This window comes from Apteryx rowi, unplaced genomic scaffold, assembly GCF_003343035.1.
Source record: "Apteryx rowi isolate R43461 unplaced genomic scaffold, aptRow1 scaffold_305, whole genome shotgun sequence".
Classification (NCBI taxonomy): Eukaryota; Metazoa; Chordata; class Aves; order Apterygiformes; family Apterygidae; genus Apteryx; species Apteryx rowi.
Genome location: NW_020449475.1, coordinates 815802 through 959980, shown reverse-complemented (window position 1 = coordinate 959980; position 144179 = coordinate 815802). Strand labels below are relative to the sequence as shown.

The window sequence follows — 144179 nt, the reverse complement described above, 5'->3', positions numbered from 1 at the left end:
TTCATTTGTCATGACATTTAGGTGGTAGTCATTATATTATGCTGAACTGCATGTTGAAAATACATGATCCATTTAATTTTCAAATTTTTGGCAATAAATGAAAACTCGGCATGTAATTTTCTCAAGTGATCTTTCTAAAAACCAAATCATTTTTRTATGCTAGTGTATTTTTTTTTAATTGCATGGCAAAGTAAGGCTAGTTGATGCATGAGCAAGTTGAAATGCTAACCAAAGAAACATGAATTTTTTCAAAATTTTTTTAAACGCACATTTCTCTGCTTTATTGAATGTGACAGAGTCACGCTTTTCATTCACCATTGCTTCTCTTTTTCCACTGTCTGTGATTTGCTTGCCAGGAGGAGCTACTATTCTTATTCCTACTATCTGTAAGTAGAATACGGGTGACTTACTATTTTACATGTTTTAAAGATGCAGTATCCCTTTTAAAAAAAGAAAAATAGTCTTTATAATTTCCCTAAAGTTTTATTGATAGTTACCTTTCATTAGTGTCAGGTTTGAGAAAATTGCTTGTGTCATTGTTTCTGTTATTCTTACCATGTTTTTTTTAAAGGGATATTGTATTTAGTACTGTATATCAAGACTTTTGCTTTTTGCTAGTTTTTCCCATAACTATCATTTTAGTTGATTGTAATCATGATTTAATTTGCATTATGATTCACAGTGACACATCACACTAAAAAATCTATTATAATGGCTACCCCATTTATTAGCTAGATAACTGCTTGTAAATCACACATTATTCTTTCTTAACATGCCAATTGAGAAGTGATCCTACACAGCACTTTTTCTGTGCAAATCATAGACAGGCGTCAGACCTTTATAAATGGGTCGCTGTCCTACCATGTCTGCTGCTCCAGGTAGCAACATTTTTGGATTTTTATTTTTTGCAGGAAGTTCTTCTGTACAGAGATCTTCATCTGTTGCTTGTGAGGTGCTCTGCACACACATTCTAAAGCATGGATCTTAACTGTATAGCATTGGTTTGCAGAAAGTTTTGCTTCAGTGTAGCAAAATTGAATTGTTTGTATGTGTTGACTAAACGAGTTTTTGTGAGGGCTGCAATTGTTTTGGCTGTGAGTGAGCAAAGCAATTGCACACATTCTTCATTTTAAATAAATACATAAAGCCCTTCACTTCCGAGAAGGATCTAAGAATGCACTCCAGTACTTGGATGAACTGGTGGTGTCTGATAATGATGCTCTTCCACATTTTTAAGCAGATTAGTTGACTTCTTTAAATAAACTTAAAACTGAAAAAGCTAAGCTGGTTTAGCTAACTGCCAGTCCCTGTTTTTTTGTAACAAATTATAATTTCCTTGTTAAATAACAGCTGCTTCAGCCAGAGATAATTAACTGCACAGTTTCGTACTATGATAGAGCACTTTTCCCCTCCAGCTCCCACTGAAACACCCACCTGCACAGGTTTGGGCAACTGGATCCTCTAACACATAATGAGAATCATTTACACTTCCGTCAGCCTCGAGTACTTGCATAATGATTTGCTCAACTATGCTGAAGCATAGATTGCACGTGCCTTTAGCTGAATGAGGGAAGAAAAAAAAAGCACTTAAAAAAAAAAAAGTCAAACCTACAGGGAGTCAGGAGCTGTTAAACAATAAAACTGTCCTTACACTTCCCAGCTTTCGGTTGCGGTGCTGGAGCACAATAGACCTTTTTAGAAGTTGAAGCAGAGCATAAGAATTAGAAAGTAGCTACTGTAATAAGCTAATAATTTGAAAGCATTAATGGCTGTTGATTTATTTAGCATAGCTAGCAAGTTTTGTTACAAAGTGATGCTTCAAAGAGGGGCTTAATATACTTGAGAGATGAGATGTAATAGTCTTTTTGTTCCATTCCTGAGGTGGCTTTAGAAAAATAGGATCTTTCCAAGTGAGAGAAGCTTTCAGTGTATGGAGAATATCTGAAGGGCTTTGAAACTTAAAAAGCTATCTGAACTAGAAATGCCAGTTTTGTGAAAGCTTTGAGAGTATTAGAACCTAGTTATAAAGCTCAAGCAGTTTCAGTTTGGGAAGWTCTATTTGTATTCATTTAAAACATTTGTTCAACCAGAGTACTGTTTAAACCAACTTTTCTTAAGTATTCTAAAGATGAACGTCTGGAGTAAATGTTATAAAATACAGCATTTTAGGGGAACATCCAGCTGCCACTCATTTTTATTTTTCACTGAACAACTAATATATACAGAATTCTCATGCACAACACAAGGCTTTGATGAAAAATAATAGGTTTAGAAACCATCTTTGATATTTCTGTAACAAGGGTGTTATTAAGTAGCAGTTAACCAAGTAGTCAATCTGTAAAAAGTTAAAAAGAAAATAAAAAAATCAAGACTAGGAGTTTGAGTAATGAAAGAATATTCAATACTCTCAGGCATGCCTTGCTTTGTCCACCTACAGTCTGCTTTGTGGCCCCTGTGTTGAACCAAGACTGCTGAATCAAGGAACAGCCCTCTAACGCAGGGGAAGAAAATGTGCAAAACAAAGCAGAGAACAGCACAGGCCATTTCCCTGTTTTCTGTGAATGTCCCAGGATGTAAGAAATGTATGAATTGATTATTTATCCTGGTATTCTTTTTGTCAACTATTACAATGCAGCACAGAATATTAGAAGTTAGAGAATACAAGAAAGAGCTAGCAGTCCTTTTATCCAGAGAAATGTAAGATAAACACTGTAAAAACACTTAACAGGATATTTGATTATATTTTATGCAGGAAAAGTTCATGAAGCTAAGCTGTGTTTTAAAGATATATTTTTGAGAATGCATTATTTTCAGTGAAGATTGTCTCTTATATGGTGTCCAATTTATCCAAATAAGCAAGTTGTTTATCTATTATATTGCAATCAGAGCTTCAGAAGAAAATAGGAAGAAGAGATTAAGAGTATAAAATAATCTAATGTATGTTACAGATACTTAAAGAACTAAGGTGCACTTTACACTAATATTTCTCTGATGAGTACTTCATACTACTTCAGATACTTGCTTCAAGAGCATTAGGCTTAAAATGATAATTAAAGTCTACTGCCTGCTTCCATCTGACTTCTAAGGACAGTGAAAGTCACTTCCAGTTCTTCATCAAAAGGAAAAAATTGAGAGATATTTTCTAAGAGTGCACTTTAAGGGCACTGGCTGTTAATTTGGGCGTTTAGTTATACAGCTTAGCGTGGTACTGATGTAGCTGGGATAAATTCAGAGCATAGTCTGTAACGCCAAAATTTAAAATGTTCCAAACTGCATGGTAGACTTTTTTTTATGTTTTTTATAAGAACAAAAACTTAGTGTCAGGAACAAAGATGATGTGATATCATGTGATATCTTGCATACTAGATAGGAGGAACAACTTCTAACGTAACAGATAATATGTATCCATATTGAATAATTATGTTTGTTTTATTGTTTCATAGTATTTTTTGGCTAACAAAGTAATTTAGATGGTTAAATGGTTTCTTCCTAACAAGGAAAGCAARTGGAATGAATTATCCGTTTATAAAATCAAAACACAGATTTAAATGGAGATGGTTGATAAAACTGTATGCACAGATGCTTCTTATTTATCATTTCAGTTAAAATGTAATTATATTCACTAATTTGTTTATATTAGTATAATTACTCTATAGGAAGAAAAATATTACCAGGGTACAGTAGTTAGAAATTTCATTGCAACATTTGTGTGTGTGTATAAAACACATGATCATGAACTCTTTTTAGCAGGATGCATAGTTTTATAAATCTCACACTGGAAAATGCGTACCCCTTGAAAATCAGCCAGACTTTGCAGTCCCTCTTGCTCACTCAGGACCTTAGATGATTATTATTGTAAGCATCAACATTTCATCAAAAATTAAGGTGCTTTGGGTTTTTTTTTTTGGCTGGGCAGCAAACTTGCTAAGAAGCGCAAAGATGCTATGGGGACCACCCGACAAGAGATGACACACATGGTGAATGCAATGGATAGGAGTTACGCTGACCAGAGCACCCTGCATGCAGAAGATCCCCTTTCAATCACATTTATGGACTCTCATAACTTCAGCCCCAGATGTGAGTACAACAATGATAGATCTTCCAGAGTCTAGTTGCATGTAGGAACAGGGAAAGCAATTTATTCTATTTTTTCAGGAAAACAGTTCTAAACTCTGCATATTCTAGGAGCTCCGGTAAACACAGAGGTTGGATTGGAATGCTCATATATTATCTTTATCGGGGTATGGCCAATTATTTAAATATTTTCATGTAATTTGGATATGTATTGGTACTGTTTCTGGAAGCATTCTATTAAATTCTGAATTATAGTTTTCCATCATGAGAATATTTAATATCAGTATATTAAATATTACTAGTTTACATGATGTCTGTAATGAATAATAATATGAGGTCCAAATAAATTTCATTCTTTTGGCAGTCAGGTCACTATAACAAAAGGAAACTGCCAATTTTTGTTGCTGTTTTCTGATGTTTAAGAACAAGCTTGTTAATATATCTTCAGATTTGCTCTGTATTTGTATTTCTTTGTTGTAGACTTGCCAGATGTCTGGATTTGACAGAGGCAGTTTGGGTTTCCAAATGTTAATTGTCTGGGTTAGAGCTACCATTAAAAAGTCCAGCTATGCTGGTCCCACAGCATCTGCAGCATGGCTTGCGCAAAAGCAAGATACTTCGCTGACAAACGCTGAATATCTCAGATGTAGGGTGTGAGTTACTGAGGGGACGTGACCCTGCCGTGGAGGGGGCAGGAATCAGGCCTTCCTACAGCAGTGTGGACTTCTGAGTTTGGCTTTAATCAGATCTATCCAGCCTGGGCTGCTTCTGAATTGCGCTGTTTTGGGAACGCCACCCCTTTTTCCATCTCCCTTCTCCTCCCTCACATCCTGCTTGCAGGATGCTTCACATAAGGTTGTTCCTTCCTTTAAGGTTAGGTTCTTTCCTGATCATTATACTGTTATAAGAAAAACAGAGTTTGGAGGAGTGTTGTTCTCCAGGTTGTTGAAGCTTAGCAACCTACAAAGTGGTAACGTTTTAACTATCTCATAACCAGTTATAAATGGGAGTTTAGTATCAACCACTGTTGGCCAGATGGGTTTTAAGTTCTCCTAACAGTTTTTGTGCACAGTTTTGGCTAGAACTGTTTGAAAATTCTCCAAAGTTTGATGTCTCATTGGCACTGAAATTTGTGGAGACAACTTTACAAAACCAGTTCGATTTGGATTAAGTTGTGGTGGATCCCAGGCAAAGTATCCATCGGAAACTGCCGTGGCTATTAGCAAGTCGGGGCTGCCAGGCACTTGGGCAGCCTTCTGCATGGACTGACATGAAGCCAAGAGCTCGTGAGCCTCAGCCACCACAGCTATCCTGGTTGGTTGGCAAAGAAGTTTGGCATCACTGTTTTCCAGCTTCCTAGGTATGTGATTTTTTGGGGTGTTTGAGGATTCAGTTCTCTTGACCGTCATGTGTTCTGGGGCAAGGAACCCTTCAGGCTTCCAGGGTTTCCTGCTCTGGTACAAGCTATGAGGCATAGTGCCTGAGAAATGGAGCTCTATTTTGTCTCACAGAGCCTTTGGTATTTTAATTTTTTGTTCCAGATTGGAACAAAACTGAATTCTGGATTCTGCCATTCCTGTCTAAAACAGCATATTTTCCCCTGCATGGTTCTAGTTATGATACAATTGATAAAATTCTATGACGTTTGTTCAGACATCTACATCTGTATATCTGTGTTTTTCCTATATTCATCAGGAGAAATATCTTTGGTATTGCACATAGAAAAGCTAATAACTGTAAATATGAATATAATTTTCTGAATTACTTTGAAGACTTTAAAGGAATAACATTTTATTTAGAGATGAATTGTTCAAATATTATATGAGAGGATGGGTATAAAAGGAAAGGAGTTGGTTCTATGAATGCGAGCCTTTATTGTGAAGCAAAGGAACAATAGTAAAGGAGGAGCGCTTTCAAAAACTAAAATGTATGTGATGTCTTTTTTATTTCATTTCAGTAAGAATCCCTTTGCCTTTACCATTACATTTCTGAAGTCCAAAATCACTGCCTTTCATTCTTCTTTTATTCAGGATGCATTCTGGAACTCTGCATTCATTCTATTTTTCTGTTGTAACAAAAGTAATGGGATTTAGTTATCACTTGAAATTTTATTCTAAGTATATTGTTTTTATGATTAAAAATACACACATTGAGGGTAATGTATTTCTTCATGAGCTTTGTTTTCCTGCAGTGCCCAATGATCCACTTGTGCCGACAGCTGTGTTAGGTGAGGACCCTAGTCCTTCATTACCCATTCCTGCATGAGTTTCATCTCCTTGCATGGTTGAATGTTGAAACAGCTTGTTTTATGTAAAAGATAGCTATGCTGTTATCAGACAATATTCAGCTCTACCCTCAGTTTATTTATTCCAAATTAAACTTGGAATGTTTTATTCTAAAAACTGTATGTTCTCATTGAGAAATTATTCCTAGTCTGTGCCAACTGAAGAATAAATGAGGAAATAGGTAAATTTGACATACTAAAGTATTTCATCCCAAAGCATTCAAAGTAATTCCAGATGAACTGACATGTGAAAGTAGAACTCTCCTCAAAGATAGTTATAAATAAAATACAGATCCATATTATTATTTGGCACCCAAAGCCCAATTTTCTAAAGTAACAAGAATGAGAAGAACTAAGAAGAAAAGGGGAAAAATTCTGTAGTGTCCAAAAAGAAACAGCAACTTTATTTGTAGGTTCTTTACAAATATTCCCGTACTGGTATGTAGATTTTGCATTTCAATTGACTGTAATTATGAAACTTTCTCAACCTTGTAATTACTTTAAAAAGAAGAAGAGATGTTGGGAGTGGCCACTGTTTATTAGTGTGTCATACATAACACTGAATGCATTTGTTTTAACAGTTTAAAAAAAAAATACAAAGGTGAAATTGTAATTTGTATCAAAATTCTTGGTGCCATAAATATAATGAATAGTGTATAATGAAGTGTTATATTTTAGACATTTGCTGAGGTTATTTTAGGGTAAAAAATAAATGTCAAGTAGCAGACATGAATATAAACTGAGGTTGAAAATTAGAGTCCTAGAGATAATGCTTGAAGGGATGTTGAGACAACTTAATCCATCCTCTGATTTGAGATAGGATAGTATACCAGTAATCTAGACTGTTTCTGACAATTGTCTAAGTCATTTTAAAAATTTTTAATGAAGAGAATTCTGCTCTTGCCGTGGCATGTTCCAGTGCCTCACTCCTCCTAAAAGCTTCTCCTAACTAGACTAATCTAGACTAAATCTTCATTGCTGTAAATTGAACCATTTCCTTTTGACAGACTTATAGAAAATGTAGAAAACAAAACATCGCTGTCCTTTTAAGTCTTTTCCACCTTGAAAGGCTTTCGTGTTCTCCTCTTAACTGTCTCTCTCTCAGTTGAATTAAACACAGTTCTTTTAGCTATTATCTTATAGCTGATGCTTTTTCTAAACTTTTTATCATTCTTTTCCTCTGAACACTTTCTAACTTGTAGCTCTAAGTCTTAAATTGTGATGCCCCAAATCACGTGCACTTCTCCAGGAGAAGTCTCAGTACTGAGTAGAGTGGAATAGTTACCCCTCGTGTCCTACTTGTAACGTCCCCGTTACCTGAAACGTATTTTGTCCTTTTTACTGCAGTCATGTTGCTGACTTGTACTGAGCTTGTGATCCGCTAAAATCCCAGTTATCATTAAGTAGTCTGTTACTCCATTTTGTAGTTATATGTTTGAGTTATTTCTCTTTCCTGTACACATCATGTTGCTTTCTTTGTTTAATTCACCCTTGATTTTTTGCTTTGTTTCTCAAATAATCAAGACAACTTTTAAATCTGGTCTTGTACTTGCAAAGTGCTTGTGGTGCCTTCTCACTCAGAGCTCTCGGCCTGTTTTATCACTGAATTTTCTATCTTGTTGTCCAAGTTATGGGTAAAAATATTGATGCAAAGTAGACCCAGGAGGAGCCTCTGGAGATCTTTGTTTTAAAGTGTCCCCTGAGACTGACAGCAAATCATTTTTTGTTACTTTGTGAATGGTCTTTTGGTCCTTTTCAAGCTGGTGTATACTCACCATGTGGAAATTTTATTGTCTGTATGCCACCTGTTTCTTTTTGATAATGTTGCAAATAACATTCTCATGACTGTGATAAATGTCAAGCATGTTAGTGCATTAGAAAGTTTATAACCATCAGAGCAGTTAGATGCTGGAGCATTCAAGTTCGGGGCCCCAAAAAAACTAATGAGGTAGTTTAAGAAGAGTTTATGAAGAGAGATGAAATGACATGGCTGCCTGAAAGAGCAAAGGATTAGATTCTGAATACTTACCAAAATTAATTATTAATCAATTGAATAACAGTTTATTTTAAAATGGGTCTTTTCCTGAAATGCTTCTAAGGCTTCTTGTATCCTTTAGCATTGTTTCAGGCTCCTAAAATCGACATAGGTAATGTCCAGTGATACTTGTAATGCTATTGTAGGTTGCGTTTAGGCTAAGTATGTTTTCTGATATCCAAAAGTTAATCTGTTGGCTCTACATTGTGATAGACAACCGTGAACAGCAAGCCCTAGGCGTTAACTGAAGAAGAGTTTAATAGTTCCTGTTTGTATTTCCATCTATTGGTGATGGTGGTGTTTTGTGTGTGATAGTCTACTGGTATAAGCGAAGCATTGCTCGTTGGAGGAGATAAAATTTTTTGTTCCGTTTACTGAAATAGTGGAGAGAAGCAGACAAGTTTTTGGGCACCCCATAAAGAAGGGATTGGGTAGCTTTAAGTTTGTTCCTCTTGAACTAGATCAGTGGGCCTATTCCTTCTCCATATAAACTTTACTTTGTTTAACATCACAATACAGTTTCCATCTGTTTTTATTTACAGATGAGCAAAATTTTATGGGCCCTAAATTATAGCAAATCTTATTTTATATGAAGTTGTTATTACTTTGTAGCTGTACTAGATTTCATTTTCTTCATTTTTAGGTTATTAATGTTGTACTCCATTATGCGTGCATTAGCACTGAGCTAGTATGACAATTTTGCTTTTCTCAAGTCCCTATCATTACATTGATGGCATAATGTGGCCCTTATATTTTTAAAACTGCTTTCATTGTTACCTATTGTGAAGCTTTAACAACTTTTAATGTCATTTTTCTTTTAGTCATTTTCTAATATAGTCCTAAAATAAATTTCTTATGTTCTGTTCACTCATTATTTTTTGCTGCTTCAATGGGTTAAAGTGCCTATTACTGGTAAGTATACTGCAAGGAATGGGGAGAACTGCAAATCCTGAAGTTTGAAATGTGTATGATTTCATATGTGTAACATTACTATAAAAAGTGGCTGGTACATGTCACTCACATTATTAGGCAGTTTAATGAGGCATAAATGTACTGAATTTAGCAACTTGTGTGACAGTTCAAAGAGTCGGGGTACTTACTAGGAGCTCTCACTTCGTACAGCATTAACGAGTTTTGCATTTTTGGCAGAATTGCAGAAAATCCGTCCTTGGGTTTTCCGTTTTCTTCCTAGAGCGTTTTACTTTCTACTCTGAACTCTTTGGAAGGAAAATGATGGACTGATTGCAGAATCAGTAGCATATGAGCAGAAGCATATGAGGAGTCAGATACCTGCTTCTCATTTCTGTAGTTATTTTCCAAAAAAGTTTTCAATTACATTTTTTTCTTCCTGTGTAAAATCATCTGAATTGCTGATTGCTAATTTAAAAAAAAATGCTTCACAGAAGGGATTGACTAAATGTGATCACTTCAGGCAGTTTTGACGTTTGATAAAAAGGTCTGGATAAAAAGGATTAGTATAACATAAGACATTGGAAGAGAATTCATTCTTCATGTGGAGTAAAAACTGCAGCTGAACTCAGCACAATATTTTTCTATTTTATTCTCTATTTTCTCCATTTATTCTTTATTTAATTTTTCTATTAAAGGATTAAAATAACTACTCTGAAGCGTTGATTCTTCTTTCCAAATGGACATAGTGCTCTGAAGTCCTAGCATAATTGCTTCTGTTTTTCACTGTGATCTCAATTTACTGTATGTTGGCTTTAGACAAATGATGTGCTGATACCGCTACGGAGTTATTCTAATGTATTGTTTAAGGTGCAGTATTGCTGTTGATACATACTAGCTGTAAAAAAGTTACTTTGAGGTGATAGAGATTGGAGTTCCCAAGTACATGAATGTAGTAAAGTTCTGTAGTTTCAAATAAAATGCCCTTCAGACATCTTTATTGCAGGATGAGAAATTGCAAACTTTTGTATGTGTTTGCAGTTAAATTCCTTTATGCACATTACAGTATTTATGTGCTGGATAGTAGTTTGCATTCTCAGAAATCAGATATGTTTTTGAAGGAAGAGGCTTGAGAATAGGTGTTGACATGCTATTGCCATGCTGGTACCTAATTCATTGATTTCTTGTAAACACAGATGAAAACCACAGTGCAACAGCAGAGTCCAGTCGCCTTCTGGATGTCCCTCGTTACCTCTGCGAAGGCACAGAATCCCCATACCAGACCGGGCAGCTGCACCCTGCCATCAGGGTGGCTGATTTACTGCAGCATATTAACCTAATGAAGACCTCCGACAGCTATGGATTTAAAGAGGAATATGAGGTGAGATCTTCAGCGGTTTATTTGCAAAACATTTTGCAAGGAAAAATCCCTTTGAAAGGTACAGCTTTTTGTTTGCATTGAATTACAAAAGAATGCAACTAAATGTAATGGGTTGAATTGAAAAATAAAGAAAGATAAGCAGGCATTAGATTCTTCAATATGTAACCCAAAAGTGAAAAAGTGAGTGGAGTCCCAATGTTTGAGCCACTGCAGGTTACAAGTGCCTGGGAAAAACACTAACTATATTCTTTAAGGCATAGGAGACATGCTGCTGAATCTTTTTGAAGTATTATAAGAAGTTGCCACCGTTTTGTCACCATGTTTTAGTCGAAACTCTGTAATTAGTTATGTGAGCTCTCCTACCCCTTTTCACTGCAGGTCACCTGGATTAGGTTAAAGTGATGGTTGAGCCTGGCTGGTTTTGCGCTGCTAGAAGTACTCTAGTGATTTATTACATCACCTAGCTAGGGCAACACTGGGACTGAACTCCATCTGAGAAGCAGTAAAGAAGTACTGAGGGCAGTAACTTCTTTAGAAGTTCTAATTAGACCTGCCTGAGCATGTCTACTTACATCCTTAATTTAAAAATGAAAACAAAAAATTCCCAGCACTGAAGGTGAAAGATGAGTACTGACTCATTTCATTTCTGATCTCTGAATCTGTTGAGATTCTGCAGGATTAGAATACGAGGCAGTATACACAGTAAAATGTGAATGATACTGCCAAGGTCACATGCAATACAGCTAGGTTTAAAATGAGTTTTATCTGAGTAGGTAATCTGTTGTGATTCAATTTTGAACCTTCTTCCTAAAGCTGTCTGTCCTGTAATATAAGGACTGGAATAAATAAATATGTGTTTTTTAAATAAGGTTATTTTCTTTTCCTCTCTTTACTTAAACATGCTTCCTTATTCTCTGCCTAACTTTAGGGCTGAGCGCAAGTATCAGCTGGGGGAAGTATTAACCAGGGGGAAAAGCTGTCCCTGATTCCATTTAAGGTGTTGCCTACTTTCTGTTTCTTGTATAACCATACATGACATCTTTGCCCTGACTTGGGCTTCTGAAGGCACATTAAAGTTTTGCTTCTATGGCTATTGTGTACTTTCTGAAATGAGCCTATTCAGGTGAGGATAACAGAACACCTGAGAGGAGAGACTATTATAGGCCTGCAATAGCTGTAAAATATCTATGGACAATGAAGAAAAAGCTGAGGAGGAATAAAAGCTTTCTCTGTCGTTACCAGGACATCAAACTCTTAAGAAGAGTTAGAAAATGTAGAATAATTTTGCTACTGGCTGGAGGGAGGGGTATATAGGAAAACAACATGGGCAATACATATTTTCAGAGGAGGTTTCCTGATTGCTTTATAGGAAGAAAAGTCATTGTACGAAGCAATATGAGGAAAGCAATGCAATATTGTGTTAAATGGGCTAATATATTGTGGTGCCTTGTAAGAAGGATTTACCTGTGTTTTCTCAACTTACTGTTGTTTCACCATAACGGGGATGTCCGTGCATGTCCAGCCTTCCAGCAATTCCAGGATTTGAAATCCCCCTGGAGTCCATCAGTGACTTACCCATTGACCCTAGCAGTCCCAATGAGAGAAAGTCTTCCTTTTGCTCTAGATATATTTCTATACCATAGTGCAGCCTGGGTGACGAGGGCAGACAGGCAAAACTGAGCTTCCTTTGTGGCAAAGAAGTTCTTTTAACCTGTAGGTTAACTTTAGTGAAAAGTTAACGGTCCCAATGTTTTCTTTTGGAACATTTTTATTTATAGAGTTTTTTTGAGGGACAGTCGGCTTCTTGGGATGTTGCTAAGAAGGATCAAAACAGAACAAAGAACCGCTATGGAAACATCATAGCATGTAAGTATCAGCGCGCTCGCTTTTACTGATAGACGTAGTCATGTATTACTTGAGCACTGTTCTTTCTTGAAAAATGTATGGTGGCATACCTGCTTACCGCCTCAGTCGGGGAAGAATGACAGTGCCTTGTCCAGAATTTTTGTTGTCCTTCAGACTTTTATGTTCATTCATCTTTCTTCCTTTTATAATTTGGGCTGAAGTTCACAATTTTATCTCTGTCGTACAAGCTATGGTGAACATGTAAAAGTGGCAGCACTCATTTGAATGCTAATTCTGTGGTAGTTTTCTACAGGTATAATTTATTTCAGGTTATTCTGACTGCTTCAAAACTTTTCACGTTTTATGTGATTTGTAGCTGATGGGATTTATAGCTGATACATCTGAATTGCAGTTGTTTAAAAGTGGTGTGTTTTACAGAGGTGATTAAGATCAGAGAGTTCTGACTCCTGTCTTTCGGCATAAAGTGTCGATAGTTTGGATTCATCCCCTGGGATAATGCAGTTTATTACTGTTTTACAAAGGCAATTGAACATATAGGCATGAAGTTACTGGAGAAGCTGCTGAACTGATGGTGCTACCTGTTAATCAAATCCAGGTGATTGAAAGTGTGTTGCTGATGGCTACTCTGTAGCTTTTTTTTTTTTTTTTTTTTTTTTAATGTATCAATATGAGCTTAAACAGGCTGGTGTGGAAGTAAAGAAGCAGTAAGCAGGACTTTGGGATTTCTGGATTGCCATCGGTGCAGCTGATTTTGAAAGGGACTTTGAGCAAATGATGTGGATTCTTTGTGTCTGTTTACCACATGTAATGGTGTGGCACCTGTCAGCTACACTTGATGAACCTTAATTAATATTTTTGAAGTAATTGAAGACCTCAGACAAAATGCTTCTTTGCAATTCTGTGTAAACACTTACCATTTAAGGGTTGTAAATAGTTAGGTGCTTATGCCAGCTGATTTTGGCTTTCTAGGCAACATAATATCTCACTCCATAATATCTCACTTAAAAATCACGCTTAAAAGAGACACCATAACCACTTTTGTTTTTTACAGATGACCACTCCAGGGTGATTTTGCAACCTGTTGAGGATGATCCATCTTCAGATTACATTAATGCCAACTACATAGATGTGAGTGGATTGTACAGCTTTCTCTCTTTCATTTTGCCAGCTTCTCTCTATGTGAAACTTTTTGCATGTTATGCCTAGAAATTTATTGAAAGCTTTCTTTTATTAAGAACAAAATGTACACTTTCCTTGTTCTACGTCCTAGTACTCACTGACATTGTTGTGCTTTCTTTCACATCTGACTTTGGTTTGGGCTGTAGATTTGGCTGTACAGGGATGTAAGTACCACTATATGTGAATAACAGCATCCTATTGTAAATATTTAATATAGATATTGTTATTAGTTACTTTTCTATTTTTGTCACTAGATATCTATGCATGCCTCATCTAATTTCTCATCTGTTCCTTTAAAAAATGTCCTTCTGTGTGAATATTTTTGTACCTGATTTGAAAAGATTTAGACTTTTAACATAGTTCTGAATATTGTTAGATAAATGAGGTATACCTCTGTGTTAAAGAAAATTTTTGCTGTTCACTTAATTTTTTTTGATGGTTTTGGTTACAAGATTTTATTTTTCCCCTCCCATTTATATGTGAGAAGCTGGATAGTATGCTGTACTGTAGTTGTTTTGAAAATGTATCTTGTGAAGTAGTTGTAATATATGTTTGGGAAGAGGGAGGGATTGATGGCCTTTTGGTTTTTGTCTGTTTTGTTGAAAGAGTTCAGCAATGTAGGCAAACTGAATGTTTAGCTGATGTTTGTCTTCAGGTGCCAATCTGGATATTACAAAGTATATATACACAAGCATATATATAAATATTTTAAAGTAAGAAAAATTTTGTCTTTTCTGCTGCAGAAAACTCTTCTCAAATTTGAAATTTCATACTTTAATTAAAATGTGAATTAAAAGAAAAACTTGATAGGAACAAGAAATTTCAACAATTTCTGCTCTGTTTTGATTAGCAAAATATAACTTTATCTAACTATGGAATTCAAAGTAGTTTGAAAAATACTGAAATAGCTAGTGCAAGTGTTCTAAAACACATGACTTTGGTTACTTTTCTTTATAATTGCACCTTGCTAATTTGTCCTGTCCTCTGTTAGTTTATAAATTATTTAAGACCCTCTAGATCTCTCAGAATATAAAAATTTAGCTACACGTATAGCACTGTCTTTTTATTTTGATGTTTTTATATGGCAATCTCTGTGATGTGTAGGCCCATGATGTTTTGCCTGGGGCTTTAAACAAGAAAAGTCTCCCCGATTTGTAATAATTTCAGTTCCCTGAGGACATTGTTTTTCTTATTCAGAAGTAAATAGAATCCCATTATAACCAGAGAAGAAGGCTACAAGTTAAAACTGGCACTTTACAATTTTAAAGTGACACTTTTACCTTGTTCTGGGAAGCATTACTGAGTGTAAAAAAGCGTAGCCCAGTATTCCACTTTTACAATTTGAAGTTGGAGCTTGATCTTAAGAACTCTAGGAGACAATTTTTAGTAATTTGATGTAATCTTGGCCTCTTCTAAAGTCAAGAATAAGACACTCAGAAGTCTTTTCATAAACCCCAGTTGGCTTAATAAAATTGTAACCTGATAAATAATTGGAGTTATTTCTCTCACTGTGAAATTCTGTATTGTTTTCTCACCAGCAATACTAAAAGTTTCCTTGTCTAAATGGCTAACGCGATGCTGGTGCTGGTCGAAGTATATTCTCAATGATTTCATCAAGGGCAGAATCTCTTTGTCTTGTAGTTTGTGTGCAGATGATTGACACTTAAATCTGTGCAGTATAGCTAGCAGTGGAATATATCCAGCTAACTGGAAAGGCTTGGTTGTGCAGGTCTATCTATATATATGTGTGTGTATATTCTTGTGTGTGTATCGCGTACAGTATAATACATGCACACTTTGTATAGCAGTGCAAAATACATTGCAGAGGATTCTGTTGCTGTAGGACCCTGATTTAGTGCCCATATCACACTGTTCAGCTCTAGCATTGGAAAGATCTGTCCCTGCTATTTATGGCTTGAGTATATACCTCTTTGTGCTTTGCAATAATTCTTTATTTATAAGAAAACAAAAGGTGTGTATTCATTTCACATTTGTATGAGCTGGAAATGATGATTGACTATAGAGATAATCTGGAGGCAAAGATAATTTGTACTAAATTTTAAATAAATGACCCAATGTATTGAGCTGGGGATATAATGTGAATAGAAGACTAATTTGTAGGACTGGTGAGCTGTCTAGAATCCCCCTTCCTGGTACACTACAATGTCTGTTCAAGTCAAATGTTATTTCCACTTTATCTGTTGCCATTAAAACCTTTTCAGCATTAACAGTCTTTTTTGGTTTTGAGCTTCATGCTGCTCTTAAACATTGGTTTGTTCTGAAAAGGTTGTCTAGAGCTAACAATTCTGTAGTATGTTATGCTTTTATTTTCCCCTCTCTGTTAGTAATATGGTATTCAAACCAACTTATATTGCTGTTCTAGGGATATCAGAGACCAAGTCACTACATTGCAACCCAAGGTAAGAATCTGCCAGCATAAATCAAATCTAATACGCGTTTGCTGTGATGTTTAGCAGAGTTTTGGTAAAATGGGAGTATGTGAAAATAAAGCATATCCAATATTGTGAGTTGTCTTCTTGTGTTATGGTAAATCAGCATAGCATGTTCAGATGGAATGTGAATAAATGCAAAAATTGCACTAATTTGTCATATTAATTAGATATTGAGTAACTCTTTCAGTGATAAATTCAGCTGATAAAATCAATAGCTACAGCTGTAAATTCCAGTTACAAAGATGAATAGAGAAATGAGGCACATGGACAGAGAAAAGTTTCAACCTGCCTTGAGGCATTTTTCTTCCCATATTACAATGTATTATTTTACTGTTTATAATTTAGTCCAGGACTGAGACTGTGAAGATAGTAATGATAAATTAAACACTAGCTCAGCAAATCTGGGTAAAATATGGGCAAAGAGGGACAAAGCCTTTTTGTAGAAATAAGAGAAGAAAATCTTTGTAGTGTAACACCCTGCTAACAAGAAGTGGGGTTGGGGGGGGAGAAGAAAAAAGTTACATTTCTATGGAAGTTAGTCATTTTGTATTTCTGATTAAACTTCTCAAAATAAGGAAAAACAAATAGCCTGGTCTAAGATTGCACTGAAGTATCAGAGGCTATGAATTAAAGTAAAAATAATTAGATTTAGATGTGTCGTTACTTGATCTGTGAGTATAATCAGATAGCTGGCTGGAAATCTCTTGTTATTTGTGCCTTCAGTTGACCAGGGGTGCTCACAAAAAGGCAAACTAAAAGCCCATTGTGAAACAGGATGCTTAAAACTCTGTTCACATTTTCTTTATTTTTGTTTAAGGGCTGTCTATAATAGTCTCTTTCTATGGCAGTTAAGTCTACCTTTGTATTTTGAGATCTCTTTTAATATGTAAATCAGTTGCACATTATGGTGTGTACAGGGCATGCAAGTTTATTGCTGCCTTACTTTTCAGCCTTTGATCTGGCATAAGAAGAAACATGTTTGAGTCTTCAGGTGTGTGTTTGTATTACACACGCTACAACTGACAATACTGCTACACCGTGGTCAGGGACCCATTTCTGAAATGGTTATAGTGGTATAAAAGCCACTGCCCCTCACCTGGACGTTTGGTGCCTCTGCAGCAGAGCAGGAAGCAAAGCTTACATGAGTGCTTCCCATTTGCTTCACAGAAAAGTAGTTAAGTTAGTTTAAACACCCTTTGGTGGTAAGTTTAAATGCCCTTCAGTGGCTCTTTGTGCCTGCACACTTTGCAGGGAGCAAGGTGGATAGTGCACACAATCTTTTCCACCAGCCTTTCTCACTGATATTTCACTCCGGTACGGGTACGCCTTCAGGGACTGTCTGAAGAAACTCGCACTTGGCACATTATTTAACAAATGTAAAACAAAATTAGAAGTTTAACAGTGTGTGACTACGTCTACAGTTGCGTCCATGTACTTTTCAAGCTACTTCTGGTGTTTCACTGCGTAAAACACATGCTTTTAATATCTTTCAAGTGGTAATTCAGTTAAACTGGGAAGCTTCAGCATTGGTTAGAAATAACAGTGTAGTTTAGAAACTGGGATGATGGTATGATGATGTGGTTTTGTGCAGCTTTCATCTTTGAGCAAATGCATTTGTGTATGTCAGCTCCATAAAGTACTGGATTTTATTTTTATTGCTTGCTTTGACTGTTCTATTATTACACAGTATTAGCTGGCATTTTTCTTACAGGTCCAGTTCACGAGACTGTATATGATTTTTGGAGAATGATATGGCAGGAGCAATCGGCTTGTGTTGTGATGGTCACAAATTTAGTTGAAGTTGGGAGAGTAAGTTTTCTTCTTTTTTCCACCCCTTTTATATGCTATAAGCCTAAGGAAAAACCTACTGACAAATGATACTATTAGCAGAATATGGGAGGGTCTTGTGAAGTACAGCCCTGTATCTGAAGAGGAGCGGCAAGGGGAAAGTTCATAGTCCACACATTCTTGAGGGTTAAAGCAGTGTGTAAAAACAAAGCAAACTTTTGAAGAGCCACCACAGAAGACTGATGCTCTGTTACTTTTATGAGTAGTGAGTCTGAATCCAAAATTCATAATTCAGCAAAAAATTTTGTACATTAGATCACTCAAATGAGCCTAGGAAGTGGATGAGAGAGCAAGTATGCTTCTATATCAGTGGCTAGAAATCAGCAAATTATTTACAGTTTAGCATTTACTCATCCCTTGGGGAGTAATCTAAAATATCTAAGATAACTTACAACAGTTTGATTACTGGTATGAAATGCATCCCACTTTAACATAAGTGGAAAATGTCTTCGATAGCTCAGCACCAAAAAAAAAAAGTGCTCATTTAGAAATGAATTTGGTGTCTGAGTACAGCTGTGTAAAATAGCATAAACTCCTTGCAAATAGCTCTTAACTTGACAGAACAACCATTAGACTTGAGCCATGACAAGTCACTTGAATGCAGGGTCGTTTTGGAAATAAGGGCATAAGTGTGGTATAATGCAAAACATGCAGTAATGTTTTCTCAAGCTTTTATTTCCCTTTGGTGTAAGATTCTTTTGTGTTTTGTATTTAGGTCAAGTGCTACAAGTATTGGCCTGATGACACAGAAGTTTATGGTGACTTTAAAGTGACTTGTGTAGAGATGGAGCCACTTGCAGAGTATGTCGTCAGGACGTTCACTCTCGGAAGGGTAAGCACATTTCAAAAGGCATCAGTGAAATATCATTCCCTGGTAACAAGGCATGTGCAGGAGAGTATGTTTGTACGGGATCCTGTAGAAGACCAAAACCCTCTGTCCACTTAAGAGGTCCACAGCATAGGCAGCCTTAGCTCAGTGCGGGAGTAATGCATTGCATCAGGGCTGTCCAAACACGCACGTCACTGTGGGATTTAGAATTGCCAAAAAGTGTTGACCGCTACCCTCCCCTCTCTTGTATTCACCTTTCCTCTCTCGGCGAACTTCCAAGCTGGGCTGAAGTACTTGGTTATGAACTGTTGTGCCTCTCATTCGTCTCTGTCTGTTCTGTTTTGATAGAAGTGAATGTAGCTGAGTCGATCCCACTTGATCAAAGGATGAAATGAGTCAATATAAGATCTGTGATACAGCTGTGGTCTTCTGATAAATCATTGTACTTGCCTGCAAATGTTGCAGACCATTGCCTTAATTAGCAAAACTTGTGAAAATCAATGCAAATTGCATCTAAGTATTGGGGGGGGGGAATCTAATGATGCAAAACCAACATACTTTTATAGCAAATGTAAGAATGATGAATTTAAAAATGGAAAAAAAAATACAGTAACATCTTTAAGCCTTGTATGTAAAGCTTTATGTGAAAACCTTGTGTTAAAAGATAGCAGGAAAGGTAGTTTCTGCTCTTGATAAAGGATGGCTGGCAGTTTTGGAGCCACATTAATATTCTGTTGTAAAAGGTGTCTTCTTTTAAAGATGGATTGCTGTGTTTTTTGCTCTAAGTATTTGTTGAAAGCTGAAATGATGAAGACAGCATGTAGATTCTAACAGTGTTATTGATTCAGAAGATATCTCGTGTGTGAAATATTTGGAATTTTGTAACCTTTCTTTTTGCTTTTTACAGAGGGGTTACAATGAAATCCGTGAAGTTAAACAGTTTCATTTCACTGGCTGGCCGGATCATGGAGTTCCTTACAATGCCACAGGCCTGCTTTCATTTGTACGGAGAGTCAAATTATCTAACCCTCCTAGTGCAGGGCCTATTGTTGTACATTGCAGGTGTGTACAGAAGAGGTAGATTCATTTTCCACGACTTCGTATGTGAGCCTTTATACTAGTCTCTTGCGAAGCATTCATCATTTTTGAAGTGTTTTGTTTTTGTTGTTCTGTTTTTGAATTGCATAATTCACACTGCAAGCAGTAGGATTAGGCTATCTACAACAACGTTCAGAAATAACTCAATTCTAGTACAGTTTTCCTAAATGGAATAGTTGGAGATTTTCTTTCTCCTGCAAGAGCTGCATTAGCTAAATCATGGGCTTCAGGCTATCATTTTAGGTAGCCTACAAAAAATTTGTGACAGCACTCTAGAATGAAGTGTAATTACAGCTGCTTTGATAGTTTGCTGTTATGTATAAAGTCTGAGAAGATTATTAATTTAAATCTAAGTAAACAAGTAGATGAATGAAGATGGAATGAGGTTAATGGCAGCAAATACAGCATGTTGTTTCCATGTAAGCTTTGCATGGTTTGAATTTTGGGACACAATCCTTTGCAAATAGAATTTTCTATCAGAACCATCAAATGTTTAATTACATTCTGTAGATAAAGTTACTAATCTTGTTCAGATTTTAAGAATTCACTCTGAAAAAACTATCTATAGCTTTATATAAAAACAAAATAAATCAAGAGAAAATCTTTTGCATGATGACAAATGTGCTGCCTAAACTGATTTAGAGTTTGACTGTACACTTGAGTTTCTTACTGTAATATTTCACTTGAAAATTATCCTTAGTTTTATCAAATAAAGAGAAGGTCTGTTATGTTTTGAGCTATATGAGCTTAATCATCCTCCTGACTTCAGTTTAACTAACAATTTTTTTTACTGTAAGTATTGGCCTGGATGGTAAATGTTTTGCTATTACTTAATGGATCAAATCTTATGAAAAACGGTTGTTCATCTCAAAAGATCTAAAAGACATTATGAAGAAGAGGAGGGAAGATAAAGATTAGGTAATGGTTGTGATGAAAGAGAATTGAATGGCTTTATAGAAATGCTCTCAGTTTAAAGGCAAGTTTATAAAGTTTGTAGATGTTTTCATGGGAAAATTCTTAACGATATTTACTGATTATTTTTAGTGCTGGTGCTGGACGAACAGGCTGTTACATTGTGATTGATATCATGTTAGATATGGCAGAAAGAGAAGGTGTTGTGGATATCTACAACTGTGTCAAAGCCTTACGGTCCCGTCGCATCAACATGGTACAGACAGAGGTACGGCAGTTTCTCTTCAAAGGACCTGTTTCTTTTTCAAATGTGCTAGATCAGAATTTTGCTCTTACTTTGAAAACAGCAAGCTCCTGGCAGTGGACCTGGTGAGGGGTTATCTCTGTTAGGAGGCATTCCTGATTGCAAACAGCTCCCAGAACTAGGATCATGTAGCAAACCTGCCAGCTCTCTCTGTCTTCATACATGAGTACCCGCCTAACTTTGTAACAAAAGGAAAAGCAAGGGGGATTTTTAGGCAAGGCCCTACAATAGTCCTGTCTGGCACATCTATCCCCAGCCCCAATACCCGTAATTCCAGGAAGGTAATTCCAAAGTTGGAATTTCACCGTGTTGCTACCAGTTTTAAATGCGCTTTATCCTTTAAAGTTTGTGCTGTTTTAGCCTCATTGTTATCCATAGCATTTAGAGGAAGCTGGCACAGTTCATGCAGTTTGCTGTACAGACAAGACATATGTTATTCCTAACTCTTGAGGTAAGTAAATAGTATAGATGCTGTGTAAAAAATGACTGGAGACCTGATTGAAATAATCAGCTATCTAGGACTTGGAATATCTCAAGACAAGCCAGAAAAAAAATGGGAAGAAACACTGTTCCTATTAGAATGCACTTAAGTTTATTACTGGCCTAGAGCCAGCTATCAGAAGATTGGTGTACTAGCTTGCACGCACCTAAGGAGAATGCAGCATGCCAAATAATTGCTAATCACAGGTAGTTCTTGCAGCGTTTTGCACTTTCTGCTAGTATTACAAGACTGAAAGCTATTTTAAAGAAGAATATGAGTAAAGCCAGCAAGTCACTGGCATACATGCAGAAACCCACAAGCACCACAAGAAAACTGAAAACGCCCTGTTAAGTAAATTGCTATGCCTGGGCTCCTAAGTTTTACTGAGTTTAAATTGCCTCTGAAGAAAACAACGTGATTAGCTGCATCCCACGTATGATGAGAGTTTGTTGTGCTAAGGCAATATCTAATGGATTGATGGACGCTACCTTGAATGAAATTTATAGTGTTGCAGGTGATGTGTTTATCCTAAAGGAAGGAAAGATCCCTTGTTTCTAAATGGTTATATATATTTTTTTCTTTCCCTAATTTGGTAGGAGCAGTACATCTTTATTCATGATGCCATTCTAGAAGCTTGCCTGTGTGGAGAAACTGCCATTCCTGTTTGTGAATTCAAAGCTGCATATTTTGATATGATTAGAATAGACTCTCAGACAAACTCTTCACATCTCAAAGATGAGTTTCAGGTATTTGCAGTTCTTCCTAACTCTTCTTGTGACAACAACCTTTTTTTGCCTCTGGCTACATTTAATTTATTTTAAGGGAAAGGATTTTCATACCACATATATAATGTTTCGTCCCTTTTTTTTTTGTTCCACAAAATAAAGCACCCATGTTTACATACTTTGCAAAGTTGTTTTAAAACATGGAATACCCTTCTTTGAATAAAGTTGAAGTAATTATCTGGCTGGAATAAAGAGCACTGACTAGGAATCTGAGAGAGTTTTAGCTTGCATTTGCACAGCAAAGGCACAGTTCCTTGGGACTCCAAAACATCCTCTTTGCTTTATTCCTTTCGGGAGGGGTGATGGCACATGGAATCCATTCAGCGGCACAGGGAGTGCCTTTTGCACATGTGGTTTAAGTCCTCTTGAAAAGCCCGAGTCCAACTAGCAAACTGATCAAAGCTCTTATTTGCTAATGATTCTTCATGTTTTCCCACATTGCAACATTTAAAATTAATAACTCAGTGAATGCTGAGACTGTTGCCTCTGAGTTAGACGTGCTGGAGTATGACGTCAGCCTCCTGTGTTTCTTAGACGCTGAATTCGGTGACCCCCCGCCTGCAAGCTGAGGACTGCAGCATAGCCTGCTTGCCAAGGAATCACGACAAGAACCGCTTCATGGATATGCTGCCACCTGACAGATGTCTGCCTTTCTTAATTACTATTGATGGGGACAGCAGCAACTATATCAATGCTGCTCTTATGGACGTAAGACACTATCTCCTTTGTCTGCATAGTGTGCCATGAAAAGCTGTGTAATAGGAGAGAGAGCACTTGCAGGTTTAAGAAAGGGTAATTCTTTCTTACTGTAGTGCCCATTAAAACAGTCTTAATAAAGAAGAGCAGGAGGGGGAATGGGTAACCTCTCCCCCCCCGCAGCTTGTGTTGTTTCTTCAGAAGGTTTGATATCTTAGTCTTCTGCATCCTTGTGTGACCCACTGGAAATCTCTCCTTTTCAATAGCGTTGTAGACAGCCCTGGTCTCCAGCCCTCCAAATCTCAAATCTCAGCAAAATCTCAGAAATCTGCTGTTTGTCAGGAAATAGAGACTACCTACCTGAGCATTAGGTTACTATTGTTATTTTAGGAGAAAGGCTATGCGTGTTGAGGGAGGAAAGAGAGAGGAAGAGGAAAAAAATGTTTCTTTGGCAGATTTGGGGATAGGGGATTTTTTGGTGTTCATATTTTAAATTGCAGCTGTTAAAGATCCTGGGAGTTTGAGTGGTGGTGATACCATCAGGGGAAAAGGTGAATTAATGAAAAGAATGGAAGTAAACCTGTTTATAGGTGTCTGATCAATAATACAGTTCATCACACAGGTGCTGTTATGTGTCTCTGCCTGTGTCTACCATTAGCATTTTCAAAGTTAGACCCCTAAAGCCATGTTTACAGTAAACACCTAAGCAAGTGGCCTGATTTTCAGAGTATCTCACTTTCCTCAAAAAATGAATTACTGTCAGAAACTGAGGTGTCGAGAAGAGATGCTGGAATGAAATGGAAACTAGCAGCAGCAATCATCAGGACTAAATGGTATTAGTCCTGGAGGTTCTGTCTGAGCTAGGAAACATTTAAACTGCTAGCAAAATACAGTCCCTGATCTCACAATTAGCTATTGTGCCAGGAAAATAGAGGAGTAGCATGTGTGAGACCAATCTATTAGAGAGTCACTGGGGCTGAATGGATGAATTACAGAGCAGCAAGCAGAATTTTGGTAGCAGCTAAACTGTTTAAAATTGCAGTTAAAATTACATTAAACACCTGGATGAAATGGATGTGATATGGAGCAAGCACCTCAGCTGTGTGGAGGAGCGTACTTTGGTGAGAAAGGGAGACAATGCAGGCTGAAAGGCTGTGTGTCAGGAAGATGCTGAGTGTGTAACAGAGTGTGGCAGGCAGGGAGAGAAACAAAAAGCAATATATTAATGGATGAGCAATCAGATGCAAGTACGGAAAGACAGAAATGGTAGTAATAGAAAAAGGGACCAGCACTGCTTGTAGTTCTAAAAAGAAAAAGAAGCAGCAAAATTAAGCATATGCATTGCCATAAGGGAACATAGCAAGGCTGTAGATGCAGGGTAAAAATTGTGGGTAATAGAAGTTTTTTCTTACCCTTTTTGTTCTGTTTTTGTAATGCTCTTTTATTCAGAGAGTGGGACCCTAGAGCTGGGCGAGAAGAGGAGGATTTACAAAGCAAAAGAGAAATTGAAACCTTTCTTTTTCTGCAGTGTACTGTGTCCCTATCTTCTTCATAAAGATGTCTGCTTCCCAGTGTGACAGCAGATATCCTGTGTGTTCTTTTTGAAAATCCGACTCTCTGAACCTCAGTACATTCTCTTGTCTCAGGAAGGTCCAGAAGTGATGGGGAGGAGGGCTAGGAAAGCATCAGCTAGCACACGTTTTATTCCTTGAAAATATAAGGGAAGAATCTGGAGTGGCTGTTCCTCTTTGCTCCCTGAACAGATCTAGGAAGTAGGACACAAGCTGCATGCCCACACTACTATCCAGACCTGCTTCCTGCATTACAAAAAGGTAGCAAATGTAAGGGGAAAAAAGTTGCTGTCCTCCTTACTCTGTTGTCAAATAAGTGCTGATCCTAAAGGCATTAATTGGTTAATTTGTTATCTTCAAAATTTACAGCAAGTGGAGGGGTGAATAAAAGTTTTATCTTTTTTCTTTCTGGTCCTCAAACTATGCTCCTCAAGGATATGTCAATATTCTACACATGAAGATCCCTCATCTCAACCTCAAGCAAGCGGGCTTGCATGCCAGAATTAGTTTACCTACCCTTCCAGGTCCTTCTCCTAGGTTAATTTACCCTACTTAGATCAGTAAAAAATAACCAAGCTGCTTTAGATACAAGCATAGGTACTAAACACTTAGCAGGGGCATCTCTACATTGCATACTGCTGTCCCACAGCTTCATCTTCAAATTGGACGCTTACATTCCCATTCACCTCCAAAAATATTCACCATATTACTCTGTTTCTCAAATTAACCTTTCAGTTTCCTTTACAGTTCATATCTGTATTCCTTCTTTGAAGAACTCTTCTGTGTATAGTTGCAAATTGCCTGCAAAAAGCCTCTGTCTTCTCCTCTTCTGTTTGCTGCTAGTAATTCATGTGCTGCAAGGACTACCCCCTCTGCTATTAGTTAATCTGAGCCAACCTATATAGGGCTGGAAATCCCTATTTGCAGCTGTGCATACTGCAGCATAAAGAAAATAGAATTGGCTGTCACAAGAGAAAAATGGTACTTTTGCCTAAGCACGTCATCCAGCTATTTAACTTCTGCTTTCTGGTGGAAATTAGCCCCAGTACTCTTGATGCTCAGTTGTCCGATTCAGTAAAAGTTGTCATAAGCTAGGCATCTAGTCCCAGTACATTTGCAGCCAATGCACTGCTTCATTCTTCTTTGACTTTGTTACTCCTGTAGCCTTCTTTCAAAATAACAGTACTGCTTACAGATAGGGACCATAAAATGTGAAGAGTCTTCTAGCAGAGTAATTAAAAGTTTTTTTGTTTGATGGTAATGCTTTGGGGAGCTTTCTTGAAAGTCTGCTTGATATTATGTCAAAGATAAACCTTTACTGAACAGTAAGGACTGTTTAAACTTCCTAAGAAAAAAGTGGTGATCTTGTGGTTGTGGCACTCAATCTCAGGTAGAATTTGAGATTGAGCTTAATCCCCAGTTCAGTCATAGAGTTCATGTGCAACCTGGTGTGAATGAGCTAATCTTTTCAGACCTCTGTATCCCTCGCTATAACACGGGGAGCAAGCTTTCTGCTTGGTCTCCCTGACACAGTGACTAGAGCGGAATTACCCAAGCCTCAGCTCAGCAAAGCCTGAAGAGCCTCTTCAGTGCCATGTGCGTATCTGAATTTAAGCAGAACTTAGGCCTAAAACAAAGCAGAACACGGGCCCGAGCAGAGCAACCTCTTTGTTCTCGCTTGAGACGACAATGTATTTTTAACAGCAGCTTTGATGATATCTGGTGTATTTGATGTCACAGCTTTGTTCTATTTATATGTTATTTCTGTTGCAGAGTTTGTATGGAAGTTATGAAATACTTCCTCTACTAGTGCTAATAAAATCGTTTGCCTTTACAGAGCTACAGGCAGCCAGCAGCTTTTATTGTCACGCAGCATCCTTTACCAAACACTGTGAAAGATTTCTGGAGATTAGTGTATGACTATGGCTGTACTTCTCTTGTGATGTTAAATGAAGTCGACTTAGCACAGGTTAGTCTGGGGTTTAACTTTTCCATGTACTGTGGTATTCATTAATCACTCTGGACCCTCTACCCARTCGAAGCGTAGAGCAGCACAGTTACTTTACAGTTACTCTGTTGCTCTGCTTTACAGAGACTAATTAACATTAGGTGCTCAGTAAGGTGTGGTGTCTGCAGTGGAATAAGACAGTGCTGAAGTTGTAACTTAGCTTTTAATTATGCCCATTTTGCTCTGGCGCAGGGCTGCCCACAGTACTGGCCTGAGGAGGGAATGCTGAGGTACGGCCCCATTCAAGTGGAGTGCATGTCTTGTTCCATGGATTGCGATGTAGTAAACCGAATTTTCAGGATATGCAATCTAACAAGAGTAAGCATTATCATAACAATATTTAACTGTTTTTAATGCTTTCTAGGCTGTTATGGTTTTTACTTTTAAATGATAATGTTCTTCAGACATTAATCAGAAAAGAGTCAAGCATCGATATCTAATACTGACTTCTAGTACTTTTCTTCAGCTACATAGTAAGCAAAGAGATCGTTAAAGTGAATGACTGCTGTTCTGTAATGCTCTCTGATGGCTACAAGATGTATGAGAAGTATTCTAAGTTTGCTCTCTGTGCAGTGAAAGAAAAATCCATGTAATGAACATATAATGACTGGTATTTAATTCATAGCTTTCATAAGACATTCTGTGTGATGAATCAGGAAATGAAGGACTTATGGTGCTTTTATAACCAGTACCTTCTTCGTTTTAAGGTGCAAGAACCACAGCTTAGAAGACTGTGACACTTTACAAAGTAGAGTGTGAAAAAACTGAAAGTTCGTCTAGCTCTAAAGGCTTCTGCATCGCTTTGCCTCAGCCTACATTTACCATCTTTTCCTCAGCTTCAGTAACAATGCCAGTCTTGCATACTTTGTAGTTCTTTCACACATTGCACCCTGTGTCTTTTGCTGGCTTATATTGCTTCACACTGTCTCAGCACCTTCTCAAACCCTGTTTGGTAGACAGTGTCACCTTCTCCAGACCACCTCTGTAAATCACTTATTTATGTTGCCAACAGTTAAAGAGTTATAGTTGTGTGTGGCACAATCTGTACAGTTAACCAGCAATCTGGTTAAATTACCCTTGCTACTTATATCTTTCATTTAATACTGAACTTGCAGACCACCAGTTGTGACTTTTGGTATACTTTTAACTTTCATTAATGTTGAAAGGTAGCCCTGGGGAAAGCAGAGACTGCTGTGTTTATAAGCTTTTTTTTCTTTTGGTCATATTTTGATTTTTCGAAAACCAGAGGTCAGTTTGCATGCAGCCAGTCTTTTATCCAAACCTGTTGTTTATGTTCAAAGTTAAGAAAAATCTTTTCAGCTCTTCATACTCTATTTAGAAACTACAGGAGGTTAAGGTGTAGGTGCAGTGGTAAATATTATGCCATAACACTTTTTCTGTTATGTGTTGAGATTTCCTAATTTCTTTTTGATTCACTTCTTACGTTCACTTTTTCCAGAATTTAACAATGATGTTTTTAATAGATTATTGATGCTAAGGGTGAATACACAGAACCGAGGGAATTTGTCCATTTACAGGAAGTCAGAATGAGTTGCATTAGTGATTGATAAACTGTGATGTTGTTTCAATGTAGTTACTTTTCTTTTTAATCTTTAATTCTGCTCCTTGAGTCCGAGTCATATGAATTCACAGAGAGCCTGCCATACAATATATACATGTTGAAATCTGTCCGTAATGTAAACACTTAGGTTTCAAGTTGATCTTCTATTTTTTTTCCTAAACCTACCTGTAAAGATACTATATTGACCTAAAGCCCTTTGCTTTCCCTCAGCCACAAGAGGGCTATCTGATGGTCCAGCAATTCCAGTATTTGGGATGGGCTTCTCATAGAGATGTACCACCTTCCAAGAGATCCTTCTTGAAGCTAATTCTCCAAGTTGAAAAATGGCAAGAGGAATGTGAAGAGGGGGAGGGCCGGACCATCATCCATTGCCTGTGAGTAGTTCTGGCAAAGTCAGTTGCTGCTCCTCAAACTAATGCTTATACATTAGTTCTTATTTTAAGCTCCAGCAGTATTCTAATAGCTACATTCTTTTGCGTATGTCCTTGTTTCTTAAAAAAGTACCTTTGGTACTGTAGATCAGCCTTTGGCCAACTTTCAGGTTTGTCTATGTAAGGTCAAGGTACCATGGGAAGGAGTATTGTGGATATGATACTGCAGTGATAATGTGTATTGTTTCCTTCTATATATAATAGCATGTTTCTCAGGTACAAAATGTGTACAGATTGATTTCTTCTGTACAATTTGATTTTTTTGCAGGTCTTTAATGCTGAGTGCCAACTGATTATTTTTCATGTACTTCTTGCATATCTTCTATTGCATTTTTTCCTAAAAGGCTACCATATTTTGAGTTTTTTTAGACTGAAATCTATGGCTATGTGAAATCAGACAAATGTTCTGTAATGTAGTAAGTGATCCTAAAATATTGTTGGTAAATGACCAGTTGCTGCTAATTTAGTCTGATATTTAAAAAGATGGGGAGGAAGTACTCAGTTCATTAAACGCATTACCAGCAAAATTTCATCTAAAAAGCTGGCTTGGGGGTTGAAAAGACAGTATCTTTTCCTTCCTGAACAGAGAATGACCAGTCTCTTTCCTACCCTATTTAAATATAAAGTTTAAAACTTAGAAATTGAATTATGCATTTCTCCTTCCTTTAAAAAAGGTTTCTATTTAAATGCTCAGAATTACCTTGTGACTGCAATAATATTTGGGAACTCTTTCCTCCCACCCTTCCACAGTATCCATGGGACCATCCGGCTAATTTAAACTTAACAAGAAAAAGTGCCTATCCTAATTTCTTTGAAATGAAGATGAAAATAGTTTGGAAGTTTTCCCAGAGGTCAACAAGATATCAAGTCAGTGATGTCCAGCGTTAGTCTGGCTTCATAATCCTCCTACCTGAGGGTGATTTAAATGAGTCTTCTTCTAGAATTAAATGGAAAATGTTGTACTTGCTGTTGAACTTGGGTTTTAATTTTGAATGCGTACGTAAACTAGGTTATAGCATAGCTGGGTGGCATAGTGGACTCTTAAGAGCAGAATTCAAAATAAGTTGTTGAGCGCAAGGTCAGAAATAGCAAATGTCTCAGTCCAAACCCACTGGAGCTTCAAGGAGATAGCTGAAGACTGGTCTTCTGGAAGTCATGAGTCACTTGTGCTTACAAAATGAAAGAACTGATATATATATATCAGGTGCTCTTTTATACAGTCGTGATATTTAATTGGCTATTTTCCATATGCATAGAAACGGTGGTGGCCGGAGCGGGATGTTCTGTGCCATAGGCATTGTGGTTGAAATGGTAAAAAGACAGAACGTGGTTGATGTTTTCCATGCTGTGAAGACTTTGCGGAACAGCAAGCCCAACATGGTCGAAACTCCGGTAAGTGTGGCCTGCTGAGGTTAATGCAGAGAGCCGGGCAGCCAGAGGACTAACAAGCTCAGTGGCCAGCGGTGGCTCCTTTGGGAGTGCTCCTGCCTGTGCTTCAGGCACTTGTGGCACTCGTTCTTTGGGCTGTTGTGTGAGCTACACACCGGGTCCTGTGTTCACAAACTGCACAACCTATGTTGGACTTCAGTTGAAACAAGAAAGGGACCTGTTTCTTGGGGTTTTGGCCTCCTATTGTAGTATATACTGGTTATATAAGCTGGTTATAATTCTTACCGTGAGCATAATGTTGGCAAATGTTATATCCTGTTGTGGAAATTTATTATATGTACACACTAGTTAGTATCGTAAGAGGCTAGGCTAAACATTTCTTGTAGTGGTTCAGCACTTTTCACAGAAAACGTTCCAAGTTAACAGAACGCACTTTAGTCTCTCAAAATAATCTGGTGTATTTGAAGCGAAGTTGCAGCGTGTTCTGCTCACGCAAACCATCTTGAAATTTTACAAAGCCTTACCCTTCTTGATAGGAATAAATTGTAAAGTCCAGATCAGTAGCTGGAGATGCAAATATTTTACTTCTTAATAACAGCTGCTGTTTTGGAAGCTATTACTCAGATTCCTAGTAGTAGAAATAATACCTCAGAACTTTAAAATCAAAGACATTGTGTTTAGTATGTTGGAGATTAATATATAAGCAATATAAACCTGAATTAGCAAGGCAATGAGACTAAATGAAATATTTTTACATACACTACCAGAACTCGAAATCACCTTCTGATGAATCTTTATACCTACAGTATGAGTGTGTATCTATCCATGTGATCACTTCAGTCACCAAAACTGAATGTTGCGGAAATGTTGTGGAAAAATCATTAGTCTCCTGAGTGGATTTTTTTCCTTCTGATAGCTGAATGTGAAAGCAGGTTAGACGGTGTTTAGGTGTTTCTGCCATTTGACTCTCACATTGCCAGCAGCCAGTGTCACTTTTCAGCCAGATGGCTGCCTGCAGCATAAAATTCAGAGATGCCAACTGAAATTAAAAATGTTTTGCAGTTTATGCATAGTGAAAATTGTGAACTTGCATAGTGAGCAAAGTGGCTGTAGCTGCCTTTTCACATACTGCCCTTTTTCCAGGTGTGAGCATTTGCTAAGGATCAAGTAGATTCTGTGGCATGGTTTGCTTAATTATTGTTTATCATTTCCATCCACTGGCACCAGATAAATTAAAAAGATAGTTAAAATATTATCAGGTAGAGCATCCTGTAGCAGCAGTAGTATCAGTCTAGTTATTGCTGGTTTTGCTGCAAATACTTTACACTCTGCTGTGCTGTAGACGTCTGAGACACAGTATATTGAATTGCTGCCTGGATTTCAGTTCACTGCTGTGAGGAAAATGGGTCAGATCACATGGAAAATTACTTGTGTCGCTGTAAAGAGAGGAAAAGGTATATTGTGTATGTTTCTGATAAATGATCTGTAAACTCGTATTTAGTTTCAAAATGGTCCTGAATTCCATTGTAGTTTTAATCTGCAGTTACTGAATTTCCGTAGTTAGGTGTTTCTGTGTTCTGTGGGTTTTTATTCAGAACTCTTGAACAGCAGCAGCTGTTGAGTCGTTAGTTAGAAAACAAACCAGGAAAACCAATATAACATTGTCATGTGCCCTACATTCAGCGAGATGATCAGATAACAAAAATGAGCAGCGCAATAAAACCTTTAAGATATCCCCACCACTTCCTGCTGATGGATCACACTGGCTTACTTTGCAAACACAAATAAATCACAAGAGCAGGTTCATTTTGTTTAGTTGTAAGGGCAGTAGGGATTGAATTTATTTCCTTGGTTTTTCCTCTCCTTATTGCCGCCTTCTCTCTCCTTCTCCCTCCCTGTCCCCAGGTACTGTCTCTAAACAGCAGTCTTGTTAAGGAGAAGTATTAAGCAAGAGGAGGTTTGGAGCTTTACTGCTTTAGCTCCTCTTTTAAACGTGTGTTCTGATCTCTGACATTACATTACGACTACTGTAAAAGTGGGCTGCGGGCCCAGAGCAGCTCTCTATCATCGCTCACTATTCCCAAGCTGTTAGTATCAAGCAGCAGGCACTAGTGTTAGCTACTAAATATCAGCTAACTGAAACATAAATTAGGCTTGAGGTTCTTCACTGCAAGCATGCTCTGACCAATAACAAGAATTTCTTGTGTTTGATAACTAGCTCAGAGGCTGAAAAAATCAGGGAAGGAAATCATTGCATTTCATGGTCAGTTTTTCTTTATGCTTTATTGGTTAGGCTGAGTTTTTAAATCAGAACTAGTAATACGCTTGTGTAATAGAAAAAATAAAAAAAAACAAGTATGTCAGGCTTGAAGATGAAATAGCACAGTAGTTAACAAACAGTATTCTTGTTTGTAGATATCACTGCTCTTTAATGTTTTAGAATTGTGATTTAATTTTTTTCTGTTTTTGTTTTTTTTTCTTTTTCCCCTTAAAGGAGCAGTATCGTTTCTGCTACGATGTTGCACTGGAGTACCTGGAATCTTCTTAGTTAGAATGGATGTGATGACGTTCACCAAATATATGAATCTCAATAAGCTGTTTTGACAACAGTTCTTGATCCTGTGAAGAAAGATTTTAGGGGAAGAGGGGGGAGGGGGATTTTAAATTTTAAATGCAAAGTATTTTTCATATGAAGTTGTGTATCTTAATAAAAGAACTCAATCTGTTTCTATGCCTGTATACAGTATCAACATTTAGTGCCACATAAATACTGTTTAATGAAAAACAGAGTCAGAAGAGATTTGCGCAAATTAGGACTTTTCAGTGTTTGTATATGCAGCCGTCTCTCAATTACGATAGAGCGACCATCTGTTGCATGTATCAATATTTCCTATATGGTATTAATTTTCTTTCTTTTTCCTTTGATACATTGTTAAAGTAAAATAACAGTGCAGATTGATAGTAAGGTTCATTCTTTATACGTTTCAAGTGTTGCATATATATATATTATATATAGTAAAAAAACTGGCTTATTTTGTTTTAATGTGCAATGATGGCTGGATCACATAAAGATCTTTATAAAGAAACTTAAACATAAGCCAAAGACTCAAGTGTAAATATGTCTATATGGAGAAAGCACATGTATTTATTGTTTACTTGCATTCCTTTTTTGATGGCTGGAAAAAGAAGAATCATTTTTCTCGAAGAAAGCTTTTTTTGCTGAAATCAAGTGTAAACAATTTTTGTAGTTTATTTTTTGTATGTTTTAGTGTAAGTAGAAGACATACTTTTTATGCATAGACCAAGAAACATTGGTATAGTGGTTTTGTTGTGTACATGCTTGTGATTCAAATCCATGTAAATAACTCACTTATAGAAGGTCTTTAACTACAGGACCAAAATCAGAACATTTTGCTGAAAATGTATAGTTTTTCACAGCTGCATTAGTTAAATACTGATCAAAAGACTCTAAATGGAAGGACACACATCAAAATGGCCTTGCCTATGACTTGCACAATATTGGAAGTAAGTTTTAAGCACCATTATAATTTTAAGAGATCCAATTGTTTAAAAAAAAATTCAAGCACAGATCAACAGGACAACTGCCAGACAACAAGATAGCACTAGGTATGCCCTTCAGGGTAAAAAGTATTTGTTTAGCAAACTGTAAAATTAAGCAATGTTTATTTTGATGTTTACAAACATGTAAGCTCTGCTTCTGAGAAAGCAAAATTTGAATAAAATAATGCCAGATTCTGATTATGGTGATGGTGTACAAAATATTACTGTGCTTTTGCTTAGCTTGTATCCATTTGTTCACAAGTTTTCATATATTTTGCCAACTAAAATCATTCCAGTCTCTTGTTGGTCTTTTTTAGAAATGACAGTAAAATAATATGGTGCTTATAAATATTATGTAAAGTAAGAGTGAATTAAACTTTTATTTAAAGATTATTTTATATCATTTCCTATTTTGATAACTTCTTACTTATTGTCATTGATAAGGAGTCATTCTTGTCTTGGAAGAGCTACGTATTTGGATAAGGAAGATCTCAGAAGGAAATCATACTGTTTTTCACTTCAGTATTTCAAAGAGTATTTGGAAAGAATCCAATTCATCTGCATGAAAACAAAAACCAAACATAAAGTTTCTTTCTTTACTCCAACACATGGACCCATTCAATAATGTAAATGACTGAGAAATATTTATACAATTACTTCTTTTCAGATTTTTTCAATGCCCCCATCAATATTGTACACAGATCCACCTCTTCCAGATCTACCCCCCCCAAAAAAAAAAACAAAAAACCCAGCACAGATTCTTTTCTTATCCAAAGCAAGGTAAACAAGTCATATTTGAAAAAGTTTACTAGATCTGTCTTCTTAATACTCAAGGAAAGGGAATTATAAGTTGCCTGCAATAGAATTGCAACATCTCCCATCTTTCTTTATGAGGTCATGGAACTTCAAGTGGCATTCAGCTAACTTTGGCTGTTGAAATACTGTATATATCATCTAAAGCTAGCTGTCTTCTCTCCAAAATCAGTGGAGGCAAAGCAGCACCTCCATGGACTGATTCATCCCACCTGTTAGGCATCTGTCTGGATTTAGATGAATTGGGCTCTGAAAGAGCCTTCCTCCATTGACCGTAAAGGGTGTTGAAAAGATTACACTAGTCTAAAAGTTTTGTCTAATTTTTCAACAGTTACATGAGATGAATAGCTCTTAAGACTGTGGAATGCCAAAGCCAGAATTCTGTACTGACCAGAACAATTTTTTTAAATTATTTCTTTCCTGATCAGAAATGTGGCATTATCATTCGGCTGAATGAATAGTTATTTTCAAGGACAGCTCTTATGTTGGGAATGGTGGGGTCCATCCACACCAGAAGTTCACAGTGCTCGGTAAGGTCTTTGGGTCCGACTTCCCTTGTGCATTGAGCACAAATGGTACAAATGCCAGCACCGACCTTGGCATCACAGCATACCAGAACAGAAAGGATACTGTGCCTGCACAGGAACTCTGTCCAAAAGTTATTCAGGTATTTTGACAGTCACATAGTTTCTGTAATTCAAGCTGATCCTGGCAACTGAATGAGCTTTGCAGTAGCTAATGGTTGAAAAACTTGTGGGAAATTCCTCTTCGTAAGGCCTGGGAAAAATATGGGGAGGGAATGGACTGTGGTGCGTGAGAAGCACCTCAGAAATATCCACCTACAGTAATTGTATGTCTTGGTGTCCTTTAGACAGAACATAATATTAAAAGCAGCTACTTAGAACAAATTCAGAAAGAGGCAGGCTGCTTTCATTATGCCAGCTCTTTTCCCTCTTTTATCCTGTGCAGTGGCAGCAAATGTCAGCTTTGTTTTCTGGGAGCATCAGCTCTGTTCCCCAGGATAGATGCTGCTGCAGTATCCTTTTCTTGTGCCTGTGCAAGACACAAGAACAAGAGGTGGGGAGACTGTGCAAATCTGCCTGGTAGGTAGAAGAGGCATTTCCCACAAACAGTGTGTGCAGTGGAGGGAGAGAAGGGTTCCCTCCCTTGGGCCCTTGAAGAAGGAAATGTTTTACTCCTTGGGGCAGTGAAAAGCCACCAGCGCCAGTATCACAACCTGCCAGCAGCTGCTGCCCTAGAGCAATCCATGGATTTCAAGACTCCTCAAAATCTTTCTACCATCCTTGTTGAAATATTAGTACAGACATGGCCATGTGGCTACAAGCTGCAAGTTTCCTGCATTCTGCTTTCCTCAGCTGCGTGAAATGAAGACAGGACCAATGTAAGTGGTTCATACAGGATGAGCAAATGGGCATCAAGTCAGAATACAAAGAAGAGCCGGTAAGGACATCATCCATGGAGGAGTGTGTGAGGATTCAAATTTGAAACGAGTGAAGTTGAAACTGATTTAATGTCACATAATGAAAGAGGAACCAAGAGAGTGTGAAAGATTACCCAGAATGTGATTGTTCTGTGAGAGAAGTTATTCTTTGCTCTAAAACTGAGAAGTGATGATTCCAGTGTCCTAGTCTCTGTAGCCACTAGTGAAAGAAATTTTGAATGCTGCTTGATGGCTTTGGGCACTTTCCTATCAAACTGTAACCAAAGAGGTAACTGAAGGATGTGTTCAAACTATCTGGATACTCCTTAAATAGGCATATTTTAGGATCCAACACTGAAGGACCATATCAGGCCTGAAGCACCTAAGTCCTTGGAAGTGCCTAAAACTGAGTGATACCCCTGTCTTAAAGAGTGAAGGTTCCCTAAAACAAGAGCTACTAATTATCAGCACCCTGTATGAAGGAAGAGAGAGGCTTTCTTTTTTTCTTTAGCTCTGTGAATTTGCCTTCCCATGTTCATAGTGACGCAGCTCCAGCAGAAGAAGGTGTGAAGAGACCCAGTTTTTGAACTCTTCTCCAGGAGCTGAAGGATCACACCTTGGCTGGTTGATGAGGTCCTAGAATTTACATTTCCTACTTTCTGGGTAAATGCTGTCATCAAGAAATGATGGTATTGAAAGAGGCTTCACCTTCCTGGAAAGCTGTCACAGGCATAAGCTTGAAGCTTAGTATCCCTTAGTGTATGCAAGCAGTTAATGGGATTTATTGCATTTAGGAAGTCAGTCAGATAGATAAAAGAAATATGTAGCTTATGGTATGTCTTCACCTTGCCCAAGGTACTACATTAAGAAACACAATATTGCTTAGTGAAACATGAAAGTAAAAGCTACTGCAGGAGTTTATTTATGTGCTATTTCAAATAGGTTAACAATTTCCAAAATGTAAGTTCTAAAAAAGTGAAGTGAGGAAACAACAGTAGGCAAGTGCTGTGTCACTGAGCCTCCAAAGTGAATTGAAATGTTAAATGACAAGAAAGGGGCAGTCTGAGAGAAATTGTTGCAGAATCATTGCATGGCCAGGACACCTGGACTGATAAATGACTACATAAAGGGCCTTTTTTAAGCTTCATCCTGCTGCTGTGTCAGAAGAAACCCTGAGGTCTTGAAATAAATGTAAAAGCTGCTTTTACAGTGCCCTGCTCTGTTCTGAAAAGTAACTCATTTTCTGCTGTACTTTCCTGTGTCACGTAGAGGTCTGAATTGAGTTAAGTGATCCTAATCTCACAAAGGAACCTTTGTGGTGGTTTATTGCTAGTGCTCTTCCTTTGTTAAATAAGCAAAGGTCTTGTAGCCTTTGCAGATCTGGGATAGTCAACGATATCTGTGAATATTCAGTTATGTCTTTACCCTCTTGAGTTAAATAATCTGTTAATAACAGCTTCTGTACATTGAGGATGTGATTTTCAGAATATGCATAGATTTAGTCCCATAAACTTTCCCTTCAACTAAATGCAGCAAAACTTTGCCTTTGTTATTTTTTTAATTTAAATAATAAGGATCCTGTTTAAACAAAATCTGGGATAATGACAATATAGAAGAGGTGTTTCTAGATTATTTTAAACTGGCTGGATGTTTTTCTCTTTAAGTTTGACTGAAAGAACAATGTGCAATGGTGGTTGTTGACTGGCATAAATATTATTTTGCCCCGCTTTTCACAGAAACGCATTATTTCCCTGCTGTTGGGTTTGGATTCCTAATTTATGCAGAGGCTGACAGGTATGATGACAGGCACAACAGGATGCTTACCTAATAATAAAGTTTATTAACTATGTCTTGGCCAACAAAGAACATATGTTTTTTGTGCCTCATTGAGATACAAAAGCTTGATTTCAGTAGTCTTTTGTAACCCCTTCTAGCTTCCATCTGGGTCCAAAAATAGTCCTGACTTTACAAATTATATCAAGATAAATAAAATACCCATATGCTGAGAGATTTCTCACCTCCCCACTAAGTAAGCAGAAAAAATGAAGACCATATTAAAAAAAGCAGCAGTAAAACCCCTCTTTTGGATGAAGCAGCACTGAACCAAAACATGTATTTTTGCAAGCTTTGGACTATCAAGGAGCTTTTTGGTAGTAAGCACAAAATGGCATCTGGAAAAACACAGTACCTCCAGATTGTAAGAGTACGAGCATATTTTTCTGCCAGGTGCAAAACAGTGTGAACTCTTCCATTTTACATTGGAAAACTTTTGTCTTTCTTTTGTGTACCTAATCATTTGTAGAATAGTAACTAAAATGACATGGTATTTTGCTGAGTCCTAAAATTTTGAAGAAAGTTATTGTCTTTTTATACTACGATGGCAAACTTGAAACTAGAGATTACAGTATCTCTAGCATTTCTCTCTGGAGGTAACCAAAGTTATTTTTTGTTTTGTTTTTCCCCCCGAACTATGGAAAGGTTAAGCAAAGTTTTGAAAGACATTTGTGGTGTTAAAGGTTGTGTGTTAGGATTTAAGTCCCAATAGGTGAAATCCCAGTTCATTTGAGGTCAAGGACGTAAGTCTCACTAGTCAGATTTCGTTAATATGTATGATCCAATTGCTAAGTCCATGGGTGGGCACAAGAGCCGCTCCAGACTGTGGGTCCTGAGGGGTTATCTTTAGCATGGGATCTGGTGTTGTAGCCTTTTTCCCCAGTTTCAGGATAAAGTTATTATGAAACTTGTTTATGATACAGATTAGCAACACAAAATTACCTTGGTTTACTGAAAAAGTTGTTATGCTTAAAACTGCCTGCTGAAAGGGTGTGTGTGTGTGTGTGTTTTCACTGTGAGATAGGCAAAAATCATAGATTTAGGAAGCAGTGGTACTGCTACAACTTTTTCAGTTGCACAAAATCGTATTATTGAAGTGTCAGTTGATGCAGTTTAAACTGTTAAATAGGTTGCTATTGAGTTTCATCTTCTGAAATGATCAGGGTTTCCAGCTTACCTGGCCTTAAGAAATACGGCAGTGTTTGAACAGTCCTCACAGGTCAGACAACTTCAGGGATAAGAATGGAGTGTAAAAGGCATAGCATAGGTTCATTTAATATTTCTCTTCCAGCAAGATGAGCTGGTTCAGCTAGTGTGACAGTGAGCTGTAATTACAGCTGTGAGAAAATAACTGTGTGGTTTTGTCTGTGGCAAAGGCTTTTAAAATTTTCTTAAAAAAAAAAAGGTAGTGCTGGCTTTGTTTCTACTTTACTGTGCCTTCCTTTCAGGTACCTGTTTACTTCAAATAATAGCCTTGCTTAATACAGACCCTTTCTATAATGACAGTGCTTTAAGTAGTCAGACTCAGAGTCTGTAGCACCCTCTGTTTCAAATACAAGTAAACTGTTTGTGTGGATTAAAGGTAGCATGCAGAGATGATAGATGCTATAGTGCATTCAGGGAGGAACTGGAATGGGCAGAGGCCTAGGGAATAGATCTTGTGCTTTTGCACAGGGAGATTTATAAGCTTTGTGCAGGAGAAAGAGAATAAAATAGCCAGTGAATTGATAGGGACCAGTATGATTATAGGAACCATCACCTGTTCTCTGGTTACTTGGATAACAGCACGAGAAGGTACTGGTATTGAATGTAAGCATGGGCGGGATGGAGAGTATCCAAAATTTAGACCAAATGGGGTTTTCCCAAAAGCAATACATCTGTGAAGTATGTGGCAGATGTGAGTTGAAAGAAAGAAAGAAAGAAAAAAAGAAAAAGAAAAAGTCCTGAGTTCCTCAGTTGGTGAAAAAGTCCCAGATATTGGGTGTGTGTTGAGCCTATGGTCAGGCAAGGCTGAACAGATGGTTTAGGCCACTGAAGATGAAAGATACTGAGCAAAGGATAATATCAAGGGAAGAAATGGGTGGTTTATGTGAGCAGCTCCTTCAATAAAGGAGAGATCAGAGTAGGTATCATGAAAGAAAAAAAGCTCCCCCCAAAACAGATTTATCAGATGCAAGAGACTTGAGGATCAGCTCACATACCTCAATTTATTACTGGAGATTTCCACATAATTTTTGGATTTGGCAGTTAATTGCCTTGATGCCCACAAGGTGCTTTTTTTGTGATACTGTGTTTGTCACCTCTGATCAAGAAGGTAGAACAACATTGTGGTGAGGCTGAACGTGATCATTCAGATATTCCTTATCTTAGTTTTGAGAACAAGCAACAGATGAAAAGTACAAGTAAATGTGGCAGTAAGTTATAACTCAAGCATGATTTCACAGGCATGATCCCGGTCCCTACCCCAGTGTTGATCCAGACTCAAATGTTGCTTCACAGGCCTGTTTCCAATGATTGTTTTTTAATGTAATTGTGGTTTGATTTTGTTCATCTTTTCTTAGAAAAAGAAAATTTATATAGAGAAAGGCAAAACTAGAGCCTGGGGGTGATGAGAGGGGCAGCATTTGGGGAGAGATTTCTGCAAGACAGCTGCTTGACTGCAGTCTCAGGGGAGCCACTGTAAAGGAAGATTTCAAAGATGAAGAATTTTGAGTGTCTTGAAAACACAAGCCAATTTGATAACATAAATAGCTTCAACATCCATTTAATATTTTGGGAAAATCATAAAGGGTCTGTGTTATTTGAGAGGCTTGGGGTGGGGGCACTCCTCACACACATGCCTACGCACATGCCTATGTTTTGCATACCTTCACTTTTAAGGCTTTAAGCAACACAGCTGTTTGGTCATGCAAAAACTCATTTTATCACGGTATCATGATGCGATGCTTTTGCTTCCAGTTTTCTGGTGAGATATCTATTCTGGAATTGCCAAAGGCTACACAAATATTTAAGGAGGGCAGATATTCTTCCATTTTCAAGATTGCATGCTTTTCAGTTTAGACTTTACAGTGATCTTTGTATGTCTTTGCTCTCCTACTYTTTCTGCAGATTCTGTGTCTTAGCCCAGGCCAAAGTGAAACAGGCAAGGATGGGACATAGTAGTACCTCCACAATGAATTTCAACATTTTAGCAGAAAAGATTTCACATTTCTAATATCTGGACACAACACATCCCATGCTCTGATCTGACATTAGCCAAGATGGCTTGGCATCTCTGAAAGCAGGCGCCTTGCTGTTTGTCATTTAAAGTCTGATAGTGGTGTTAATCAGGGTGACAATAAATTAATTACAAAGGGGAGCAACTGCAGCTGCTCTTCTGTCCCTTTGATTGCTCCTCTCAGTGGGGAGGAGGTGGAAAAGCCTGTTCCTTTCCAAATCTTAACAGGTCTGTGGGCTTACAGCACAGGAAAAGGTTTGGTTAGTGTTGTGTTTAGGTGTTTTTGATTAGAAGAAAAAGATTAACACAAAAACGTATGGGAGGGTTTTGTTAACTCAGTAGAAGATCCTAGGCAAAGGGAAGGGAAGTAGAAATATCTGGGGTTTAGGTAAACAGAACACAAGTAAAACTGGCATTTCTCTCATAGCGGTTGCTGTATATGCTGTGCTACAGTAAAGTTATTTTAAAATACAACTTAAACATTAATGAGTGAAGGGAGATGTGGCAAAAATCAATTTCCATGCACCTCGCTTCCAGTTATGTTACGCTAGCAGGTGTCTGTGTGGGAGTGGGAAGGTGTGCTCTTGTCTCTGCCATGACGTGGGGTTAAACACCTGGCCCGGAGGACAGGCTTCAGAAATGTGGTGTGCTGGGAAGGCCGTAACTGTCCAAACTGAGGGGAGGGCCAGCCTTGCTGCAGGCATCTCTTGAGATGATTGCTCTTTTCACTACTGTCCAAGCAAGGAGAGAACCATGGTGCAGACAGCATTGTCCCCTGGAGGAGGAAGACCACAGGGTGCAGCATACTGGTGGGGGCAGATCATAGGGCAGACCTGGATGAGCAAGGGGTTCTGGTTATCTGCTAGTTTTAAGAAGTTGACAGCATCCTCAACTGCATGTTATAAAAGGAACCAGCAAATTTTCTTCATTTTTTTTTTCAACCTTCGGGCTGTTTCTGCTGTAACTCTGCTTGCTTTGATTTTTTTTGTACTCTCTTCTATTAAGATTTTCAGTTTTTGGATTACGTTTCTTTTTTTAAAGATTTTTTTTCCTTTTAAAGTGCCCTCTTTTATACGATGTACTTAAATTTTCCTTGTCAAGCGTGTCTTCAGCTACAGTGTGTTGGTGGGTTTTATAGGTGAGCAGAGAGCAGAATACAGAAAAAGAAACAAGCAAAATACGTTATTTGTAAAAGTGGACTTTGGTGTAAGTGATGGCTTTCCAAATTTCAAATGTTATCCTCTAGCCATAGGAAGTCTGTTTGAATTAATATGTTGACATAATTCTACAAGAACACTTACAAATGCATTCCTCAAAGAGATATGAAGGGAGCTGCCGACTGTCATTGTTCAAGATGTGTCTAGCTATTCGTGCTGGCTGTTCATTAGATCTCACAGGGTGTTCAGCACCAGAACACCCATAGCAGGTGTGAGGAGCCAAGGGTGCTGTGCAGCCCCATGGGCTCTCAGCACCTGCCAGCTTGGGGCCTCTGAAACAGCATAGGGAGGAGCAGTAGGAAGTGTCCAACTGCTGCACTGTGTACTTCACCCATGAGAACATTTGCTACAAACACATTGAAGGAGATGCCCAAGGGTCACAAATGCTCTTGGATGTCAAATAAATGTGGATGCAACGAACTGAAAATGATAGGAAATGCTGGCAGAAAAACTTAAACTCTGAAGTGAGAGCCCCAGGATGTTTCCTTACAGACTGTTTGAAATCTCAGATAATTTAAATTAAGTCTGTAGAGAAGGATGAGGGGAAAGGGCCTTGGTTGGATCTCAGAATATGTTCCATATTGCAAGATTATCTATGAAAAGAAATGGATGCAGTATAAGCTACTCAGTAACTTACTGATACATGTGAACTGTAATGAGATTTATTAAACATTGGAAGGGCAGACAAGAGAGATGGTGAGATGGTGAAGCTTCTGGATTAAGTATCTTAATAGGAAAGGGTTAAAACACACACCAGAGAAGTTAGAGCAAATGCTACCCATGGATTCTTCAAGAAAAAGATGTTTTTTGCAGTCTTTTTATAGGTTGTTCTTGAGAAAGAGACCCTGTGCTTCTTCCTCCTCCACAGTTGAGAAGACAGGCTCATTGGCCAATTTGATTATAAAATACGTTTGTGTTCCAGCACTTCTTCTCTTCCCAAATTAGTCTCTGAAAGCTAAACCTCTCCTGGTGGGAAGTGTCCTGCATGCTGTTAGTGAACTTCTTATTTCTAGTAGTTTACCATAAAAATGGCATAGAGTGTAGCATTGCAAAAGGGTGTCTTTTGCCAACTATTAGCCATTAAAAGTACTGTGCTTCTCTGTTGTGTGAGGCAGAAGATGGCACGTATGCTGCCAATGAGGACCTTAGAGTGATCTTTGGTGACAACCCCACTTGTAGACAATACTCTGCTCTTGAGCAGGGAGAAGTGGGGTGGGAAGAGAAGAGCAGCATGTGGGTGCTTCTCTTTGATTGCCTCAAGGCAAAGATACTTTGCTTATGATAGTCCCAGATTTTTGCATGACCAAATTTACCTGATTTTGCATTCTTCCCAAAAGTAAAATCTAATTGCATTGGGACCCTTACCTGAAACCAGATAACTTTATAACTGGAAAGGAAAAATAAGCGTATGACACAAACAACAAAATAGAGCATTAGTTGTATCTGTGCTTGTGCCAAAACGCAGACATGTCTCGCCACTCCCCCCTCCGAATCAGGCCTAATGAGAACAGACTGAGAACTCCCTTGGCTCCCTGCTCTCTGCACTGGCTGAAATTCTTGTGGGTGCCAGGCGGTGAGTTTGCTGCCTGTTCCCATAAAATGAGCCTTTAGCTGTTCTTTATTTCAGAACTTAGTTTTCCACAACTTAGACTTTTTCAAATCCCTTCATTTATGTTCAGCTCCCTGGTGTATTTCCAAAAAAAACCCAAGAACAAGCTTCACCAATTACTAAAATCTTTATACTACTTCTTCCTAAGAAACAGCATGGGACGTCTGGAATGTGGCCATAGGATGCAGATCACTTAAGCAGCAAATGCAACTAAAGCTTTTATATGGCAAAGTAATAATAACCAAAATGCCTTGCATTAATGCCTTGGAGTAATATCAATGCCTTGAAAAAGGTAGGAAACTAGAATCAGTTTAAAACTGATGTGTTGGCAAGTGTTAACTGCTCTTTATATGGAGCCTTGATTCTTTGATGAATACCCAATTTTGCTGTGGAAATGGTATGCTTTTAGACTGAGCTTCGCACACAGAGTGGAAGTAATCACAATTAATATTGTTCTCGAACTTTCAAAGCTCTTTTCATATTCAGGCCAATAAAATAGTGTGCTTGCTGGATGGTATCTTTCTGTGTACCTTTTTTAGAAAGATTCCCATTAATGGTTAAAAAACGTGCTTGTTTTTGTAGGTATTTTTAAATGACAGATGATATTCCTGTTGAATACAAATGGGCAAACATCTTCAGTGCCCCCACTTCACAGTTAATTTGAAAGCCAGACAACAACTTTGTCATTTAAGATAAATATTGAGCATGACAAAAAAAATCAAGGTAACTATTATTAAAATAAAAGCTTTGTTGATTTCTTGGCTATTTAGACTAAACTCTGGGTTCTAATGCTCACATAAAAATCAGTTATTAGTGTTCTTTCTTTCTATAAAGTAGACATTAGAGAGGTAGGGAGTGTGAGATGCCAGTTTTCATTCTAGTTCTGTTAAAGCTCTTTGCTGTCAGGGAAAGTCAAACTGTTTTGCTTCCCTTCTGTAGAAAATTGTCAGTTGATAGGTGAAACTTCAGGAATAATTAGTGAAAGTAGATGTGTAAATTCCATTGGGGAAATCAATTGTTCACAAATATATTTAAATGAATTCAGTGTTCTTTTCTTTGAACAGTGACAGAGTGTAAAAATTTATTTTGGATTCCTTTAACAGCACCTAGAAACCTACATTGCCTCTTTAAAAATAAATTACAGCACACCCCACCCAAGAAACCACAAAGGGAGAGAGTGATATTTAAAATTAATTCAAAAAAATTCTCCAACATGTCTCCAGCTGTCAAAAATGCATTGAAGATATGCCAAACGTATTTCAAAACACTTTTTTGTAATTTGAAGGTATCTCCAGTAATTTTTCCTGCCAAAGTAAATCTTTAATGGACCTGTACTTCTCTCTAAAACTGTAATGTCTTCTTTTTTTTTTAAACCTGCACTCTCCTTCTCTCCTGAAGAAAACAATCTACAGAAAGCAGGTGCTTAATGAAATCTGCAGAGGTGGTTGGGGTTGTTGTTATTGTTGCTGTTTTGTTTTGTTTTTTTAAGAGAGAAGAAAACTAGTTCTGTGGTGGCAGCACTCAGGTTAGGGAGATCTGGGCTATGGAGAGGGCTTTGGCGATCTGAACACAATTCATGGCTCTGCCATAGATTTTCCGTGAAACCTTGGATAAGTCATAATTTCTCTGCTTTGGGTCTCCCCTGCAAAGCAATGTCTCAGAGTGAGTACAGAAGATAGAGGCTAGAAATGTGTGATATTTGCTTAGCTATTGAAATGCTGGTAATAATAATAAAAAAAAAAGTGGTAACGCTAATTAAGGGTCACAGGTACGGCCCATTTTGTATAAACATTAACTGTTTTGACAGGTTCCTCTTTGTACTGGAAAGGCCCAGAATTCCTGGTGTATTAACATTTGCATTCTACTTTATCTTCAAAATGTTTTCTAAATGCTTATGAATCAATCCTCTTAAAGGCAGGTAGCATTAATTAATGCCTGTCGATAGATGGAGGAATTTTTAGCTTGAGATTTTGAGTCAATACAAGTGCAGGGCTTAGAAATCTCAGATCACACCAGTCTCTCTGTGGTTGACTAATATGTTAATAGAGCTGCCCGCCTCTGCAGCACTTGAACCTTTCAGGGTTTTCAGTGTCAAATTCCTACACAGTGCTAAAACTCTAAATATATTTATTGAGATCATGATGCTAATCACGCTTACCAAGAGGAGGAGAGAGGGTCCTGGAGATATGTTTCCGATAGTTTACTGATGTATTCAAAGCAATTAGTCCTTCTTTAAGAAACTTTGAGAAACGCATGTCTTTACAGGACTGTAACTTAAAACAGCACTATCAGCAAGGTGTTTCTATGGGAAGTCATGACCAACAGAAAGCCGTAACTCTTCCTTATTAAGAATGTATTTCAACCCCTATTAAAATCAATGGAAAGACCTTTCTGACTCCAGTAGGGGCAGAATCAGTCAATTAAATGTAGGAAATACCCACAGGTTATTATTATTCAGTCCATAAAAATAGTCAGCCAAAAACTTACTATTTTTTCAGAAGGTGATGTTCGTGCATATGCTTCAGTTCTTTTAAAAGCACTGGAGGATCCTGGTTCTTCAATAGACTGTTCACCAGAGTCAAACAACCCTCTAGGCTCAGGAGCTTTTACTAACAGGCTTTTGTTTGCACCTGCTAAGCCATTTAAATTTCGTATTAAGAGCACGTCTAGGATCTCTCTGCTGAGCCATAAGGAAACGTCAAAGAACCCAAAATGTAGTTCTTGAAAACAAAGGAAAGTTCACAATACAATCACATGGCATTAAAATGTTCCAAGTTTTTAAAACCAGAAGAAGCCATCACAATTCATTGGGGTGAATGCCTGCATAGCAAAGGTGTTAGGATTTTCATCCAGTCATTTTTGTATCAAGTCCAAAAACATGGAGCTGAGCAAGATAATATCTTTAGAAGGACTTATTTTATCTTTGTCCAAGGGCTTTGACTAACAGTGAAGTAGTATAAAGCCCAGTGGTTAATCATCCTTGTTCTTAAACATGGTTCCGTATTTCAAGTTTTAGCTTCTGCAGGATCTTGCTATGCCTTTGTATGCAGGATTAAAAAGCCCTCTACTAAAAGCAACTCATCCAAGGGGGAATATGAGCAGGGCTGCATGTGGAAGTTGGAATGTTAAAAAAGCCCTCCTTTTTGATCACTGAAATATGAGGTGAGCATATTTCACAAAGGCGGAAATTAGAAGCAATTGTTGCAGATGCCAGAGGATAAATTACATAAATGTTAGGCTATCAGAGCTTAGGCTTCTTTGGAAGGAATGATTTCAGTGTTTTGGAGGTGATAGTCTGGCCTTACTGAGGAAGTGAGCCCATCTATCTATATGTAGAGAAACAGTAGGGAAAGCTTGTGTACAGAGATCCATTATCATGTTGTAGCTCTGCATTGGCAATTAGATCTTTAGCCAGTTCAGACTCTGTCTCTCTGGGACTTCCAACAGAGCCAGGCATGCCATTGTATGGACTGGACTTTTTGTGTATGATGGGGGCAGGTGATGAACAAGCAGTCTACTGAGATCATCAGTTTATGTAACATGAGTCATTGCAAAGACACTGCTGTCAGCTGAGTGTCCATTACTTCTCAGATGGGCTATATAAAACCTGCGCAGTCCTGCCAGAGCTGGTGCTGCCTGAGAGAGGAACATCCCAGACACTGAAATCTCTGCTTCATGCTGGCTTCCTCTCTGGAGTGGCCTCATTGTAATACTGTTCAGCCCTACTTAGCTGTCGAGCCAGTTGACAATGATGGTGACACTACAGCTGATCTCCACCTATAGGAATGGATGACCTCTCTTCTTTTCTTTATCTGAACTGTTCTTGATGGTGTTTTACAGTGCTATATTTAGTCTCAACCTAAATGCCCCAAGTGTCCACTTGTTCCCTTGGGAGATTATTTCACAGCTCAATGCACTTGTGTCAAGGAGAATTCCCTACAGTTTAGTCTGACTTTATCTTTAATGACAGGTGGAGTTTCTGCCTTACACTGGGAAAAAAAATACACACACACATACTGAACTTCCTGCAATACCTTCAATTTGATTCAAGTGGTAGCATAACCGTTCAATATAAACCTCAGTCATATCTGCTTCCCAAGTCTTAGTTGTTGCCAGTTACCCTGAAGCATCCACATCTTTGGAATTATTGTTCTGCCAGCTCAAATATCAAACACATTTCCCTTGTTATAAACACAAGAGAAACACAACTCAATAAATTGGGCATATCTCCCTGCTGACTTGCATTCCCAGGAGAACCTTGATGCCTGGTTTCGTATTTACTGGACCATTTTAAAGATTCCCTTCAGCAAGCTCAACTAATGCTGTGGTTATAACTGAGAATGGGCTGGGCTTAAAAACAAAAGAGTCACAAACATTCACAAATTTGGTATTGATTTTATTTGAAAACTTCAAACACTATTTTGGCTTCATGAAAATGGGTGAGTAAAACAAAAGACTGCTCATCAGCATTCTGGAAAACTATTCTTGGGAACAGTTTTGCAAATTCTGTGGTTTGTCCATTCTTCTGAGTTAGCTAACCACTGCTTTTCAGGCTTATTCCCCTACAGCTAGTTCGTGGCCACTCCCTAGGGTGTGACTCGGGAAGGTGCGCATGTGGTGAAGAGGGTGTGCTGCCCCGCAGCCCCAGTTCCTGTCCATGCACATGTTTCTTCGAGGCCAAAGTGGCTGCCTGCGGCTATATGGGGACTCCCGGCCACTTTGCACTTGCAGGTTTCGGTGCTGGGGTCGACCGGCACCCTGGTGTTGGCTGGAGGGGGTGGAGTGACCAGAAGAAATGCTGCTTCCCAAAACCTGCAGGACCCAGGGGATGGGGAGGTGCCTATGAACTCTTCGATTATGCAGAAGGCAGTAAGTTGGAAAAGGAGGTGTGGTAAGGAGAGGTTTGTGGCCTCTCTTCTTTCAGTATGGGAAGAACGGGCTCAGATTTTGCCTCCTCTCAGTCCAGTCTACATGTATTTTACCCAGTTTGTCTTTATCTTCAGTATTGAAACTTCAATTAAGCGAAAGGAATTTTTCCAAGTCAAGATCCTCCTGTGAATTTAATCTCTGATAACTCAAAAAAGTGATCTCTTTTTACCAGCAGTTCATGATGACAATGTGCCAATCTTCCACTTCAGGATGAATGATGGTTTGGAAATGGCAAATGATTTTTCTCTCTGCACTTTGCATTGCACAGCAAACTGGAAAAAGCTCCTGCAGAGCATTGGGGAGAACAGATGAGTGTTTCTCATTTACTGCTCTAGGTGCTAACAGAGATTAGGGATCATCTGATAACACATGGACAGTGGGTGGCATTACTGATTTGGATTGCAATTTTGGAAGAGTATATGTATATATATATGTGTTCTCTCATAGCAACTAAGTTGGTTTTGTTAGGTTATGTGGTGAAAAGCTGGTCTCCACACACGTGGAGGAGCCCCGAGGAGCAATGGCAGGTGGAGGGACCCCAGTCACACCCAGGGYTGTTTCAGGGGAGGGCTCAGCCCAAAAAGGCTCCTTTCCACACCCGCGGGGGCACATAGAGCCCAGCCCCAACAGAGGGGGCCTGAATGCCCCGTTGAAAGGAGGGCCCCTGCCGGCCTCCTGGGGCACCCGGCCCCAGGCTGGGGGCAGCCACTGCCATGGGAGAGGCTCTGCAGCACTGTCCAGATGGGGCCACCCCTGCGGGGATGGGGCTTGGCACAGGGTGTGGGGGAGCAATTCGGGGTGCCAGGCTTATTATGGGATGTTTAGGGGGGAATCAAAGGGGGAAAGGGGTCAAGGTGAGTTGGGAGGAACAAGGTGAGTGGGAAAGCAGAGGGACGAGGGGAGAAAAGGGGCTGATGGTGTATCGTCGGGGCTGGTGAGTTCCCGCCTCTGGCTGTGCCTGCCACTGATCCCTGCTGCCCTGGCTCCTCATTGCAGCCATGTCTGGCTGTTTTCCTGGGTGAAGGGCTCTGTGTGTGTTTGTGTGTGTGTGTGCATGTGTGTCCGTGAGTCCAGGGTCTGCACCAGTAGCTGGTGGGGACTGTGGTCTCAGGGTCACACGCTCAGGTGTCGGCAGCTGGGGAGACTGGGGAGACTGGGTCACTTGCTGCATGGACTGAGTGTCTAAGGCCAGCTACTGCAAGGATTCACACTATAAGTTCATATATATATATATATATAAAAATAAATAAATATATTTTTTTCTACTAATGAACCTTCCTCCTGACCAGTCAGAGAGGGAAACAGGACGAGGCCGTTGGTGCTGTTTGTGTGAATGCTGAGTGTTTTGGTCTGTGTGACTGGCTGTGCCTACATGTGTATATTGTGTATGCGTGTTTTGCGTGTGTGCCTCCTGGGAATACAGGCTCAGGCTCACTGCTGGATGGACCTGGGGGTATGGAGCTGTGGCAGCCTCACCTCCATTGCGTTACCAGATTTGGCAACTCCAACAGGTTTTGTTTTGATTTTTCTTGTACAAAATGACATACCCCTTTGTACACTTGCTTTGCCGGGGTCAAATGATTTTGAAACTAGTTGTTAATTTTTACCTCTATTTGCAGTCCATGATAAATGGGTTTTGTGGTGTTGTTCCTGGCAGTCTTATCAAGTCGAAGCGCCAAATACAAGTGAATTCAGGACCATTAAAAAGTGGCCTTAAGACGTCTTTTTCCATAGATAAAAAACACGTGGACAGGTAAAGCCCACCTTCTGGTAATGACAAAATACCTGACCAGCTCAGCAGGAGCAGGTATGTCAAGAAATTGGCTTTGATTCACCAGAGTTGCTCGCTTAATTTTTAATCATGTAAAGCTGTCCCACCTAAATAGCTGAAACCAGTCATGCACTTCAGTGCTCTGTACCCTATAAGAATAAGCTTTTTACAGAGTGGGTCTTCCGATTACCACATTACCACTGAATGTGAGTAACTTCCTCTCCTCTCTCCCACATAAATTATATTTGCTTAATTTTAGGTGTGTGTTGTTGGGAGGGAGGAAGGAGGGGTCTTTTGTGTTAAAACAGTCAGTGAGAAGTTGACTGTGCATATTCTCTAGCTTGGCTTTTACTAATACCTGTCGCTCCTAGACCCAAAGTCCTGTCACTCATCTTGCCTGCAGCACCTGCAAAGTTAACAACTGGCAGTAGCGAGCTCTGCACCTGCAGTCTCCCTGCTCATAACCGYCCTTTTGCATTCTCTGGAGCAACACTTGCTAAGACCAAGTAACAAACTCTTCCCACCTCCCACCTTGCACCTTAGAAACCTGGGTACCTGCTGTAAGCATTTTATCTTTTAATATATGAGCAAGCTTATATTCTCTCCTGTAAATTATTACATATAGATGTAATGCAGCTAAAGAGCTGTTAGAATGTAAATAACTGGTTTTCACGCTCACTGTTTTGTCATCATGCTTCCTGCTTTCTCTAACACCTTTGGGAGACAGGAGAGCAGTAGTAGGGAACATGAAATCACAGTCACTTCAGTTTTTCTGGTGACCTGATTCTGCTGCTTGTTTGCTTAACGGTCTTGCTCTTCTGAGAAGTCCTGCTGAAATAACAACACTTGATACGGCTGATAATAGTGGAGCTGGGAACAAATCTGGGGGTTTGCCCTCAATGCAGTCTGATTTTCACGAGGTACTGAGCAATAACCTCCTAGAATTCATTCCTTATTGCAGCATCTCAAATTTGAACCCCCACTTCCTCCCAAGTCATTGGTCACATTAGAAAACCTTGGCCATTTTGCAAAACTGCATTCTGTTTTAATGCCCGTTTACAGGACAAAGTAATTCGTATTCTATTTTTATATCTTAAATCCAGCTACAATATTTAAGGCAACAAAAAGCATCAGAACAAAATGGTTTAATTTTGTCTCTTCAAAGGGTGTTTGTGGTTTTGAAGAGAACAAATAGTAAACTATTTTGCTCTGTTCCCCCCCCCCCCCCAGAAAAAACCCCAAACGTGCTGGTTTTTCCTGCTTTAGGCAGGGTTGATATAGTCAATATTTTCTTTTCATGAGGTCAGTATTTCCAGGCAGCGAATCAATAACCATCATCAATGAGATGGAGTTTTGTAGCAAATCCTCCTGCCCTCTCTGAAGTTCAGTATCCATAGCAACCCCCGGCACTTCTTCGAGCCCAGCGTGGCACCTACACAGGCACAGGTAGCGAACGCCTAACGGTGGCAGCTGGTGCCGGCTGTGGTAGTTTCACTCGCTCCATGTCTTTCCTCCCACCTAACCCTCCGACTCTCAGGCTGAGGAAGCGGCCACCAAAGTGAAAAACCAGAAGTACCTCCCTTCTCCTCTTTACCCCTCCCCTTGGTGACGGAGCCTGATGGCTGTCCCAGGTGCAGCATGTATGAAGCTGCAAGTGTTGCTGCCTTGAAAGGTTTTTCCTGGTCTTTAAGTGCTAAACCCACATGCTGCCTTGCTGCGGATCATGGCATCTACCCTGGAGAAGTTCATTCATTCTTTGGACCCCAGAGCTCTTCCCAGGGTCCTCCAAATCCAGTCAGGCATCTATTTCCAAGGTGAGCTTTGGTTGCTTTTTGGTAAGGCTTTTAGAGTCTGTCTTTGACATTAGGGCCCTCTTGAGAGAGGTATGAGGGGAATGCAGAGGGAGGATGCTGCTGATATGGTGTTCCTGCAGTTTCCCACCAGCTGTAAGTTCCCCTTTGAAGAAAATAGTGCAATGATCAGTGGCTTTGGAGGTGTCTTTTTTATGGAGTGCACCTTGTCTTCTCATAGGCAGAAAGGAGGGCAGGCTCGCCTATAACTGTAGACACTCCTCATCATATCCTGGAAAAAGTCCTGGAATGAGTCATGAACTGGCTTTGCACTTGCACGGAGCTGTCAGCCTAGCAATCTCGCATCACCTCACAGAGGTTAATTGATTAAACCTAGCATTGGTCTTCTGGGGTTGGCAAGGAGCAGTGCTCTCTGTGTTAGAAATAGAGAAACTGAGAGACTGGAACGTGACTGTGAAGGACAATAAGGAAAAGCATTTACCTGAAGTTCTGCCCTGGATTTAAAGATGCTTCTCATGTGCAACAATATGAAGGGATGGGTATAAGCCAGTCACTAGCATCACAGGGGCAATATTTTGCTGGGTTTGCCTTATCTATCTGCATGAGATTGTTTTATTCCATTTTTATTGTTGAGCTCTGCTTGAACACAAAGCACAGTGAAAGGATAGAAAAGAGGCTTGCACTGGAGGGAAAAGTTCTGAACTTGTCCAGGGCATGGACTCTGTTAAATGACAGTAAAAATGCCATGTGGTGTTCAGTCAAACCCATGTATCAGTCTAGGAGAAGAAGGTAATCTCTCTTCCACTGCAGCTTAGTGGCTTGTGGAAGGACTAGGCAAGACCCCCATGCAAATAATGTCCCTAGTGGGAATATGCAATGAAAAGCATGGTGTTTTAAATTCCTGCCAGCTGGAGGTGAGAGAGGGAAACCTTGGAGTCATACTAGATAAAACAGAGGGGGCTTTATGAAATGAGTTGAAGCCATATCTGCTTCAGGATCCACAATATCTGCCTTTAAGTTAATCTAAAATCCTCACACTTCTCCATAGTAGAAGAAGAGAGGATGTGGCTACCATTAATTGTGGCCGTGGAAAATCTGAGCTGCAATCTCTGAGCTTACCTGTGGTTGGAGTGGGTGGATTCCTTCCCTTCAGCACCCACAACAACAGTCCTCTTGTGGAGGGAAAGAAAAAAGGAGATGACATACAAAACTTAAGCTGCTATCATAGTGTACTGTTCATGTTCTCCTGATTGCCTGTCCTGGCTGCTTTAGAAACTGCCTAGGACACATGAATCTTACTGATGCGCAAAATGGCATTCTGGGAAACAAACTTGGCCAAAATTACCATTCTGAAAATATGATTTTCTGCCCTTTTCTCATTTTGAAATGTGACCTGTTCACATTTTCCATTTTAAAATGGGCTAAGAACTTGATTTCAGCATGAAAGGAATTAAAATCTTGATAGGAAGGTTACTACATAAGTGAAGAAGAATGGAATTTATTTCAACTAAAAACCAGAAGAAAATTTTCTTAAGTTGGAGTAACCACCATAGTTGCCTCTTTCCATACACCTATACAGCAGAGGGAATATAAATTATGTATGCATATACATATATATATATATATATGCATATGAAAACAAAATACCATGATAAATTCACAGGAGCCCAGCTGTCGACAGGCTGCATATCCAAAGCCACTTCAGTTTGTATCCTGTTGCTAATGGGTGGTAAAGCTCAGTCCACTTTGTCTTCAGAGTTGGGGTATCTCAGTGTGTGCTTCAATTTACTATGTGCCACACTTGAGAACAAGTACACAACTGAGGCTCCAGTGTAGGATATGGGCCATTCTGTGACAGCCTCCTCGTGCCCCTCTGTGAGGAAAAGGCTATTGCTGATAACTGCCTGTAGTAAAAGATCCTGTGTAGCCTTGGGAAGGGGTGGCAGTGTGCTGTACACACCCAGAAATGTTTGCACTAAAAGCTAGACCCATTGCGCTGCTCTGTTGCTTCTTAAATCTTTGGCAGCGCAACCTCTTCTGCCCTCTGCTCCAGGGGCTTCTGCTCTGTTGTACTTGTACGCTTCTCCAACAGCAGGCTACATGCAATGCTAACATACCTCTGGATATTTCTTGCTTATGCAGTGGGCAAGTCACTGATAGAGAAGTGCTACTTGGCTCCCTCCTCTAACAAAATGGCATATCCCCAAGCACCTAGAAACATGCATGTTTGCTAATAGGCTTGTATTGTTCCTCTCTCTTCTTCTTTGCTGTAGTGGAAGTTTGAGTTGCTCTCTACCCGAAAGGTTTGCAGGATCTAGGGCTACAAAGATCTTCTTGGGCCTTTCTCTCCCTCCCTCCTGAGCCTTCTGGCTGAGTCGGATCCTTCCTGAATGCTTTGCTTCCTTCCGTGCCTTGCAGCAGGAGTGAACACAGTGTTCTGTGATTGCATTATGATTTATGTTGCCTTTTCCAAAGCGAGAGTAGTGCTTCAGAGAGAGTCAGAAGTAATTCCTGTTATAGTGCAAAACAGGAGAGTGCACCACTTTGTACAGTTTGAATTTCCATTAGGACAACCATTGGGTCCTTCCTTGGATAGAGTTTTTTTCCCCTTAACAACCTTTTTGATTTCTCTTATCATGTCCAATATACCAGCAATCTCATTGTGGATAATGGCAGGTCTATTGACAGGGAACATGGGTTCATTGCTATGGTTGCAGGGATCAAATCAGAGCATTTGTGCACTGATTTTACCAGCTGCCAGCCTGCAATGAAGTCAGCCTGGATAGCCGATTTCTGCTTGGATTAGCTGTTTTATGCAGTTGGGTTTCAGAGGACTCTTAACGCATTCTTAGTAGAACGTGCAGATAGCAAGGGAGGAGATTTATTTTTAAAGCATTACAGTGTTGGGTTTGTTTGAAACTGATCAATCACAAGTGATGAATAAGCTTCTGGGATAAAAATTTAAAGTAATGAGAATCTGTACATGGGGAATGCTACATGTGTTCTCCTCTCCACACCCCCAGAAAGAATGCAGCGTTTCTTAATGTCAGGTTGAACAGCTACAAAGTGGCAAATGGAGTACATGCAACTACTAAGTCCATTAGATCTGTCAAATCAAAGCTGTAGCAACCAACCAATGAAGGTTGTGGTAAGGAGACAACAGAGCTTAACTCATTCTGCAGTCTTATGAGGTTCACTGGTGTGCTGTGGGGATAAACCTTCCTTTATTCAATCTGGAAGCAATGTTTTGCTTAAACTGCATTTAGTTCTAAATGGTTCTACAAATATATGACTTGCAAATTAACCTCCCTGCTCTTGAGAGAGTTTCAGTAGCTCTGGAAGCATGAGGAGAGCATAGTGCTATGGGCTTTTAAAGAGATGGAGGCATTTTTTCCGTGTGGGGAGATCCTTTTATTAGAAGCTGCCCAGTCAGGCTCCAGGGTGAGAGTGGGAATTTGCTTGCCCTTGGGCAGAAGCATTTAAAACAGGTGAGAGCTGTAGAAGGTCCCCTTCTGCCTTCATACCTGTGTAGCACCAAATACTATCTAGGTCTTCATTTTTAGACGGAGGCCTGCCTGTTGCAGTCCATGGAGGAGAATAAGTTGAAAACTTGTGCTGTTTGCACCCATTCCACCAATAGTTTCTCTGTAGGTCTGTACAAAATTACGTTCCTGCTACTATTAAAGAACTTGTGATTCATTTAACTGTAGCTGCCAAAAATGCAAATGGGCTGGACTATACAGACCCTGATTCAATTCAAAATACTTTATGCTAGAGAAGCTAAGGGTGATTGAACTCAGGCTTTGTGTATCTTCTGCCATTGGTGATGAATGCTGAGATCTAGCCACCTCTCTGAGGAACAGTTCTCTTCTCTGTTCCTGGCTTGAAACACAAGGTCTGTTTTCCCTGAGATGATACCATCTGTGAAATTCCAGCATTTTTCACACTGTGTCCGGGCTTTAGAGTGAGTTGAAGTGCTACTCAGTTTGCTTCAGGCTCGATAGCCAAGGCTTGAGGAGCTTGGGCATACCCCCCTGTTCGTAGACCCCTTTACTTCCACTAGTGTGTGGCTGCATAGTCAGAGAGCAAGCCTATAATCACTATCTACAACTGCTTGTGACACTATGCACAAGACTGAAAGCAAAAATAGCACTTGCCTTACATGGCTTATCTCTTTAAAATGAACATGTTGGGGTTTTACAGTAACAGCCATGAGTTCTTCCAAAGTGTTTTTCATTCATCACACTCACAGGGTCATACAGAAGTGGGGAAACTGTCGTCCCCAGTTTGGAACAGGAGGATAGGTGAAAGGAAAGGGTGGCTCTGCCAAGCCCAGGGATGTCACTCCAGGCAGTTTTATCGGGCTCTGCAGTTCATTGTTCTTGTCATAACATTCACTGCTGCAGAAACTGGGTAGCTGGATCACTGAAGGAAATGGGAAGGCTGATTATAAAATGAGAGTGAGTTTGTCAGATACAAATATCTTGGTAATCAGCACTGATTAGAAAGGAACTACAGTACAGACTGAAGTACATGACAATTTAATAGTTCATTAAAATATGTTATTAGAAAATTAAACTACTGAAACTCCATTGGAAACTGATTTGATTGACTGAATGTCTTTCTTTGAATATTTTAGTAAATATTGATGCTTAGTGAGCTGAGTACTATCTTGCCACTGGTTTTTACAGATAGCATGCAAGTATGGGCTTTCATCTTTATGTTGCAAAAATTATGTCTGTTTTAATACTGATATAATTGTTTTATGGGTAATTGAATTTAATATTCTGCAGGCTTAATTTAACCAGTGGTAGGACAGTAAAAAGTGCCAAACTTTAATTGTGAAAAATTTAGACCTGATCAAGGCACCTACTCTATCGGTGTTTCTTATCACTAGCCGTATTCTCTACCTGAGACCCTACCATTTTTGTTCTGCCTAACTACAGATCCTCCATTGCCTTGTTTTATTCCCCAGAATCCAAATGCACACATCAGTGATGGGATTAGGACCCCAAGAATTGGGATTCGTCACAGTACAAAGTAGCTCTTCAGTGCCGTTCGGCTGTTCAAAAGCAGCATGTGTGTCGTGTAAGCCACAGTGCCAGAATGCCTCCTCTTTACGGCTGACCTGTGATACTTGTCAGGAAGCTTTATACTGTATGCTTTTTTATGGGCAGAAGGACTTTTTAAGCCAGCAGCCTCCAGTTCTGCAGGTTGGGAGCGCAATGAAGAAGCAGGCTGTAAATGCAATGCTGCTCTCTGTGCTCCCTTTCAAGGGGATCTGGAAAGTGCCAGTTCTCTCCATGCTGGGAGAGAAGTGGTGGGAAAAGACAACAGCAGGGTCACATATACATCCACAGTTAATGTCCTCTGAGCCTGCTCCTTCCAGTCCTAAAGATGCTCGACATTGCCGGGTGTGGATGCCGTCTCTGGGTGGTAGTTTGGTACTCTGGAAGCTGTATATAGAGGCAATGCTAAACAAAGCACTTGGGGATCCTCTAGTTCTTTGAGGAATGTGAATAGTTCCATTTAAAAACTCTCTGAGGTGAGCCATAAAGCACATGAACATGCTTAGGCTCACGGTTCCTCTTGGTTCTCCTTTGTTAGTTGCAAATCCATGCCTGCTTGCTGTCTCTGCAGTTTCAATTTCACCCTTTCTGCTTCTGTTACTGGGAAACAGCATCTTTCCAGTGAGCACTTCTGTGAGCCTTTCAGGGCAGTGATGGATTCAGCTGGCCATCAGCAGAGCCCTGGAACCAATTATGAAAAGTCCTGTTAATCCTGTAACAGCAGCTAGGCAAACTAAATAAAAGAAGAAACTGTGTACGTCAAACCTCAGCTGCTCAACTTCTAATTTAGACAAGAAATAACTCTCAACACTATYAGTTAGAAAACGATCATGTAGGATGGAATACTTTTTTACTAATTTCAAGGCAATCTAGAGGGAACAAATCCTGCTTTCCTTATCAGTGTGAAAAGCCAGTGAGTCAATGAAAACTAGAAGGTTATGTAGTCTGTACTACATATGAATTAAATACGCAAGCTGCCTTTTCATGGCTATCGAAGGTGCTTTTTCATTAAAAAATACAATTTAAACAGGGACTAAAGCAAGAACAACATTTTACAGCTTTGATGAAGACGATTAGGGTTGTATATCTTAGAGGTGGAAGATCAATACAGATAACCTCTGCATTTACTGAGTGGAGTATCATCTGAGTGAAAGCCAAAAGGAAAATTGTACATGAAATAGTAGAAATTTGTGCTACAGTGTTTGCAGTTGCTAATTTGACCCATTTTTACAGATACAGAAGCCAAATTTGTCTTGAAATGTTGGAGAATGGAAAGTGTTTTTTTTCATGAACATTGTTGCTTCCCTTCCTCTTGATTCAGCAGTTAAGAGCAAGATCCCTAGGTAGAGCAGGAGTAACAGACTGTGTGACTTCTCTTCAGTGGTCGGTAGTCAGAGCATGTTAGTAAATTTTCTCTGTCTATTAAAATGTACCACTGAAACTCACCTGTACTTGTTCAGACTGCTTCGTAAACGTATTTTATTCTGAACAAGAAGGAAAGTGCCTTTCAGTGAATGTTATATGAGAACAAAACCTAACTTTTATGGGTCAAATATTGCTCATTTTATTCATGCCACTGCCCTCAGTGGGATGACTCATCCAGATACTGCGGGAAAAATCTGACCCTGTGTAGCTGGAACTCAGGGGGAAGCTGTTTTGAGTGTCTTCTTTTGGGCATTTTCTTTCAGCGATATTCAGCTCAGGGCCTCTCTGTGGATGGCATAGGGGGTGGGTGGAATATCCAAATTGTCTGGCCTATTTCACGAAGCAGAGATCAGTCCCCTGCCTTGAGCTGCTGAAGCTGTCCTCGATGTGCTGGCTCACTGCAGCGAAGAGCTTTCCCCTGCTTATTCTTGCACTCGGACCTCAAGGGATGAGGAAATGAGGTCTGCAGGAGCAGGAGCCCTGTTTCCCCACACGTAAACCTGCCTCCCTTAAAAACGCCAAGACAGCTTTTACAAACTCAGAGACAGTGGGCTCCGGGGAGAGAAGGAGACAGCCATAGGAGGGAAGGGAAGATGCTGGGATAAATATCTCATAATATGCTGGTCCACGACCATTTTGCTGAATTACAGGGTTTTTGTGGTTTTTTTTTTCCCCCCCACAAATAAATAGTGATCTATGCATGAGAAAACATGGTGTTAATCTCTGTTAGCTGTTTCTCATTAGCTCCATTGGACTGATTTTGATGGGTCAATGGGGCTGTCATCTTGGTGGAGGAAGGTGCTTAAACATGTTTCCAAATTTGGGCTTGATCTGTAAGTACTCAACCCTCTAGCCTGATCCAGCTTAATTTAAACAGCTTTCTTAAATCCAGTGCAACAAAGCACACATTTGCTGTTAAACATATACTTAAATGCCTTGAATAAACATATGTTAAGTAAAAGTAAGTAGTGTTGCAAAGAAAATGAATAAGACTAAATAAATCATGAACACTTAAAACAGCAGTGGCTAATGCTGTTCAAAAGCAGCTTTCAGCATTCTCCTCATTACTGCAGTAATTCCGACTTGTGAGGGTAAAACCAACAAAAGGTCAAAGATGTTGCATTTGGAACTGCGGTTTCACTTGCTCTTTCCATTATAGTGGGTGCTGCACGCACAAAAGTTGGGCTGCCACATGCAGAGCATGAGCCCTCTGGATAGATGTGAATCAGAAAAAAAGAAAAAAAAAGCCATAAACCCATCAGGAAAGAAATAAATCAGAAACTGCAGAAGTAATTTTTTAAAAAATTCCATTATGATTGAAATGGCTTAAAGCATCTGACATTTAAAGTTTGACTTTATACGGCAAAAGATAAATCTTCAGCCTTTGTTTTTTGATGGTTTTGTGCTGGCAAAAATCAGATCCTCTGCAGCCTAATTAGTATCAAGATGAGATACCCATTTCCAAACAGCCGCTTGAAGGATGTTTACCTCTGTGGCAATTCAGCACCAAACCCTCTTGGAGGATTTGCGCCCCAGACTGACCAAACCTGCAGGTTTTTGTTGCTTAGACACGTTAAAGAAAGAAGTCCCATCACGCAGCCCAGTAAGTTGTTCCGTCACTTGATAGGGGATTTACTATAGCAATGCATGCTGCCTGTGGCCACTACTAGCCCTGGACCTCTGGAGCACCTTGTGGACACAGGGGAGCTGGGGTCACCCGCTCTACACAGGTGCACCTTTTGGAGGTGGAAGGAAGTGGCAGATAAAAGCCATACAGCTGGTTCATACTCTTTGTACACACTCTTACAGCCTGGGGTTGGAAAGAGAAACTGGAGGTATGCTTCATGCTTTGCCTGCCATTGTGAATATGATTTTCAGCCTCTTTTTGTCCGCCCCCACCCCCGATGTTATCTTGTTTTGGTGTGGAAAGTCCAGGATGCAGATTATTGTCTTCAGTGCTCAGAAGACGTGGGACTGGAAAAAAAAAAGTAACTTCTCACTGTTAGAAATTCAGGTTGCTTTTCCCTACTGCTTAATCAGAGCATAATATTACTTACTGATAAAGTTAAGCAAAACTCTACTCCTCACAACTTTAAAATAGATTTATCTTCTTTATAAAGAGCATAAACTCTGAACAATTGGCTAACCCCTAAATAATGCCCATAAAGAATGATATCTCTTTTAGTGACACTAATTATAGGTACATTATGCCCTTCATATTACTTTGGGAGCCTGCAGCAGCTTTAATAAAACTGTGATTTCAACTGAACTGTGTCGTAGCAGAAGCAGGCTATTGTAATTCTGACTGACTGAATACTCCAGGGGGTCATGCCTTTATATGAAAGCAGAACCATCTTGCCAGCCACTGAAATGTAGTCACCTCTGATCTGGGAAGACAGCACCCATATGGGCAATCTATGACAACATAATAGTGGAGAAAGGAGCATTTGGAAAAAGACATTGGGACAAAGTTCTGCTCTTTCAAAATGTGTCGAGACATCTTTCATCTGATTGCAAAGCAGCCAGGTTCCTGCTTCTTTGGATCGTGTTTCAAAGACTTCTCAGCCTGCCAACTGCAATGAATTCAGTGGGTGCTACTGAGAGATGAAAGGCAGAATTTTTTCCTTCAAGGATTCAAACTCATGAGGCTAGGGAGTCAGTGCCTAGTGTTTGGCCTACAAAGCCATTTGGTTTTGTTAGGAGAAAAAGTTGGTCTTTGTTAGGAGAAAAAAAGAATCAGGGGTATTTGGAAGTGCTTAGCAGCACCCTGTAGCAGACAGGCTATTAGACTGCGAGTCAGCCAGTCTGGGTTCAAATTCCAGCTCTGCTGAATGATCCTCTGCATGACCCTTGCCAGGTCTTTTGTCTTTATTGCATCACCTTCCCTAGCTCTCCTTGCTAAAGTGTCTAGAGGCGTGTGAGGAAAGGGAGTTAGGTAACAGTGATGTATTCTTACTATTTAGTCATGGACCTAATTTTGAGCCACACTTCCTACTGCCATCAGTGAAACATTCACTTTTAGAACAGTGACCAAACAGGGCTCAGAGCTATGGGGAAGAAGAAGGGCAATATTACTTATATGTTTGCTGTTCTAAGGTGTATTATAAAATATTTCTCTCGGTGGTATTTCATATGCCRTGTAATGAAGAATGACATGATGCATCTCAGGCATTCACTGTATTTATAATTTATATTGTTGTTTTTCATGTGAAAAGATGCTTCTTCTACCTATAAAGAGAAATAAATCAAATAAAGAAGGGCTTATGATAGGGACGAGGGTGGTGCAGTTACTTAACATTTTAGGAAAGATGGAAGAAAAAGATACTCAACCAATTGTTATGCTTGCTTTGATGTGATCACAGCAGTTGCTATTATGGATTGTCAAACTAGAGATGAGCTTATAAAAGGATATAAATGTGTTTTTCATTGAACAAAGTAGCAATCCAAAAAAGGTGGTTTCAAAGGCAACAAGCTCTTTAATTACAGCCTTCAGGGGCATTGTTTGAGCACCGTAAATAAGCTGCTTTATTCTAGGTCTTGCTAAAATGTTTTTTGCATTATATTGTATACATCTTTCTCAAATCAAAAAGACTCAGTCCTTAAGGTTACTGGATTTACATTTTCAATATATCTTACACTTTCTTTGTGGCTTTAGTGGGAAAAACACTGGGACTTTATGTGCAACAACAAATAAATGTACTAAAAGAACCATTTTAATTTTTATTTTATTTTTCAATATATTGTATGTGAGGGTCGCCATCAGAAAGCTGAAGTAAAATCTTTCAGGTTTACACTGTCGCACAGCAGGTATGTTCACAACATTTTAAGACTAATTCGCCTGGCTTTTCACTGAAAGAGAATTTTTATTGTCCCTTTTGAAAACCATGTAGTTTCCCTCCCTCCCTTTTAACAGCGCAAATATTTGCTGCAAATGCCTAGATGACAAATCACACAGGTAACAGTTTTCCTGTCTGAACGTAATCTTCATTGTACTATTCCAGGCAAACCGCCAAGCAAGGGCTAAAATCAGGGCTAAGGCAATCTAGTTGCAGACAAATGTGTAATTACAATCAATACTATATGTACAATTGCACCCCCCAAAAATGAATCTGTTCTTGAATGGCTGGCAGAGTTGCATTTTTAAATGATTTCTTAACCTGATAACATTAAAAATGAGGCTTCCGCAATCACGTTCTCGGTCTGTTAGCCATCCTCCTCCCAACCTCTGACCCTTGTAATCTTTCTACCTCTTGGTCTGTTTCCAATGAATCTGATAAAGGAGGAGAGACCTTGAGGTAATTAAGGCCCATGAACATGGGAATTTGGGTGGGCATCTACCTGTCCATCAGCATATATGCACATATATACATTTATCTATCTTATCTGCTCATATATATAAACATTGCTACTGATACGTTGTTTTAGGTTGGTTTCTGACCTTGTTAATTGATGGAAAATATAACAAGGTATATCAGTTACTCTGTGTTTATTCAAGCTGTCTAACCAGCTCCTCTTCTGGGTTGTGTCTTAGGATGAAAGGTACTTTCTTCTGGCCATGAATCCTGGTATACTTGGGCACTCTCCACTTCTATTCTGTTAAGAGCTTCCCTACCCCTTAGAAGACTTAAAACATCCTTCCTAACTGATTAATTCCCTTTCCCTTCTTGATGAGGACCAAAATATGGCTTTTCTTTCTTTCTTTCTTTCTTTCTTTTTTTTAATTAAAGAACACAGTCACTTCCCTTGATATTAGTACAAAGCATTATCTTTGCCAGTGGATTCTGTACTCACTCACAGTTTATTTCTTTGATGGCAGGACACTCGTCTCCTGTAATTCTTGACTTTTTTCTTACTCACACCTGTGACTTTTTAAGTCTTAATTTTAATATCACTATTTTCTTAGAACTGATGCTTTTAGATGCGTGATCCATTTGCTTTCTTCAACGATGTTACGTTTTGTTCTAAGGAAAAACCCTGAGAGTTGAAGTGCTGCAACAGCCCTGTATGTCTATTCTGTGCACATTCTTTTAGCGGCTTGTAGTTTGGCATTTATAATCCATCTTTTTCTGAATGCATTATCTTGGCCCTTGATGTTTGCAACAGAGCCTGCAGCTCCATGTAATGCTTTTTGTAGATTCCAGCCTGAACTCCATATGCTTATCTGCCTCAGGTACTTTATCTCTTTTATGAGTGCAGATGTCTCTTTTCTTGTGTATTTTACCCTTTTCTTGTAGTGTTTTAGATTCCCTGCTGTCTCTATAGTGCCAGGATACCATTCACCCTCTGTAGACTGTTTTATGTATTTCTTAAGTTTTGCAAATTCTGATTTCTTTGTCAAAGGCTAATTTTTGGGTCGTCCAGTCATCTTTTTTTGAGAGTTTGGCAGTGCTAGTCTCTTCTCATGGATATTGCCAGATTGGCTCTTCAGCCTTGGACCTGTCAAAAACTGATCAGTGTTTTCACTTTTTTGCTAGCTCCATTTATATTTTCTATTTTGTGGTGGAGTATAGGACTTCTCAAACTCTCTGCGGTACAATTTACAGTTAGCCTATTGGGCCTGAGGAAAAGCAAACTGGATAAAAGTAGTAAGTCCTTTAGAACCAACCATAATCAGAAGTAGGGCCCTCCTCTGACTCTCCTTTTTATTTCTTGATAGCACCACTCTGCTGCAGATACAGACCAAAGTAGTGGTTAAATCTTCAATCATACAATTTTTTGGAGACGTTCAACCTCTTAACTGCTCAGTTCTTCCCCTCAGGGCATTTGCTTAGTTTGCTCTACTCCAGCTACTACTTTATTTGAAAGTCACCCAAAGCCAGTGAGGCCACCAGAAGACTGCATCATCCAGTCTCTATGCTCTTACGGATCAGTACTGCCTAGCATGTAGGCGCACAGCGGGTCCCAACTGGATCTAGTAGAAGGCTTACAAAAGACTGTCTAGCGAAGATGAAAACAAACATGCCTGGAGCCCATAATTAGTTGGTGTAGTTACTTTCAGATGGTAAATGGTTTCTAGAGGTCTATTTTCAAGTGAGGTAATTTGGAGAAGCCAACTGTAAATCTGCAATGAACAAAAAAGATTCAGGAAGCAATGAGCTATCATTTTGAATACATTTTTGCAAATATTCATTCGGGAGGGGGGAAGAATACTGAAATTCTTTGCTCATCTTTCCATGTTTCTATAATGCAGAGCCCATCAGGCTGGGTCCTCTGGGATTCCCTCTGGATAATAATACAATGGTTGCCTGTGATCTCTGTACTGTGTCTGATGTAAGGAGTGAGGTACTTCAGCACAAAAGGAATATTACTGTCTTCACGGCTGCTCAATCTTTCTCCCTCTCTAACTCTAATATGAAATAAGTATTGCACATACACTTTTCTGACTGTCATAAAATATCCTATGGAGCTCAACTAAAGCAATGAGAGCTATGATAATTCCTCATGTGTTTATTAGAGCAGCAGCCAGGCTGCTGATGGGAGCTGTAGCAATATTCAGCGAAGACAGCTGAGTTAGTCAATGTTGAATTGCTCAGAGGCTAAAGGGAGAGCAAACAACTATGCAGTGTATTTACAGTAAGAAAAACAGATTGTTCTTTTATAGTTAAAGGTTAGTAGCTCTCCTGGTTTTCTGCTTAGTACCAGTGGTTAATGTATGTGGGCACTATAATCCAGAACATCTCTGTGCTAAGCATCATGCTGGTGTGCAACAGAAAGTCAGTAGCCTGCTGGGGGAGTTTAGAGTCTAAGTACACTAGTCCCCTTGATCCTGTGTAGAAGTCACAACAGGGAAACCCAGCAATGTTGCCACCTTCAGCTTGCCAAAAGCATCTGCCATGTGACTTTTTGTCTAGATCCCCCCTGCATCGGGGTGAAAGCTACATCAGTACCTGTCTTCCTCAGGGGAGCATCTGGGGATTGCCTGGAGCCCATCTCAATTACAAGAGAAATCCACAGGCAACAGAAAGGTTGGCTTGGACCTTATTTCAAAACAGAATAAACTTAATCAGTTACTCAGTCTTGCTGTTACTCATCTTTGTGTCCTGACACAAACCTATCACCTGTGTGGTGCTCCACTGAGGCTTTGAGTTTGGGCTAATGCCAGAGTGACTTTTGCTGAGGTTGGCGTTCTAATGACTTCCAGTGAGGTGGAGGTGGTGGGGGCAAAGTGCTTGTCTCTTGTGAGTGTTGCAGTACAGTTGATAATTATATCCCAGACTTATTAAGAGCTTCTTATTAGCCCAGGTTATGGTTGTGACTTGAATTGACCTTGAGTGAACATTAGGAAAATCACTGGACTAAGAGTTGCATTTCTGATATGACACTTGGCCAAAAAAAAAAAAAAAAAAAAAAGCTTTTGTTTCCACCTAACAAGGAAAGCCATGCAGCAGAGATTGTTACTTTCGGTGGATAGTGAGTTCTGCAGGCAATGGCAATAACTGAGTACAGACTGTCTCAATTATTGAAAGCTACTGTATAGCCAGAAGTCAGGTTTTAAATATCTCTTATTGCTTGAGACCATTCTGGTTTACCTAGGCTAAAAGGAAAAACAAAGAAAGAAAAAAAAAAAGACTTTGAAGAAGATGCAAGTAAGGGCTACTAAAAGGTTTGTGGAAAGAAAAATTATCTTCTCAGAGGAGACGAAGAGAACTTGTTTCTTGTAGGTTTTTGTCAAAAATGGGAATAGAAAAGGGACAAAATTAACTTTGTAAATAGTTTTGGGGAGGGAGAAATGAAAATGAGAAAAAAATGTATTCAAGCAGATGAACAATGTTAGTAGTAGAGCGAACAAATAGAGCAATAAATTAACAGTGGAAACGAGAATAAGGTTTCTTGTCATGAAGGAAATGAGGTTCTGCGCTGAGATTCCAAAAAGAGTATTTTCAAATCATTTCAGAAAGAGATTAATAAGTTCATGGAAGGAACTGCACAGCATCAGAAGAACTGGTGCTGGCATTAAAGCTAACATTTGGGATGAGAGGCTTTCTGTGTTCAATTTAGTGCTATCTACAAATGGAATTGAGAGAAGACTTAATCCCCATGTGTTTGCTGCACTGCCTTTATATATAATTAATTAATCCCATGCGTCAAAGCTTCTGTTAATCTCCTTCAGGGGCCAGGAAGAATTTTCCTTCTTCTGCATAACTTGRCTTTTGTTTTGGTTTCATTTTATTTTCATTTATTTATTTTTTTTTCCTTCCTCATCTGAAACAGCAGAGATTGGCCACAGCTAGACCAGAAAAGGGAGGGTATTTGGTAGGGTGAGCTGTCATCCTAGGTTTTGCTGAGGAATCTCTGAAATGCTTGGTTGGGTTGTCTTGTTCATAAACTCAAAAATTAAACTTCTGAACATCACAGACCACAGAGGAACATTTTCTGCCAGAGCAGAACCAGTAGTTTCTAGGAGAGCTTTCTTTTGATACAGTGTGGGGCAGGGGGGCAGAGACCACTTCCTAGGATTACCGCTGTGAAGTTATCAACTTTCACATTTCTTGTACATTCTTGAGATTTCCTGTTACTGTAGAAATTTCAAATCTTGGTTGCATTTTGATATCTCCTAATCTCTCTCAGAGTATCTCGTAGGGTCTGTGTTTTTTGTCTTTTGTTGCGATCTGTTGTTTTCTATAGGGTATGCTATATGCCTTGCACTGTACATAGGGACCTTTCCTGCCACAGTTCCATTGCCTGGTGCTTTCCTGAGGCTGCCATTGGTGAGCCAGGAGGTCCCATGCTTTGAGTCGTTCTGTTTCAAAGTAATAACTTTGAAATGCTGGTCCTTCAGAGCTCTTTATGCCAGTATGGAGACATGTATCTAAGAACAATGTACATACAGGGCTGATCTAGAGATCACTGAAGTCACGAGATGGATTTGCCTGTGACACTAAGGAAGAAAATGAAAATCAGGTTAGTTACTGCAAAATAAGTATATTTCATACAACTTGTAAAGGTATTTTTTCTTTCATCAAAGAGATAAAGATTCTTGAAAAAAGTAGGGGAAAAAAAGCTGAATATCACTTTTCTTTCCTTTTGTATTTCTTTTCAGGTTCCATCTATGAAATGTTTGGAAATGAATGCTGCCTGTCAACAGGAGAAGTGATTAAAGTTATTGGGTTCAAAATTAATAAGCTCATAGCAAGTATCTGTGAGAATAATGAAGAGAGCCAGTTTTCAGCCAAAGTGGAATTACCACTGAATTTTCCTGGTATAGTATTTCATGAATACATGTTTTTGAGGAATTATAACCCTGAGTAATCACCTTTGTTCATTTTATTGATTTGCTGTTTCGATTGATATTTGTCTGAGGTTACAGCTCAGCTGTCAAGGATACAATTTTACTGGATGGCACAAGACACAATCAACTCATTTTTAAATTTCAACTCTTACAGTTCTCTTTCATGCCTGGATGGAAATTATTATTGTTAAAATTTTAACTTTGAGCTGAAGTTTTCCTTGTTGTGTGCTCAGACTATAATTTATTTACTATTGATATATTATTACTTTATTGTTCTGAATGTAAAATATTTAAAGTACTTTGTTATACTTTGTGGGGTTTTTTAATTATTTATTTTAATTCAAATGGCCAAAGTGGCTGGTCGATGCCTGGGAACAACATCAGGGGAAAATGAATGTTTTTTTCTGCTAAAAAAAGCTTAGGCTATTCTGTAGAGGAGTCCCAAGATGGCCATTATTTGGAGTGTGGACCTGAAATTTGGCCTCTGGTACCAACGATGTTTAAGACATGTCTTCTTCTGTTCATGTGGCCTTGTTAGGGAGAACTGGCCAAATTCTGCATTTTCGGCAACTCATACATGTCATGTTTGTTTATTTTTCAATTCTGCTTTCATCAGAGTTCCTCTGCTGTTAGGGCCCAGAATGTGTTAAAAAGGAAAGTGACTGAAATGCAGAGGGGAAGCACTGGACTGTGTGTGTATGTGTGTGTGGGGGAAATGGGGGAAGCAAATGAGGTTAGAAAATTGGTAGGAAAAGATCTGACTTAGATCTGGGAGCAGGGCAGAAGGATAAAGCCTTAATATGCAAAGAGCTGGGACTGGAAATGGGGGCAGAGCTGGGAATCTGCATCACAGGGGGACTACAGCCCCCCTCCCCCAAATACACATGTAGGGGATTTCCTATGCCGGGAGAGGTGACGGGAGCAGGGCCCCCAAGCCCCCCAGGTGAGGGGGCTGGAGAGGGGGAGCCGAGGAAAGAGGCCAGTGGACTTGGGGACGGTGCCTGGGCGGGACGGCTGCTCCGAGAGAGGCGATGGGATGCTTGCAGATCAAGAATGCAGGGAAAGGGCGCACGCGATGGCACATCAGCCCCTGCGGCTGTTTGCAGGGCTCCCCTGCCATTCGCCAGCCGCAGCTGTCATGAACTCTGCCGGGATGGTGGTGCTGCGGTGCCTTCCCCTGCTATAGGGGCTTATATGGAGGTCCTAAACTTGTGGCACTTCGGTGATCCGTGTGAATGTCTGAGAGAATGCCAAATGATGGGATTCCATGGTGAGAGGGATGTGTTTTTTTTAACACAGTAAATTACATGCACACGCACAAAAGTACGTAACAGTAACAGTAATGCTAGAAAAGTATTCAGGTGTTCAGAAGATGGCAGCTGTCAGAGTAAGGTTGTCTGTGCAAGGCAGACAGTCAAGGTCTATAGGAAATTGTGGAGAACTCCCAGATCATTATTCTCCTGCAAGTCCATGTCGCACTTGCTACACACTTCCACCTTCTGCAGCAAATGAGACAGGAACCTGAAAGATGACAAGCATTTTCACTACCTCATTCTGATTTATTTCCAAACCACAGTCTAGCTAGTGCACTGAATGAGGCAGCACTCGTATAGAAAAAAACAGCACATAAACATTTAATTAACACTGTATCATAATGCATGCATATTGGAGGCTATATTAATGCTGCACAGGGAAACATAATATGGGTATCTGCTAATGTTTGAATGCCTGACTTAGTAAGCTCATTGATGTTCTTATAATGTTCTGCTGTGAATATGAGGACATGCACACATACATATATATTGTTTAGGTTATGCCAGTATCCAAACTGTTACATGTGTTTTTGCAGAGGAAGGCAAGGCCTACCTCTTGAGCCAAATAAATAAAATGTAAAAACACACAGGAGTTCACTGTCTCATCTGAATTCTACAGGAAAATACCTTCTGCTATGCCTTCATTTTCCATCTTCAAAATATAGATTTCTCCCTGAAGTAGTCCTATGTATCATTTTCTGTTTCCCAGTGGATCCTCACTTTACTTTCATGTTTTTCTTATTCTGTAAATCAGAAACATTTGTATGACCATTTGTTAAAAGACTTTTTTTAGAATACATGCCATTTTTGAGCACTGATAGGTCCCAGATGTAGCAATTAAAGACATTTTAATTATTTGTGGCTATCTAGAGATATTAAAGTACTGCTGTATTGTGAACTCTCCAGATACTTTGTATTCTTCTTGAATTTAAGCTTCTTTGCTATCATTAAAATTTGTTCTATCATCACTATAGGAGGTTATATTTGAACTCTTGACTGGCAGGAGTTTGAACACTGCAATCCTAAAACATCCAATGCAATTGAGTGATAAAAGTATTCCTACATTTATTAATGTTGAATCTCCTGATTTTTAGGACAGAATGACTTGCCATTTCAAATGCTTCAGCTTGGTGATTCTGGATTTCTTGGCATTCAACTGATCAGTTTTACAGCTTGGTGATTTGTTGCCCTATCAAACACATATTTAAATTCAGTGTAAGCACTACAGTTTGCATGCCTACTTACAAACTCTCACAACTAGTATTCTAGAAACCTGGGTATTCTTTTCTACATTAACTTATTTCACCAGAAATATAAATTCAGGGTTCACTTTGCTAAAATTCATCATTGCTATCCTCCACATGATAGGTAGTATTGAAGAGCAGCACTGAAGAGGGTTATAATATCACTTCTTATTAGCCCAATAGCGAGCACTGCTCTCTCTGTCTCTTTCTTGCTCTGTATATGCATCCTTATCCACTTGAGTTCTTTTCAGTAAGATGAAACTTTGTCATTTGTCTAATTTATTTCTTAGCTAAAGAATGATTGTGCTTTGCAAAGTCAACTTGTCCCACACGTTTTTTTTTGACCTTTCTCCTTTTATAAAGCTGTCACTTTATCACATTTATGATTTGAATGAAACATCATATTAGATTGTTGCTGGCTTGCCCCGTCTCTAGAACAAAGCATAGAATGGAATTGGAGTTGATTTTTTTACATTGTCACTGACTGACTTCAGTAAAAATATCATTGGGTCTGTAGAACTGGCACTGTGTTTACATTGTATTTAGAGTGTTCTCTTGCCAATGCTGATGTAAACAGACCTTTTGTTTTAATGTTATTTTCAATTTCCTTTATTGTGAATTATCATTTCCATCAAATGGGTCCATTTATCCTTTCACTTTGTGCATACTAGCATAAGTAAGCAACAATTCTATTTAGGTTACACTGGGGATAACATCTCTGTGAGAGAAGAACTGGGCTCATTGGCTTTAAACAAGCCTTTCTCTTTGACTTTCTGAACATATTTGCAGTCTACGTAAGTCCTTTTTTTCTGCTCTGGCAAATCAGATTCTAGATAAGGACCTAATCTGGCCTTTGCATTAGAGAAATCACTGCAACTGCAAGTTCACTATCTGTGTTATTTCATTTTGGTCTCATTCTAATAATTTGTTCTTTTTCATGCTTCAGAGGGCCAGGCTATTCTTTCTGTGCTCATACACTGGACCAAAAAAAAATTCTGCTGTTATTTTAGACATTTCAATAACTGCATCTAACAGCATTTTGAACCACAATTTTCACCACCAACAAGTTAGCAGAGATGGACAATTTACACACCTGACCTGTGTGCTGGCACAAATGTTTTCCTTTTGTTTCTTAATACTCCTTGTTCTGCAAAAATATTGCTGGGCTCTCTATCTTCTCAGATCTATGACAGTTAGTTACCGCTGCTCATTTCTACATGATCTCACGAACACAGAGCTGAGCACTGCTGTCTCTTTGAGCTATCAACCTTTGCGAGCCACAAGACGGGAGGCCTGTCCATGGCTGTGCAGCACATGAGCGGAAGAATTGGGTTTAGACACTAGAAGATTCATCCTCGTATGAGTTAAAATGCTGTCAGTCTGAAGGAACCCACCGGGAGTTAGTGGAGTGAACCCACTGTAAAACAGTGACAGCAAAATCAGTCCCTAGGTCTCCAAGCCAAGGGTGATGTCTACTACACTGCTTTTAGGCGGTGAAGCTTACCAATTGAGGAGGAATGGTAAGGAGCTGGAGGGAACCAAGGGCTCTGAAGATTTGCCTGATTTCTTACCCTGAGCTTCACATTAGCACGGTTGACACTGACTGGGAAGGTAGTGGAGAAAAACCCAATCAATCTGGGGAGAGAAAAAAGCAGCAGGAGACAAAGGGATGAGAACAAGGAGTTAGCATGTGGGAGAGGATGGGGAGAGGAGGATGCTGGAACAGATGAAGGGGAGAAGGGGGTGTTGGGAATGAGGGAAAAGAGGAATGGCAATCAAGTCAGCTCCAGAGAAGTTGGAAACTGCACTCTTCCCTTTCTTCTGCTTTATTTTGGACAATAGAAACTGCTAGCGTAGGACAAAGGATCTTTCTGCTATAGTTTTCTTGAAAGCTACCTCCTGCTCTACTAGATGAGCCTGGCTGCTGGTTTTCTCTTGTATTTTTTAATTTTTTTTCTGTGGTGAAGAGAAGAAAAAGAGAGAATGAAAAGGACAGTTCTTTCCTTCAGGACTCTAAGACAAAATGGGAAGTCTATAAAACTACAGGGAGGTACACTTTATCACTCTGTAACTAACATGAGAGCTGCATGTTATTCTGTAAAAAGATGCTTCCTAGAAACATGCTTTGCCACAGGACTACATGGGTGATCCTTGGGCCTTCTTTTCTCTCTCATACCAGTAGAAATAACTTTTTTCGGTCTCTCAGGCCCCTCACCCCTCTTCAGTATATTTGTATACATCAATGCCGAAAGCATTTCCTGAAAGTTAGGGGGTGATTAGGTTTGGGGCTGACTATCATATTATAGCTAGACAGGTGCTTCACCTGGCAAAATGCCACTAGGTGCAGAAGACTCACAGAGTCTGACTATGACTATAGATTCCTGTCATTATTGTGTACATATAGTTGTTCCTCTCTCTCTCTCTATTTTTCCACAAACTATTGGGGAATGGTGTGCCTTGGTTGCAGACCATATTATATTTAGAAAGTAGATCAATGTGAGCAATAATGCCAGCTCTCAATATGCCAGCTGGACCTTTTGCCAGATTCACTATTTCCCTCCATTTCTCCCTCTCAGATGTCCACCCAGCTCTCTTAGAAAAGTCTAAGTGAATTTAAGTCATTCATTTTATGATTTACGAAAGAGCACAAAAATATTTTTGTTTGACCTCAAAATGTCCAAACTTTAGCATCTCAGACTTGCCATATGTCCCCTGCTCCAGAGGATTCTTTGCTATGTTAGGTTTGGAAAACATTTGGTTTTGTAATTTGATTCATAATGATTTTAATGAGGTTCTGAATAGTTCCAGATAACAGTTTTTTAAAGGCATTTCCCCGTGAAAAATAAATAAAAACATCATAGCAAGGAGGGTATTTGTGAGAAGACCCCCATGTCAGATTTTGACAGTTAGTTAGGAACCACAGTGACTTTCACCCATCACACCAGAATAACTTTTTAAATATTCACCTCTTATCTGCAGAGAGAGAAATATATGGAACTTTACATACTCATAAGCATAAACAGGTGGCTATTAGGTGCCTTTAATTCATAGGCCTCATTAATATAGAAGCTCACTATGCAAGTCCACATGGTTCTTTAGTTGTCTGTGCAAGCATTCTGCTACCAAAATTAAGAAAACCAGCGGAACGAAAGATGAAGATTTCTCTGCTCCCAACCCTGAGAAAGTCAGTCTGCCTGGGCCTGTGGGGATAATCAATTGTCTAGTTTTGTATGAGACCTGACAATTACACTTCCATATGAAACCTGCTTTCCAACACAGACTGCTCATCAGTTTGTTGCTGATATAGCTGCTTTGCAAACAGCTCGGTCATCCCAGGGAAATTAGTAGAGCCTGAGTCTAGTGTCAGACTCCCAGAGAAGAGGAATGTTTCTCATACCTGTGCCTTGTCAAATAGTCTCAACTGCAAATGTTTTTTTAATGTGGTTTATGGAGGCTTTTTAACGTACTTCTGGATGTTTTCTAGGGGCAGTACATGTGCTCCTATCTGGCAGATGGGTAAACATAGTTATTGCCTTTGGGATACATCATACGTACTTTGAATACATCCTTTTAAGGAAGAGTTTTCCCATTTCCTTTCTCCTAGCATTGCCAGGAGATGATACCCATTTTGTGCTTGCAAAGCATGACATTGGAACACTGTTTAGGGGATGTTTTGTTTTCCACAACTTTGTTTTGTCATCAGGGACTTGTCACTAATATTTTGTAAATGCTGATGAACCAAGCTTATCTTGATCTTCATTGACAGCTCCAGCAGTGATTAGGATTGGGGAAGCTAACTTGCTTGTAATGATGTTAAAAACAGCTGTGAGAAATGTTAAGCATACTAGTGAGAAAGAAAAGTGTCTTTAAGTTGTGTCTGTGCAGCTATATTCACGGACGCAGTTTCGCTGCAACCTAGAAAAAAATCTGGGGGCTTTCCTGCAGTGCTGCAGTGAGGACATATATGTAGAGGATATATTTGCACAAGCATACTAATTTCACATAAGAAAAGCTAACTATCATGCAGACAGCTGTGAAGGCACAGAATGGTGGAAAGCAGTTACATAGGCACAATTAGTGACTATTTCTGCAGTAAATCAAATACGCAGTTACTGTTTAGGCTGCTGACAAGTGCTCAGAGCTGTTAGTTGCCACAGTTACTAGTGGTCTCATGGGATACCTAGAACCAAACATGCCCAATCTGGTGATAAAATCAGTTAAAAGCTATTCAACACACAGAATCTTAATGGTATATCCTTTAACAACAAGGGTGCAAAAGCTATGAAGTGAATGTAGCAGTTTCTGTTACAGTGGACCTAGGATCACAGTGATTCTGCAGCAAAAAATGGCTGTTATGGTAGAGGGAATGGTTTGATGTATCCTGGTTTTAGGAATATAATCTTGAGAAGCCCTTGTTTAAGAAGCCCCTCCATGCGGGCCCCTCAACTGTGTTGATACAAGAGTCTTTGTAGGATGGGTGGGGGTGTGAAACTGGGTAAAGGAACTGGTCTGGGAGGAAGTGAGCAATTTGGAGGTTATTTTTAACCAAAGCAATTCCCTGACCTAATTTTTTAAATGGTCCCTCGGTTAGGGGGAAGTCTAGAGAGGGGAGTAAGCGAGCTTCTGCCCAGCTTCCAGCAGGGAAGTGGAAGGGGACGACCCATTCAAACCAGCATCACTCCTGAACAAAATGCAYCAAGTGCCTTCATGGCCTGAGTGTGGCTGACGAGCGTGAGGAGCGCTACCCTCGCCAGGCTGTGCGGACTGGCTGGGCATTACAGCTGATGCTGTGGGGACTGCCAAGCTCATTCTTCTGAAGGAAAGCATGGCTCTCTGGCGATGGGCTAGCACGCAGCTTGCTTGAAGCTGCAGAGTCAGGCTCTGCGCTCCAGCAGCGTCCTGCCTTGCTGAGATCACGGTTCATGCCAGGGGCAGCCTGTCTTTTTCTCATGCTCTGGTTCCCATGAGAAGGGAGCCACGGCCAGTTTGGCCCCAGTTCCCACACTCAGTGACCAGGGTGGAAGGGATGCAAACTGTAGATGCATTTAACCCCTTGTCCAGACATTGTATAAACCACTCATGAGATGTGGAGCTACCATGAGAGTCTCTATCGGTGCCGGGCAACACTTCTTGAGGCCCGTCCCATTATTCCTCCATAACTGCGATGGTAGGAGGTTTCCTTGAATGCAAGGATACTGTACCCTTTGTATGGTTCATAGGAGGCAAAAATGTGGAGCAGCAGAGCCCTAGGTTTCTGCCCTAGGATGGCTTTTGGGGAAGGAAGGAAAAAAAGGCATTGTATCACCCTAGAAGCTTGGCTTTGTCTCTGTAGCTGCAGCTACCTGTTAATATGTGGGGCCCACTTACTTGCAAAGTTGGCCTAGGAATAACCTGTGCATTCAGTTATGTTCACTAGGAAGTGAGCCTTAGTCTATGATTGTCCCAGAAAGTTGCAACATAATTCCACAAGGCAGCATTCACACTGCTGCATCCTGGGAAGGAGACAGCTTAATCACACAGCTCAGCTAAGCCCCACTGTTTAGTCCTCTAAACTGTCTACTTCATCTTCCTCTATGGTAACAAACACACAAATACAGAAATGTACACATTTTTCTTGCTGTGTGGACACCTAATGAGACAGCTCCAAGGGGCATGATTAACATGAAATAATAATGTCCCTAGTGGTTAGGGAACCTCAGATGCAGCTTCTGCATTGCGGTACTTCAGTGCTTTAATTGTCTCATGAGAGTCACCCTGATCCCGTGCCCATGCTGCAAATTACTCCATCTGGTGGCCTGGGCTATCACTTGTGCTAAAATCAAATTCCCTTGCTCATTCTTGTCTATAGGTGCTATTTTTCATGTGTGTGCTGTTTCTTTAAGCATATTTGGTCTAGGAATCCCTGGTCTGCATGTGTTAAGTACAGGTAGGATGGATTTTTAGGGAGCAACTTTATCTTGCATTTCACTGATCATATTAGCATTGCTCTTCCTCATACCAGGTCCACATTTATTTCTTAAAGGCTGTTTTCCTGAGAAGACAGATAGGAATATGAGACAATTTGTCTTTTTTGCTGTAGCAAAGAAACTAACTTTATTTCTTTTTATCATGTATGTAAACATGCCAGAAATTTTTTAGCTGCAGAGTAGAAAGGGCTAATTCCAGCCATCTATACTTTGTATCATGCAGTTGATTTTATCTTTATGGAGTCACATTTCTAGCAACAGAATTATCAGCCACAAATTATTTGATATGCTTTGATCACAATTTACAATCTAAAATTTGGCATGGTTTTGTACATTTTTCTTTTTATAACTAAACTTTTCTGTTCCTAGGTCTTTATAAGGTTGTGGCTGACAAAACTCCATATCTTAGCATTGAAGAAATTACAAGAAAAGTCTCTATTGGGCCAACACGATTTGGCCATCCATGTTTCTACTGCCCTGAAGATATAAAATTGGCAAACTTCACCATCAAACATGGTGAGCAGATCACCTTCAACTCTGTGGAAGAGGTCAATGGAACAACGACTGTGAACTGTGGTGTGGTCAGAAACAACCAGTCTCATTCCTTTACTTTGCCCCTTTCGCAAGAAGGAAAATTCTACGAGTGTGAAGATGACCAGATATACACCCTGAAAGAGATTGCAGAATGGAAAATCCCTAAGAGCAGAAACCGGATTGTGAAACTTTCCAATACTTTACACATGTGGGACTCCTCTAATCCACTTCCTGAGAATTTTGATGGCTGCTTGATTCTCATGCCTGTCTATGAAGTACAGGCAGTAATGAAATGTAAGTAAGAACCAGTCCATGATCTGTTCCTCGTTATATGGCAGAATGCTCTTAAACACACACAAGTTGCTCAGAATTCAATTACAGACAGGAGTCATTTTGGCCAAGAATTCCTGAATCATATTTACCACTGCTGCTAGTTTCAAGATTGCAAAACATAAAAATAATATTACCATTTTTGTTTCCTCTACCATCCCTTAATTCAGATAGTTTCCTTGCATTTACTTCTGTTGCCATTTTATTGATACTAGTACCACTACAATTAAATCATCTTTGAAAGGAAAATACATTGTCAAGTGAAAAAGCAAGCTTAGGAATTCAGTTCAGTTCTCAGATTCTCTTACTTTGAATTTCAGACTTTGGCCATGGAGAAGCCATTTGGTCATTTATGACTCTGGCTAGCAATTGGAGAATAGATACAGAAATATATGTTGTAATACACTCAACTACTGTTTATCAATCAACTGCATTTCATTTTTCAGATTCAGAGTGCTGCAGAAAGCAGAACAATATTATTTCACTCCATTGCAGAAAGAACTGTCAATAAAATGTAAACAGAAAGACTCGTGGACAATTTCTGAAACCTCTGAGTTTGAGGAAATGGGAAAGAATTAGAAAAGCAATATCCTTAAGAGCTGTAATTTGTGTATGCATTTTTATTAAAAACAAAAAACAAAGAAGAAATACTGTTTTGGCCTTGACTAGTCAATACTGTTCTGCTTTTTCTACCAAAAAAGCCAAAACTGCTGGGTTCTTACCAATGTTTATACCCTTGCCTTACTTTAAACTTGTTACTGAAATTAGTCATGGGAATAAAATTAGAAGGTGTGCAAGGGTATGAACACACAGCAAAATGTTCCTGAGTTATGGTGTCTTGAAGAGCTGAGCAGCAGTAATGAGCCATGTGTGCATGCACAGCCTATCCTTTCTCCACTGAGTGAAAAAAAATAGCTTAAGCTAAAGAGTTTGACCTTGCTTCAGAGGTTGAGGGCAGCCCAGGCAGTAGATGGAAAATTGTTACCCTTCTACTTTTTGGTGCACCCACGCTGTTAAGGTTTGCATGATAGGAACTTAGCTTTTGGGAAGGTTTTGCTGCCTATTGCCTTTATTAGAAGTATGCTAGTCAGCTCCATAAAAATGAAATCATATTACTAAATGTCATTCATCAGGATATTAAGCAGGAACTCTTTTCACACTGGAGATTTTTTCTGGGGAATGACATATGTAAATGGATAAAGTACACGAAAAAGAAATAAGGTAAGCAGTGACTGTTAGAACAATATACTCTAGTTGCTAAATGCTTTTCATGAGATATTACACTGTGTTTGCTATCAGGTTTAATGTGCAAGTTTGGAATGTACAACTTCATGGATTAAAATACTTAGTTTTCCCAGTTCTGCAACTGGATCTACTTAGGTGTATTCATATGCCCCCTTAGCTATAGGTGCAGAATTAATAAAAATTAATTTAATGTTTCTAAATTTTTTTCAGAAGATTCGGACATGTTAGGTATGCACTTGTGTCTGATAAGAGGGAGAGCTGATTGATTACATTTTCACAGGCTGTGGGCAGGAATCCTTTATACTTCCCATTCTTAATAATGAGCAAAATTATGTATCTGGAATTCCCTCAACAGCTCACAGAAAAATTTCATTTTCAGTAATCATTCCTCCTGCAGGGACACTCCCTTGTGATGCTTAGGCTATTTGTCACCTGAAGATGTTAATGTGACAAAAGCAGAGAGGGAATAAACAGATCCTGAATCACTGACATAACATTCTATCATACAAAATGTCTTATAGTGATTTAAGCATTTTAAAGAATAAGAGGATAAATTTTAAGTTTAAAAGAACAAAATATTGGTATATCCTACTACAAGGAAGTGTGAATCCAGGATATACTATACACTGTGTGCAGATCTAAGCAAAATAAGTCTTAATGAAGAGGATCATTAAATAATATTTACTTGTTAAATTTTATTGTCCTGGTCAGTGATCTGTGGTGTCACTGATCTGGAGCCAAATTCTTAAACAAGCTTTAATTATATAGTCAGTTTTGTGCTTGGAAGTTTTGCATCAAGAATTTTGCAAGTTCAGCTGTGATAAAGGAGTTGTTGTCTCCTGTCAGACCATTAAATGCAGTGGCTTGGTTCTGACAATGAATAAAACCAGATGCCTCGAAAAAAGATGCAAGAGTTCGACAGAGGACCACTGTAGGGAAAATGTCTTCATTCATTCGTGATAAATTTATGCTTTGTTATACAAAGGTTTTCCCTTTCTGAGAAAATCATACTATTTTGTCATAATTATAGATGTTTTTCTTATTCTCATAAATATCAATATACTTTTTTTCCTACCAGACTGGCCATAGTAATATCCTGTGCTTCCCATTTCTTAGGAGAAACCATAAGTCACTATGAAATACAAAAATAGAAACACATCTTGTATTCAATAAAAAGAGTTTGATAAGAGGAATAGCTGATTAAACTTGGAGGTGATGTGAGAAAGACAGTGGACTAGATTTTCCTCTTCCTTTTTCTTAACCTTTTGTTCATTTGTACACCTTTTTCTCATATCATCTTGTTTCTCTCTTCCTCCATGAGGTGTACTGCAAACCAGATAACTGTATATCTCAAATTAAAATAGGCACGCTTTGTTTGGCAGTGTCAACAATGCAGGCACACAAAGAGCTGCACAACACCTCAGAGAATGTCCTTTACAAATTTGGCCTAAAGGGCATGTATATTTTATTTCAGTGTCAGACTGAAAACAAAAATAAATGTATTTCTTTTTCTTTGCAGTTCGAAAGGATATAGTTCATATCCTCTCAGATCTGGATGTTGAAGTCAAGGATATAACAGACTGTTATGATATTAGCTCTTTTCTTCAGCCACTGTCTTTGGAAGATGTATTTGAGAGAACAAGCAAGGAATTTCCTATGGTTGCTGAGATAATGGAAGGGCCACAAGGAAGCCAGAAGCCTTATAACCTATTGTGTACAGGGAAAGAGATTGTCATCTACAAAAAGTACCAGGCAAAAAGAGTCCTCTCCTCTGAGATCAGAAGTGACTCCCCCAAAAGACATTTTTTAATCCCTATGAGCTACAAAGGAAAGTTCAAGAGAAGACCTCGGGAGTTTCCAACTGCCTATGACTTAGAGATAGCAAGAAGTGAAAAGGAGCAGCTTCATGTCGTAGCAACAAAAGCCTTTGATTCTCCCCATAAAGAGCTTTTTTCTGTTTCAGTTGGAGATCAGTTTCTAGTTCAGCAATGCCAGACTAGTGAAGTTCTGTGTGAGGGAAGAAAAAAAGTTGTAGATGTTTTAGCTTGTGAACAAATACTAAGTGATACCTATAAGAAAGTGCTCCTCCCTATGTATATGGAAGGTGGCTTTGTGGAAGTGATTCATGACAAGAAACAGTACCAGCTTTCGGAGATTTGCAAAGAATTCCGTTTGCCTTTTAAYGTCAAAGTCTCTGTGAGGGATCTTTCCATTGGGGATGATGTCTTGGCTGCTGTACCTGGTCTGCAGCTTGAAGAAGAAATCACAGACTCTTATTTGCTGATTAGTAGCGTCAGCAGTCCAGTGGACAGCTGGGAGATTCCTGTATATCGCTTAAACATGTCAGTCCATTTGCTCAGCAAAGATGTCCAAACAGTTGTACTCCCTGCGACTAAGACAACAGTGGAAGAGATCAGCGAAGAACAATACTATATGGTGCGAAGATATGAAAACCAAACCCTATATCCACCACCCAGGCCTCCCAAAAAGCCAACAACACTCGCACCAACCCCCCTTTTTGCAGTACCTACGCAAGCGGTATCTGATAAACTACAGGCCCCAAAGGTAAGGTATCACATCTTTTCCTTTGTCTTTGAATCTGTTACAATCACAGGTCACTTTCTGTCAGTTTGTAGTCTCTATTTCACTTGTGTATCCTTATGGCACCTTACAGAGATGGCTCTCAGTCCCCCGTAACAGGTAAATTAGCCGTTATAGACAACAATGGCTAAAATCTCCAGTGTGCATTAATTGAGCCATGAAAAACAATGGAACCATGCCGACTCACAGCAGAAAGCTTGGCCTGGCAATTTTGGATGGATAAACCTTTATTGCACCTATGCAAAAGTGAAGGGAGATGCTTGAAGTGGCTGTGTTAAATGTTTATTAAGGGGAACCATCTGTTTTCGTGATATATGTAAAGAGATTTTTGCTTACCTTGAAAAAGCAGAATTACATTCACAGAAAGTCGGGTTGTATAGATGTTTTTGACTGCATGTTTTCACAGATACCCAAGTGGCAAATAGATTTTGAGTAAAAAGGGCAGCTGTTTTAGAACAGCATCTGATGATCAGAAAAAAGTATCCCTTCTAGGACAGTTTCCTTAGTAGCAGTTAACCGAAGCCAATGCATTTGTTCATTAATTTTCTTGCTTATATTGAAAGAACTATCAAACCAAGGTGCCTCTGGACTTCAACAAGAGAGACTATCCAGCAGGTACATAACTTACGTGACAGTTTCTCGCTTTCACGTGCAAAGGCAAATTCCTCTGCAGGGGAAGAAAAGGGAAATATTAGAAACTTTTTCAGGAGATAGTTATGTTGCTGAGACCTCAGAATGAGACTCCAGGGTGGTTGTGCTGCACTTTAAATGCAATGTAATTCATGGAATTATATTTTGGAGGTTCTGGGAAATGTTATTTTTTGTGTTGCTGTCAAATAAAGGTCCCATTGTAGCGACACTGGAAGGGAAGCCTTTGTGAGTACCTCTTCTTACCTGCTGTATATGTTTGTTGCTTTAGTGCCAATTCCAGGACCATGCACGGGTCTGCACTCCACATAGGTCCTAGTAGATGGTTACGACAGATCATAGGAGAAGTGAATGGGTGAGGTGGGTCCCTCAGTTAAGGGTAATACAGCAAAAAGCTATGCCATTTTCTTGCATCTGTGCTTGTACTATGAAAACTTATTTTCTGCTTGTTTGTACAGTGAACATTGTAGCAGCTGAAATAAACCATTCAGTTAGGTTAGTGTGAATAAACAAGAAACTGGGCCCTGGAGCTAACAGGAAGCATTCAGCCTGGTGGTGGCTCAAGGCACAGAACTGAGGAGGAATTCCCTCAAAATTGTGTTTCTGTTATAACTGTGCCTTTGGTCAGAAGAACTCAGATTGCTTGCTGTAACTGATGACTGTGTGTAGACACCAGCAAGTACATGCTGACTTGTGCAGGCTAGACTTGTGCAGGAGAGAATATTTTCTTGAAGTAGGGAGAGAGCAATTAGCATAAGAGAGGGATGAGTTCAAGTTGCCTTGCACATTTATGAGTGAGAGTGACCTTAGACTGCAGCTGTCCAGACAGAGAAACACATTTAAGCAGACTGCTCCAGAGGACATCTTTTAGTCACATGCTTGTTATAAATAAATAATAAATTACAGCCAGAATGCTTAGACTTATGCAGATTTGTAAATCTCCTTCCCTGGAAAGGTGAAACAAGTAGAAATTCCTTATGCATAAGATTAAACACCCTGAGCTTTCACATAATAGGTTTAAAGTTGCACAGAATGCATTATCTCTTCTGTCCTGAGCACAGCAAATCCTCTGAGAGGACATGGATCTTAGCTAATAGGCTCTGCTCTGGCCTTTCAGTCAGTGACGGCAATAGGGAGGCTGCATTTTCTTCTCAGGGATATCTGAGGGTTCAGAAAGTTGTAGATTGTGCCAAACTGATAAATGGCTCACTTTGCATATTTTATGACTATGCCTAGATGTATTTGCATGAATAACAGACAAGAGTCCTAATGAGCCAAACTTAAGCCTGACAAGGTGGCAGCCTGGAATAAGCTTTAGGATTTCATGAATCACCATGCTTCTTCTTCAGGCAGCACCCTAGCTGGCATTTAGAGAGCTCTGGTTGCTTGTGAGAGGGTGGTGAATGGGTAATTTTTGAATAAAGATGAGGCTGTGCTCTTTGGTTTTGGTTTTCAAGGTGAATATCCATGCAAAATAGTCAGCACATGCATAGTGTTTGCATCTTTGGGGCAGTGTTTTTCTCTTTTTTGACCACTGGTTGGGAAACTCCACTTGGTTTGGTACTCTGAAGTTAAATACTTTTGCTGTATTAGTCCACAGAGGACTAAAATCTGGCTGTTTTATGTCAAAACCTGAGGATGCTCTGCCCAGGTGGATCCCTGCTAGCAAGTACTTGTGCTTTGAACACCTCTTAGCTCTTCCAGCAAGGTAGTGAGGGGAGAGTGACTCCAGCTGTCTTTGCCTGCTGTTTCCTGACCTTGATAAGGGAAAAGCTAATGCCAGGAGTGGGACTACGTAGTGTATGTTTCACTGTGTACTTTTGGCCATGTTAGTCACTGAACTGGATAAAATTAGCAACCAGTATGGACAGGAAGTTTCTGTGAACCTGAGATAAGTGTAAGAGCTGCTTCTGCATCCATGCAAGGTCGAATACTGCAGCGATGGGCATGTGTGCGCAGTTTGACACAGCAAAGTCCAGAGACATCAGATAAATTCTCAAACACAATATAGCTGCATTAATAAGAAACTCTGCCCAACCTCTTTACAGGGCTAATTAAGTTGGCTCAGCTTCTGCTGACACAGCTTTCAACTCCAGAGCCTGGGGATCTCTTCTCTCTGCCCTCTGCAGTGCAGTGTGGACTTTCCCTTTGCCTCTCATCTGACCATTTAGTCTGGATAAGAAACACCCAAACCACATAGGTCTGCAGTTTTGTATTGGCTGTTAATTGAATAAGGAGGGAAAAAAACCCACAAAAACATACATGCAAACTAAATCAAGGAAATGAAATAGCATATATCAAACCATCAAATTAATGTGATAGAAAGATCAAACTCTATCTAATAAAGAACATCACCTCTGCCCACAAACCCTACATGCTTTGCCCCTGCTCCCCCCAAGGCCACAGGTGACAAAACAATGACTGCTCGCTTTGTTTAATGGTAAAGCTTAGGGTACTAGCAGTCATTCACAAGGCATGCACATTTCCCACACTAGAGTCACTGGAATAAAGTCCTTAAAGGGTTCTAACTGCCACGTTGGATTAAATAGTTTAAGCCATGCCTGATTTGTGAAGTTGGCTAGAAAATGGGAATGATCTAATAAACCCCTAGTAGTTAATGCCACTGACTTCAGAACGGGGCATCTCACACTTGCCAAGGAGTTCTTGGAGAGAAGTTTTCATAGGGGGAACCAGTCAGGACATCACCTTCTTGAAATTAAAATTCTTTTAAGAAGAACAAGCCAGGTGTGTATTTGTAGGCTCTTTTCAAAGTTAGGACCACTGCGATGAGTGTAACAAACAAAGTTTTCATGTGGTAACTCCAGAGTAATGTTTCAGGTGCGACCCCAGACAGAGGAGGCTTGAAATTTGTTTTCAGAAATTTCCTTATGCTTTTTATCAGCTACCTACAGTTAATACGTCTTTCCTCCCCTTGGAAAGATTCAAAGCAAAATAAGTTTTAAGCTTCCTTTTTACTTATCAGAATTATGCTTTCAGCTGAGAAACTGATACAGTACTAGGTGATCTACAGATTGTAATAAATTATAGCTAACACAGTTCAAGTTTCAAGCAGTAAATATCCTACAGATTTAGGAAGCTGTTAATATATGTCCTTTCATGTTTTTTTCTAAACTGAAACCAACAAAAAAGGCCCCCTCAGCAAATATTGCTAAACGCATGTGACTAGTGGGAGGATTGTAATCAACACACGGAAAGTCACAACCTAGTCCTGGTAATGCCAATACGCTAAGGGCACTAAGTGCACTGCCTGTGAGAATTAAAAGATGGAGTATTTGCCCTCTGATAAAGAGTAAGAGAGGTTAGCTCCATCCAGGGCTATTTTCAGTGATCTGCTTAGATATGTATCTAGCCTGAGGAGCATTAGTATCAGTAGAGTACTCACAAGGTTCAAGTTAGGTTTGCCTTTAAATACCTTTATGAATGTGGAACTGGAAAAGCCGGTCACATGGTAATCTGCTCAGCTCTAGCCAGCAAGCTAAGAGAATTCCAGCAGGCAAAAGTGGAATTTAATAAAATGGTAAGTATCAGGGCATGATAGTTAATCGTCATTCAGCGCTAAGGTCCATTATCCTTCAGAAAGTCATTACAGTGTTATGATATCAGAAACTTTCTTGCTTTCTTGCTTTTTATTTCAAAATTAAAATGAAAGAAAAATTATTACTTCCATCTGGTTTTGCAGTTCTACAAACTGAACCACTGAAATCTGCCATTAACGTATTTATCACATCTGTCTTCACAGCAAAATGAAGACTTATCTGGAATTAAATTGATAAGATGTAAGCCACATTTTTCGGCAAATGAGTTTTCCTGCAGCGCCTCCTTTCCTTCCTCCTAGCTATTTTTTTTCTGCTTCCAGAGCGTTTTTCATGGATGTGGGGCCTTTCTATAGCTGGTTTAATACAGACATTTCTGCTGCGCAGCAAGACACTAAACTTCGTAAATAAATACATACTAGAAAATCCATAGAGGGAAACCAACAAGGAACAGGTGAGAACAGGGTTCAGGGATCAATAATCTTTTGGTACTAGAAATGAGGGAAGAAAGCATGTTTTGTTAGCAGATGCAACTATGCACGTGCAAACATAAGAACCCAGATTTCTGCCTGACAAACGCAGCATTGTGGGTCCTGAGGCTGCAGCTAGGCTTCCTGTTCCTCTCCCTTTTCACTCTGTACCCACCAAAGAGGAAGTTTCTGTCCTCCTGGAGTCTCACCTTCTCCCCCATCCCCCCCTTCCCCATACCACATGTATTGTTTCTCCCTATCACTTTCCAATAGCTTTGTAAGTCCATAATAAATACAACAGGAAGGCTGGAAGCACTGCCCATGCAGATTTATGATTCACGGTGCCCCAGGTTCTGGATGTCTCCTAACATCTGTAGCCCTTCCCCAGCCCGGACTCGCCTGATGAGTCAGGCTCCAAATCCCCTGTGCTCCTTCGCGCTGCAGGTTCCTGCTCCTCCAAACACCACATCCAGTCTGTGCTGCAGGATCCTTTTCCTCCTAAACCCATACCCATGTGGTGCCATGTGTGCCTGATTCCCTCAGACCCACATCCCTCTGGTGCCTCAGCTCTGCACTTGTCATGCATCCTTCAGCTGCTGAAAGTTGTGTGACCTCAGTTGCCTGGTCTTCTGGTCTGCTCCACTGCTTTCAGCCAGGTTTGTCCTTTCCTCTTTCTTGCTTCTTCCCAGAACATCTCTTCCTCTTGCTTTTCTCTCAGTGAGCTGAAGCCAAGGCCACAGACATTATAGGGTGGAAGCTGCAGGAACTTTCCAAATTATGCATGGGCTTTCATTTCCTTCCCCAGCAGCATAACAGGGCCCTTGCTCCAAACCTCATCAGGGCAGCAGTCTTCGCCTAGGTTTTTAGGAGCAATGCTGGAGTGAGTGGTACATGGTATCAAGCCACTTAATTCTCTCTTATAGGCTGGAGAGGCCCAGTTGAATGACTTGGTATCAGTGATCTGTCGCAGAGATTGTTACATCTGCGTCTGTACCCTGGGGCCTGTGACCAGTTCCCAGGAACCCTATATGAAACCTGACTGCGTACTGGGCTGAGGCCTGCACATATGCCATCCCTCCTCATGTACTGGGTTTCTATGCAAATGAAACCAAGCAATGCTGGCTGGAGTAGAGCTCGGATCTGGATGATCAGGGACCAGAATGGCCAGGTCACCTATTGCATTTGTCAGAGCCGGCTGGAAGGGATTAGAGGAGCAGGAAATCCTAAAGCCCCAGATAATAAATGACTGGAGTTTTCCATATGTTTTCAGGATGGAGATTTGGTACTAAAATCTTTTTTTTTTTTTTTAAATGATATTAGAAGCTTAGAATTTCCAGAGAGAACCATCAAGTCTTTAGTAGACACTTATTGTGGATTGATGTTACTCTCAAAAACACGATAGAATTGGGAAGATAGCAATGTGCCTGCTAGAAGGACAGGCAGTAGATAATTGTCTGAAAAACTAGCAGGGCAATCTGAGGTATAAGTCTTGCAGAAAGTCATTGCTGCTACAGGAACTGCTGATATAGTACGCGAAATTAAGGAAGGTACAGATGAACATTTGGATATGCTGACTGATGTAAATGCCAACTGGTTAAAAGCAAATTGCTTAATTTAGAGCTAAAAATGAATGACTTGGAGAACAAAGAGAGAAGAAATATAAAAAGTTAAAAAGATGCCCGGAAGAAATAAAAAACTGAATGACAAAAAATATGGAACCCCTGATAAGAGAAAGGAAAATCCTGCATATAGCATTTGAGCCAAAAGCCATTGATGTCAGAGCAGAATTGGCTGACTTGTATTTTTTTCTCCTGCAGAAAATACATAACATAACAAAAACACATATCCAGATAATCAAAAATCAGGACAAAAAAGTAAAAAATTCCAGTTTGATTGCAGCAGACTCCCCCCCCAAAATTGCAGGGCTCTGAAATGGATTGTTTAGCTTGGGTTCCAAGCAGCCTGACTTCCCACAAAGGCTGTTCTCCAGGCTGCATTGTATCATTCTTGCCTTTCTCATCATGGCACCAAGGCTGGAAAATCAACTCCTTAGAAGACTCCATAGCTGGCTGTTGAAGTGAGGCCCATTACAGCATGTAGTTTGGTCTTTTCTGGAGTCACAAAAAGCTTTTCTGTATTGAACTGGCCAGAGTAAATCTGCACTGCAATGAATTTCCAGCGGCAAATAGTTTTCATAGTATTGCCATGCCCACCTCCTAGCAGCAGCAGTGACCTGGCTGGCAGGCTCCAGGAGCTCCCCTCAAAGGCAGGTGCTTAAACTTCAGGCTGGTGCCAGACTCTTTGACTACATCACTATTTAAACATGTTTGGGGACTTTTCTGGGCTCTGGGGCAAAACTTGACATGACATGGCTGATGTCTCTGCTAGCAACTCTTCAAGTCTCCAGATATGTGTGGCTGCTTGCAGACTGCATACTGGGAATGGGCCTTGGGGTATTCCAACTCCCAGATCATGCCCAGGAATTTTTTGGGAAAATGCTAGCTGACACAGGCCAAAATTGAGCACGGGAATATTTACAGGCAATATTTAGTCAGCTTGTGTTGATATACCCTCTGTTGCAGCCTGCACAGTCCAAGGGTCCTGCGCCTGGGAAGCTGGCTAGCTGATAGGATTTGAAACATGAGAGACAGAGTCCAGGTTTTCCAATTTCTGAAAACACAGTTTTCTAGTGGATAATCATAGGCACTTACCATGCAGTAGTACAAATGGGGCAGTGCTGAGGGGTTTAATGTGCAGCTGTGGGATCACCTGGTAAGAATGGAATACTCCAGCTGCGTTACTGCAGGATAAGGTTAACCAAATAAGAGAGCTGTGTGTCCAAGTGAAATGCAGGGACAAATAGTGGTGTTTGCCAATCTGATAGCAGCTCATTAAAAAAAAAAAAGGGTGCTCATCAGAATCACTGAAGTGCTAAGTGAGATCAATATAAAAGAAAGCACTGACATTTCTCATTTAAGTTGTGCCTTCCTTTACAAAACTCAAGTTTTTGCAGTGCTGTCAGAACTGGGCCTAAGTGAAAGCATCCCAGAAGGCTGGGATTATGCTTTGAGATATATTGCCCAATGAAATGAAATAAGAAAGTCGCTGTCAGTGTGACAACAGGGTCAAATCCCAAAGGACCTGCAGGCAAGACTAACATTTTCCAGAGAGTCCTCACAGTGAGGAATTGAATGATTATCAGGAAACAGAGAATGCTGTGGAGAGACTAAACAAATACATTAAAATTTGTAAAGCATGGAGTTCTGAGGCTTTCTCTCTCTGCTTTTAGAAATTGTTAGTACACAGACATGAAATAAAAAGTATGGTGATAATAAAATGAATATAGTGGGGTTTATCCATTGTTATGTCAGGGACTCTGTAAAGACTGAAACATAGTGTTAATGTTTGTATTGGGAAAATTAATTTCCCTTCTTTGTGGATAGAGATCTACAATTTATACTCAACTTTTCCAAGGTTGATATAACATTATGTTGTTGTTGTTGTACTTCAGGATATGAAATAATTTTACAGGTAAACATTTTAAATGGTAATATGTTGTGGTTCAGATTTTCTTTTCTTTTCTTTCCTTTTTTTTAAGAAAATAACAAAAGGTTTGAGGAGGCCCAGAATATTTTGTAGTTATAGCTATTGTGATTAGACGGTGGTCATACCACTGGAAAATCAGAGCCTGTATCTCCTTCTGACTTGCAATGGCTGTAGGCAGTGACTTGTTTCAGTGGGCCACCTGGAATAGTGTGATGGAGTCTTAACAGAGGATGAGTTGATATCCCAGTCACTGGAGAAAAAAGGGAAAGAAAGAAGACTCTTTCCTAGTTTGTGGCATGCCTCTGCTGGACAACACCAGAGCTAAAAACTGCTGAGAACCTCCAGCAAATTGGATTCTGGATTAGCTCTAAGGGGAAGACTAGAAATGATAGTGCCTGATATGATGAGTGAGGTTGAAACCTGCTGAATAAAACAGGATAAAGCTATTCCCAAAGTATCATTTTGTTTTTAACTTTAAATTTAAAAGTTTCTGAAAAAGCAAATAGTATTTTATATGTGAAATAACTGTATCTGGAAGCTACTTTTACCAATCTGTTTATTTTGAATACGATGTGGTATATGTATGTCCTTTAATGCTAACAGAGAAAGGAGTGGCTGAGTTTGCTTGGAAATTGCAGTCATTTGAAGGGAGGTGTATCAAGCAATTGAACAGCAGCTCTACAGGAAATTCTGGCCATGTAAGGAATGGTGTTTGCAGGAGCTTGGTGGATCTGGGTTAAGTTCCCTCTTCTCCCAAATGCTCTTCCATGACACTAGACAAATCACATAACTATCATTGCCTCAAGACATGAAGAAACTGCTATGTACAAAGCTAGGGCGTGGATTTACAGCTCATTAGTTACTTTATATGGATGCTTTAATCTCAGGTAAGTATAAGATACATTTCAGGAAGGGTCAGAGCTACTTCACATTTTCTCTGGAGCAATAACCTCATAGACAGTTGCCATGGAGTAGTTAATGAGCTGTAAATCCACACTCATTTACTTTGTGGCAACTAGTTCATGCAGCTGTCTTGTCTGTCTATGAAAAAATGGGACATAATGCTTCCTTTTCTCATCTTGGGTTTTTATAGAGAAAGACATGGTTTTAGCCTTTATTTATAAAGCATTTTGTGCATTGGCTGCTACTATAACAGGAACAACAATAACAACATAAAAATAATAGCAACAATGAAATTCCAGGACACAAGTATGTTTTAACATTGGTTAAAAGTTTTCAGTTGAATATCACTTTACAGAAGAGCTGCAGAGAGAAACTCACTGTCATCTAGGACAGCTAAATTCTGAAGTGGGTATATCTGAAAGAGGAAGAAACAAGAAAAAAGAGAGGTGTGAATTTGTCCTATTTAATATTGCAAGGTGTTAACTTCGAGGCTCACTAACACATTTGTAAGCTTGATCTTTTGTTAACCACTTCATAGTATATTCTTATAGTAGGCAACAGTCTTTGCACTTGCCTATCGCATATTTCCAGTGTCTCAAGTCTTGTCTTCACCTTGTGGCTTATGAAACATAGCCGTTGTTAGTTTCAGGACATGAAGAATTATGGATAGAAAATCAGACACTTTTCAGAATGCCTGTGTAAATTTCCCAGGTTTGTTGGACTTTGTCAGATAATAGCATTAAACTAAAAGTTTCATGTTAAAGGTCAGCTTATGCAAGCATGCAAGAGCAAAAAATGAGGAAACAGACAGCTACTGTATGGGTTATATATGTATTTTTTTTTTATTGATAGATCGTATTTGGATAAAAAGTAGCAGCACCTAACTGATGATGTTTAAATGCATGTTGACCTGAAAGGCCATTTTTCCAAGTCAGCTGTAGCACGCAGTTTGAACAGCCAAATCATTTGTACTGCTTGCATTGATGGAGCAGCACCACCATTCAGATGGAAGAGAGGATTAAGGAGGGAGGTTTGGAAGGTGATACTGAGAACTAATGAAATAGAAGAATGGGATATCCAGTTATCCTCTATCAAATTGTGAAATGGGACAGGAAAGCAGAATGTATGTAGGATGGAGGGAATTGCATTTTTGTTGTGAGAAGGCTTTTTCAAGGGAGAGGATTTTTCTTTTTAAATATGATATTTTCTCCTTGTAAATATCCTAATTCTTTACTCTCCTGCCTTATTTGTCTCTCACATAAAAAGAAAAAGTAGTCTTCTGGAAAAAAAAAAAACCTCCTTTGCTTGAACCACACAATGATTTTAAAATGTTTGTTTACACTGTAGTAACATGAAATACCTACTGTTTAATTTACTCCTTTGCACCTCACTGAACAGAGATCGACCAGAGAGGTTTTGGTTTGCCTCCTACTTATACTCCATATACTCAACATCTGACTGTGTGGACACCCAGGCTACAAACCTCCTACACTACTGCAATTCCCTTTCTGCATTCACAGTTCAAGCAACAAGATGTCGATGTGGATGCAAAAATACAGAAGATAGGAGAAAAACAGAAACAAACTTCGTAAGCAGCAGGGTTCAATTTTGCATAAGGCTTTTTGCTTGTTGGTATCTTCAGAAAATACAGAGATAAAATTCTCTCATGAAGTGCTGAAACCACTGCTGCCCCATATGAACACTTGTATTTGAGAGGAGATCTCCCTCTACACTCCAAAATGGAAAGTAAACCTTCTTATGAATGTTATAAGTTATTGAATAATAATATGTCAGCGTTCTGATGCTGCTATTGTTGAACCTAAATGAAAAACCTTATTAATCATGGATTTGACAGCTCATTCAGTTATAATAATGTTTCCTGTCAATCCAAGCTCTCATTATAATTGGATCTTGCTTAAAAAGAAAGATGCTCCATTGACTGTTCAGATTCAGGAGAAAACAGGTTTGAAAATGAAAATATCAGTCTGAATACTGTTTCCAGGAAACCTGCTTATGTATGTACAAGTTGGAAAACACTTTAATCCTTGCTATGTGTCACATTTGGACACTACTATAATAAGATTCTTGTACTGACTAGGTACCAGCTCCACAGTCATGACAGAGAAAGTGAAAGCAAGAAGAGTAAATAAAACTTTTTCTCAGGGATGCTGGTATATCTTCACTACAACCCAGTTGCTATGAATGAGCTGAAATAGATGGCTTATCTATATGATGAAGTGCTCTAGGCTATGAATTTACAGTTAATTTGCTTTTCTGCATGGCGTCTTTTGTGAACACTCAGTATGCAGCAAGTATTAGATATTTTATTTGGTATTGAGAGAGGATTAAGTTGGCCAAGGCACTCTAGTGTGCTATGGGAGTGTTTGCAAATAGAGTTAGTGGCAAGGAACTGTAAACTCATGCCCTAACTTACTGTTCACTGTCTTTACTTTATAAACAAGCCCCGAGACAGGACAAGCAGCTGAGAAGGTTATGAAGGCAGAAAAATATTGAAACTGAGACTAAAAGCACTTGGAAAAGCATCTCAAATAAATGCTAGTTAGAAGAGACTCTGCAGGCCAAAACCCATAAATTGCATATTGGAGGCACTGATCCCACAGGTATAACAAAAAGGGAGGTGGTGTATTTCCATGGAGGCCACAGTTCCTTAAGCACACAGAAGCCACAGGGTAAGAATAAATTAAACTACATTTAAAAAATAAGAAGTTTGTACAGAACACACTTTTCAAGGGCAGATGGAATGATAATTCCCAGAAAATGCTCCAGTTTACAGATAAACCATTGTGGCTACAATAAATGGGAACTTGAAATAGTTTTCCAAGGTATAATATAATGCCAGCAAACATAGAGAGGCTGTATATTTGCTTCACTGTCTTGTAGGAGAAGTAGCGAACAGTAACCYGATAACATCAGGGCTATGTACAGATCAGAAAAAGGATGTGAACTAGGGAAGATAATCTGTGGTTTATAGATACGAATAGGAAGTGCTCCCTACAATAAATCATAGGAGACCTGAAGATGTAGTTTTTGATGCAGCTAGTTTTGAAGAAAATAGAAGTCAGAAAGCAACACCAAGCTCCTCAGACAGAAAATAAAGAGAGGCAAAGCAGCTGATGTGAAGCTGTTGCAGCTGGTGTAAAGGGTATGGCAAGTCCTTTTGCAGTTCTCAGTTTGGGTGTGTATGTGTTTGACTGATTAACTGATGGACAAGCAAATTTATGTCAGCTTCAGGCAACCTCTGCCTCCCTTCAAAACACACAGTTTGGTGTCACCAACATGCTGGGATATCAGAATCATTTGATTATTTGTAGTGGTGACAGTGAACATTTTCTTACTGTGTCCCAAGAGTCTTTACTCATGACGTGACTTGCAAGTGTAGGGGGGCTAGAAGGCCAGTAGTCATAACTGGAACAAAGCTAGTCTTCCTCAAAATATCTGTTGAAAAAGGTCTTCCTAAAAATCAAATGATAAGGAGAAGAAATATTCTGATGTAGGAGAAGAATGATTTTGAGATAAGCTAGACGTTCAATAGTGCTGTTAACATCTAGTAGGCTTTGGCTATGGAGACAAAATCATAAAATTATTTTAATTAGTTATTGCTTGGCTTGTGCCCCCAAAATTTAGTATTTGGGTGTAAAAAATGAGGAATATCAAGTGTTTTGTGAATTAATATTCCATTCTTGGAACTTCACATGCCCCGGTAGATGAGATGTCTGATTTTCAGAGTTCACGTAAGCTGTATCTCCTAAGGCCTATGTAAGATTCATTTAACGGAATTCAGTGCACAAGTGTAAAAGTGCTTATTGTTTGTGTGTTTGATCCTGTCCTAGATATGAACATCAGGAAGAAAAGTGTAAGCAATCTTTTCTCCCTCAATGGTTCAACCAGCTAAAGCACAGAAGGAAGAAGAGGCTGCAGCCCACACCAGAATTTAGTAGCCTCACTGAGACAATAGCTTTCTTCTATTATTTATCTTCAATCAGTGCAGCTCAGCACCATCTTCTATTTTGTTTTGTGCCAAGCAGAAACAACCTAGCCTTCACTGAGACTGCAGTGACTGAGAGAAACAAAGACAAGGCTGAGAATGGAAGTGCTGCAAATGCTAACAGGAATAAAATTCCACGAGAAAGTGGAAAGGGCTTGTTCTGGTTTTGTTGTGCATTCATTTTCAAAGTTTTATGCATGAGTGGCTGACTGATTTCTCATCTCTAGATGAATAAATGAAAGTCAAGATTTGTTACTGGTAAACAGTTAATATCAAAGGGGATTTCTCATATTAATAAAGTGCGAAGATCATTCAATCACAGATGAGAGGTTGTCATATGCCTCTGCAACCTCTCACGTAGCATAAATTTGTGGAGGTTGCACAATAGTTTGTAAAGTGCTTATTTATTAGCATAAAAAAATGTAAAATTTGCAATGCGACTATGTAATTCATGTGATGAAATAATGTTTCAAATAATATTTTTCACAATGTATAACTTGATCAGCTGCTGTTGTATGCATAAAATTAATATTTATATTCATGGGAGATCTGTGAGAAGGTCAACTAGGAGACATTTTAATCTATGTTTTCAATTTGCGGCTATATGGTTATAGTAATAAATCACAGCAGCTTTCAAAAGTAACAACAACAGCAACAATAATATATGATTCTAAAATTTCTATGGACTATAGATTAAACTAATTTTTTTCTCTTGAGCAACTACATACATTTTCTTTATTCGTTGGTTGTGATCTCTTATATAATTACAAAGAGATTTGATACCCAATGATATAAAATGCATATGCTAACAATTTCAAATTAAGGGGAGCTTTCAGCTGATTTCAAAAGACACATTGCCAGGCACTGCCTTCACACTTTTTCAAAAACCCCACGTAAATCCAATTTTGTGCGCTGATTGCAGGTACAGCACAGTTGTAGTAACACCATGACAGTCTGCAACATTAATTTATTGATTTAAAAAATCCTTGAGAAGTGTTTTATGTATTCAGCAATGTTTATACATTGTATGAATTCTTAATCAAAATGTCGCACTTGGGCTTCTTCAACACACAGTGTAGTTCAGGCATAACCACAAATACTGCGGTATGAAAATGCCTGTCAGAACGTGTGTTTGGTTTTTCTATCTGAAACAGTTCATTAGACGGTGCTATACTGTTTCCTTTCTGAAACCCAGACTATGAACCCTCTTTGAACTGTTTCTCTAGCTGTTCAGCTGTGAATATATTTTGACTCTGTGTTTTGTCTTAGGCTGTCTGTACTCAGACAGATAGACCTCCTGGCACATATGCAGACTTGATTTAAGAGACTAAAGCTCCATTTGCCTTAATGGAGATGAAACGTCTTCCAATAAGTGTGAATTTGGCAGGTTTGTTTTGAGGGAGGAAAATGGCATGCATGCTCCTTCTGTGATGGGTGAGCGTGCCTGCAGCACCTTGATGAGCTGGGTCAGCCCAGCTCCAGACGGAGGCACCTTTGCTTAGGTACCCACACGTGCATCATGTCTCCAAGCTCCTGTAATGGCCAATACTCTCAGCAGTGCTTAGACAGCCGAGTGGCTACTTTGGGGTTAGCTGAACCACCTTTTCGCTATGTTGATGAGGTTTCCTGACATAATCAGAGCAAGGACATGCAGAACGTGTAGATAAGTATATGTAGAAACATACCTTTATGTGTCTTAATCTGGAGCTGAATTCCACCCGTGGTGCTGTTGTTAACCCAAACTGAATGACAAGCATCTCTTTTTCACACCAGAGCTGTGACTAGTCCCCCTGCATAGGGAAAGGGTCACCACACTATGCTGGGATACATGTAAGGCCCACAGGCAGTTCAGGAGAAACCCCGACGCTACGGCTACATGACGTGGCTGCTGCAGGCTGTGCTGATTAAAGGTCTGATGAATGAGCTGATGCCCTGGTTTAGGAGGCAGTGACTTGGCAGGGAGAACTGAGCCTTTTATGCCCCCGTGTCATCCAGGAACCTACAGCATGCACATCTCTCATGGAAAAATGATTTCAGCCCTCAGAGGGCTGTTATCGTTCCCAACTGATGAGCTGCTCTAGTGCCTTGTCTTTTTGGCTCTCCCAGGTATGTGGCACGTGTCTTGGTCTCTCAGCTTTATTCGGGAGTCTCATGGGGTCTGAAAGTTTGGTCATATGCCTATCTAGGAGGAAGTTCATTCCTGCACAGAGACCAGATATAAATGCGATGCGATTTCCATGTAGCTCCTCAAAACAAAGGTTTGAGGATTCATTCTCTCCTGCTGTACACATTTTATTCCTACTAAAGTGAGGTGTTCAGCAAAAATGTAGAAGTAATTATATTACAGATTTCATTATCAGGGCTGAGAAAACATAGTGTTTTTCAGATTTGGTTCTTTTTTTTAATAAATACTGTCATGCCAGTTTCCCTCTGGATAAAGAGAAAAAGTAAGAATTCAAATACAAGATAGTCCTCCTGTATCACAACTCTTGCAATATCAATAACTGAAGAGTACACCGGCTTGTAAGATGTCTAACAGATCCCTATTTTCATCCACCACTTTGCTGTTGTAGCTCTTTTTAAAATTATAACATGCATGGATGAGAAGATCCATGCATATTTTAAAGGCATGAGAAAGGCTGACCACTCAGCCTTGTGACAGCTATGTTTTTTTTTCCAAAACTCTTATTTAAAACAGATTGTGTTTGCTTAAGAGTTGAATCTTTGTTTAAAGTCCTGAAATTCTTGAAGAGTCTACTTTGCCCTCTGCAAACATGCACACGCACAATTAATTAGAAAGATGAAAGGTGTTTATTTTGACAGTTTAACCCCATAGCATGTCCTGTGTTTTTCTTATAAAAAGATGAATAACAAGGGGATTTCTGAAACCTTCATCCTCATTCCCAGTGAACATGTTAAGTAGCAGCTTGAATTAAAAAATAATTCCAGTAAGCTTTTAATACCTTTGTTGTGACAAAGAAAACTTTAATTGCATCAATTTACATTTGAAGAATCCATTTACATTGGCAGAAATATTTATGGTTTTCTTCTCCTGCCATGAATTTTGACTCTAGTGTATTGAAACATTGTGCATTTCAATGTGTCTTTTCAGCTGTTTTAGACTGGAAAAGAGTTATGCTCGTACTGCGGTTTTCCATTTCTATTGGAACAGAAAATCTAACAATTTTCCCTGCTAAAATTCTGCCCCACACATACAGGCTTGTATAATTGAATAGGTCTTGCCTCTGCCTCTGCCTCTGCCTCTGCCTCTGCCTCTCCTGTCCTCTCCTCTCCTATCCCTCTTCAATATTGCCAGCTGCAGCATTACAGGAGAAATCAAAGCTACAATCCAGTATGAATTTTTGAGTTTTCTTTTCTTTTTTGAATATTATGAATCCAGACTCATTCATGCTTATCCCACAAATATCTTTTACTACATTGAACTGCTGTTCTAGATACTTTTCAATGGTAGATAAAGTAAATCATCCACAAAATAATTTCACACTGAAATTCTTTTTTCTTCAGTATTTAATAAATGTGTCCCCAGCTACTAATCACACAGGGTCCGTATTCTCATTAATAAGTATGATAAAATATATTTATTTCTATTTCATGGTACTTTCTGATTTTTATTTTACTAACATTCCCTAACATCTCTCTCATCTGGAAGGTGTATGTGAACAGATATCAGTTGTAGAGAACTATGATTTACAATACACCACACTATGTTGGGAACTCCACCTAAAATCCAGCAAGTTTATTCTTTATATCAGCTCACATGAAATGGTCATGGCTTATGGGTTGTGAAAACCTTGGATAAGACTTTTTTTTAAAATCTGAGAGGATTATCTACTGATATACAGCAACTAAGGGTAGATTTGGACATCACTGTATTTCATTTGAAAGCATGTTCAGTTAAGGAAAGATGTCATCTCTACTGTTTCAAACAATGCTTTTTGTGGAGAGAGAAACCAAAACCAGAAAAAGCATACGTCTTTCATTCATGTTAATCACGTTCACATAAAAATGTGATTCACTTCTGCCTAATCTAATAAAAAATGTGGTATTCATCCAGCCAAAAGTTCTTAGCCATTTAGCCCATGCTTTATACCTTACACAATAAATGGGATGATATAACAAATTGATTAGTCTGGGAGAATATCAATATCATTCAGGTTGCAGAACCTGACTGGTAAGTAAAATGTTCCCAGTAAAGTGAATTCCATGGAAGTCCAGAGGATGAAGCACTTGTTACTGCCTCTGTTTAAAAGCATCACCTAGTCTCTTACTGCTGCAAATATTTTTCTCTTTAAATAATTAAAAATATATATTTTAACTCAATACCCTTCATACATTTCTTGCTTTTTTAATTTGCTTTTTATGGGTCCATTTTGATATATTTTTCAAGAAAGAAGAATACTTCATTAGTATTCTAAAATAAACAGAAACAGCAGTGAAAAAAAATAAGAGCATAGATATTGGCTTCCCAGCATTCACAAGGAACAATTCACAAGTGAACTGTCTTAATGCACATCAGCAGGTAAAACTGCCATTACCTTCCAGAGTCTCCTGAGAAGAAAAAAAAAGCAATATTGTATCACCTTTGAAGGACCATCAATGTACCATTTAAAGATGAATAACCCGGTTGTAATCCCTCTGTTTGATGGAATCATAACTGGTTGCAATAAAATACAAATGCTTTGGCTCCAAGGCAATGCTGAATGCAGCTATGTCATTGAGTCCTGTGATCTTGATGGATAGCATCATGGATTCTCTTCTTTAAGAGTTTAGAGGCACAATTCCTTCTGGCTGTAATTTGTACTGTATTTTTTTTTTTTTTGACAGGGCTTTAAATTCCATTACAGCAAAAATTAATATTTTACCACTCTTTTGTGACTGACACCCATTCAGGCAGGAGATTACATTCCATTTATGGATACTAATGGCACATACCAGTGACATGAGGAGTGTGCACATGCCTGCTCTACTGCTTGTTGCTTCTCTTTAGAAAGATTAACGTTCTCCACCAAGGGATCTGAAAGCTCAGAGGATACACTCTGACAATAATTAATARATAAGGCAAGGAATTTTTGTCTTTAACGTGAGCATTTTTAATTTTTAAGACCATTTTCCTTGCTGGTGTTTGTGGGCTTTAAAACCACAATTGCGCAAGGGTTATGTAAGCAGCCAAGATGCCTTGATTATAGAATCCCCTTGTCCTACACAGCTTGTTCCTGTATTTCCTCTGCTTGTGAGCTGCAAGGTGTGTTCCCATGGCTTTGTGAATCTACATACAGATTCTCCAGATCTACAAATGTTGTGAAATCATTGACTCACTGGAGATGCCCAGAGGATTAATAATTTAAGTAAGATCAGTGAGGACTGGGTGGATCTTTTACAGACAAAAAAAAAAGAAGCCTTTTCCCCAGACTATTTCCCTTCTGGTGCATTCTGGCATAAATAATTCCTCCAGAGTTAGTGGAGCTATGCTAATTTATACCTGCAAAGGACCTGGTCTCAAAAGGCTAATTTAGATGACAATGCTGAAGTGCCATTTTTATTTGTATGTAAAGTACCAGGCACTCAAATAGTAGGGTGTCATTAAATTATTTCTAGAAGATAAATTGCCATTTGGAAGGCTTGCTCTTGGGCAAAATTATATCTTTTTGTATGACTTAAGACAGATGCTACGAGTTAATCTAAACAGCTCCTCTTCACTTCCCTAATTTTTTCCTCTTTTCTATCCCCGATCTCTCCTCTGTTGAACATGCCTCTTTTGCTAGATCTGACTGAAATAAATACATCCTTGGATGGTAACTCATGTATTTCATTGCAATATTTCCTGTGCTCTGAAGGGCCTTGGTAAAAAAAATGAGGTAGTAGGGCATAAAAGTGGTTGATGTCAGTTATAGCTCCTGGGGCAGCTAAAAGTAGGATGATATGAAGACTATTTAAGTCATTGAAGCTCCCTCTTTCTCAACTGCAAGTTTTTTGCTGCACAGCACAGAGTTTCACCCAGGGGTTTCTGACTAAATAGTAATGGATTTGACAACAATCTTGTCTGCAGACTGGACACGGAACCATTAACGGGGTGCTTAATTTCAGCGTAACCACATAATTAAGCCAGGCGATGTGGTTCTGCTTTTCGGGTCTCATGTTATCTGATTGAGGCTGTGTGCTGTTTTCCTCAGTCAGTTTTATCCTCAGCATTAAAAACTGATGTATTTGCATCAGCTGTACCTAAGGCATGTTTCCATATAGCCCGGGCCCAGCTGGAGAACCTCCTAGAGCTCTAACTCTGCCACCCTTGCACATTAGCCTTTACTTCTGACAAAATTAGCTTAGAGTCAGCAGGACAGCTGTGTAAGTATGTATACATAAGTGTTGCTAAACAGGAGAGAGGGCTGCCTATTGTGCAAACACCGAAAAAGAGATGATCCTTGCTGAAAGAGCTTGCCATCTTAAAAAAAAAAAAAATCTGGGAAAAAATAAACAAGGTTAAAGCTTGTGTTATAGTTAATGTAAGTGAAATGGAAAGCTTGCGTACCCTGTAAAGACAATATGGGCAGAAGGGGAAGCTATGAAGTAATCCTATTGCTTACTAGTATTTGATTCTGTGCCTGTCATTTAATCTAGATATTCATCAATGCTTACCTGCCTTACAGCCCAGTGGAATATAATATACTGCATTCTGTTTTTTATTGTGTGTAAGTCGGGCCCCCATGGTGTCTCAGGTGACACTGTGAGCCAATTGGTAATTATTGTTATGGTGACTGGAATATATAGTGAACCCTCACAACATGCAACTCTGTCTTTAGGAATCAGTTTTAAGTTTTCTCAGAGGTTCTAATATAACTGTGTTATGATAAATCACACTTCTGCAAGGTCATTGTTTTTTGGTGATAGACAGAAAGGTTGCTGGAGACGGGATTCATTTAATAGTAGACACAGACATGAAAAGAGAACAGTCTTCTTTATTGGCAGAATCTATTTAAATTAATTCATCTTTGAATCCTTAAGTGTAATTTAGTGGAAGTTTTCTAATTTCAGACCTGTGCTTCATTTAGAAGGTTTCCAGCATTCTGTATTTAAAATATGTATATTTTATAAATATATAAGTGTGTCTGTGTTCATATTTCATGAAGACAAATGGACTAAGCTAGGATTTTTTGTTTATTTTGGTTTTGTATCAGGTATACATAAAGACTGTAAAAGTATAATACAGAATAGAAGAGAATAAAAAACTAGTGCTAGCTAGGATGGTGGGGGGGGAGGTATTTAATGATATTGCAGCTGTTGGTAGATTCAGGTTCTAGGCAGCTGGAGGGTTACTGACATCTGGGGACTTGATTTAACCAATCACTGGAAAATAAGAGTGGGATATTTGGATGAAACAAAATTCCACTAGAAAATGGTGTAATAGTAAAGACCTCTTGCATGGATATTTACAGTTATTGTATCACCTACAGCCCTCTTAGAGGGAGAGTCTAGAGGTCTTTGAGCCCTGCAGATGCATGCAGCAAGCAGCAGTCCCAGCACTGACATCCTTACTCTCTAAATAGGTAAGATAGAGAAAGCACGGCAGAAGGGACAGACAACAGATGACTTGCTTATAGTCACACAGCAGGGTAGTGGCTAGGTTTCTTGGCTAGCAGACCTGTTTCATCCTGAACTAAATCTCTGGACATGAATTTTTCTCTGAAGTCTTTGGGGAAAAAGATAGACTCAGATCCTAAACACAAAGTTTGTCGAACTGTCAGCCTATAAGCTGAATTCACAACTGTAGTATTTTTCTAGGTCAACAGTTTGTTGTTCAGGTTGAATTAATGCTGTCCTTGGAAGGATGCACTTTTCATGTGGGTGTAATGTGTCCTTATAAATCTACATCAAAGCGTAGAGAGAAATTCTGTATTAGAATAGGCTTGTGAAGTACTGTTCAGTATTATTTTTGGAAAATTATTTTGAGGTGGCTAGAGATCACCACCAGACAGCTCTTTCTTGAATGACACCCACTCTTGTACTGAGAGCAGGAACAACTTTGCCACCTTAGTCCTCTGGATGCTCCTCCTCATCCTCTGTTTACGGTAGAAAGATGAAATACAAGCAGATAAGAAGAAATCCTGGAGCAAGTGATCACTGTACTCAGTTCTTCAAATCCTCAAGAGACCTGCGTTTGACAACATATGTTACGACCGTCTCTCTGCCCCAGAACCTTAATTTCCACCACGTCTAGAAGGAGTTGAAGTCAGAGGGTTACCTAAAATGAAGGATTTTGATAAGGAATGATATAAACATTTCGAACAAATTGAGGTTAACAGAAAATATTTGAGGTGGGCAAAAAGGTTATTTTAGCAAAGGATAAAAACTGTCCTGCATCACTGCTTTAATCCCTGTTTTGGTCAGACTGTTTTTCACTGAGGTACACTGCTTAAGCCTGACCTGCTGTGGGGTGACAAGATGGAAAAATCTGGGAAGGGCAAGCAGTTGTCGTGCACAGCAGGATCATCAGAAGCCTGGGAATTACATGATAATACTCCTTCTCGCTGTGGTGTCATTCACTGTAGATCTAAAAAGGTGGCCCACACCATCATTTTCCAGATGGGGAAAAAAAACAGGCATGAAGTGCTTGAAGAGAGCTGTGCAGGGGCCACTGCAGTGGGTGGTAGAACTGTGTCAAATCCCCATCCCCTGTTGAAGCTGTTGGCTCCTCCGTTCCCTGTAAGTGGTACCGATGGGCTGCATTTGCTCCCAGTCACTGTGAGATTTGTAAATGACTTCACAGCCATGGAAAATCAGCAGCAGGGGCAAAGTGGGTGATTCTGTTCCTGCCTCTATAAATTACCTGTTAAAATCTGATGAGCTGTTGAGGTATATTGTTGGGGCTTGACCGGTCTGCTGATTTTATGCCTCTGTAATGCTGTGTTCAATAAAGTAACACCTGCCTAAAACTCAAAATCCACAGAGGGCCTTTGATTTAGTTTGGTCTTCCACTTAGGGCAGTGACCTAATAATTACCAAGTGAAAGCAGAAAGATATTAGTTGATGCATTTCTAACAAATAATATATAACTAAATAAACCTTTTCATCTGTAAGAAGAAAAGCATCACTGATCCTCATGTATTTACTGTGCTGCTTGAATCTGGGTTGTTTTCCTTACTTTTACCGCTTGCAAGACAAAAGTAGCCGTCAGGAGCAAGAGATGTGCAAGACTGGAAGAAAACACAGTATATTAATAACATATACTCTCCTGTACCACTGCAGAGCTAAAAGTGATTGATTGATAATAACCTTGTAGTTACCGTACAATTTGCCTACAATTTTATAGTTGCAGTCATGGCATTTATCTACAGTTAAATGAGATAATTCCTGTGTGCTATCTTGCCAGTCTGCCAAGAGCAATGTACCAATTGTATCTGTAAAGTCACAAAAAATGAATACCTGCTCAAATGCCAAGTTTAATAGAGAAGTTTTAGATACTTACATTATGAAGTTGTTATAAAGAACATTCTTAAATTTGTAAAAGAAATATGATGATGACTATCTAAATCTAGAAAATTCTATCATAATACTGCTTTTATCAGCAGTGTATTTTATAGCATTTGCTTTCTACCTCTCACTATATGAATATTGTGAACCATTTTTGCTGAAAATAACGGAAAATTTGTAACTGCAGACTTATTGAGTTCTAAGCCAAGGGAAAATGTTTATGTAACATTTACTAAATTAATCTGCAAAACTGGTAACTAGAAAAAATACTGAAATGAACCGGTTCAAAACACAAGATCTCTTCTTTCTGCTTTTTTATCTTAAACATATTTACTATAGATCAAAATTAAAGCTGTTAGAAATTTTACTGGAAAATTCCAGGGAAATTCTGTTTTGGAACAGAAAACAGGAAGTTCAGTTAAGACTTCCTGAAAAATACAAAGATATGTGTAAATCTTTTATCTAACTTCTTCCCGTCTGGATTAAAGAGGAGTAGAAAAGGAGGACTTAGGTGAGAGGGCTGCCCAAAATGAGCATGCTTAATTCCTGCAGTTTTCATGCACAGCTGAAAACACGCTATGCATATACCGAGAAAAAAAGCAGCTTCCCTTTCACTCTGAGTTGCAACTAGCTTTTGGTTTTCTGCAAACCCCAAACTTCAAATGAAGCAATTGGGTCAGGAAACCACATAGACAACCTGCTGGAAAGGTTTTCTAAAACCTGAGCGCAGTGAAACTCCCTGGCTTCATAGGGCTCTTTACTGAAAGTGTGGTTCTTATTCCTCCCTTGGTTTAATTCTTATGTACCCTGAAGTCTTTCTGCTGTGCCTGATGCAAAAGGTGGCCTTCCGACTAGGAGCCAGGTACTGTTTTACAGGGCTTCCCTTTCCCGTTGCTAACATGCTTGTTACAGGACTGTCCAAATGGACTTGGAGGAGTCAGGAGCTGCTGTCCCAACAACTTCTGACTTGTATAGAGGCATCATAGGCATCCTCAGACTGCCTAAGACACAACTTCTTAATTCGAAAAGCGTTGTTTCCAAGATTTCAGCCAAGAACGCTGAATTTGAGATTGCCTGTCTTAGGAAATGAACAGTGCTGAAATGAAGGCTTTCACTGGCAAGCCATTTGTTCATCTGGGTGTTTTGTCATCTAGAAACCGTTACTATCTCACAGATACTGTCTGATGATTCTTGTGAAATGAATGAGAGATTTTAGTCCAGTTCCAGGTAGTCAGAGATTTTTCTCTCAAGAGCCATTGTCACATGCGGTGCTGCCTGCCGTTGAGTTTATTAGCTATTCAAGGAGCTGAAATAAGTGTTGCAGGGTGAGGCTAACCGGAGATCTTTATTATTTACATATGTTTTAAAATGTCACCAGGCACCCAGAAAACATAGATGGGTTTGTTAGTTTTGAAGTTTTATACACCTATGTAAGTAAAAGACTACTAAGCCACAGAATTAATGATAAAAAGCAGTACATTCTTCTTTTATTCCTGTTAGCCTTCTCATAAATCCTCAAAGAATCAAATAAATAAATGATGCCAAGTTATTTTCTTTATTTATTATTTGAATTTTGGTAGCACCCACAATATGTTAAACATTGACCTCGCCTGTGAAAAATATAGTCCCTTGCCTGAATACTTTTCAGTTTAAAATTTACAGGATTTGTGCATCTGATAGATTATTCAACTATGTTCTATGATTTTCTCAGTGCCAAAATATGCTTTGCTGTAGAAAACGTACAGTCCAAGGCCCTGATCTTGCCAGCTCTTAGGCTTGTACAATACCATGGTGAGTTTTTCCACTTGCCAGATAGGATTATTCACTGTAGTAAACTTAAGTATGTGTGAAAGTGTTGGCAGGGTCAAAGCCTCTAAGGCTTTGCTCCTGTAAACACTCACACATGTATACAGCTTTACTCACATGACTATGTGCATGGATTTTAATAGGACTAATTCACTTCAGCTGATCAGATTTTTTTCATGTATTTATCTCACTGGGGCATGAAGATAACAATAACCAAAACCAAGCAAATGCTTTTGAGAATTGGGTTGCTTTTGTCAAACTCTCAGCATGCCCTTTTTCAACCAGCTTGAGAAAACCATCAACCAGATCATCATTCTGGGACTTGCCGGGCTCATTTCACTCCAGATTTGCCATTTTGTTTCATCTCAGATGATTTCACTTCTGCCACACACCTCTTTGTATGCACGATCTACAGCTTTTTTCATTTGTTCACTGTAGCAGCCAAAGGTGTGCTGTGACCAGTCTCTCTGATATGGGAACGTTTTTGCATTTATTCGATGCTGTGCCCCACTATGGCACTGTAGTTCCACAGGCTATATTTTTGGTGAAAGAAGCAGAAAAGAGCACCTCTGGAGAGAGAAATCACTTCTCGTGCCTGACTGTGGTGAATCTCCCTTCTCCGGCCCTTGCGTTTGTTCTGGCTGGCTGAGCTGGGCTGTTCTCCGAGGCAGCAGTTATTAATTCACTTCAGCCAAAAGGCTTGACCCCTCCTTTCCTACCTTTCTCCACCATTTTGTGAACCAGACAAAGAAAATGAAGGGGGATTGCAGGTCAGCAGTTACTTCATCTGAGAAAAAAAAGGCCTGCTCCTGACAATGCTGCCAGATTAATCAGACACACTGTCTTTCCACTGCTGGAGCCGAAGGAGGGGAGCTAGGTTAGCGGCTCTGGGAGCCCGGCCTGTGCYGCTGCTTGTGAGCATCTCTGCGGCAGGCATGGGAGCGTGGCACAGGCGAGGAACAGCTCCTTTCTCTGAGGACTTTGTCAAGCAAAGAAGCTGCTGTGCCAGTTCTGCAGGATGGCACGCTGGAGGTGGCAGACGTAGGCAGCCAGCTCCTCTGAAAGAAAGCCCGAACGGCCACGGTTGCCTGCTACGGCCCAAAGTGCATGGTCTTGCTCTAATGCCGCGCTTGCTCTGCATGGGAGGTGCTGGGTGGCCACAGCCTCTGGTTGAACAGGGAGGCCTCTGCCTCTGCTTCGGCAGGTTGTGACCAGGCTGAGAAAACCAGGGTGTGATGGACAGGCTGTGCTCCTGCTTGGTGTTTTACTCATTACCCACCACTGCCAGTTGCAGCCCCAAAGCCCTTCCTAGCAAAGACATGCACTCCATCTTTCTGTTTGAAATATTTTTTTTTAATTTGGTCCTGTGAACTTCTGTTTGCTCTGCAGACATATACTCCAGAAGTGTACATATTAACAAGGTGAAACAGGTGAGCTACAATCACAGGCCACAGAAGGCTGGGGCAAGAGAAAAATAAACAGGACCTGACTACAAATGGAGAATTCACCCAATGCCAATAGTACTTTCTATACTTTAGTTGACTTAGTAAGACTGGATTTCCCTGGAATCTGGATGAATTTCAGAGCTGGATAAAATATAATTGTATATACCCTCTGGCTGTGAAATAGTCCAAGGAATGTATACAGGTGCCTGTCAATGGGCTTTTTTCTTTTCTCCCATTCAAAAGATAGTACTTCAGAAGTCTTCTAGTTTTGCTGCCATTGGGGTTGTGCTAAAGAGCTAAATATCTGTGCTGTACTGGGGATTACTCTAGAATATCCCTTGTGTAGCTCATGTGGCATCAGGATGAGGCAGCCGGGTGACACACAGGACCAGTGGTTTGGCATAAAATGCATGCATGTTATGGCCCACTTGGTCAATTTTGTACTAACACAATTGATTCACACTTCTGCTGGGATGCTAAAGTGCAACAGGTCATTGCAGGGTTTTGGGGTTACTGTTTTTTCCCAAAGTATTTATATATGTCTGGTTGGCTAGACAGAAAAGTTATGCAGATAGCTTTTTTTTAAACTATAAAATCTTCCTTAGTGGCTGAAAGGGTTTTATGATGGAAGTTGTGGAAGCATTGTGAAAAAATTTTCAATAGTGCAGAAACCATCAGCCTCATAGCTGGTGTTTCACTAGTACTGCTTTCAGCATCATTTGCTTTCCCAACTTGTTGTCATTAGATCAGGCTGAGAACAAGACCGATCTTTAACCCAGAATGGATCTTTCCAGACCAGCTTAATGAAGTCGCACTGCCTAGAGGAAAGCGGAATCAGCCAAAATCAGTGCATATGTCAGGATTGGGCTTATCCATAGGTTTCTACTGATGAAGGCTCTGCTAATAATCGACATGTGACGGATATATCATTTAGGTTAGTCTAGACTGTGAGTTTGAACTACATGTTGTTGATAACAGTGAGAAAGTCTTATTTGTGCAGGTTATAGGACCAAAAATATTACCTCTCAAGACTGATGCAAGATTGATGTATAGTAATCTCTTTTTAAAAGAGATTCTGTGGGCTTGCTCAGGGTCATCTCAATTTCCATCTCCTGAGAAGAAAGTATTGGCACCAGAGAAAGAGATCCTGCTGACCATCTGAAGGCTGAGCACAAAGCCTCGGGAGAAGATATCATTATATTGTTAAAGGCTGGTTGCTGAATTGAAAGGCACATGAAGAAATAAACATAGTTCAAAGATTGAATGAGATCAGATTTTAGGCTGCAGAAGTAAAACCTTTTTAAATTCCCAAGATACTTCAGTGCACTAAGGAAACTAAAACAACCCCATGTGATCAAACTCATGAGAGATGCACAACTCTTTTCCCTCAGAGGACTTCACTGAAATACATTTTCTTGTCAAGAAATGGTTCCAAGCATTGTCCACAAAGCAATTATTAATTTGATTAAAGAATCTTCTATCTGGTGTGTACCTGTGGTCATTTTGGCAAAGCCTTCTGAAGATGTGTGAAGATGTGTCTTGACGGCCTACACTTCAACGGGAGTGTGGAGCAGGACTATCCATGCCAGAAGTTGCTAATACATTGGTCAGCTGCAAAAGTGCTAAAAAAAGCAGCACTGTGGATGTCATCTTGGGCTTTGAAAACATAGTTTGGGAATTATTTGTTATTCTGGTTAGGAAATGCAGATACTTATCACTTAGAATGTCTTCTGCACCCAGGATCTTCCAGAAAGATAATGAATAAACTGTTTAAAAGGGCACCAAAACTATATGCAAAGTTCAGAGAATATTTCAAGAACTTGGACATATCCTGAACACGAATGCATGTGAACTGGGGGGAAACAGTATCCACTTGCAGGGCTGCGTAAACAGTAGTGTCATCTGTAGAATGGCTGAACTAACAACTGAAGTATTATCTGAGTATAATAAGATTTTAAGACAAACGCATACTTAGCAGGGCTGAAATTTCACACTCTCCTTTTGAGCTACTACACCCCAGCAACGAACAGATGAGAAGAGAAGAAGAAACGATTCAGTGAGATTAATGAAATCGTGATTTGCCCATTTTTAATGCAAGCAAGCTATCCATTATTACAGCTGAAGAACCATTCTGTAGTGAAGGAATTGTCCCATGTCAGAAAGAGACAAGCAGTGCAAGAAGACCTATTTGTTAAGCGTGCTGTCTGACAAAGAAAAAATCTACCTTAAAGCTCTAAAAATTGCCTGGATATTTAAAGATCTCAAAGATTTTATCATAGACTTTTCTGTGTCCATCCAAAATACATCACTATTGATGACTCCCACGAAAACATCTTGATTTTCTTAATTATACTTGCAATACATCAATGTTTACTTGATGGACTGTTCATTTCTGATGAACCATATCTTACCATCATAGCTGTAGTAAGAACATTGTCACTGGTAGATGGACTATCAAGCCAGCTGCTTAAGACTGAGAGCATGATTGCACATGTTAAAACAGGCTGTGGTAACCAGTGGGCTGATATCTGGTTGGTTTGAACTCACATTTTTGGTCACATTTTGTCAGCTTTGTCAGTGCCAGAAGAGCTCACCTGGAGACAAGATGGATCCTGATTATGCAGTGCACTGAGAACATAAGCATGGGATTTCCTCAGGAACAGAAAATGAAAGAAAGGTCTTTGAGCCCTTCCTGCAAGAGTGAAGATAGATTGATATTTCCTAAGGGCTGTGTGAGGACATTACCAAGACCATCAAATGCAGTACTTACATTCAAAGTGTGATTCATCCTGGTCTTTTGTCTCCATAGGAAATACTTGCCTGTCCTGTATGATATGTCCATAAGATCAGAGCAATGAACAGAAATTGCTTATACATTCAACTTTGCCTTAACATTCTTGATGCTGTGAGGAACCTGACCTGTTTCATCTGACCAGTCAGATGTCAAGTACCTTCTCATGTCCCAGGTTTGCGCATGCTATTTTGAAAAATCAAGTGATCAAGGTTGAAAACCAGCCACAGCTCAAAATTCCTCAGAGTGTTTGTCTACCACTTGCAAAACATTTGTACCATTACTTATTCACTTCAAACCCTTACAGAGAGTATTGAGGCTTCAGGAGTATCATGAAAGCCCGACGTGGCATTGGCCTGCATTCATGAATGGGTAGGGCCATACTTCAGTTTTGCTAAGTCCTTTATCAGCTTAATTCCCTGGTCCTTTTCAAGAACAGTAATATAATGGCTTGGAGTAATGAAAAAAGAAAAAAAGGCAACACAGAGCTCCACTTTAGCCAGTCCACCTCAATTCTTTTTCTGAGGTGACTTTCTCTTTCTTCTCCTCTCCCATGTGTTTTTTTCCATTGTTTGTGTTTTGTATTTGTGGTGGAACAATTCTAGATTTAGATTGTGCTTAAGCCTTTCTCATCTGATTTAGCTCTAGTTTGAGTGTGAAAGCAAATATAATTTTAGAAGGCAATACTGGGAGGATTTTAGTTTACCTGAGATGTAGCCATAACTTCAGCCAGGGTTCTGCAGTACAGATAGTGAGAAAATTTTTATGTTCATGTTTTTAACAGCATTCTAAATAAACAGAATATGTTGAAAATGAGTAACTACTATCTCCAGAATAGTTCCTTTAGGAGCATCAGAAAAGATTGTCAAGGATACCACCACAAGCACCACCAAGTAAGAAACCACCTAATTGCCACATAAGCATCAGGGAGAAGGAATAGGAGGCAAAACACTATTGTGTTGTGGTAAAAGCCAGTGGTATGGCACCTACATATATGTACAATGAACAGTTAAGAACTAACCCATCACACATTAATATGAACATATGTGCTTTGGGTTCTGGCATCCACAATACAATGTGTAATGCACAATGCTTGAATATGAACCTCTGCTATTAAACATTTCTTAGCATGTGAGCATGTGAGTACCACAATCACTGCTTGAAGACCGCTGGAATGCCAGATCTCTCCTACAATATCATCTCTCTGGAAGGAACACAGAATGGAATGGATGTAATAAAAACATTGAAAAAATCTTAAGTTATGAACACAAGAGACTAATTCTCATCCTCGCAGCTTAGTACTGAAGCTGCTCCATGCTTGAATCTGCAGCCTGGCTCTGAAGTCAGTCATTGACCTCGACTAGCTGTTCTCCATGGTCATAGCCCAGGGAGAGCTCTTGGGTCTCATAGCTCCAGCCAACTCCAGCACCCAAAAGGATGATGATTATGGAAGAGGAGTGAGAAGCAGAAGTGAGACTATTGTATCACACACAATTTTAGTTTTGATATCAGAGAGTGAATGCTCTTGCCAGCCTATCCTTCCCTCCCTTTTGTTCCCTCCTGTGAACTGAGGAAATTCAAAATCTGCATTACTAGCAGTTGAATTTTTATCAGACTGGACTGAAATGTCCCTTTTTAATAGTAATGGTACATATCTGTGATTACAAATGATTATTATAAGTGATTATTAATAAGTCTTTCTTTGCTGGAAGGAAGGTACTTCCCAGTTTGCTAGACATTCTAAAATTCAAACCTTCTTTCTGAAGAGAAAAAATCCAGCTCTTCCCCAGTACATTTTTTAATACTGACAATGAACCAAAAACCCCTGTGATTGAGCCCAGTTTGTTGGCCACCAGTGTGAAGTTTCACACAGCTGTGAGTGAATTCAGTGTCAGAGCTTTGAAATGATGTCAGAGAATAAGGAATAAATGGGGAAAGTAAAAAAAATGGGGCAGAATATTTTCTTTTCACCAAAATAACACTTGCTTCTAGTGGATAAACTGAAATATTTATATACTCATACCTCTGTGTACATTTTTATATATTTATATATATATATAAAATGTGAGAAGGCAAATTCTTGAAGGGATTCAAAGTTACAAAAATACCTTTTAGAATAGGAATGCATTTTACTAATAAAATAAGCCATTTCTCCTTTCACTCCTGCTGTTACATTCCCCACTGTGGTCTGGAAACCAGATGATTTTGAAAAAAAAAGGGTCTGATTCAGAATTCAGTTATGATCGAGTAAATCCAGAATAGCTCTTCTGGATTGCAGGGAGTGACTTCAGATTTACACCTAGTTTCTGAGATCAGAATCTGCTCTGAAGTATTTAATTCCTACCAATATGATGTCCTGCTGCTTTACTGAAGCTGCTGTCTGCCACAGGCAGCATTTTCTGTCATTCAGTGAGAGGAAGCACAGTGTGAGCTCTGCAGCTGGACTTGCCGACTAATGCTAGGAAGGGCAGCACAGCAGTAAGAACTTGAAAACAATTTATTTAAAAAATCTTGTTTCCCCCCTCCCTGCTCTCTGGAGGGCCACAATTACAGGAAATGGGACAAGTGTATCAGGAGTTCAAGGGGAGATTGGACGAAAACTTGGAAGAGAGACCCCTTTGAGGGTTACTAAATAGGCAAACCACGTCAAACTCAGGAAATTCCCTGAGCAGAAAATAATTAGAGGCTGAGAGTGTATTTGGAGGTAGCTGATAGTCTTGCTCTGTTCTTACTTGTCCTTGGTGTCTGCATATGGCAATGGTGGAGAAAAGATATTGAGTGAGATGTATTCTTGGTCTGAAACAGTATGGCTATTCTTTCATTTTTAGGGGAACAAAAGATCTGAGGATTGAGGGAGAGACAGCTATGAGAACGGTGCAGCATGGGGTGCCTGATTTGAGATTCTGTGTCAGGAGCTACAGGAAATTTCAGTCTTTTTTTCACTTGGTTTCAGTTCAAATTTTCCCCACACTAGATTGAACTTATGTTCACGTTGACTTCAGCATTCAGATTTCATTCTGTTGAGTAGATTCCATCTGCAGTTTGGCAAACCTGCAATAATTAGCTCTCCCTTGTAATTAAATTTCCAGTTAATGTCCCATTAAGATAAATGAGAAGAGTTCACATCTTTTGCTTAAGTGGTAATTCTGCAAAATACAACATTTCATAGTCTTTGAACAAACAAGCACTTCCATTCGCTGAGGCAAAATGTATTTGTAATACAGGAGCAGATCTTAATTATTTACATCGGAACATTTTTTCTCCCAAGAACTTCGGTGCTAAGTGGATGAATAGGCAAAGAAAAAAGAAAACCTGCTTTGGGGTTAAGGTGTCCGACTCCTCATCAGACAACAGGGCTCTGTTCCTGCTTCGGTTCACACTTGCCTTTCTCATGCAGTGAGTGTCATGGAAACCAAAAATTTTCACAGGTGACTACTAACTGTTTTTCATTGTCCAATTTGAGACAGCTGAGGCCTAATTTCTATAGCTGAATGCTCATGACTGTGTCTGAAACAAGGTGGTTATGCAGTGCTGCTGGTGCTGAAGGTGTTGTGACAAGGCAGGATGTATGGAGAGGTGACAGCAGGGTGAACTTGACAGGTTCCTATTCACCTTTTGAAGCTATGTGGAAAAGGGTATGTTTCATTTTGCTGGCACATGAAAGACAGAAAATAATACTTATTTGCCTTTCTCTGCGCAATGTGTTGAATTAAGAAAGTGCTGCATAATGCTAAGTACTGAGGAAAAACAGGCCTTAGTTGCAGACGTATCTGCAAAAACAAATATCATGCAAACATCATATATTTTAGGGTAAAGATAACTAAAATTCTGCTCTCTGCTGTGAGGGTCTGGGAAAAAGAGTATTTAAAAATGTATTTACCAGGGAATGGATGGAGCTGAAAGCTCATTATGCAGTTCTGTATTTTGCATTTTGAATTATTACTAAATAGATTTAAAAATATCCTTTTTGATTTGTAATATTAATAGCAAAAGATGTAAGCCTGGTGGTTTTGTGCTGGCTAAATACAGCGCTGTTTCATCCCAGGCCATTCAGGGATGCCCTACATTATTTTCTGTTCTCTCTTGCTTGTATACATACAGAGCAGGAGAAAAAAATGCAGGAAAAAGAGGCTCATGATTCTAGTGACCCATTGGCAATAAGGGGCTTTTAGTAGCAAAGCTTCATTTTAAAGGCTCTGGAAATGTATTCTACACCATCCTGGAACAGATTTTTGGAAAAAAAAAAAAAAGCATCCAACAAGAACAGGTTAAATAAGTACTGTGAGCAGTGAATGAGTACATGAAAGTTGCTGGATTACAAACAAAAAGCCTGAGGCTCTGAAATTCTGAAGCCAGCAAAGAATTTTACTAGAATATTAGAATGGCACACACTTGCATGGTATTTTTTGATAACATTAAGCAAATTATTTTATCTCAGTCAGGTGCTGAATATTCACCTGAACTGTGGGAACAGTCTGGGAAGAGCAGCAGTATTTAATTACCTCCTTAAAGCCCTCATGAAATTTCTTTGAAAAACTTGTACTGTGCTCATACAGTAGCTGTTCTTTAAAGGTCATCCTGTTGGCTGGATCCCTTTTTTCCCCCCATTTGCTCCTCCATCGCCCAGATCGTTACCTCTTGGCCTGTTTAATTATCAGATTTCAACATTTCACTGCATATCATTGCCCCAAGAAATGATCAAATCTGATGAAAAATATTTTCTTTCTGCCTTGTCCTATAACTACAAAATTTGTTTTTCTTGTGGTTTTAAAAGGGGGAAAGGGTGGACCAGAAGTGTAAAACTTTGTCAAATGAGAGACTATATGCTAAGTTTTTGCCTACTGTTTTACCGTTGAATCGTAAGCCCTTGAAATGAAGTTTTAAGTACAAATGCTCAGCTGGAGTTGTTAGAATAAGCCAGGGAATACAGCCATCTAGTGGCTACCTACTCTTCCTTCCCACCTCAGTCAGCCTCTTTGGTCACCCCCAAAAATAGACAAAACCCCCCAAATGGAGTAACTTGTTCTGTTCTTACAGAAATGTCACTTCCCTCACTGTTTATTCTTTTTAGATCGCATGTCACTGTAATATTTATTCAGGCTCACAGATAAACTGTATATTGGGTAAAACTCTGAATGTTCCACATGCCTGTTGATTTCTCTAAGACAATTCAATTCCATACTTTATTTGGTTTTCTTTTTGTAGAATTGGATATAGCTAGAACATGACTTTCTGCTTTGTTCCCTTTTTTAAATCAGAATATTTTTATTCAAGCTCTGAACACAGATAAGCTAATTCTTTTCTACTTTTAGGAAAATATTCTTTTTTGAATATGTATTTTGAGCCCTAAGTATATGCCAACAGTGGCATCTCTGCAGTTTATCATGACTGCATTACATAGCATCTCCTCTTTAATCCCTGGAAAATCCCAGACTACTGACAGTGAAAGTCAAATTAATTGTGATATTGTAGCCAGGTACAAAAAGTACCTTGTAAAGGGGTAATAGTTAAGAATTTGAACCCTGATCAAAAACCAGTAATTTAACCAGTGGTTCCATGTCCCTTTTAGGTAGACTATCTAATGCAATTTTGTTCCTGCCTTTGAAGTGAGGTAACTGTGACCCCTTCTTTGGCAAAAGTAGTTCTTCTATAGTTTATAGTACCTTATGAGTTCTGCAGACAAATAATAAATCTCTAAAGTGCTCCTGTCCTGTATGTTAATGAGACTAAATGAGGATCCTCTTTACTGTCTATGGCTGTTCTGAAGCATCTTCTAACTAGCTCTTCTCCTCTTCCACAGCCCAATGGACTGTGAAAAATGAAGGCTTGATATCTTGCACTAGAATCAGTGCAATGGGGAAGACAGTAAAATTCTTCACTACAAAATCATGGACCCTTGTCCATACCCTTAACTATAGGTACAGTGTGCCCTTGCAAAAATTACCTCGATGTGCAAGATAAGTTGGCTTGCCAATAGATCATGCAAGAAGGCTACCTTGGGATACAAATGAGTAATAATCAAAAGGTAATCGTTTCCTTTCAAGTGGAATAATTCAGTCCTAAATGTCTGCCATAATAATGCAAATTTCCTGTGAGGTGTCAGGAGTTTCCAGTTGTGTATTCCCATTATTTGAATTCATGCTTCCCATCTGTTACATGGAAAAGCCCATTCCTTTGCCCGTTCATGTGGGTGAAATTTTATTTTGACTAACACTGGTGTAAATCTGGTTTGAATTATTTTGAAGAAATGTAGCCATTCCCATTTGCACTCCTGCAAGCCAGCAGAGAATTTGGGTCTGTGTTTCAGGGCAGTCTACGGACCTGATTGTAATATCACTTACCCTGGTATTACATAGATACAATATGAGAAGCAAAACCTAGGACTCTTCTCTGATTCACTACAGTGCTAATTTCTTTGTGCAGAAAGTGATGCAAATGTAATGAATGTTGGAATAAAATGATCACTATTGGTGTAGGGTGTCATTCTGTGAGCTGCCCTGAGACTCATGAAGTCTTCTCTGTAAAACAGCAAATAGGATCTCGCTGTCTCACTTAGACTGATATTTCTCTCTCTACCCTTCTCTTATCATTACTTTAAAATATTCAGTAAAATACTAAAAGCTAAAGCTACATAAAGCCTGGTTTGGGCTTCCCCATGATTACACTGCCATATGACTCTTGCAGAATCTTCTTTTGTAGCTTGTGTTGACAAATTGCCTTTTTTTGTTTGGAAACAGTAAAATGTGTGGGGACTACAAAACCATTTGTCACACTCTCGTTCTATGTATATGGCTTTTCCTCTGGTGGAAAAGTATATGAACCAATTAAGCATTTAACAGATAAATATACCAGTGCAGTATATGCCAAAGCAAAGATATATGTTTAGAGCTTTGGCTTGAGTTTCTGAAGGCAGCAAAGAGTGCCACTCCAAGCTGTCTTAAAAGATTGCAGTAAAAGGTTTATGATCTGTGTCTAGTAGCACGGGAGACTCATAAAAAATGTACTCCAAAGGTATAGTGCCATGTCCAGCACTGATTGCTCCGACAAATGAGTCCTCCTCTTCACTAGAGTCATTTGTAATCATATAACAGCTTGACTTTCTGTCTAGAAAGGCATAGTTTTGTCAGACTGGTTTATGCCGCTACACCTCTCACAGCATTATCAGAGACTGTGACAGCTGTTGGTTTCATATTTACTCCCACATTTTTCAGTTCTTTAAACAAATGTTGTTTCTCCTTCTTTACTCTGAATGTTCTAGATGTTGTTGAGGCTTTCTTTCCCTTTAAAAAAAAMCCCAAAAAACGAAAAAACAGAAAGAAACCAAAACAATAATGTGTATTACGAACACATATATGATTTTTTAAAACAGATTTTACAGATTTTTTTTTCTTGCTTGCTTGAAGAGCTTCTTTTTCTGCTATTTGGTCTCAGTGGTTACTACTAGTATTATTGAAGTTCCCTCCAAAGTCTTCTCATTATAAGAACTCTTGGGTTATATTCTTAGCTTACTGAGCAGTTGTGACTAAATAATGCTGTCTCAGGTAGGTGTGGTATATGAACTGCCTTCAGCAGCTTTGGGATGTTTCTTGCAATGAACCAGAAATTTCAGGATCTGGTCCATCAGTGATTATAATTTGACTTCATTAAGAGGAGAGGTTAAATAGACTAGAACTCTTTGGCCAGAAGAAGAGGTGACTCAAGAGAGAAATCATATGTGCCTGTAAAATTCTGAATGCAAGGAAGAAGTGAACAGAGAGTGATTACAATAGCTGCATGAAGTTATTAGGTAGGACAGTTAAATAAAGCAAAGGAAATTTTACACAGTGCAGAAATAAACTCCAGAACTCATTGCTACATGATGTGAATATCAGAAGTGTAAATGACTTCAAAAAGCAATTAGACATGGTAATAAAAGAAATATTCACAGGGAGACCAATGAATTTCTGCAGGCAGGGAAGAATGCCCCTTGGAGCTGTAAAAAAGGGGGTGGTAAACTGCTCAAACTGAAGGGAAAATTGACATTTTAGAAAAAGGTTTGTGTGACTGGTGCTGGAGATGGGCAAAGCATTGTTGTTATTGTTTATGCAGAGCTGTTCAGGAGAATAAGAACGATGTCAGATTTCACTGCTTTTGGTGGACACAAGTGAAGGGAAGCATTGCTTGTATATGTGAGCTTATGCACGTGCACACACACAAATGTAGTGCATTAAGCTATTCAGGTAATCAAATGAAATTCATTCAAACTGTTCACTCCTAAACTCATTTTTTTACTTCAGCATTTTCATTTCATGTACATTAGATAAACTCTGCACACATTTACAACTTCTGCAGAATGCTGAAACTTCTGTTCTTACTAAAATTATGCATCTCCAGTCCTCTAGTGCTTACATTAGATGTCACAACATTTTGTATGCTGTTTGATACAACACCTCGTATTTCCTGAGGGGGACTATGCAGTCTTAGGCTACCTTACTTTTATGACTTTGTGCTTTGTCTTCTGAGTTATTTATGGATAATGAGTGCATGCAGGGATGTAATCGCCAGTGCTTAACTATTGAGGTAAAATTTTTAGTTCACAAAACTGTAGCTGTTGGTTGGATTTTCCAAATGTTGAGATTTGGATTTTCCTCATGAGTAGTCCATTATAATGAATGACCATGGTTCAAATCATGATGTTTTAAACTTAATCAGTGTTTGTTCTGGCAGTAACATTATTGAAAACCATGACTGATATCCTGACTCTAAATTGGTGGAACAGTGATTTAATGCATTAGCAAATACTGTGCTATTAGTCCCGCCTAATATTTGGAAGAAGACTGTAGCACTTCACTCTATATTTTTCATATAGTTTAAAAGTGTACCTTATCTATGTTTCTCTTAGTCCATTTGTTATCTATAGCTCTATTAAGAATGTTAAAGTGGTATCAGATTTCAATCTATACTGAAGTGACAATTCAGTTTCTACTCCCAGTTTGTTCTTAAATGTTTGAGTTCTGCATATTTTAATTTATTGCAGCATGCACTGGGGAACCATTGTATCACAGTGTGTGGTTTTGCTGAATGACTGATAAGATTTGCACAAACTTCAGTCACATTCTTTGTAATGAGGGGGCTTTTCCCTTTTGACACCAAGGCTTTTTCTTAAGTTAGTTAAGACAATGCAAAATAAATAATCTGAACATACTCATTCATGGTACCAATTGCTAGGATTAATATGTTAAAAAAGGAGCTGACTAGAAAAGAATTACAGTATTAAAAAATACTTTATTATTTATGCTATTTGCATTAAGGTTCCCTAATAACACAAAAGCTGACTTTAGAGGGGAAGGCTTTTTTTGTGTTAATTATCCCCGGTAACTTAAACTCAGGAACAATCTGCCTATGAATAACAGTGTTTCACTGCCCCATCCAAGATCTTTCATTCGTACACAAAAAATTATGATTCTGAGGTCATTATGATAAAATGATCCTGAGGATGTGACAAGTTTAGTGAAAGCTTTGAAAGTTTTTTTTTGTCTAAGCATATATTGTCCCTGAACAAAAAGTGGAAATTTCTCAATATTTGGCTGTAAAGTGTGTGTTCGTATTGCCAGTTGGTACGTATAGGCATGTTTAGGTGCAGATCAAGAAAAGAAGGGCCACACGCTGCTGGTGAAAAAAGGCAAAGCTCCTATAATTTCAGGGAAGCTATTGCACTATATACCAGCCGAGAATTGTCTGAGTTTGAACAAACAGTATCTTTTCTATTAGGTTATTTTTTCTTCTTTGCTGTTAAGAATTTCTTCTGACATTTCTGTCCTCTTTGTAAACTATTCCTCAGTAGTATTTCTTTTCATATAAATCCCTGAGGTCTTTGTGAATTTTATCACTGCTTAAAGCTTTGCTTGCTATCAAAGGTTCTTTTGCAATCAAGAAGAGCAGTACCTAAGAGTGTACAGCCTGTGCTGCACAAACTTGCATTGAATATTGTAACGCAGTCAACCCCTGTAGATAGGGCTTTCAGTGTTTATTTTAGAAAATGGACATAACTGCTGTAGGTTCTTTTAACTAAAAAATGAGGGTCCTCCACTTATGTCATGCCATGACCCACCCACTGAGGAAAATTTTCCATGCATTTTACAGATTTCATCTTCAGTCATTCTGCTTAAAATACTGTCTCAAGTTTGCTATTTCAGTTACCAATGGCTTTTTTTTTTGCTTGCTGATATCTCTTTCGAAATGGACAGCTTGTCATAAAATGTGGTCTCGTGTTGTGCTTTCCCAAAGTGTGGGTTGATTTTGAACAGATCAGACACTACTACTGCGTAACTACTGTCAGTTTTACTAACATCACTTTCTGTCTCTGAATAGGATGGCTTTAGCATCGCTGATGAAAATCTACATTTGATTTTGAATGGAAAATCTCTCTCTCTCTCTCTCTCTCTCTATTTTTTAAAAAAAAGGACACTTCCTGATATAGTGATTGCAGTTGGACTGTAACTACACTGCAGTTAGTGTATAGTTTCATTGAAGATTCACTTTTTGATACTTTTAACTGACATTTATACAGGTGATTTATACAAGTGAAAAATATTCATACAATGGAAAGTAACTATGATATAAATAACTGACCATTAAAAAATCTGAATTATAAAAGTGTATATACCAAGCGTGAAATTTAAGGGGTGCAAGTGTTACAATCACGTAATTTTCCTTCTGCAGTGTAACAACATTATAATTAATGATGCTATAATGGTCTATTCCTACCATCTAACTGTGCTAACCATGCTATGAAGGCTACTGGATAAGTATAATTGAAATGTCAGACATTATATGATTTTGTAATGTACTATATAACAGAACTCTTTAAATTAATGAACAATAGAGTAGAAATAGTTGCTCAGAAAGAAATCTGTATCAACAGAAAGGGATACATAAATCTCCCTTCTGTGCATTTGCACATCCATATATCCACGCAAAGAAAAAGGAGAATAGAGATATGTCTTAAGGGTAATTTCTTCACCTATAGTGCCTTCCAGTCATGTTATTTTGTGATGTACATGTCTGAAAGACAAGCATTGGTGGTAAATGTGATTGATAACTTATTTTGACAAACAGAAAAATTGTGGTTACAATTCACAGACGTGACCCAAAGAATGATGCTCYTACTTGTCACATCTGTGAAAGTATCCAGTCTGGAGTAACAACTTACATGTGAAACCAATGTGCTCTTCTATGTAATTTCAGAATTTCTGTGAAGACACCACCAAGACATTCTGCTCAAATCAAGCTGCTGATGTTTCGGAATTAAAAGTTGGTTGTCAAAATGATTTGATGCACCACGAGAAAGAGAAAGATATGACTAGGACAGCTACATTAGTGGAAACCAGTGTGGTTAAAGGTCAGTTAAACTTTATGATTTGAGTATAATTAATATAACAAAACTTAACCCTAGCCTTGATAAATAATTTACATGCAGGATTATTTTGCATGATTTCATTTGGAATCTGCGGATTAGTCAAAAGAGATAAAATGTTCACATCTCTGTTCTTCCACCATAAATGCCATAAGGCAAATTCATCTGAGCTCTCAACAGAAGCATGATATTAAAGTCTGTTTGACACTGCAGCATGAATATTCAGTAGTTTTCAGGAATCAACTTGTGTGGAAAAGATGCAGTTTCCTTTTGCTTTAGGAATCTACACATCATCTGTTCTAAAAAATGCTGATTCCAAGAAGCATTGAAGATGAGCAAGCAATTTACATTAAAGATATGAAGATTTCTTCAAGTCACATTTTCATGTTTTGAAGAAAAAGTAGTATTGAGCAAATTACTTGACCATCAACTGTTTTCAAAGTCACCCTTTCCTTAGATTTCCCAAGTATTTTTGATAACTGCTTAGGTTTTCTACTTATCTTTCAACTTTTGCTTTCTCAGAACATATTGAGGTTGAGAAGCTAAATGATATGAGGACAAATCCAAAAGACTTTGAAGTTAATATAAAAAATTCAATTGATTTCACTAGTCTGTCAGTCACAGGTCGTATCTGAAGTATGTCACATTAATTGCAGCACTGGAACATCTGGAGAAGTAGGGCATAAGTATTCACTGCCATTGCATTTGTTAACTGATATTTGATATTAATATAAACTTCCCATAAAGTTTTTCTTTATTGTCTCATCATTCAATGTGTAACACTCCCAAAAATGATGGTCTGTATGTTTGAAACCATTCTCATTGAGACTTCTCCAAATGCAAATTAAATAGCTTTTTTAGTGTTGAATATTGAATATCTGGCAATTCTCATGGCCGTGAAAGTTGATTATTTGGGGACAGATTTTCAAATGGTATTTTGGTATTCAACTGCTTTTGAAAGATAATATTAAATTTGTTATTTTGTGGCTTTGAAAATCTCCCTGTAGGCTCCATTTTGTCAGTGCTTAATGATTTGATTAGATTTTGTAGCAGCAAATGGTGAAGCTTCCACGTTGCCAGCTCTGGAGAATGATATCCTCCATTTAAACCATGGAACAGAAATATTACCAAGATGGGTTGATGATTTACAGTCTTGTGCCAAGGGTACTACTTGCAAAATACCGGGGCTTGACTTTGAAAACTGTTGTTCATGCAAAAGGGATCAGCTGAATCAATTATAGGGATTGATCTCTGTGGGGTAAGGCAGGCATGAGAGGTGGGAAGGGACACACCTGAAGAAAACATGCCTAAGGCATCCTTACTGAAAGAAGTCAGGCTTACAATTTGTGCTGAGGACTGGCTTTTCCACAACTGCAGAACTCCGTGCTTGTGTAGCTGCTTTACCTCATTGTGTTTGAACTCCTCACAGACATGGAAAGTGACACAGGCTGAAGTCATGTAACAGTTTTATAATCAAGATTTTTTCAAAGATTTTTCTGAACCCAGCGGCTCAGTTCAGCACATTCATGTAGTGACAAGCATTATCTTACAGTCACTTCCTGTGCCTCTGTTACAGGAACAGTGCAGTGGTTTCTAAACTGAGATCCCCCGGCTGAAAAAAAGAAGTTTGGAGATACTGTTACTAAAGCTTCAGTTCAGTAACAGCATTAGAAGGTGGCTGCTCTTTCCATTCTTTATTTTGGAATCATCATAGTTTGAGACCTTGTTACTGCTTTTGCATCTACATATAGCCATAAAACTAGCTGGCGATTGTGTTCATTTCAGCTAGTACTGAATTGTCTTTTCTTTCTCTACAGGGTAGGTTTAAGGCAGGAGGGGAAGGGGCCCCCCCCATACCAGATGTGGATTGAGATCTCAAAGTGAAAAGAAGCAACAGACAGTATGAACAGAGGCTTATTAACTGACCATAAGATGTGCATGCATTAATGCAGCACCTGTTGTGTCGTCAACAAGGAGAAGGCTTCCTATCCCATTTTTAAAGGCTTGATGGGACAGTAGTTAGTCTTCACTTCATGCATTGGGATTGCTGACTGCGTCACTGTCAGGATGCTCAAGCTGTAAGAGCAGCACTCAAGTGTTTAATGTTTTAGACAAACAGACATGCTTTCTGTCTTTCTTACTTTCTTCCAGTGATCTAGTCTGCTTCACTGGATCAGTTACCATGGCAGGATGCTACTTAGGACTTGCGCTTTGCCTCGCTAGCCTGGAATGACTTCCAAAAGTTTTTATGGTTCTCAGGGTTTTATAGAATCACAGAAGAGCTGAGGACAGAAGGGATCTCTGGGGATCCTCTAGTCCAACCCTTCTGCTCAGAGCAGGGTCAGCTAGAGCAGGCTGCCCAGGAATCTGTCTAGCTGGGTTTCAAGTATCTTCAAGGATATTCTGCAGCTACTCTGTGCAACCTATTCCAGCGTTTGACCACACTCACAGTAAAAAAGTGTTCTCATGTTTAAATGGAACTTCCTGTGTTTCAGTTTGTTCCCATTGCCTTTTGTTCTGTCACTGGGGACTACTGAGAAGAGTGTGCCTCTGTCTTCTTCACATCCTCCCATTAGATACTTATACACACTGATAAGATGTCCCCTGGGCCTTCTCTTCTCCAAGCTGGAGAAGTTCCAGCTCTCTCAGCATTTCCTCGTACAATGTTCCAGTCCCTTAATCATCTTCGTTGCCCTTTGCTGTACCTGCTCCAGTATGTCCATGTCTTTCTTGTACTGAGGAGCCCAGCACTGGACACAGCACTCCAGGTGTGGCTTCACTAGCGCTGAGTAGAGGGGAAGGATCATCTCCCTCAACCAGCTGACAACGCTCTCAATGCAGCCCAGGAAGTTAGCCTTCTTTGCCGTGAAGGCACATTGCTGGTCCATGTTCAATGTGTTGTCCACCAGGACCCCAGGTCCTTCTCCGCAAAGCTGCTCTCCAGCTGTTCAGCCCTCAGCCTGTCCTGGTGTATGGGGTTATTCCTCCCCATGGGCAGAAATTTGCATTTCCCTTTGTTGAACTTCATGAGGTTCCTCTCTGCCCATTTCTCCAGCCTATTTAAATGATAGTGCCCCTCTAAATGGTAGTGCAACCATCTGATCTGATCTATCAACTACTGCTCCCAATTTTGTATTATCTGCAAATTTGCTGAGGATACGCTCTTTCCCATCATTCAGGTCATTAATGAAGATGTTATACAGTATTGACCCTGGGCTACTCCACTAATGACTGGCCTTCAGCTGGACTTTGTGCTGCTGATCACAATCCTTTAAGCCTGGCAATTCAGCCAGTTTTTAATCCTCCACACTGTCTATTTAGCTAGTTATTTAGCAGCCAAGACTTCCCCTGACCTTCACATCCTCAACCTGTTCTTCCTTGTTTATAAGTATGAGGTCCAGCAGAGCATTTCCCTTCATCAGCTCCTTGATCACCTGTGTTAGGAAGTTATCATAATGCACTGCAGAAACCTCCTGAATTGTTTGTGCCCTGCTGTGCTTTCTCTCCAGCAGATATCAGGGTGGTTCAAGTCCCCCATGAGGACCAGGGTCAGCAAATGTGAAGCTTCTTATGGTTGGGTGAAGAAGGCCTCATCTACTTCTTCTTGATCAGGCAGTCTGTAGCAGACATCCATTGCAACATTACGCATGTTCGTCTGCTCACCGATTCTGACCGTAAGCCCTCAGCTGGCCCTCATCTGTCCCCAGGCAGTGCTCCAGGCACTCCCCCTGCTCTCTCACGTAAAGGACAACTCCGTCTCCCTGCCATCCCAGCCGGTCAAGAGCCTGTATCCATCCTCTACAGCACTCTAGTAGTGTGAGCGATCCTGCCACGTCTCTGTGATGCCAATGAGATTGTAGCCCTGCAACTGCACACAGACTTCTAATTTCTCTTGTTTGTTCACCATTCTGCATGCATTAATGTAGAGGCACTTCAGAGAGGGACCCAGTCACATTGATTTCCCAGAAAGGGTATGAGAGCTTTCACCATAATGCTATTCTGTAGGCACCTCGTTTATGTGCATATGCTTGGAGTGACCGACTTCAACCCTGTTTGTATGAGGTCCTTCCTGTTCACATCACCCTGCACACTTTGCTTGCCAACACAGTAAACCAATTCCTCACTTTCTAGTTGGTCATCCTCTGCCTACTCTGTCATTCCTAGTCTAAAGCTCTCCTTAAAAGTCTAGCTAACCTGTCAGCAAAGATGCTTTTGCCCCACTTAGTCAGGTGGATCCCATCTCTTCCAAGCAGTCCTTGATCCCCCAGAGAAGGTCAAATGGTCATAGAAGGTTAAATCCTGTTATGAATACCAGCTGCACAAACGTTTGTTGACCCACAGGATCCACCCACTCCTTCTCAAGCTCTTTCCCTTCACCAGCAGGATTGAAGAGACCCCACCTGGGCCCTCATGCCCTTGACCCTCACTTCCAGAGTCACTTAATCACACTTGACACTTTCCATGTCTCCCCTGGGAATATCATATCATTGGTTACTCCAGTGGCCGCTGGTGACTGTGGCCTGGGGTGCATCACCACCACCTCTGAGGTTATGTGTGCTGGTCTGAGCAGAGTTGCTAGCCCTTCTGTACAGACTGCTGCACCTGTTGACTGCCCATTAGCTGTGCTTTGGCCCAGCACTTTCATAGGCCTTTCTCTAGAACCTGCCAAAATGGTGCTTGACCCTCCCTGATCAGGAGTCAGCTGGGAAGAAAAGCTCAAAACACCCTTGTGTCAAGAAGAGCTGTCAGAGCTCAATAGAAGTTGCTAGAGCTTGCTAGAAGTCACAGCCTCCTGCAGCTATCCTCACCCAGCAGCAGCAGGCACCCTGGGGTTTGTCAGAGGGTTCCCAGGAGTCCCCTGACAATCTTAGATGGTGTTACCAGAAGATCAAGAGGGTCTTGACCCAGAGTCCAGAAACTGCTACACAAACTGCTGTGTTTGTTGGCTGGCTCAGTTAGCTGCACTGACAGCAAATTTTCTGCCTTCTTCTTCACACTGCTCATCTTTCTTGTTAGCTCATGCAGTTTGCAACTCTGGACACTAGAAAACAGTCTTTTTGCAGCTGTTATTGATTTGGACCTTCTGCTTATTATCATTTATTTGAATGAAGCCTCTAGCTCCGTAGGTATGTTTCAGTAAATCAAGGCAAAGGTTTTGATTGTTTCATCTGCCCTGGTTAGATTCTCTGACTGTTTTATATCTCTTTATTCATTCTGGGCCAATAGTATTTGTCCTTTGTCCATCCCATTGAACCTTATTTATATGTCTTCAATAAACCTTTTTTAGAATCTCCAATAGCATTTGATTTTGATTTGCTATTTTTCACTTTTTAGCACATTCTTCTTAGCTAATTCTTCATTTGTTTTTAATTCCAAAATACTCTACTCATCAAGGAAGCTTGTTCTGGTGACTTTTTCAAGTGCTAAATTATCCTGTCTTAGTTTTTCCTCTATTTCCTTTGGGCTTCATCCCATTAAGAAAGATCCTATCCTTTGATGTATTATCCCTCCTATGAAAGCACAGAGTTTTCTTATCTCCTGGTTGACACACACTCATCAATTGTAACAGTAGATTACTGACTTAATACTTCTTGCTTCCAGTAGAAACATTTATTTTAAACTTTAGGTATCAAATAGACTCTGTTTTTTTTCCTGTTTCACTGAGTTTATGACTAGAGACCTGTGCTTTGCAAATAGCCATAGGTGTATGCCCAAGAATATTAGAGAAGACATTGTTATTAGTGCTGCTGAATGCTTGCTTGCCTCTGGCCCTACAAAGATTTAAAGCACTAACTCTTCCCACCTAGTCCCGTTCCTAGCACTGTTCCTGGTTTCAAAGGCCGGAGGGTATCTCTTTTACCTTACTCCTCACGAAAGCTGCAGTTAGTTAATTTTTTAACCTCATCCTATATACTGTCTTAGCTTAGACTGCTCACAGCAGTAGATCAGATAAAGAATAGCTTTTATTTACTGAGGGTTTCCAAACAAACTCTTAGTAGCTCTGTTTAGCACATACATAGAAAATTAAGCTGAACTGTTATAAAGTTCCTTGTTTTACAGGGTTAGGAAACTGTGTCATCTTTAGTTGTACAGGGATATACCCCAAGGCAAACTGCCTAAATTTGGGTATAACGTGAGTTAAAAGTTGGAGATGGACAGATTTAACCTAGACCAAAGAGCAATGATGGATATACCAATACACTCAAATCAAAGCTAAAGGTTTTTCTGGCTGATGTATGTTAATATAGCCATAATTATTTGGCTTAATGCAAAGATAGCAGGAGAATTATACAGGAGATTGGATTAGAGGATATAGCAGTTTTTCCTGGCCAGTCAAGGGATCCCCAGAAGTCCACTGTTGTGTGCAGCAAGCTTGACTCTTCTAGAGAGTATATTCTGCTGTGCTAATTCACAGGACAATGGATTAGAAAATATGTCCAGACTAATAATACAGACATACTCCTGTGGGTTCTGAGTGGGAGTAGCTGCACCATTTACTGACTAATCTTTAAACTTCTGCTAGTGAATGCTAAGCCATTCTCTAAAGCACCAACCTATTTCAAATTCCTAATAAGGATATTGAATCTGTGCTGTCAGAGAAACCAGTTACAGGCACGATTACTATTTCTTACCAGAGGCCAGATAATTCTGAAAAGAAAAGCAACATGTTTTTCTTTCAGTTTTAAGGCGTCTATTATGTTTCCTTGCAGAGTTCTTGTTAATAAAGATAGGATTTATTATCTTTGTTTCTAAGAAATTGCACGTTTTTCCTCTGTTGCAATTAAACTTGAATTGGCCAGTGAAGATACTATCTTATTTTCTTATATTTGAATTTGACTGAGTTGAATTCATTAAAAATACTAGCAATATCTGTAGAATCATAACTCTAGTTTGAAATCTGCTATATCAATTTGTTTTGCTTAACCTTGACATTTATTTTAAGTGGAGTTTCTAAAGCATTACCTAATCTTCTTGCTAGTGGTTTACGTTTCTGGAATTGTTACATTCTGTAATAAAAAAGTGTTTACATTGATTTTGCTTACTGATGTCAGGGCATTTCTGGGCAGATATTTGTATTTTCTGACTTTAAGCACCTGATTTAGGAGACTAGTGTGCTGGAAAAGAGAAAAAGAAAAAGGCATTCTGATTGCAATTCAGGATGTACATATAACACATACTAACTTTGATAGTGAACAGTTTTAGAAATTTCTGCAAAAAAAGCAAAGCATAGAATTCTGAATTAATTTTGAAAAAGCCCCTCTGTCTTTGATGATATCACAGGGAATCCATGCTATTGTTCTAAATTAGATGCATAGGAATAAGCAACATGAATTAGGATTCCTATACCATACACATGTATGAAAACTCTCTCCAGCTTCTAATCTTTGGCCCCATCTTTGATTAGGCCAAAACTGCTACATTCCTGAAACTATCTTTAAAAAAAATAAAAAATTGTACACTTCTTCCTGACTCTCACAAAACTTATTCTTGGCTGACACATCTCCTGAGTTAAGTTTAAAAGAAAAAGAAAGAAAGAAAAACAGGTAAGGAAATGACTTAAAATGACATTTAATAGGATGGTGAGTATACTTCTGTAGATTATATTTAAGGATTTTCAATCAATTTTCTTCTTAACTAAACTTCCAGTTGTCATACTGCAGGGGAAAGAAAGCATAGGCTCTGTATTCCTATGTTTCCCTTATTTATTACTTATAACTGGTTTTAATTGCAGTAAGACTGTAACATTCCAGGCAGGAACTTGTAGAAGTATCTACAAGGAGGATGAGTTGCAGGGTTACTTGCAGGGTTACTGAAGATGACTGATGCACTTTGCATTAGTCACCTCTCCTGCTTTCTGCCCATGCCTTCCCAGCTGTGTGGCATCCCTCCAGCTCCACCAGACCTGGGAAGGAGCAGCCTGGAGTGTGTGTGTGTGTGTGTGCGTGTGTGTGTGTGTGTGGTGTTGCACGAGGCCCTTCTCCTTCTCCTCTTGCTGTAATGTATGTGACCTGCCTGAGTGTGTGAGCTTTTGCACAATGAGGACTTAAACACAGGAGCTTCACCTCGCTCTGAGGAAGAATTTCTTTGCAGACAACTTCAATTCACAGGCTATTCTGCTCACAGGAACTCAATGGCAGGTTATCCTTCTGCCTTTCCTAGGCCAAAGATTATCCCTCCGCTTTTTCCAAGGATCTCAGGAAGAAGGGTCTGTCCCTTACACAACACATGGGATCTGGTTGTCACACATCCTTCTCAGGAATCCATATTACTCCTTGCATTACAGTCAAGTCAGCCAACTTTCAATGTGAAGTGAGCAGTGCTGATAGCAGCTGAAGCGTCTGTATGTCCTGTAGCTCCTGAACAGCACAATGTTTTTAACAACCTTTAATTTTAACTGAAGTGATGCAGTTGTTTAAAACTTGCAGTAACTATTTCTTGTCTGTAAGAGTTATTGATGTATTGAGGATTTATTTTACAAAAAAGAAGCAATAGTGTTACAGTGGAAATTCATGATCGAAAGACTTAGACAAAATTAAGAAGACAAATTAGAAAAGAAGTGACAAAGAAGAAAATTTAAAACTAAAAAGACAGCAAAAGAGACCAACAGCTCCACCCTTCAGGAAATTTAAAATTTTTTAAGAAATGACATTTAAGATTAAACTTTTCTGCACAACGATTTAATAGATTCCAGAAGGATATAAATACTAACCATACATGAATTTTAACCCTGCAGTGTATATAGCACTTCGCAATTTTTAAAGATATGCTAAATCATCAAGTGAAGAAATGGTTGACAGATACCAGCTCAGGAAACAGTCCATTAGTTTTATTGGCTCTGATTCTGCTATCACTCAATAGCTTTCAGTAGCGCTCCTTAAGGAATTAGCTCTCGTTCACATGTAGGAGAGTTAGAACCGGGCCCACAGTAAATAAAACACTACTGTTGGTAAAAACACTTTGGTTTACTCACATGCTCTTCAGTTCTGTATGTTTTCAGTTCAATGATGTTCAGAAAGTAAGGCAGGATTCTGCCATGTTTATTTCACTGTAGGACTTGAACTGCAGCATAATAATTCACAACTATTATTTTTCATGTTAGGCATAAACACTGAATGTTATTAATGTGGCTGATTGTTGATTCATGCATCATAAATTCTGAACTGAGATGCCTTACCGCAGCTTTAAAACTCTGTTGTGGTCATGGCCAGGGGCTTTTTGGTGTGCAGTCTTGTACATACATGAGTTTGGGTTTCTAGCAATGGTTGCATTTTAGCAGTGGTCCTGATAGGCTGGGTAACTTCTGTTGCCTGCATTTTGAAGAAGGGCAGAATGGAAGGTTATGATAACTGTTTATGACCTTGAAGTTCATAAAAGAATAGCGAGTACCTTCAGAAAAAAACAAACCCGGCCCACTCAAGGATATGAGTGAGATAAAGGGAAAATTTTAGTCTGCAGAGAACTCTCTTCCCACTAGAAAAGCTAACACAATTACACAAATTGTTCCAGGAAGAGCAGAATTAATGAAATTTGGTTTAGTAAGAATTCAGGTCTGTTGTCCCCTACTGTTTCTTCTCCACTTCCTTCCCTGATAATAACCAAAACTCTCCTTATGACACTCCTATCAAATGAAAAAGAGCAGATCTGGAGCTATCTGTGTGTTGAGTGGCCAACCAATATGCACATGCTGATTTTTCTTGCTGCCTGCTGCCAAAGGGAGTGTATAACAGCTGTGTTCTGCATGCCTTTCTTTCAATGGAGGAACTAATCTGATTCTCTCTTTTATAACCATGCACTGATTTTCACAAAATTTGAGAGTTCTGCCCCTTTTTCTAATTTGACTGAAATTGGCAAAACCCCCTTAGTAAGTACAGAACAGACAGATGGATGTATAGACAACACGATGACGTAAGCCTTGTTTTCTTAGCAGGCTAAGATGGCATATCTGATGCAGTAATTTAGTGTTGAGACTAATGGATTTTTTTCAAACAGGGAAACAAATTGCATTGATTTCAGTGTTCAGTATTCCCTTAAGATCGTTCAGCTTGTCCCATTCTTTGCTTAATGCTTTATTGAAGTGTAAATATACACATATCAGCAGGAATCCTATGCTGGTTTGGGATTGGGGACATCTGCGATTTAGTCTGGCCTGATGACATTAATTTCCTTTCTCCTTGAGCTGTCTTACTTAGAAGCGTACCATTTTGTTCGCATGTGTTTAGTAAAGAAAGTCTAGCTATGCCTTCCATGAGCAACCTGTACTTTATATCCATATTAGCAAGTCTAAGTGCACAAACAAAATTTCCCTTGCTGAATCACAAGGATTAGCTTCCTTCAGTGTCTGTTTTATTCATTAGTTTACTTTTACTGATATCAAACACAGCCAACTTGCAAATGAACAACAAACCTGCAAATGTTTGTTTAGAAGATAGTGGCTAAATGTATGAGTGAAATCTTCATTAAATTTCTCATCACAGTTTTTCTCCCTTTTGGTGCCTAGATCTAGAAATATGTTGCTAATTTACTCAGTTCTAGAAAGAAACAGGAGGACTTGTGCGTAAATTTGTCCATGAGAAACTCTGTGCTGCTGTGGCTAGGCAGCTGCCTGAAGTCTGTCTTGACAAACATTGTCATTATTTCAGGCCTTAAAAAAAAATCTATAAAGGAGCAGATCACAACTTCAGAAGGAGATAAATCCTGTCCAGTTTCTCCATGATATGCACCTCAGCTATTGAGAGTCTGAGCAGGAACATGAGTGGGATTTGGTGACTGCTGAGAAGATATACAGCTATTTTCTCTGTGAAGGGAAGCATGGTGGCCTCAAGAATAAGCATGGGAGGATTCTTGTTTAAGAAGTACAGCCTCATAAGGAAGTGTTTGATAAGTGTGGCCTTGCTAGGTGATCAGATAGGCTGTGAAAGTCTGTATACACTTGCAGGTTGTTTCAGGTCATGTTGGAGCCTAATATCTAAACAGGAACAGCTGTTTCAAAAGCAGTGTTTCACACTGTTTTGCCATTTCAGGTAAGGTCTCTGGCTTTTGAAGCATGGTATCCTCTCTGTGCTGTAGATCACTATGTTCAGGGTAGATATCCCATGCACTGTCCCGTATTCAAATCCCTGGAGCAAACACAGCTGAGTGACATGAGGTCCACTGTGAGCTGCTGGTGCTTGCAGACTGCTGCTGTGTCAGATGTGCTACAGTGATACTGGCCAAGGCAATGATGCTGATGGAAGTGAGAAATTATTTCTGCATGAATTTTCCTTTGAGCAGCTCCGCTAAGTATGAGACGTCATGATAAACCTGAGCTGGGGCCTGCTGCTGAAAGGGGCACCCCTGTTCCCTGGCCTCAGCCCTGGCTTTCTGCCTCCCATCATTTGGAGACGGATCAGCTCTGCAGAGTGAATGAGAGGCACTGGGTGACCGGACCTCACAAGGTTCTACCCTATGTTATCAGTGGTCCAACACATCTTGCAGAGCAAACTCTAGCCCATGGGGAGCAGTAGGAGCACTGGCCAGTGTGGAAGACTTCATTGCCTTTGGGCAGCAGCCTGCAGTCCCCTGAGTGAACTGTGCCCTGAGCTGTCTCTGCCACAAGCTGCTGGTTCAGGGCTAGGCTAGTAGCTCGATGTGGTGTGCAAGGTAGTGCTGCAGGCTTGGGAAGGCCAGCTCTGGCCGCAAGAGTTGAGGCTTTTGAGGTGAGAGGAATCAGAGCAGAGCTTGCCCCAGAGCCAGAGCAACAAAGAGGCCTCACATGAGAGTCCCTGCTCCCGTGGAAAAAGGCCACTGCTTTTTGGAAGGTTTGTCCTTAATGTTACTGCAAGTTGAGCTGGGTAGACATAAAGCGATATATTTCAAAACTTTTAATTTTAACCTCAGGCCACATTCAGGTCTGCATCTTTGTTTGTTATATTGTCTTCCAGATGAGAAGAAACTGAGGGTTTTCATCCTAGGAAAGAAATAATATAGATTCCTAGCGACAGAGATTCATCTCTTCAGGCAATGAAACATAAGAGCATAGGAGCATATTTGCAATAGAGATGGCAGGTAAACTGCTTGTGGCAGGTAGACTGCTCTTGATACTGTAAGACAACTTTTTTTTCTGTCTGCTTTTACACGGTTAGTGGTCATAGATTTTCACCATTTTATTAAACCTTAGAGTTATCTGTGGACAGAGAACAGCGAATGGAAAACAGATGATCCAATTTGTCCATAGAATTTGAGCTACAAGTACTATGTAAAAACTGAAAGTGGAACTCCTAAAAGAGTGTGAAGACTTTTATAAAACACTCAGCTGATTTCATTCCTGATTGGCCACAGATATCCTTCAGGATTTTGAGAAAGTCACTTTATGATCTCTGTGAAAATGAAAAAAGTGAGGAGAACATTGTTTCCTTTGCTTTTTAGTTTTGTGTTCCTTTCAGGGCAAGGGCAGAATCTGCCATTTCCTTACACTTTTTGTTTGCTAATTATTTAGGTCTGACAAATAAGGCACTTGGAAAGTGTGAGAGAGAAAAGGAACTGAAAGAAGAGCACAACTATGACTATGTGGATGAAAACATAATTGAAAACATAAGAAAAGTATTTCAAGACACCACAATTCGAAATAAGAATGTAGTCTTTGAAGAAAAAAGGTGAGTGTATCCTATGATCATTATGGATGTAAACAAATGCAGTCAGAGTGATTTCATGACTCACTGGTAATCATCGTTCTTCAAAATAAGATAGTTTTCCTATGGAGCCGTCATTGTTGCAAGCGTATGTTTTGTGAACAACTTAGGAAGGACTCCTCTGATGTTAACACTACCATTTGTGACCCACTGCCACTCTTAGGGATGTCATCTCTGTCAAAGTGGTACCTACTGTTGTCCTGGGGATATAACTGCACAGGCAAGACCAGACTTGTACGTGGAGACAAAATCTTAACTAGACAAACAATTGTAGTTATAAAAATACATGAAGACTCAAAGAAAGCCTTTGTATCTGAAAGCTTGTCTAATTTTTCCCATTTGTACCAATTTGGTGTAACAAAAGCTAAACTCTGAATACAAACCTGGTTCTCTGCATTACATGGCATCTGCTGTCAAAGAAAAATAAGGTTTGTCCCTTTTAAAAAGCTTCCAGGGAAATATTTGTATTTCCACTGAATCTCTGTGGTTCTGCTCTGGCAGTCTGCAGAAGGTTTAAAGTGCTAGTGAAGAGGGCCTTTGCTTCTCAGAAGCTCCAAGCATCATTTCCAGCTAAGCACAAATTGGACTTTTATCTAGATCTGAGTGAAACTGTGTAATCTAAACTCTTTTCACTCACAGTTGAACCTTCTATGAACTTTTCTTTATTTAGCTGAACTGCTTCTCTTGTTAAGAGAAATCTCTGAAAACCCAGCAAAACCTGAAAGGTTTCAACAGTTGGAAAGATATCATTTATTACGAATTGATACTTTATTTCAAAATCTACTTTGTTTTTATTTTAAAATGACATGTAACATTTCCATTCTGTTTGAACCAGACAGTGCACTGGATCTGAAATGAGTAAGTTTATTATTTTCTTTATTTTTGGAACATACCCCCCCACCCACCAAAAGACAGAAAACAGATATACCACTGAGTAGGAGCAGAATTGTCTTGAAATGTGACACAACAGCAGGTAGATCCCCTCAATTTCACAATCCAGTATTCCCCAAATAATGGCTCCTAACTTTTTTCCCTCTCAGTCATTCTGCTGGTCTCCCTTCTTCCCACTAAATTCCCCTCTTAATTCAGCATAAAGAGTGACTTTCAGTGAGGATTTGAGGAGGCAGTGGCTTTTCCCCCATCTCTGCATGCCTAGGTAAATGGGAGGATGTGTGGGAGATATCCTACCCCTTCTCCAGCTCTGGCAGTGGTACATTGCAGCTTGTTCTGATTTACCTGGTAATTTCCACGCCTTCCAGGGCAAGGTGTGATATCACCTGCTCACAGCCACAGAAATTAAAAAGTTACAGGAAAGGCTGACAAACGAGGCAAAGTAGGACTCTTCATATAATGCATTACTTCCTCAGTCCATATGCCGCCGAGGATGGGGACTTGTTATAGAGCGTAAACAAAGCTAGAAGGAGAGAAAGAGAAAATGAAACTCTCTTTTTGACTAAAATAGCCCTTTTGACTATAGACATTAAGGCAAAAACACATTTTCAAGAAGCAATGTCTGCCTGGAGGATCAGCCTCTAATTATACTGCTTACTGTCATGGCATCAGCTCTTGAAGTCTTCATCCACCTGCCCTTTAAACTCCCTACCAGTGGAGGAAAGGTGACACTTTATAAATTGTCTAGTTTGAGGGCTTTAGCAAAACATGAAAGAAAAGACCTTTGCTGCCTCTAGGGAGATCCCTATCTGTCTTGGATTATGAAACAGTCCCATAAATTGTGGCCATCTGTGGATGCTGGGACAGTCTGCCCTCTAAGATCATTAGACAGCCAAAGAGCACATAGCTCTTCTAGCCTGCTGATCTCCCCCCCCCGCCCCGATCATCAGAAATCCCCCATTATGGTTTTTATCTAGCATTTAAAATTTCTATCAAGCTTCTGCCCTTGCACGTTTGTGAGCATTTTGAGAAATGTAGTTTTGATTTAGGCATATGAAATTAACCTTTAATGTGTGCAAAAACAAATTTGTAAAATTGATAGAGCCTTAGAATCAGCTTTTGAACATGTATGCCATACAGCTAGTTGAAAAGGCTTTTTTAAAAAAAATGAATTAGCTGCTTTGGGCTTACTTAAAGTCAAATAATGGGGGGAAAAAAAATTGTCTCTTGCATCTCTGCCAAATGCTTAACATCCCATCATATTAGTTCTGCTTTGAGAACTCTTCCAATTAACTCTTTCTCATCCATGGTCCTGCCCTTCTTCAGGACCCTTATGCTATTTAATGGCATTCTTCTTTAATTTTTTGGAATATATGAGCTATCAAAATGAAATCTATTGACCCAAATTGCTTTAGAACAGAGTAGGAAAAAAAATTTTTTTTAATGAAGTACAAATGCAAACCTCAACAAGTCAGGCATACTTTAAAAAAATCAGTATTCATTATTTTCAGTGATTCATTAATGCCTAAAAAAAATCCTTCCATAGTCAGGGCCAAAGTATGGCAGGATGATACTAGTAAGAACTAGTCCTCATCCCAAACAGAAGGGAGAAACAAAGAACTGAGATTTGCCTCAAGTCATTGCTATGTTAATTTTAATAGAAAAAATGTGCCCAGAAGGTCAATGATGTTAACATGACCTCATCACTGCTGAACAATAAGCAATTAAACAAGTGATTTGACTACAGAGGCCTCAGCTTGCTATAGCAACAACTGCCATTAAGATATTTTAACCTTTCTTTAAAGAGTCAAGAGAAAGTAGGAAAAAAAACTGAGAGCATTTAAAATGCATTGAATGGGGCTTTCTTTTTAATGACACCACAAGTTTCTTTCCTTTCACTGACATTTTTATTTTATAAGGAAACCCCTCAGTTTGACTGTCTTTTAGGGGGCATTAAAGATTGTAATAACTGTTTTTCTTGGGCATGAGAGTTTATTGAAAGGAGTTGGAAGAGCTCTGATGCTGCTATAATCACTCATACCATGTCCTTGAAAAGAAAAATAAGACAGAGGCAAACAGAAGTGACAAGAACAGAACATCAAAACAGAGAACGCAGCGTCTGTCTCAAGTGCTGATAGTTGTTGGTAACCTTGTGGCTGGAGATGGACAGAGACAGCATGGTCCAGAAACGTGGAGAGCTGAAAATGTGCTCGGGGGTCAGGCTGCTTCAGAGCATTGCTCTCTAGACTTGAACTCCACATGAGTGCTGCCAAAGAATGGTCTTATTTGACTAAGCCCAGGCTCTCATTAAACAAGCCAAAAAAGGAGAAGTAGAAAAGACAAAGAAATGAAGTAGGGAATGAAAGAACTATATGGGGGAAATGTTAATAACAGGAAACAAGTCCTGTATTTAGGTCCTGGTAGTGCTTAGTTAAAGGTGGTGATAGCAGGTGGTCCCACTGTCAAGGCAGGTTGCCTTTTCAGGTCAGGAAAGTGAAAGTCCGACAGTATTATGATGGGACCAAAATCCCTGACRTAGGTAGGGAGGAGCAGCCATAGTGATAGGACTCAGTCCTGACATAGCAATCTTTCAGGCATCATTGTTTCCACTAAATCTTCATTTTTAAGATCTCCAAAAGACACTTGTGATTAGAACAGTCCATTTCCTTATTATTTAGGCCTAATTTCTATAACACTCCCACTTTAGTCCATTAATTCCTGACTTTGTTCTCTTCTTGCCAGGAGCTTAACAATGGAGATGCTTTTGTTTGGACAAATTACACCTTTTATTTTTAACTTGTCCTGATTTTTCTGTAAGTAATTGTATGAAATAGGCTGAGGTGGAGCACTTTCTGCCTTGGATATGTCTTTTCATAGTGTGGCAGAGCTGGGAATAGAGCCCACTGGCTAAGTCTTAGTGGCATATTGCCATTAAATTCAACAAACAATCAGGACTTCCCCCCAGGCCTGCAGATCTTTTACCCTAGCCTGAGAGCCCACCAGCTGGTGTTGGCAACCCAAGAAGTGGGTTTCTGTTCTCCTGGGTCCAGTAGACCAGCAACACTACAAAGGCTTCATTGGTGTAGTTATGCTGGAGAATTAAGGGGAAAACTCTTCACTGGAATCACAGCTTGTATGGAGCTCTTTTGCTTGTATAGGTTAAATATTTCCCTTTACAGCATAAGCTATACTAGTAAAAGAACAATTTACTGATATGAGTTTCATGCACTTAGGCAAAGTTGCTGGCATAGCTGTGTCAGGGTCATATATTAGCTTTATTTTTGCTGTAGTCTCGGGATTGCTGGTATAATTGGACTGACAAACCATTTTATGGCACAGATGAGCCCTAACTCACAGCCATTAATTTGACTCAAGAGATCATCCACCTGCACTCCCTGTGTAATTTTTAAATCTAAATGTAAAGGTTTCCTGTTTCACCCTGCAATTTTATTTTGTTTGTTTTCAGAGACATCTGAAGCAGAATAATTCTGAAATTAACCAGAAACAAATGGAAAGTTGCATACTTCACATATTAAGATCGACAGCAGTTATAAGAAAAAGCTTCTCAAGAAAGTGTCCTTCTTCTGTCTCATGAAGAGCATATAAGGCTGTAATTCAACTATAATAATCCCCTGAGAAACTAAACTACTAGTCCTAAATAAGAAGTCAAACCAGCTAATGTCTTATGACCCTGTGAAGGGACAAAGTTCTTCTTGTATATATTTATTCATGAATTCAGACAATAATGCCAAGTCAAATCCTTCATTCTTATTGCACCTGAAATACCAGTTGATTCTCTGGACCACTGTAGGGCATATATGAAAGGAACATCCCTTACTGAAACAGCTGCCCAGCTGTTTTGTTTGTTTTCTGGAGAAGGGAAGGATAGACAGGGAAATGAAGGGTTGTCTAAAGTGAACCTCCATTTCTTTACCCAGTGATATATACTCCAGGTTAAGGCTCAAAATTGCAATGGGCCAGATTCTGCCACTCTTTCAGATGGTGAGTCATACTTTATTGCACTAGTGGTACTGTTTCACAAGTAATTCACCCTGGAAAGTAATGCTACTGCTCCCAGAGGGAAGTGCTACTTAATAGGACCAAGGGTGTCTAAAGTAGGCAATGTTGCTGTCTCCATAACCCCTTGCACAGCTGTAGTTACCTAGAAGCACACTAGACCTGTGGATTTTGCCATTAGATTCTTTAATCAGGGAGCAATTTGCTGAAAACACAACCAGGATGAAAGGAGAGAACTGGGAACTGAAGGATAATTGTCCATGCCAGCCATCCTAAATGAGAAAAAGGAACATGCTGTCCTCTTTAAGAGGTACAGGAAAGAGCATTGCTGAAGAGTGTCTCCTACTTCTCCTGGTACCTTGCACTCTCACACAGCCCTTCAAGTGGTTGGGGGAAACAGGCAACACCTGGTGCCTTTCTGCTTTATATGCAAATAGTAAAGACTACCTCAGCAGAGTGAGGCCACAGGAAGGACAACAGAATGTCTTTTCTTTTAAAAGAAAAACAACAAATGTTTTCTTCAAAGGATTTCCTTTCCCTTTATACTTCTGCAAAATGAAAAATAAGAGGCTAACTGTGTAAGCATGGTATCTGAAAGGATACCATGCCTCCTTGTCCAGAGCGTGAGAGATCTTCCTTCATGCCCTACCTCTATTCTGTGTGTGGGAAAGCAGCTATGGTGAGAGGTTCTGTTTACATGGACGAGCATCTCTATACACCTTGCAGTGAATACACAATCAGTGCTGATATTATAGCAGCCATATTCCTGTCTGAGATTGCTGTGTGCCTTGCAAGTCACACATGAGCTGCACAGGTAAAGTGCACTTAACATGTCTAGGAGGTGTCAGACCTACTCCATATGTACTGGCAGAGCTGGTCTGTGTCTGCAGAATGAGTCTGATACCCATCATCTATGGCACATAACCATAAGAACTGGACAGTGCTTGCATAGTGAGTGCTGTGTATCTAGAAGCATTAGATCTAGAGCATCTGCATGTACCTCTGGCAATGTTTTCATTTTCAGTGAAAATTTTTGAGAACTGATGTGTAAATATGCAGTTGACATGCCAAGAGTTTCTAGACTCACAGCAGCTCAATCAAAGTGGCATACCCAGAAATCCCAGACAGCTACAAAATGCTCAAACTTCTCCCATACAGTTTTAAAGTGGAGAAAGGGAACACATTTAGAAAGCTTAGAAGTACTGTATTTTCAGTCTTACTGAGGAAGCAGTAAGCTTTAGTAAGCAAACGCTTACTAAAATGCTGTAGTGTGCTTTAAAGAAAAACTCCTTTCAAGCTGACAGTATGGTATGTTCAGACTTGATTATTAAAATTCCACTGAATGATTAATCATCATTAATGCAAATAAATTTAAAATTTCTTTATTTTTTTACCTAAATGTATTCAACATAAATGCTCATCCTCATTAAAATCAGTTACAATCTAAGTATAAAGTATATTGCTGAGAGTGCTTTGATCCCATGCCCATGTAGCATACAGTATTTTGCATATCACTATTTAATTATGGGGGGGTTGTAGGTGTGTATGAAACTTGTAACTGGCTGAAACATTGCTTGTGGGTATTTGAAATACATTTTAAACACTTTGCACAAAAATCCATATTTTTCTGTGTAGCAGCTCAAAAGAGCCCAGTTTGTTATGCCAGTAAATCCAGTCTGGTGTGTGAATAAAAGGAACTTGTTCTGTGTTTTACTGACTTTTTTTTTCTTTTTCTGCTGAATATGATGTTGTCCTCTTCTGGATGGCTGAGAGATGTGTTATGTCACTAACAGAATTTTCCTTCACTCAAATGCCAGAAGCCTGAGTTTTGTTGCTAGAAAGGTAGAGAAGGCAGCCAATGGTGTCCTGGGCTGCATTAGGAAGAACATCACCAGCAGGTCGAGGGAGGTGATCCTTCCCTTCTGCTCAGCACTAGTAAGGCCACATCAGGAGTGCTGGGTCCATGTCTGGGTTTCCCAGTGCAAGAGAGACATGGAGCTACTAGAGTGAGTCCAGCAAAGGGCCACAGAGATGTTTAAGGGACTAGAACATCTGTCAGATGAGGAGAGGCTGAGAGAGCTGGGACTGTTCAATCTGGAAAAAAGAGGGTTCAGGGGGATCTTATCAATGTGTATAAATACATAGTGGGGAGTGCAGTAAAGAAGACAGAGCCAGACTCTTCTCAGTGGTTCCCAATGACAGGACAAGAGGCAGTGGACACAAACTGCAATACAGGAAATTCCATTTAAATGTCACTGTGGAGGTGGCCAACATCAGAACAGGTTGCCCAGAGAGGCTGTAGAGTCTCTGTTCCTTGGAGATATTCAAAACCTGACTAGACATGGTCCTGAGAAACTTGCTCTAAGTGACCATGTTCTGAGCAAGGGAGTTGGACTACATGATCTCCAGAGGTCCCTTCCAACCTCAACTATTCTGTGATTCCATGATTTTGAAATTAAAAAGCCAAATTCCACATGTTGCTGCACACTAGTGATGTGATGCTGAAAAACCTGGGCTCTCCTTAGTTCCATTAGTTATTAGAATGGGTAAGAATATTGTGGGATGCAGTTATTTTCATGGCAAACCTAGGTTTGTTTCAAACATACTATAAAAGCATTTGTGATGTTGTTTGTGAACAAAAACAAGACTTATCAGTCCTTTTTGCAACACTTTCCTTTTAAAGTGCTTCTAGAGAAGCAAATTCTCTTCTTTACATAGATTCAGTCACATACAGAATCTGATTTTGCCACCCTTGTCATGTCCAACAGTCCTGTCTTATGTATTCAGCCTCACTGGGTTCAATGAGTTTTACTCATGTGAGTAAAGGTGACAGAATTTATGAGCCTTGTAAATATATTAGTTGCAGAGTCCTCTCCAGTATCTTTTCCTCAGGCACATGAGCCAACATCATATCCTATCACATGAAAGAGAACTAGCCTGGCAATTCAGCTTATCTGACACAGCAGGACAGTGGCATTTGCATTAAGTTATTGGTGTGGAAGAGAGGCTGTGGTGCTGTGCCATGAGTACAGGAGATACAGACTTGCTGGAGAAAGTGGAAGGGAGGGAGGAGGCATTAAGCAAGATCCTAGAAAAAGGCTTACGTTCAGTGTTTAAGACTTGATAAGTGTTGTGACTCCCTTATGATGCACAGATGACCACAGTGATTTTGTACTGTTTGCTAATACATGTTTGGAAAAGCTGTAATGTCGCCATGTTCCTCAAGGGGCCTGGTTATCATTCCCAGACGTTACTGCTCAAGAAGACTGCATTCAAGAGGGGAATGCCATTTTCAGCTAAACACAGACCATGATCACTATGCCTGAAGAGAATACAAGTGTATTTAAATAATAAGGTATTTGCTTTGCAAAAGATTGGCATAAGCTTTTGCACAGACCTGTTAGCTTAAAGGCTTATCTCATTTACTGCTAAGGAGTATTTCCACTGTGTTCTCACTGAAGGCCCATCTGTATATGGAGCTGCCCAGGAACAGTTGTTTCTGCAGCTCTCCATGTGTACATAAGCCCTTAGTGAGACGGCATTTTCTGTTTGAATGATCAACATGCTCTTTTTTTTATATACTCAGCCTTCGTGCCTAGTAAGATAAGAAGAATCTTCTCCCAGCGTTCTTTCTAAATGCCAAAACCCCTTCTGTTTAAATACAACGTGCTCCTTCTGTATGTGTCAAATAAATCCTTATCTATGACACTCTTCCCAATAAGAAACTGCTGTTTATTCTTGCTATCTCTTCACTTAATGCGTTTGATACTTTTGCTACTTCTCCTAAGTCTGCCTGAGTGTTTTCCTAACGTTTTTCACTCTGATGTCCCTATACCATGTTAACTTTCAACTCCTTGACATCATATTAAAATTGATAGTCTCTGAAGAGAAAAAGTTTTCTTGCTTCTACTTCATGGATTAGTGGCAGGTTGTTGCTGAGTTTTTGGTTTTTTTTAATTTTCCTTCCTCCTTTTTTTTTAATGCATCTGTGTGCTGGGAGTGTTCTTGAGCTTTGCAATAGTACACCTCGTTGTTTCACTAGCTTCCTATCACTTTTCTTGGGTTTTTGTATTTCCCAGGATACCCTTTTATGACTCTTTCTCTTGGACTGATAAATCACGAGGGTCTGGATTTAAGTGCTCATTGTCAGCTGCTGCGTAGCTATGTCAGAGAAGGATTATTCCTCATGTGCCTTGCTTCTTCTGTTCTTTCCCTAATTGACTATTACCAGTCACTGTCAGAGATGGGACACCAGGCTAGACAAGGCTTTAATCAGGCCCAGTCAGGCAACTTTTATATTCTTATTTAACTTAAAATTTCTCTTGTGTGTTAAGATTTGGGAGTATGTGGAAACGGCTAAGCGATGACTTAAGCGCCTGATCCTGTCGGGATTTTTAGAAGTGCTTATGTGTATAAGTGCCTTATCCCTATGTTCTCTTTGCATGTGCCTCTGTGGCTCTGGGAGCAGCAGCAGCTGCAGCTGATGGCTCAGGCCAGCTTTGGCAAAGCAGCAGAGCCTGCTTTGCTCTTCTTAAGAGAGTCACAGAAATTATGTGCTTTCTTTCTTGTAAATACACCTTCCTGCATAGTCTCCTTGGTCCTTATGGAACAGATGAAGAGTCTGAAAGAGGTCTTAGGGAGATTATCCCATGAAGTACTTCATTTATGTTTTAAGTAAAAAGAGTCTCCTTTTTCTGCCTTATTCCATTGGAGTAAGATGCAGCTGCATGCTTTTCTTAGGTTCAGTGGTCACATCTGTTAGTATTTACGGGCCTAACATTGCACAAAAGGAGACTTAGAAACACAGCCTTTCTTTGTAAAATTAAGCTTTTTTTCTCCAGTTGCCAAGGCTGGTTTATATTAGCTTTATCTGTCCTACCATACCTGCTGCAGTCTTCTCCTGCAAACATTCGCACAAATAGCTCATGTGACTCTTTGGTACAGTTACAAAAGGTTTGCAGAAGGAAGTGAGAGACATTGTAGATTTACCTCCATTGCAACTAGGAATGAATCAGTAAAAAGCAAACAAACAAACAAAACCACTACCTTTTATTTTCAAGATAAATATGTTACATAAATTGAGTCACATTTTAAGTAGGCATAAATATCTTGTACCAAATCTTGACGTGACCCTGCCTCCATTCCCTGTTCTCTGAACGCTGTTCAGAGGGACTCCGGACTTCAGCACTGCTCAGCCTAAGCGGCAATTTCCAGCTGGTGCAGGCTGGCAGCTCTGCCAGCCCTGAGCTCCCCTGGGCTCTACTTGAAATCCTTACCAGC

General features: G+C 39.4%; 2 protein-coding genes across 3 annotated transcripts in view; both read left to right on the top strand.

Moving 5' to 3' along the window:
• Positions 1–32920, top strand: part of PTPRK (protein tyrosine phosphatase, receptor type K) — a 176288-nt gene extending 143368 nt beyond the window's left edge. Inside the window, exons 10-29 of the mRNA XM_026070146.1 lie at positions 357–386; positions 3917–4077; positions 6266–6301; positions 9294–9305; positions 10499–10683; positions 12462–12549; positions 13601–13677; positions 13875–13892; positions 16112–16148; positions 17893–17990; positions 18745–18861; positions 19766–19920; positions 21001–21136; positions 22250–22399; positions 22973–23146; positions 26543–26674; positions 26906–27031; positions 28506–28669; positions 29983–30118; positions 32610–32920. Coding sequence (XP_025925931.1) covers positions 357–386; positions 3917–4077; positions 6266–6301; positions 9294–9305; positions 10499–10683; positions 12462–12549; positions 13601–13677; positions 13875–13892; positions 16112–16148; positions 17893–17990; positions 18745–18861; positions 19766–19920; positions 21001–21136; positions 22250–22399; positions 22973–23146; positions 26543–26674; positions 26906–27031; positions 28506–28669; positions 29983–30118; positions 32610–32663 — 2086 coding nt within the window. The 3' untranslated portion in view covers positions 32664–32920. The remainder of the gene's footprint in view (positions 1–356; positions 387–3916; positions 4078–6265; positions 6302–9293; positions 9306–10498; positions 10684–12461; positions 12550–13600; positions 13678–13874; positions 13893–16111; positions 16149–17892; positions 17991–18744; positions 18862–19765; positions 19921–21000; positions 21137–22249; positions 22400–22972; positions 23147–26542; positions 26675–26905; positions 27032–28505; positions 28670–29982; positions 30119–32609) is intronic.
• Positions 32921–52136: 19216 nt separating this feature from the next.
• THEMIS (thymocyte selection associated) lies at positions 52137–140587 on the top strand. Of its 2 annotated transcripts, XM_026070160.1 has the most exons (7): positions 52137–52320; positions 67852–68010; positions 76933–77391; positions 80192–81237; positions 121155–121308; positions 133799–133955; positions 138349–140587. In XM_026070160.1, exons 1-7 carry the CDS (start codon positions 52230–52232, stop codon positions 138356–138358), a joined length of 2076 nt encoding a protein of 691 aa, XP_025925945.1. In that variant the 5' UTR covers positions 52137–52229; the 3' UTR covers positions 138359–140587. The 2 variants fall into 2 exon arrangements, with proteins under 2 accessions (XP_025925945.1, XP_025925946.1); XM_026070161.1 differs by lacking the exons at positions 121155–121308; positions 133799–133955; positions 138349–140587 and adding an exon at positions 94246–94994.
• The last annotated feature ends 3592 nt before the right edge of the window (positions 140588–144179 follow it).